The 144,179-nt window shown below is 38.0% G+C and overlaps 3 protein-coding genes and 1 long non-coding RNA gene across 9 annotated transcripts; 2 read left to right on the top strand and 2 right to left on the bottom strand.

The window, feature by feature from the left end:
- Positions 1-25,945: 25,945 nt before the first annotated feature.
- Positions 25,946-27,838, bottom strand: TKTL2 (transketolase like 2). The gene has a single exon (XM_090288735.1). The coding sequence runs from the start codon at positions 27,836-27,838 to the stop codon at positions 25,946-25,948; it is 1,893 nt and encodes a 630-aa protein (XP_090144861.1).
- A 6,351-nt stretch (positions 27,839-34,189) lies between these two features.
- TMA16 (translation machinery associated 16 homolog) lies at positions 34,190-49,310 on the top strand. Of its 3 annotated transcripts, none has more exons than XM_090288951.1 (7): positions 34,190-34,320; positions 39,905-40,017; positions 43,537-43,574; positions 44,755-44,839; positions 45,946-46,094; positions 47,349-47,372; positions 47,697-47,834. In XM_090288951.1, the coding sequence occupies exons 1-7, from the start codon at positions 34,318-34,320 to the stop codon at positions 47,783-47,785; spliced, it is 501 nt and encodes a 166-aa protein (XP_090145077.1). In that variant the 5' UTR covers positions 34,190-34,317; the 3' UTR covers positions 47,786-47,834. The 3 variants fall into 3 exon arrangements, with proteins under 3 accessions (XP_090145077.1, XP_090145078.1, XP_090145076.1); XM_090288952.1 differs by lacking the exon at positions 47,697-47,834 and adding an exon at positions 49,086-49,165 and having other exon boundaries at positions 34,216-34,320; XM_090288950.1 differs by lacking the exon at positions 47,697-47,834 and adding an exon at positions 49,086-49,310 and having other exon boundaries at positions 34,217-34,320; positions 47,349-47,391.
- Positions 49,311-51,630: 2,320 nt separating this feature from the next.
- Positions 51,631-61,518, top strand: LOC149999361 (uncharacterized). 4 transcript variants are annotated; one of them, XR_016513363.1, is made up of 5 exons: positions 51,631-51,795; positions 55,327-55,799; positions 58,336-58,886; positions 60,285-60,370; positions 61,259-61,518. It is a non-coding gene; the product is annotated as an uncharacterized LOC149999361 (long non-coding RNA). The 4 variants fall into 4 exon arrangements; XR_016513364.1 differs by lacking the exon at positions 58,336-58,886; XR_016513365.1 differs by lacking the exons at positions 51,631-51,795; positions 55,327-55,799; positions 58,336-58,886 and adding an exon at positions 59,235-59,287.
- On the bottom strand, positions 54,580-120,749 carry MARCHF1 (membrane associated ring-CH-type finger 1). The gene is made up of 4 exons (XM_090288715.1): positions 120,517-120,749; positions 91,600-91,780; positions 62,347-62,494; positions 54,580-55,677 (listed from the first exon to the last, which is right to left on the bottom strand). The coding sequence occupies exons 1-4, from the start codon at positions 120,714-120,716 to the stop codon at positions 55,379-55,381; spliced, it is 828 nt and encodes a 275-aa protein (XP_090144841.1). The 5' UTR covers positions 120,717-120,749; the 3' UTR covers positions 54,580-55,378.
- Positions 120,750-144,179: the final 23,430 nt, after the last annotated feature.

Raw genomic sequence — 144,179 nt, 5'->3', positions numbered from 1 at the left:
CAGCAGACCCTCCATATTACCCTGCCCAGGCTCTGTAGCTTCAGCGTCATCACAAGATGTCGATTCAACACGGGAGGAGACAGATACCATGTCACTCCCGAGTCGGACTGCACAACCATTCTCGGCGGTGCAGAGACTCTTGAGAAGCTACACCATCGTCTCTCAAGACGGATGGCTGCCGACGACTATATTTTATATACTATGATTGTATTATATATTAATAACACATATAAAGAATCACAAATCAAAATAAGGATCCAAGCATATGGATGGTGAGTTAAATAATAGTATTATGTCAATGTTAAATTCATTCAGGTATTTCCATGCTACAAAAAGATAGCTATGTGTGTGTATGTATGCACCTTTGTATAAAATATATATATATATTTTTTATAGATGGGTTTTTTTTTTCTTTCCTGCAGGTGGTGAGATTAAGAAAACAATGGATTTTCTGAATCAAAGGGTATTAACAGTTATTGACAGCTTTCATTCCAAAAATGATTTTAGTAAGTCTCCCTCTTTTTTTTTTTTCTGAAACATTGTCAGTGGGGGATATTTTCACTCTTTTAATTTTTGCCAATCCCATGAGTTAAAAATAGCATCTCATTATGGTTCTTATTTTGTGTTTCTCTTACTACCAGGGTGTTGAAGATAGTTTTACGTGCTGTTGATGCTTGAATTTTATCCTCTGTGAATTGTCTGTTTATATTCTTTGTTTCTTATCTTCTTCAATGTTTTGCCTTATTATTATTAATCAATAAGAGCTCTTTGTATACTGGTAATACTAAATATGAAAATAAATTAAAACACAAACAACAGGGTCAGGAAAAATTACAGTGAATATGATGGTAAAACATTAGCAGCACTGAGCACATAGAAAACAATATATAGTTGAATATAATACCACAATCAAATTGTCTTTTTTTTTTCTCCCATGGCTTCTGGATATGCTGACTTATTTTTAAGAAAGTCTACCTTTCTCCACACCTATTGCCAAATCTAAGGCTGTGCAAATATTCTCCAATATTATCTCCAATAATCTGATGGTTTTATTTTTATATCAGACACTAATTAATTTAGATTTTAAAAAATATTGCTTAAGGTGGGAGTTGAACTTTGTTTCTCCCAATAGAGCTGCAAAAATTATCAGTACTTGACTTTTTAAAGATTTCATGTGTTCAGATTACATATCTCAAAAGAGACATCCATTAAAACTGAACTAAATCCAGTTATAGAGATTTGAGAGCTGGATTGTCTTTAATTCAGTGGATCTTTATTTCTGTAGTTCACAAATTTAGGGATCTTTTTTCTTCACTTTTTGAGTCAAAATTTATTTCAACAATTTTTCTGATACTTTGACTCATATATGTGAAGTGAGACAGACAAATCCCACATATGCTGTTTAGTTTATGACAAGGTATTCATCTGACTTGAGTAATTCTTAGTTTCCTCATCTTTGCTATGACCTTAATAGAATATGTAACATGGAGTAATTGTAAGGATTAAGTATAATAATTCATTTAGAGAAAATAGCATTGTATTTAGTAATAATAAGCTTTTTAAACAAATGCAGTTATTAAATTAAACACTATTAAAATGTTTTTCTTATTACCTGAAATAGATCTGTATGCCTGATTTAGAATCTAAACAAAAGAAATTTCAGATTATTACAGGGATGAGATATAATGAGCTGAAGACTACTGTTATGTTTTAGTATTATCATTTTAGCCTAATTTGTTTTTTAATTTTATTCCAAACATAACACCAATGATTATATTTATTTATCATATTTTAGTTCTAAACGTTGTGAATTTTGGACTACGGTGTTTGACTCATTAGGTATGCTGCTTGTCATACATTCTTATTTTGATAATGTGTTTATGATAGATGGTAGAGACAGCTATTAGATGCTTTTAAATAAGTATTTTCTTGATGGTCAAATAAAATTTGTTTTTTTAATTTTACTTTTCAATTACAGTTGACACTCAATATTATTTTATATTAGTTTCAAGAGTAGAGCATAGTGGTTAGACAATTGTATAAAGTGATACCCTTGATAATTCAAGTACCTATCTGACAGTATACATAGTTATTACAATATTATTGACTATCTTTCCTATGTTGTACTTTACATCCCCATGACCATTTTGTACCTAGCAATTTGTACTTCTTAATTCTTTCACCTTTTTTATCCAACCTCATCTCTTAAATTTCTGAGTAATCTCCTGTATCAGTTTACCATCTGCAGACATTCTCAGACTTACAGAATTAGATTTTTCTAAACCTAGCAATTTCACTCGACCACTGGCAAAGAGTAATTGGTTATTCTTTGAGTCTTCTGACTGAAAGTAATACACGTCACTAATATTCCCATTCATTCTCCATCTCAACCACTTTAGAAAATAGATTTTTATTTCTTGTGGCGCTGCTGGTCCCTCTGAAGTGTAATCAAGTAAGCACATTCACTTTAGCACTGACCCCCCGCCCCCAGATGTAAAGTCTTAGCTTAAAATTGATATAACATATTATAGTATGTCTTATATCTTTTTAGAAGAAGCTTGCTAAAACAATTTACTCAAGTCTTGCATCAAAAATAATATAGTACACAGATGCGTTCTACCATAGATTCTAGATTGATTTTGTTTACTGCCAAAGAAAAAAAATCAATCTGGTTTATTTCCATTTTAATCAAGATTTTTTTAGTTCCAAATAAAAATTAGAATTCAATTGGATCGTGGAAAAGGAGAAGTTATTGCCTTTTCTGAGCTGCATCTCCAGGGTGCAGGCAAGATCGTGTACTGCTGGGTTTAATGTCATCTCTTAGCTCCATGTATCTCTGTGTAACTTTCTTTTCATTAAGGTTCAGCCAGCATGATGATCACAGTGATCATCCATTATACCTGGTTTATATGCTACCAGTTTTGGAGCCAACACAAAAAAGAAATATTTCTTTCCCAAGAATGAAGAGACCTAGAGCTGACTTTACTAATTTGAATTGAGTCAGCTTGGATCAAGTAATATATCTGCTGTAATTCCAATTGTCCAGGCTCAAGTCTCCTGCCTGTTCCTGAAGTCTACAGAGAGATTCCACTTCACCTGAAGCACATGGCCTAAGAGTGCAGGGGGGTAATTCTCCAAGGAAATCCAAGGTGCCATAACCAATTGCTCCATATCTTTACTCATAAGCAATGGAGTTAGTCCTTTCGATTTTAGCCATTCTAGTGGATATAAAATGGTATCTCATTTATAGTTTTAATTTGAAGCTTCCCAGTGTGTTTATTGAGCATTAGTACATCTTGTGGTCAAGTGTCCAAATCTTTGGCTCAATAAAAAAATATAGGATGGGTGTCTTTTTACTCTTTGTAGGTTTTTTATGTATTATGGCTACAAATACTTTGTCATATGTGTTATAAATATTTCCTCAACATGTGACTTGTTTATGCATTTTACTAATGCTGTCTTTTGAAGAACATACATTTTTAAATTTTTATGAAATTAATTAATTTTCAAGTTTTTTGGTTAGTGCTATTTGCATCTTGTCCCAGATATTTTGCTGATTCCAAGTTCTCAGAGATAATCTCCTGCCTTCTTCAAGTAGATTTATGGTTCTGAGTTTGATCTACAACAAAATACATAGGAACATGATCAATATCAAAACAATTTTTGTGTTTGGTGTGAGACAGGGCACAGGTTTTGCTTTTGTTTTTCCATTTTCCCCATGCAGATATCTAACTGTGATATAGCAACATTTGTTTAAAAACTTTTCTTTGTTCACTGAATGAACTTGGCTTCTTAGTTGCAAATCAGTTGGCTGTATACGAGTGGGTCTATTACTAGACTCTCTATTCTCCTCAGTTGAGACAGTGTTTGTGTATGCCAGTCCTACAGTAAAGCTTTATGGTTGGTTAGTCTTGAACTTAGGTAGTGTAAGAGCTCTCAGTTTGTTCTCTTTTTTTAAGATTGTTTTACTTATTCTCAGTAAATTTTGATATTATGTATTGTATTTTAAAATTTCAAAATATTTTTTTATTTTTCAGATATATCCTGTTATTTATTTTTAACTTAATATCATAGTAGTAAAAATATACCATGTTTGGTTTTAATTTTTTACTTTTATGATCTTTATTGAGACATTGTGAATAACTCACCATATGATCTTACCAGGTGAATGTTTCACATGAACTTGAAAAGAAAGTATTTTCTATTGTCATGGGTGTAGCAATCTATAAATGTCAATTTATTCAAATTGTTGATAGTGTTATTAATATCTTCAATAACTTCACAATCACAGTAGGTCACTACCAGTTAATGCCATCATATCTACAAAATAATTAGTAAATTAGATCCAATTATTTCCTCTCCAATAAAAATGGGTCATAGAAACTTATAAAGGCTTACATGTGGGTTGAGGGAGGAGTAGAACCAGCAGAAGTGTGAACATCCCATTTACGTAACTTCCTCAGGCTTTCAGGAGATACTTCAAATAAATATATTCCAATTGAACACAGAATGCTACTAAGTACAATCCACTTTTTGAATTGATCTCATAATGCTTAGCTCTTGATGAGTATGTCAGTTCTTAATGCCTCTCAATGTCCAATGTTCAGACGTTCAACCAAATAACTATGTCTCAAAAGGAGGCTTACTTTCCAAAAGTGACTTGGATTTGTTCCATAATTCAGAGACTATGTCATGGTTTTCCTACCAAAGCCAGCCGCTATCTTCATAGAGCATATTTAGGGAGCATTTAAGTATCATTAGATCTCTTGTATCAGAGAGACAACAAATGGCAGAGCTGCTTAAACTTCAGACTGTAACATCTGGAGTGTCTTTTATAAGTTCCACTAAAAGCTGACAAGTCTTTAGATCATTCAGTAAATACAGTGTATGTTACTTCCAAATCCTAAGCATTGTAGACTTTTAGCAAAGACTGCAAGATTGTGAAAATGTACTTCATCTGATAGGTGAAATTGTGATATATTAAAGGCCATCATATCACCTCTTCCCCTAGAAACTTCAATGAGGTGACAGTCCCCCTGTATTTTCCAGAGATTCATCCCAGTAACATACTAAAGCATTTAGAATATTTGCACTTCCTCCTGTTCAGCTTCAATTAGCATAGTGTCATCAGTATAGGATTGATAAGATGTCCTGTGGGATGGAGGGATGATCCAATTCCTATTTCTTAAATGACAGCAAAGAATCAGGGTTGGCATAGTTCTGACATAAAATGCTAAATGTCCTGCTGTTTCTTCCAGGTAAAAGTAAATTGCTTCTAGAGGTCTCTGCTTCTTAAGATAAAAAATATCATTTGTAAAAGATGTAGTGAGCCCTGGTAAAATGTCACAAGAAAGAGCAGCAGCAACTGGAATGAGACTGTCTGATTCAGCTTCTTATAATCCACTATCATTCTTCAATAGTACATTAGTTTTTCACATTGGCTAAAAAGTACATTAAAGAGAGATATGTAGGAGGGTTTTTTTTATTTTTTATTGTCTCTCCCTCTCTGGGGGTTGTAAGGTCTCTGAGAGCCAATAATTTTATTTATTTTATTCACTGCTATATTCACATTACTTAGGATGCTAGGTAGCACTCAATCAAACATTTATTGACTTAATGAATACTTAGATGTAAATAAATTGAAGGATATATGAGGGAATTACAAGAGGATGCAGGTAAAGATATAAATAAGGGATTGTAACTTGAAGGCATCTTTATGCAGAGGATTTGGAATTTACTATGTATTATTACTGAATAAACTTTTAAGGGGTGTGATGAATTATACTTTAGAAATATGATAAAAATGTTAACATGGAGTTTAATTTAAAGGATGAAGAGCCTGAGGATAAGGAGGAAATAGGACAAATTAGTGATAGTGATCTAAGCTTCATGCCAGTCTCATCCCTCAATCATTGTTCTGAAATGAATTCGTCATCGTCGGCAGCCGTCCGTCTCGAGAGACGATGGTGTAGCTTCTTAAGAGTCTATCTGCACCGCCGAGAATGGCTGTGCAGTCCAACTCGGGAGTGACACGGTATCTGTCTCCTCCCGTGTTGAATCGACATCCTGCGATGACGCTGGAGTGTCCTCTCCAGTGAAGCTGAAGCTACAGAGCCTGGGCAGGGTGATATAGAGGGTCTGCTGTTGCCCATGCAGCAGACCCCCCCTCTCTTCGCAGCTGAAGGGTCCAAGGGAAAGACGGAGTCAATACAGCTTGGCTTCAGGTGCGCCGCAGGAGTTGCCGGTGTTGACTACAACGTCAAACCGCCTTAGGGACTCCGGCTCCGGATTTTCTGTCGGGGTTTACTCCCTTAGCCTTTCCCCTGAAGAGGTATGCCGCAAGGCAGCGGAGGTTTTTTGGAGTCAGAGTTTTCCTTCTCTGATGTGCCCTGACTGGAAGATTGAACCAGCGACACTTAGCTCGCAGGCCGACGCTCAATCCACTGAGCCAAACCAGCCAGGGTGTGAAATGAATTAGCTGAATACTTATTTATGATAAAAATTCTCAGTAAGAATGAAAATCAGTGTTCTTAACTTCATTAAAACAACTATGAAAAATTACACAAATATCATAGTTAATGATGAAGCATTAATGTATTTCCATTATGGAAGGAAAAACTCTGTCAAAGATACCTATTGAAAAAGAAAAGACGCGGTCCTGCCTGCTACCAGCTGATTTCTGGCCTGGCACTCATGGCAAGGCTCTGCTGTTTCTTCCTTAATGGAAACATTTTCATAGAACATCCACCTCAGCCAAGGTCACTGTGTGAATAATTGTGATAGGGTGAGCAAAGCCAAGGTTATAGTCCTTAATCATTTCTGAGCATTGCAAGATAGAAGAACACTGTTGCAAATCACAAAAATAACCAAGCATATCCCTCTGCATGCAACATGAGTGACCACTATTTCTTTCATCAATTGCAGCTTTAGCCCCACTCCATTCCACCTACCTCCTAGATAAAAAGGAAGATACACAATCATAGATTGGCCAGTCCAAAGCAAAACACACTTGAACCCCAATCCTATAACAACCCCCTCAGAATATCTTACTGAGATACCCATTGTTTTCCCACAGGATATGATCTCTTGTGCAACAAGTAATAAGCCCAATTTTGATTCTGGTGTTTCTTGTGGTCTTTGGTTGGTAAACGTATGCACTATTTTATTGCAAATATTAAACGTTACCCCAAGAGTAGAGGAAAGCAAATTCTCTTAACAGGAATGCAAGAGAAACAATATCTCCAAGATACTTAGATTTCACTTAAAGTGAGAAGGTAAAGGGAATGGTCTGAAAAATAACTCAGGATCCAAGTGACCACTGATAGTTGTATAGGCCCAAAGGGGGTCATACACAATGAACAGGGGAGACTAAAGACTGGGCCCCTCTAGTCAACCTGTGTGCCTTGACTTGGAACTTTCAAGAGAGGAGTACCTTTGAAAAATTGCTTCGTGGTACAGTGCAACTTCACTATGGCACACTTCATGTTAAAGATTTTGCTGTAGACTCACCATGAATTATAGAATTTTATGAGGATGAGAGTTGATCCGGATGTCTTGAGTTTCATGGAGAGGCTGAGGTAATCAGGGCTCAAATGCAAGCAGAAAGTGGCAGTGAGTCTGTGAGATCCAGGTTGAGGCACCTTCTGCCAGGAACATGCAGTGTATATCCCCCCCCCCCCCCATTTACCTCTACTGATAGTGAAGTGGAGGGCGGGGGAGAGGCAGTCTTCCCCAGAACACCTGGACTTGGGCGTCTCTCCTAATGGCTCTGGAAAACAGGAGACATTCTCTGGGACTCACTTAATTCCTGCCAGGTGAATCACAGAGGCCAGGGGAGGGCAGTCTTGCCCAAAGTATGGGGAGTTCCTGTTTCCTCCCTGTAGTTTCTACTGTTAGAGGTGTTGGGACCAGGGAAAGATCACAGAAAAGGACATTCCTTCTTGTTTTTGCCCATGCTTTCTCTTTCTCTCTGATAGAAATACTCTCCCATTAGGTTTGACAAATAAAGGACCTCCCCTCAAACTCAATTCTGGAATTTGCTCTTTGCTGAAGACTCCACTGATCCCTCAAAGAGCTAACACCTTCTCTCTTAAACCCCCCACTATTTTTATTATGGCATAGATCTCAAATGAATACCATGGATTTATCTACAAATTTTGTCTCCTTAAGAGTACATTATACTTTTTATTTTTTTGTCTCTATCACTCAGTACACTATCTGACACATAATGGAGTTTGATTATACTGAGTCAAATAAATACATTGGACTGAATTGATTTGAAGACAAACTGATGTAATGGAATGACTATGGGTTCAGAAGGCAGAAAACCCATTTTTCTTCCTTTGTCTACACTAACTGCATTCATTTGTACAAGTCTCTTACCTTCTGTACATTAGTGTTTCCTAATGTGTAAAAATGAAGGGATTGGTTGATCTTTAGCATCACTTTCAGTATCAGTACTCAGTGATTCAGACTGATGTTCTACATGCTTGACCTTTTTAGCAGAGTTTTCATAATTTGTATAAAGAATGGTAATGCATTCCTATGCACAGAAGATCAAAGTGTTCATTGATAATAAGGCTTTTGCTTAAGCACTAAAGGCTAACTAGGAAATCTGGCTAAGAACATTTGAACATTCCCCAAGGTTATTAGATCTCCCACACTAACTTAAAAACAAACAGGAGTATAATTTATCAAGCTTTTTATCTAAATATAATTCATACAATAAACTTGAGGTCTATTGAATTACCTGTAATACAAAAACTGTGATTTATTGGAATGATTTTAAAGCTTATACTCATACAATAAACCCGTGTCATTAAAGAATAATTACCCCCTTCTGGCCAAGATGGAGGCATAGACAGACACGCTAAGTCTCCCTCCACAATTAAGAAGGAATACAACTACCTCAAAACTAGTAACAACCAGAAGTTCCAGAAAATCAAACTGCATGGAAGTCCAGCAAACAAAGATATAAAGAAGAAATAATCATCTAGATAGGTAGGAGGGGCAGAGCCGGGGCAGAGAGGATGTGGTGTGATGGCAGCAGCTGTAGGCCAGCAGAAAGCACAGTCCCACATTTTCAAAAGTCAGGAGGGACACCTGAGGAGCATTCCCAGCTCCTCACTGGACCTAACAGCTCACTGTCTCAGCACCAGGGAAAATCAAGCCTATTGCTTCTGACTGTCCAGACCAGTGGGGGTTGGGGTGAAGGCAGAAACTGCCAGTCTCAGCAGAGTCCGCTTGTTTAAGGGGCCCCCATGGTCCTAGAACATACGCTGACCCACCCACTCTGGAAACGATGGCCAGAGCAGCAACTAGAGGGGTGCCAGTCTGGTGTGGAAGTGGGAGAGGGGCCTGGAAAAGGGGTGAGTGCTGGGCTGGTGGCATTGTTCCATCTCAGACCCTTCCCCTGCATACAGCGCCACAATGTGGTGAAACAGTTTGCCCTGTACTGACGAATCCCTAAGGCTCTGCCCGTTATGTGACAGAAGAAACAGCTCTACCTGGGACGCAGAGATAAACAAACACAGGAACCTGTCAGAATGAGGAGACAGAGAAGCATGGCCCTAAAGGGGAAACAGATCAAGGTTCCAGTGGAAGACTGAGCGAAGAGGAGATAGCCAACCTCACAGACGAGAAGACAGACAACCTAACAAATGTAGAATTCAAAACACTGGTAATAAAGATGATCACAGGCTTGACAGATATGCTTGAGTACGGCAAACGCATAAAAGAAGTGAAGGAAAATCCACACAAAACCAATGGTGAAGGGAAGGAAACCAGGATTCAAATCAATAATTTGAAGCATAAGGAAGAAAAAAACAGTCAACCAGTACAGAATGAGGAAGCAAGAATTGAAAAAAATGAGGAAAACTTCCCAAATTTTGTGAAGGAGATGGACATACAGGTCTGGGAAGCACGGAGGGTCCCGGGCGAGCTGGACTCAGAGGGGACCACACCAGGACACATCATGATTGAGATGCCAAAGGTGAAAGATAAAGAGACAGTCCTGGGGGCAGCAAGAGAGAGGTAGAGAGTTGCCTACAGGGGGGCGCCTATAGGACTATCAGCTGATTTCTCAGAGGACACTTTGCAGGCAGGAAGGGACTGGCAAGCAGTATTCAATGTGATGAAAGGCAACCTGCAGCCAGGACTACTCTATCCATCAAGGCTATCATTTAGAATAGAAAGGCAGATGAAGTGCTTCCCAGGCAAGGTAAAGCTAAAGGAGTTCATCATCACCAAGCCATTATTATATGAAATGTCAAAGAGACTTATTTAAGAAAAAGAAGATCAAAACTATGAACACTAAAATGACAACAAACTCACAACTATCAACAACTGAATCTAAAAAATGAAAACAAAATCCAACTAAGCAAACCAGAATAGGAACAGAATCATAGGTATGGGGATCATTTGGAGGGTTATCAGTTGGGACAGGGGAGGGAGAGAAATGGGGAAATGGTGCAGGGACTAAGAAGCATAATCAGTTGGTACAAAATAGACAGGGGAAATTAAGAATAATATAGGAAATGGTGAAGCCAAAGAGCTTACATGCACAACCCATGGACATGAACTAAGGGGGGTGGGATTGCTGGAGGGAAGGGGGTTACTGGGCAGAGGGGAGCAAAGGGAAAAAAATTGGAACTACTGTAACAACATAATCAATAAAATAGACTTTAAAAAAAGAATAATTCCCTTTACATATTTTGTATTAAAAAACCTTTGGTTGCTAGAAACCAGTTATATAATAGTGTGATTTCAAATGAATTAAATAGCAACAGTAGCATTATAAAGATGATGTTTACAAATTATTGAATTGTCTTGGAAATGTTTCCACAAAGAGCTACACTAACATGTAAATCAAGGACCTTTTCATTATCAGAGTTATGCTTATTTCCTCAAGCTGCTTTTATAAAAGAGATAGGTGATTTTTTGATACCACTAGATGGATAAAACAACAGTATATTTTATGTAAATAACTTAAAAACACAAATAAAATTCAACTTTATCAACTATTATGGAGTTGGTCCAAGCCGGGTAGCTCAGTTGGTTGGAGTGTCATCCCCATACGCCAAGGTTGCAGGTTCAATCTCCAGTCAGAGTACATATAAGCAGCAACCAGTGAATGCATAAATAAGTGAAACAACAAATTGATGTCTCTCTCTCTTCCTCTCTCCTTCCCTCACACACACACACACACACACACACACACATCAATAAATAAAAATTTTAAAATGTATTTAAAAAAAAACTTACATCTTTATGTATACATTAGGGCGGTAAGAGCAAGAAATATGTCATTACAAGATGGTGTCTGCAGGCTTGTATCAATTATAGTCTTACATAATGGTCAATGTATTGGACAATGCACTCTTAAGAGTGACAAGGGCAGTTTAGGTCATTGTATTAGCCTTCAGTAAATTATTGCAATTCTGTGTGAACATGAATAAAGCATCAAAACACTGTTTTTTTCCAGCTGAAATAAGTTACTATCATTATACTAAAATGACTTTCAAGTCTTTCAGAATTACATTGTATAAGTAAAAAATGTCATTTGTGTAAATACTGGGTCTTAGCTATATTCAGTCTGAGATTTGAAAACAGATTATTATTCCCTAGATAACAGAAAATATATCTATTCTTTTATTTTTTGGCATAAAGCCAATATAAATGTGCTGAAACCCTAAAACCACTTAATACTGAAGTATTTCCAAGAAAACAAGGCACTTTTCCTTAGTAATAGTCTTTTAAGCCAAGACCAAGTTGTATATATGACACATTGAAATAACTTCTCTTAAGTCCCAGAAACACTGGTGTTACTAGGGGAACAAGTGATCACCCCCTCAGGTGTCCCTGACTCTTTGATGCCACAGTATATTAGTTTCCTACCACTACTGTAACAAATTCTCACAAACTTGGTCGCTTCAAACAATACAAATTATGTCCTTGCATTTGCTGAGAGAAGAAGTCCAAAAAGAGTCTCACTAAGCCAAAATGAAGTTGTCCTCAGGCTTCACTACTTCTGAAGTCTCCAGAGGAAAACTGGTTTCCGTTGGCTCTTCCAACGCCCAGAGGCCACCTGAATTCCTTGGCTTATGGCCCTTTCCTCTGTCTTTAAAGCAAATCACTCCAACCTCTGCTTCCATCATCGCAGCTCCTTTCTCTGGCTTTCACACTCTTGCTTCCCTCTCATTAGGACCCTGTGATTACATTAAGCTTAATTTAAAAGGGGATCCAGGATAATGTCCCCATCTCAGTATCCTTAACTTAATCACATCTACAAAGTCTCTTTTGCCTTGTAAGGTAACACAGTCACAGGTTCTGGGGATTAGGACATGGACATCTTTGAGGGGCCATTTTTCTGTTTTCTACACATAGACCTTTCTGCAGTGGGGTGAAGTCTACTGTTTCCTTGTCAGATAACGTTTTTAAATGAATAAAATAAAATACGTAAGTACACAATAGAAAAATCATATCACAATATAATAATTAAAATAAACATGTTTTAAATTATTGCACTAAATAATAATTTAATGGCTAATAACTAATTTCTAAGTACTAAAGAACATAAACAATATTTGCAATAACCATTTGTGATATAAAAATGTCTATGATTTTTATTGTACTACCAATGGTGTGTTTTTATTTTTTTTTGTTTAATTTTCCATTCATTAATAATTGGAACAAATGCTAAAATTCAACTAGAAGGCAAAAAATATATATTTTTATTTCCATCCATGATCTTGGGACTGTAGGTTAAGAACCTCTGCTACACACGTAGCAGGAAGAAAACATTTATGACTTGTCAGTGTATGTGTGTATGTGATTCCTATTGATCCATATGAGGCCAGAAAAGTGCTATTTTTCGGCAACTTTTCAACTGTATTTGCTTTTTCCTATCATTCAGCTACTAATTGAAAAGTAAGATAAACTAATTACAAACATTCTTTATCAGAATTCTATGAGATTCTCAATTTGCTGAACATTAGACACTGAGGTATTTATAGACACATGAAAAAGCCTTCTGTGTGTATTCAAAGGTTGACATCTCCTGATTAATTTTAATATTTATTAAGCAATGAGACCCTATAGATACATGACATTGCACTTGTTGTCTGGGAGCTTGCGTTTGATTTAGCATATAGAGTACATATTGTGCTACATGAACACCATGTAAATTCATTTAGGATATGTTGTGATTTAACTATTTATCTTTTTGTTAGATAAAATTTTCTTTACATTTTAATATAAGCAAGCTATGTCCTTGCAATCCAAGACAGAAGAAAAAAAAAAAAAAAAAGAGCTACAAACTATAAAGACTATGGTAGGCTGAAAGCTTACCTTCCAAACTTATTTTTACCCCCAAAGAACTGACTCAATAAAATGGAAATCCTTCATTTTTGAAAAATTGACTTTATTCCCTAAAATCTCATTTCAATAAGCTCTAATAAACAGGTGTAAAATATACGTTACATACTAAACATAAGTCTAACTAGAGAAAGATTGAAATATGTTTTAATACACCCAGGACTTTAAAACTAAGAAATTTAAACCAAAATATTATGATGCTTAAGGCTTAATATGGACACATCTGAGGACTGGATTTGTAGAGCTTTGGAAAGTTCTTTATAGCCTCATTTAAAAATAATCAGTGTGTTCTACTTAATCATGGAGTCTGCTTATACTTTCTAATTATGGATTCTGTTTATATTTTGATTATCTAATAAGCATATCTTTCTGATTATAGGAAACTGTAGACTAAGTGCAATTGTTTAACCAAGAAAGTAGATTTGCAGGCTGACGAGTCACATAGGAATGGATTTTGCATGAAAGTCTCTAAGCACTATTTTTAGCTTCATTGCATTTGTGGACACGGTGAGTGATTTGTCACAAAGAATGCTCTGCAAGAATGATAGGAATACTGAACTGCACCCCTGACACACTTTATGCTAACCTGTCCTTACTGACATTGTTACCATTCATTCCTATATTAACCAGATGGTCAACACTCCCATTTTTAGTAGCTTCAAATTCTGTAATTTGGGGGTATCTGTGGCCTGTGTATGCATGTGTGTATGTGTGAACAATTTGACATAGAACCGGAAGCTGCCATGATGAACATGTTAGAGAATGCCTGAATACGAGTGAGAAAGACCTGCTATATTAATGTTCTTTTTTTCTTGACTAAAGACCTTTTCTATAAAGAAAGAAATCTACATGTTCATTTTTATTTCATTGTTTTTGAAGTCTCAGTCTTAATTAAATTATTGCAGCACAGATGAGGCATTTAAGATCTCAACTCTTAGGAAAATATGCTTCCTGGATAATATGTACCTTAGGCCAAGTAATGAGATACATGTGAGTACCCCTGTGGGAGTGATAAGTGACATTTGCTAAGTGAACTGCTAAGGTTAGAGTAAAGGAAGTGCAACTTGAGAAATGTCTTTACTTATTTGCCACTCGTCGGCGGCGGCGGCGGTGGCAGCCGTCCGTCTCGAGAGATGATGGTGTAGCTTCTTAAGAGTCTATCTGCACCGCCGAGAATGGCTGTGCAGTCCGACTCGGGAGTGACACGGTATCTGTCTCCTCCCGTGTTGAATCGACATCTTGCGATGACGCTGGAGTGTCCTCTCCAGTGAAGCTGAAGCTACAGAGCCTGGGCAGGGTGATATGGAGGGTCTGCTGTTGCCCAGGCAGCAGACCCCCCCTCTCTTCGCAGCTGAAGGGTCCAAGGGAAAGACGGAGTCAATACAGCTTGGCTTCAGGTGCGCCGCAGGAGTTGCCGGTGTTGACTACAACGTCAAACCACCTTAGGGACTCCGGCTCCGGATTTTCTGTCAGGGTTTACTCCCTTAGCCTTTCCCCTGAAGAGGTATGCCGCAAGGCAGCGGAGGTTTTTTGGAGTCAGAGTTTTCCTTCTCTGATGTGCCCTGACTGGAAGATCGAACCAGCGACACTTAGCTCGCAGGCTGACGCTCAATCCACTGAGCCAAACCAGCCAGGGTGATTTGCCACTACATATTATTAAAATATTGGCAATGATCTGCCAGAGACATGTTCAAATGTGATGGCATAAAACAAAATATAAAAATTCAAGTAATAGGATTTTAAGAGTTAGAAAATTATACTGTTTGTGGTATAATTATTATTTTGCTGCATTCAGTGTTTATTTACCAGACATTTATTGATAACCTCTGTTTAACATTCACTCTGCTCAGCTCTGGTAAGACAAAGCTGAAGGCTCCTTGCTTCTGCTCCGAAATCATTGTCTGATAGAAAAGGCCCTGGAAGAACAAAGCCAAAGTGGCATAACAGATATGTATAAAGTGCTCTGAGACCGGAGAACAAAGCATAGTTTTACATAATTTAAAAATATTTACAAACAATTGTCAAGGTGATAGCTTTTGGGGGAGAATTCACCAGGGGAGAGGAGGTTCAAATGGAAGGTGCATCTTGTACTCTCAGGCGTTGTGAATGGTGATGTAAACATGGGCCCAGTCTGGAAGCCTGCGTTTTAGTCTTGTCTATGTGATTCAGCTCTGGTCAACCACAGTCAGGTTATTCAAGTTCTCTAATTTAAGCTCATAATTAAACACACACACACATACACAAAAGTTTATCTTTTAAAAATAAGGGTGCAGTTCCCCTTAGTTGTACCGTTTTATGATTCCTCCTACAATTTAACACAGTTTTAATAAGGGGGTCTGGGGTCTGATCCAACAGGAAATTTACTTAAAGCAATTCAGATGATTCATAATACTTTCTCTTTACCCAGTTGTTGAGGTTGCTACCAGGAGATTTTCACACTGGGAAAATCACCCAAGCCCTGGAAAATGCAACCATGTCTAATGAAATAGCACTATGAAGACCTGGACTTTGTGTGGAAGTTAGGCTACCCTAAATTGTGACACGAGTGACATCTGGAGGACTTAAGGCTGCTGGACTGACCTTTATAACTGTTGGAATAAATCTTTCCTGGACCAATTAGGCAATATATCAAAAAACAAAACAAAACAAAAACAAAAACAGAAAACCCAAAACCCTGTTTCAATTTAATTTAAACACTCTGGGAATGCTTCATTTCATAGCTAGTAACACATTGAAAATGAAATTCTTTCATGCTTTTTGAGCTGATACAATTAAACTGTAGCCAAGGGCTTACTAAGAATGTCTCTGTCTCCTCTGGCATTTCATCAAAGGAAATATGTAACTTTCAGGTAAGATGGCAAAATAGCACATGTTTGCTTAACTCCCTTACCTGAACTTTAAATGGAAGTAAATATCCCACACAAATAAATAAAATACAACAAAGTCTAAACAAAACAAAAAGAAAAAGAAAAAAGTGAAAAACCGATGTCTATATTGCAATTACAGAAGAACTACAATTTCATACAAACATGTTAAATAATGTCTGCCTCATCCAAAACAATTAGGACCAAACTGAAAAATAACTGAGAGATGACACTAGTCCTAGTTTTGAGTTTAGAACAACATACTAAAAATGAGCAAGTTCAGGAAGACCCCACTCACAGCCATACCTGAAGGTGTTTGGGCTATGGGTGTGCTCAGCCATGGGTAAGATAGAGAACTTCTCTGCTTGGCATCTACTTCTATGCAGAGCAGGTGCAATGCCGATTGGGCAGAAGGAGAGCACTTACCACCATTTAGATGCTCATCTACCCTGCTGGAGTATGTGCTCACTGCATCTGGGAAATATTCCTCACGCAGCCCACCAGCAACGCCTGGCACAACCGAGCTCTAAGTCCCTTTTCTCGTCTGGTCTCCATGACTCATGTGTTCTCCTAAATCTCCAGTCAGTTGGATAATCATCATCAGTCTGAACAGTGCACGGTCTCTGCATTAACTTCATTTTCCTCAGTCTGACTCTGATGTTGGTATGAATTTCTTGCTATGGCCCTTCCAGTAATATGTACCTGTTGCAATCTTACCCAAACTTCAAGGTCTACTCAGAAGCAACTTTCTTTATAATCCTTTCTTGATCCACTGACTTTTTATAGGACTCCCAAATTCTTCCTCCTCCTAAAAAGTCCTTTATGCTTCATTCTTTCATGACATCTCATGTTTTTATTCATAATACATTCATTTCTCTTTATGGTGTTAATTTCTTAAGGTGAAAATCATGCTGGTTTTATACTTATTTATTCCCCATATCTTTTAGTACAGTGCTTTGTGTAAAATAATTATTCTGGTGAATCTATATTTTGGTTTTCCAAATTTGAGAATCAAATAAACATGAAAAGGACTTAACTCCTGAAGGATATTTTTCCCTGAACAGGGCAAGTCTCAGCTTCCATGGTCCTGGAATTTGTCATCATGAAGCAAATGGGCTCCTCAATGCCTGTGGACTTCGCCAGACCTCTAACTCAGAAACCACAGCACTTAACCTTGAAGGTCTGACCATTGCCTCTCCTTTTCTAAATATGTTGCTTATATATCATTAAATCATTTTGACATTATAAGCAGAATTGTTTTGTAATTGTTCTTGCGCAAACCATTTTTACATATATTTTTCCTTTACTCTCCCTTCCAATGTACCATTCCACACACACAAGAGTGTCTGTAAATTGTACATTAAGAGCATAGTGATTAGAGGAACAGTTGTGAACCTGTCACTGAGAACATTAATACCTAACATTCATCTGTATACTCCTTCCCTACCTGATATCCTTTGCCTTTTTCACATTAAAGATTTTGTATTTATCGTTCTTCTGCTTTTCGTATTAACTTTTTAATTTGGAAATAATTTTAAATAATTGTAAAAGTTGCAAAATAGTGCAAAGAACAGCCACATACTAATATATACACTTTTGTATATATTTACACTCACAGAGAGAATTAATATATATTATTTTCTCAAAACTTCTAAGAGTAATTTTCAAATATTGCCTTCCTTAACCTCTGAAAATTTCAGCCTGCTTTCCTACGAATAAGGTATTTTCTTATACAACCACAGGGCAGTTTTCAACATCAGTAAATCTACCAACTGGGGAATGCTGAATAAATGATGTTATACCCATGCCTTGAAATTACAAGAAGTATAAGTTTTATCTATATCCACCGACCTGAGGAGATGTGTATACTGAAAGTGTAAGAAGAAAGTTTGACTGTAACGGGTAGAACATGGTTCCACTTTAGTTAAAACAAAACAAAATTTTAAAATTTACATGTTATATATCCAAATAAGAATATCCTGGGGAAAGAATGAAAAGGTTGGGCTGTTAACAGTGGTTACCACAGGGGGATGAGATAAGAGATGCATTGGGAAGTGTGAGATCATTGAATTTTTTACTAATAAAATGTTGTATTTATTTCTTTGCATCAAAATAACTATACATTATCTTGTATAATTTAAAAACTAAAGTGAAAACAGTTAAAAATTTGAAGCTACGGTGATGATCAGGCCAATTTCAGTGCTGAAAAATCCCGACATGATCTGAAGCCAGCGCGGTGAGTAAACTGTTGTGACTGGAATGAGTCACACAGTGGCGCCGGGGGCCTTGCAATTCTGCACGGTGCGTGGGCCTGTGCCAACTGCAAAGCATTCGGATTGGAAAATTGTAGAACAGTGTGTCAGCTCACCTACTGCTGACTTCAGTATGAGGCTTCCGCAGGGAAGAAGAGTTTTGATATCCTTTGGGAGAGACAGAAGGCAGTAAAGAGAGAAAACTGATGGAGCAAAGTTGTAGAGGGCTAAATCAGGAAATGATGCAATAAGATACTTCTTGAACAGAGGGCCGAGAAAAGAGGAGGGAGAGATTTTTTTCAGGAATGTAGTTTAAGAGGATGAGGGCTTTTCTACCTTAACCCTACAACAATAACGACTCACATTGATGTGCTTACTTTTTGCCAGATGTTGATCTGAAAGTCTTATATATTTAATTCATTTAATCTTTTAATAACCTTATAAAGTTAGTCCCATTATTATCTTCATTTTATAACAGATGAAATACCTGAGGGACAGAGAAGTAAATAGCAAATCAATGGTGGAGTAAAATTTGAACCCAGTCTGGCTACTTAAGGTTCTCAACAACAGGTTTCTTACACTCTCTAGAATATGTCAAATTACTTCACACCTTCCAGCCCAAAAGGTTTTCCCTTTGTGTGGAATATACTCTTCTCATCCAAATTTCCCATTTTCTTTCCCAATTTCTGTGCTGCCTAACATTCAACACCTGTCAGTTTTTCATTAATACTTTAAGCAACACTTTAATAATCTATATCAACATATTATAGTATTAGGTTAAACCATATGAAACTGCTAATATTTGAACAATTTTGACTTTCAAAAATGACAGTTTCCTATGTTTCAATGTAATATCTGCCTGTGTTTTGTGAATATTATGGATGTGTCTTTCCTGCTGGAAAAATGTTTAAAATTTTTTTTTTTAGATCTGCTTCTCGAAGGCCTAACAGGGTGTCCTCTGCATAGTATATATTCATTAAATAATTTAAAATGTAGAAATAAAGACAGAGAAATTCTAAAGTACGAAGACAGAAGAAGTGATGAAAAAAGAAGGCAAAATATTTTGAGAACAGACATCAGTGTATGATTCAGTCAAATTCTTAAGAAGAAGCATCAACACTGCACATAAAATGTATCTTTCTGTGTCCCTTAGGGTTAAAGGTATCCCCAAATCTGTTCGTTAACTGACATATTTCCTATTTTGGTTCCACAATATTCATGTTGAATAGCACAAGTCCAAAAGATTCTAAATAGTTGGGAAATATGTTATCATAAAATATAATTCAGGTAATTATTAAAAAATGAAAAATGATGTCAGCATTATGAATACTTGAGTAGTGCACTTAAGATCAAAGAGATGATAGTGAAAAGGAAGTTTCCAGTAGAAGCTTTTCAAGATGAAGACTGTAGTATAAAGCATTGTCCTGTCTTCCACAAAATACTTGTATTTTAGAGAAATAGTCTTTAAAAATGTTGGAAGTGGCTAAACTAAATAGAAGTTTTAAAGATAAATATAAATGTAAGCCAACACCAATAACTATAATCCATTTATTTTTATGAGGGAAGAAATGAATTTTTAATTTTTTCCTCTAGCTCAGTAATTCATTTTTATATGATTTTATTTATTTTTTCAATTATAGTTTACATTCAACATTATTTTGTATTAGTTTCAGGTGTATACCATAGCAGTTAGATAATCATATATCAATACTTTGCAAAGTATTCCCCCTGAAATTTCCATTACACACCTGACACCATACACAGTTATTACAATGTTATTGACTGTATTTCCTATGTTGTACATTACATTCAGGTGATTATTTTGTAACTACCAATTTGTGCTTCTCTATCCCTTCACCTTTTTTACCCAGTCCCTCAAACCACCTTCCCTCTGGTAACCACTAGACTATTCTCTGTACCCATGAGTTTGTTTTTCTTTGGTTTGCTCATTTAAATTGTTCCTTTGATTCCACATATAAGTGAAATCATACGGTATTTGTCTTCTCTGACTGACTTACAAGAAATGAAATTTTAAGATAGACTAATAACAACAAAGATGGAAAAGGTCAAGAATGAAGATGACTGACATCATGGACAGAGGTGACATTTTGAGTTCCTAGAATAGTGATGCATAAATTCTCTAGTTCATGAATAAATCTGTGCAGTTTGTCACAAGCTTTCAATTGATAACTTGGCCTCCATATATCTGAGATCCATACTACCTTTCTGCTTTCTTCTTTAAATTCAATATTATCATCACTTTTTATTTCCTCTAATCATTTATGAAGTTCATTCTTTTTTCTTAATTCAAAGTCACTTCTTCCTTTGGTGCCCTGGACTTAATATATTTCTGCCTTAATCTTTAAAGTTTTATCATTTCTTTCTCCACTGATTTCTAATCCTGATCCATACCTCCATATCCACTAGTCTTAAAAGCCCATGAACCTATTTCCTTTTAAAGTACTGTAATATTACTGATTTTAAAAATCTCAAAAGGCTTGCCTAAATTGCTGGCTTGCTTTTTTCACCACTTATTCCATTTCTACCTTTTGAAATCTGGCTTCCATCTTCCTCTTGTTACTGCATCTAATCTCTTTAAGGTTTCGAGGGTGGGGGGGAAGGTAGTTAATGAAGTAAAGCCCGAGAGAACATGAATTGTGATAGAAGCAAAATAAAGAGGTACAAGTCTGCCTTGAAAGGGGGGAAAAACTGTCAAAATTATGAAAATTTCCCAGAGAACAAAATGGAAAGAAGGACTTGGTCAAGCCATGGGTAGGAGAGAATATCAGCATATAGCCTGTGATGACACTGTGTTGGGAAACAGTATTGAAGAAGGATCTGATCTTTGTGGGACCCAGCAAAGAGACTTGACTGGGAATTCATGAGCTATTTTCATAAACAACAAAGGGGAGTCATTGTCACTGTAACTAGAAGTGTGGTATCTAGTACAATAAAATATGCATATTGTAGTGGCCATGCCTTTATTGTATGATTTCAGATATTTTGGTTGTGGTGAGTGTGGAGCAAAGTAGAAAGGACAGAGAAGGGTAAGAGCTACATGAGTATCTAAACTGCAGATAAGAGGCAATAGTCTAATGATTACATGTGCTTAAGAAACCTCCATAATTTGTTATCTTGGAACTAGGAACCCAAGTCCAAAGAACTCTCTTTGCTAATTTTCACATTAATATCTAAAAATTGTGATGAAATCTTCTTTTCTTGAGGGTTCTATATTTGTTAAGGTTCCTTAACTTCCTCACCACGAGGCCAGTTTTCTTTGGAGGACTTTGTAGACATTGACCTCACAAGTGTATCAGTATCTGTTTCTTGAAATAGCTAGTTGTGCCTTATTTGATGACCACCACTCTCAAATAAGACCATCCAGGTACAGCTTTGGTTGCATAATGTAACCAGTTAAAACTTGGCAAGAAGGAGGACAGTTTCTTACTGAATAACTACCATAAGATAATTTGCCACAAAAATAAGGCGATTTAGTAAAACTTTTTCAATTCTGAGAAGAAGGCCATGAAAATTAGATATTATTTCAAAATACTTTCATTGTTGGTTAGATAGCTTACGTGATAGCTTCCTTATGAATCCAGAAAAGCAGTAAATAAAAACAAAATCAATAATAGTCCAAACAGACAACCACAATAAATTTTCCCTCAGCAGTTCATTTATTAATTGTTGACCTGTTGGGTCTTGGGTTAGTAGTCACATTATATCTCAGCTGAGTCCTGAATATCGTGATGTAGTCCACTAACATGGTCTGCAAGCTGTCTAAATGTCTGCTCAGAAGCCTGTCCTCAGAGTCCATCCTTTGAATTGTCAATATCAATCCAAGTTTTTAAGTTACCTAAAGATCTTGGAAATTATTTTAAAGTTGACATATGACAAAACATGATTAGTCTTGAAACAAAGCTTATAAGAATAATAATTCAATAAAGGTGAATAAATTTTAATTTTTCATAATCATAAACATTATGTAAAAGTAAAGTTAGACTGTCTGATCAGCAAATCTATTTAAGTTCAGAAAAAGCAAACTCAAATAGAATAAAACATAAGCTTGTTTTGTACCTAGCATTGATGAATCAGAAAACATAGCATTTTTTTATTAAACTAAAAATTTTAAGCTTCTCTTTTTTGCTACAGTTATCTTAATTGTGTTAGCCTGGAATCTCAAAACATCTTAGTTTTTATAAAAAATAAATTTTAGATATATCCCAAACTTGTACTGGAATAGAATGACCTTTATGATCTGAATTCATCCCTAGACCAGCATGTCTACCAGGTAAAAATGGAAAGCCATTAATTAAACCAGTGGTCTTGAATTTTTTTCTCACATACTCCCCTAAAATTAAAGTTACATCTAATTTTAATTATTATTTTAGTATATAACTTCTGTTACATTATTATAATTGCCTTTAAAATAAAATGCATCTGATGGAATTAGGATGGCATATCAAATCTGAAAGGGATAAATTAATTGACTAAATGAAGAGAGTTCTCCAGGACACTGTGCCTTAGATTGTCCTAGATTTTAACAGGAGCACATTTGCCTTGCACCTGAATTAAGATGTTTTTCTAGTAAGAACAATTTTTATCTAATTTGTGGAAATTTACATAAAAATAATAGAAAGTTTGAGACTAAAACTAGCTGTAAGGTTTACAGCAGGTATATTAATAATCATCTTTTAAACACACCACTTATACAGGTGAATCCACAATAAATTGAATTAGGTTAATATAAATATAGTAAGTACATGGTAGTAACATGCACTGTCTGAGATAATGAGGAATATCAAAGATTTTTTTTAAAAGGCAGAGAAATGGTCTATGAGTGACAAGAAGCTTGATCTTACACCCAAATGAAACAGTGTATATGGCCATGCTTTATCTAGGGATCTTCTCACAAGTCAAGAAAAACACCTCCTGTGAATCTAAACAAGTATTACAAAAAAATTAAGCAATCCATTGGTTGATCAGAAATAAACATGGAACTTTTAACTCTTTCTGTTGTGGAATCATGCGAAGTATAGTTTCATGCTATAGACACAAGTCAGTGAGAGTCTTTCCCTTCTCCTTAATGAGGAGACTGAAAATGCTTTTCCTAAATCCTGATATTCCATTTCTAAAAGTCATAGATGGCTGAGGTATAGAGACTTGTCAGGACCTGTGGCCTGGAGGAAAAAAAGTGCTGTCATCTTCAAATTTCCTACTATGTTGTTTGCTTTGCTCTCCTGAGAACATCAGCAACAATGCTTTTATGGTAGTTGAGGGATAGGAGAAAAAAAGTTTGCTAAACAAAAATGTCATCATTGCCACCACTCAGAAATATAATATACTTCAGATTCAGAACATAATCATATGGGTTAAAGTAACTTTCTAGTTCCAGGCTTTACCTTTACCAAAATTAGCAGAAAGGCAAACAAAGACACATGATTTACTGATGGCTCATGGTTACTTCATTAAAGGAGGCTTTGCCAGAATCAATATCTTGAATGTTCCTTTGGCACCCCAAAGCCTTCACAAGTAACAGTGAATGATGACAGTAAGGATGGGTGAGAAGTATGGCTTTGTTCTGAAAAGCAGAAGAGGGGCAATTATGAAAGAGGATATTGGGGAAATGTCACAGGGCTATTCTCAGGCAGGTCAATTTTAGGAACAAAAACATGGATTTAAGGGTCCTAAAAATATCTCATACCTAGATATGACTTGGAAAGTCTTCAGGTCCTATTCCCTCCCCAAGAGGTACCCAACCCTCCCCTCCCCAGGGTACATCTACCTCAGTTTGAAGACTGTGAAGTCTCACTTTCTAAAATTACTTTAGTGAGATCTCTGTAAGAATATTAAAAGGGAATATAATCCAGATGTTACTGCATCAAAATACAGTTAAATATTTGTTGAAATTGACAGCCTGTTTCTAAAATTTACATGAAAATTCAAAGGACTAAGAATAGGCAAAGCAATCTTAAAACGAAAAGTGGAGGAAATGGAAGACATAAAATGCTAAATATCAAGACTTATGAAAAAGCAGTGATAATTAAGACAGTGTAGTATGTGTGCACAAAAAGGCAAATAGACCAATAGGAAAGAAACAAATCCATATATTTACAGTCATCTAATTTATGAGGAAGATAATACTCTGGTGTAGTGAGGGAAATGGTGGTTTATTTTTAAGGGTGCTATATACTATATTATGTCAAAAATTATACTGACTCCCCAACCCAACACTACACATAATAATTGCAGATGAAGGGTAGATCTGTAGGTGAAAGAGTAAAGTATAAAGTTGCAGAAGAAAACACAGGGAATATCTTCAATAGTCTTGGAGAAGGCAAACCTTTTTTAAACTTAGCACAAAAAAGTGCTAACCAGAAAGAGAAGACAATGATAAGTATGACAACATTAAAGTAAACACTTCTGTTTATTAAAAAAAAAAAAAAAAAAACTCTTGAGGGATTTAAGGCTAGATAATATATCAAAATTGGATTGATTCCATCTTACTTGAAGAATTATAGACACAAGATAAGAATTCTTACCTCCTATTTCTTCTCTCTGGAACTGATAGCCAGTGGTTGATGCCTCATGGACCAGAAACTTACAGAATTCTTAAAGGCTTCCCCACCTTTTTACAAAAAAATATTTTTGGTGGTCTCTGAGAGTCCATTAGTCATTAAAAAAAATACCCATTCATTTATTGCCATTATTAAATGTGTTTTTATTCATGTTTTGTTGCAAATAGATCATTTTGAACCCTACATACATTACAAGCTATAAAAACGGAAGCTCTTTCCCAGTAGGCACACTAAAATTATAACAAGTAGTTTTGTGCTAGCATTTTATCTATTTTATGCTGTGTCTGAATCAATATTACCTCTAATGTTTGCAAAATAAGAATGGGGACTTGTTATTCAATAGCATCCCACTCATGGATATATGTGATATTTGCTGTTACTAGATTGGAATGACTATATTGGAAGGTCCAGATACACATCACATGCTAGAAAATACAATTGGGTTTCTGTGTCTGTGTGTTAAGGTGAGGCAAACTTTTTTCCAAATTTGTACAATGATCCTATAGCAAATGTTGTTATTTTCTTACAAGGAAATTACACACATTTAAGAAACTGTTACCTCTATGTTGATTCCCAACCCAGTTATTTATAGGCTTATCTGAAAACTGTGTATTCAGTGTAGATGTTTTGTTTGCTATTCTGTTACTTAAAATGTTATAACCTACTTCAGTTATTCAGAAATGAGAGTATCTGCGTATATAGTCACAGTTGAACAGAAGGGTAGTTAACTTGAATTTCTAAGACTAAAGAAAGATGCTAAGTGCTTTTTTTAAAGTACAATATAAATAATTTTGTAACATCAAGCATGAAAGTGATATAGACATAGATAACAGCGTTTTAAGACCAAAGCCAATAGACTGACTTTTAAAAAACACAGCTAATTCATTAAAGTATATTTCACAGCTGCTATGATGTGTCTGGCACTGACTCCAAACATATCTAGCAATTCGCTAGGTGTCCCACTTTGAGGGACTCCTGACACTGCCAGCTGATGAACAAGAATGTCAGGCTCCCCAGAGACAGCTGCACATACAGCTTCTCCAATGCCGCCTTCTCGGTAGTGACCCTCCACTGTGATAATCCGACCACCTGTAGCTTTTGCATTGGAGATGATAGCGGCAGTATCCAGGGGTTTAATGGTAAATGGGTCAATGATGCGGATAGAAAGATCTTGTTCAGAAAGAGCATCAGCAGCTGCTAAGGCTTCATGAAGAGTAACTCCGGCTCCAATAACTGTGACTTTGTCATTGACACTGTGGCGGATGACCTTGGCCTGTCCAATCTCAAATTTTTCTTGTAGGGTATAAATAACTGCAGTTTCTGATGGGCTTGTCCGAATGAAGCATGTCCCTTTGGCATTGGCAGCCAGATAAATAGCATGCTCTGTCGAGACAGCATCGCTTGGGTAGAAAACAGTGCAATGGGGAATGCTTCGGAACATGGCTACATCATCCAGGGCCATCTGAGAGGGTTCATCTTCACCAGTGGCTACCCCACAGTGGGAACCAATAAAATTGATATTGGTTTGAGATATGGCTCCCATTCGGATCTGATCAAATGCTCGAGCCAAAAAAGCAGCGAAGGTACTAACAAAAGCAATGGTTCGATCACGTGAGGCACAGCCCAGTGCCACACTCACCATGTTTTGCTCAGCAATAAAACACTCAATAAAACGCTCAGGGTGTTCTTTCTTGAATAGCTCAGAAAAGGTGAAGGCCTTTGTGTCACCATCCAGAACAATAACCCTTTTATTTGCATGGCCTAGTTTAGCCAAAGCCAAACCATATGCTTTCTGAGTAGCTATCTTGTCACCAACTTTATAATCATTCAGAGAGGTCACTTTTATATTCTCGATGCTGATTTGAGGTGAGTCTTCAACAGGGGGTTTTGGTATGAGATTCTTGTTGGTCTGTATCTGACTCTCAATCACTTTGATGATTGCGTCTGCTCGTTCTTTCGGCATTGGCTTTCCATGCCAATTTTCTGCATCTTCAATGTTTGGAATACCCCGGCCCTTGAAGGTCTTTGCAATGATGGCAGTGGGCTTGTTCTTGACTTGTGCTGCTTGCCAGAATGCCTGGCACAACGCCTCCACATTGTGGCCATCCATTAAGTATGCATTCCACCCAAAGGCTTCACAGCGTTTCTGATAGATGTCTGTACAGTGCTCAAGAGGTGTGGGGCCACTTTGTCCCAAACGGTTCACGTCGAAGACTGCCACGAGATTGTCCAAATTGTAGTGGGAAGCAAAGGCCAATGCATCCCAGACACAGCCTTCCGAGGACTCGCCGTCTCCCATGAGGCAGAACACCCGGTAGCTGGCCTTGTCAAAGAACTTGCCAGTGTAAGCCATACCACACGCGGCACCTAATCCCTGCCCAAGCGAGCCGGTTGCCACATCAACAAACGACAGTCTTGGGGTGGGATGTCCCTCCAAGTCACAATGAATTTTCCTCAAGTTCAGCAAGTCAGATTCGCTGACGTTGCCCACCTCTGCCCAAGCAGCATAGAGGACTGGAGCCGCATGACCCTTGGAGAGGACGAATCTGTCGTTGTCGGGGTGTTCTGGGTCTGCCGGTTTATACCGCATCGTGTGGAAGAAGAGCACGGACAGGATCTCAGCCACGCTGCAGCACGACGTGGGGTGGCCAGAGTTGCAGGCACGCGTGGCCCTGATGGAATGGATCCGCAGGCGGTTGGCCAGGTCCTGCAGCACCTGCAAGGTGCCCGCGTCGGGCTTGGCATCGTTGGCCTCTGCAGCACTCTCCATGGTGCGGGAAGAGCAGCCGTTGACAGCACCACCCGCAACCGTTCCTTCACCCTCACGTGACACCCGCCTACTTGCCCTGCCTCCTCGCTCCACCTCCACGAGGTTAGGAGTTCAGTAACCGGTGGGCGGGCGCCGGGCAAGCGTGCTGCGAAACTTGGTCCCGAGACTCAGGCCCCGGTGCGAGACTCAGGATGCGTAGCGTGACTCCACCTCTTTTTCTGCACCTGGCCATCTCCTGGCAAGCCCAACTGAATGGATTTTAAATATTAACTTTGTTACTTGCATGTTCAGCGTTCTTTTTACCTTTCCTCATAAATTTAAAAGAGGGCATTTTTATACCCATATATTACAGGAAGCTATTTGTGTGGTTGTGTTTCTTTTATATGCATTAATACTATATTGGAGACATCACTCTTTTCAGCAGACCAGTGATAGAAATTATCCAAAGCCACTTCCAATCTAACTGATGCGGCAACACTATCAAGAGATTTTCTCAGATCAATTGAAAATTCTGACTTATAGATAAAAATACACTGGCACACTTGACCAAAAATTACAAGATCAAATCTAAAACCACTCAATGACAGAGTTATCTAGAACTGCAATTTCCCTGGTATACTCTAAAATGCTAATATTGTTACTACAAATAATGATTTTTTAATAAAATTAATTTGTGCCACTGAACTCTGCTAGCTGGCATGAGTTATAGTTTGTCATAAAAAATAAAACAGAAAACCCCCACAACAAATATCTTGATTCTTGAGTAATAATTCTTAACACTGATTTCACATTAAAATAATGACACCGAAAAAAATAAAAAAATAAAAATAAATAAAAGCCAACCAAACAAAAACAATACACCATTCCACCCCAGAAAAACTGAAATTGAATCTCTGGAAATAGAGTCTGGGAAGCTATATTTTTATAATGCATGCATTAATTTTAATGTGTTGTCAAAGTTAAGAACGGGGAGTCATCTGCAGATAGACCAGTGGTTCTCAACATTGGTTGTACTTTAGAGTTATCTGGGGAGTTTTTTAAAATCTCATATCCGGGATACACGCCAAACCAATTAAATTAGAATTTCTGGGTGATGTGTCTGAGCATCCGCAGTTTCAAAAGCTCCTCAGACAATTTCAGTGTTCAATAAGGTTATAAACAATTCACTCAAGGGGGTTTGTTACATTATACCCCAGAAAAACATTTTAAATGTTATTTGCTTTTTAAACTAGTTCTGTCATTTTCATTTTTAAAGAACCATACTAGAATAAACCACAATAGTGTGACACTAACAAGATTTCAATACTTGTTGAAGGGATGTTGGATTAGGAAAAGTCCTTAAAGAGGTCATCTAGTATTCATTACTTCCAATTACCTTTGTAAATTAGTGTTTGCTTATCCTTTTAGACAAAAGAAAACAAAATAAAGACAAATTACAGTTGGACTAGGAGTAAAGATGGGAATTAGAGAAAAAAGAACATTCACAGCAATATAATAGGAAACTACTAGCAGCTGACTAGAAAGCCGTGAATATTGGCTAAGAAGAGTTCTAATATCCAAACAATTGGTAAACATGATACTTTTAAAATGATCTATGAGGAAGTGTTCACATGAAAAAAGATGGGAGAAATAGCAACTGTTTAACATTTCTTTTCAAGTCTCCAAATCCTTTAATTCATTTAAAGTATTGTACAACTGTTCCCCAAAGTATTAAATAGAAAGATTTTAACATTACTAAAGGTCAGTTTTGTTAAGAATGTGGTCTTGTACATTTAATACCCTAGATAGTGAGTATGAATTCCTTGTCATTCTATAAGACTAGATTTTTACACTACAAAAAATAATATTTTGTAACTTATATGTAAAATATTTTAAATTGTTCTTATATTTTTAAAGGGAAATCTGGAAAGTTATATAAAAGTTATTAATATGTCCTTTAAGCATTTTAATCTTTTAGAATATATTTATAACTATACAATAGAAAATAACCATATAAGTATATAGCATGCGTAATTTGCTAATGCAAAATTAACTAATGTGACTGTGAATACAATTTAGTCAAATAAATCAGACATGAGCAACATTCTATTTCTTGCATTTAGGAAAGGACGTCACTGGACTTCTGGCCAAGATGGAAGCCTAGATAGACACGCTGCATCTCCCTACACAACTAAGAAGGAATACAACTACCTCCAAACTAGAGACAACCAGAAATTCCAGAAAACTTAGCTGCATGGAAGTCCAACAAGCAAAGAAATAAAGAAGAAATACTCATCCAGACAGGAATGAAGGGCGGAGCCGAGGTGGAGAGGACGTGATGTGATGGTGGTAGCAGCCGACAGCAGCAGCAGGCCAGCGGAAAGTGCAGTCACACATTTTAAAAAGTCAGGAGGGACACCTGAGAAACAATCCCAGCACCAGACCAACTCATGTTTCCAGGGTTGGGGAAAATCAAGCCTCATTGCTTCTGACTGTGCAAACCAGTGGGGGTAGGGGTGAAGGCAGAAACTTCCCATCTCTCAGCAGAGTTCGTTTGTTTAAACGGCCCCACAGTCCTAGAACGTCCTCAGACCCACCCACTCTGGGAATGACAGTCAGGGCAACAGCTAGAGAGGCACCAGTCCCATATGGGAAATGCCTGGAAAAGGGGCGTGTGCTGAACAAGCTGTATTGTTCCCTCTTAGACCCCTCCCCCACACAGCGCCACAACATGGTGAAACGGGTCACCCATTACTGACAAATACCTAAGGCTCCACCCCTTTAAACGTAACAGGTGTGACAGCTCTACCTAAGACACAGAGGCAAACAGACACAGGAGCCTGTCAAGATGAGGAGACAGAGAAGTATGGCCCCAAAGAGGGAATGGATCAAGGTTCCAGTGGGAGAACTAAGTGACAAGAAGATAGCCAACCTAACAGATGCTGTTCAGTTATGATGGGCCCGACTGCCTGCCGCCAGAAGCATAACTCTCAACACCAAAGTTTGGTGAAAAGAAAAAGGATTATTTACTTAAAGATTATGCGGATTTAGATTTGTGGAGTTCCCAGCTTCCTTGCAAAGAAAGCATGGATCTCTCCTCTTACCTCTCTGCAATACCGCGTGATTCTCTTTCTCTCCCTTTTACTCTGTAAACCGCCTAATTCTCCTCCTATGCCAGTCGCATGGAACTCTCTTCTTTTCTTCCTCTCTTCTTTTCTTCCTTCCCAAATGTCTACTTCCCTCTCCTTAAATCCCTGACTGTGGCCTCTGACACAGGAGGCATGGTAACTGGTTCTGACCATTCACAGAACCTTCCACAGGCCTTGCTTATTCACTGCTCATTATTCCTTGGAGCTGTGGAAGAACTGAAGCCATTTACATAATTAAGACCCTAGCTACCAGCCACAGATAGGCAAAGGCATCTTGAAAGCTGTTTCCCTTCCTCCATCCTCCAAACCACAGGCCCTGGGGTTTTCTGGGGGACCCCACTCTATATCAAAAACACTAGTGAAAAGGATGCTCACAGTCTTAACAGATACCCTTAATTAAAATGTCAAAGGTGAAAGGTAAAGAGAGAATATTGAAAGCAGCAAGAGAAAAGCAGAGGGTTACCTACAAAGGGTTGCCTATAAGACTATCAGCTGATTTCTCAGAAGAAACTTTGTAGGCAAGAAGGGACTGACAAGAAGTACTCAATGTGATGAAAAGCAAGGACCTACAACCAAGATTACTCTATCCAGCAAAGCTATCATTTAGAGTTGAAGGACAGGTAAAGCCCTTCCCAGACAAGGTAAAGCTAAAGGAGTTCATCATCACCAAGCCATTATTATATAAAATCTTAAAGGGACTTACTTAAGAAAAAGAAGATCAACATTATGAACATTAAAATGACAACAAACTCACAACTATCGATAACTGAATCTAAAAAATAAACACAAAAACAAACTAAGCAAACAACCATAACAGGAACAGAATCTAAGTATGGGGATCATTTGGAGGGTTATCAGCAAGAATGGGGAAGGGGGAGAAATGGGAAAATGGTGCAGGGACTAAGAAGCATAATTGGTTGGTACAAAATAGATAGGAGAAAGTTAAGAATAATATAGGAAAGGATGAAGCCAAAGAACTTATATGCATGACCTATGGACATGAACTAAGGGAGGTGGGATTGCTGGAGGAAAGGAGGGTACTGGGAAGAGGGGAGCAAAGGGAAAATAAATTGGGACAACTGTAACAACATAACCAATAAAATATACTTAAAAATTCATGTCACTATAAATCATTAAATATACATTTTAAAAGGAAAAGAAAAGAAAAAAAAAAAAAAAAGGGCCATTAGTGACAAAGGCCTGCCAAATGTTTTTAAGTAAGCAGGCCAAAAATTTAGTTAGTTGTTTTGGAAAAACATCTATTACTCCTTTCAGATCATATTAGAAGACAGTCAAAAGTTTTCTGCAAATAGGAAGAAATTATTCATTTATTACTTTTGGCTTATCCACACAAAGTAGGGATTGGCAAAGTCAAGTGCTACTGGCCTAGGGAAGTACCAAGAGCATGTGAATGTCAGATATTATATAAGAGGACTGGAGGGACCTGTGACAAACTGGAAAATACGTGCCCACCTAAAAGTATTCATAATTAAAATTTTCTGAAAACTTTGTTGGAAAAAGTAAACCATGAAACCATAAATCTGCCAGTTTTGATCCTTGATTTAAAAATCTGTTTAAAATAAACATATTTTACCTTTGTTTAAATTCTCTGGCTAATTTTTTTCTAATAATATGGAAAAATATTTATTGTAGTTTGTACTTGAAATAATAATAAAACTTAGCAGCATCACCAATACAAACAGCTTCAGAGGGAAAAACAGAAATTGCAGGAATTTGGTAAGTGCAATTCCTGCTTGGTTTTAGTAGAGAAAACAACACTCATAATGATTACTCAGGAGGTCACACTGATCTGTGAAAAAATATATACACATATTCGCTTTGTGAGGGTGAGTTGTATTTAGAGGTTGGGAATACCTAAGTTGACTTACGTTTAATCTGAACTGCTGAGTTTTGTTAAAAATTTATAAAAGAAAGATACAAATGCCTGTTCATTTTTTCTTCCATGTTTTGAACTTGGTTCGTTTAATAGTATGGAGTATGGAGCAAGTGAGGGTAAGTCTTATGTAAAACAATAGGTTTCTAGGGGGAAAAATACATTCTTGCAACCACGGGAAGCAATATTCTAAATAGATCTGTTAGGTCAAGTTGTGCTGTGGTTGTCTTCTAAATCATTTTTAATATTTTGTCAGTTTTTTACTAAAAAAGGTAATTCCCCACCAAAGCAGCTGGTTTTTCCACTTCTTGAAATTTTATCAGTTTTTCCATTATATTTGTGAAGCTATATTACTAAGTGAACAAATATTTAAAATAGGCACTTTTTTATCATTATGAAGTAATCTTTTCTACCTACCATAGTACTTCTTGACTTAGTCTATTTTGTTTAACATTAATATATCTATACTAACATTCTTTTCACTAGTATTTGCTTGGCATACCTCTCCCACCTTTGATTTTTAAATTTTGTTTCCTTATATTTTGGATGTCTCATACACAGGACATAGTTGAATGTTTTAAATCCAATACGACGTGTTAATATTTTAATTAGGTCACTTGTCCATTATTATTGCTATATGGACTTAAATCTACCACCCTATTTTTGTTTTCTATTTTCCCTACAGTCTTCTTTTTAAAAAAATTATTCTATTGATTTTCTTTACTTGTTTGTACTCTATTCAAGGTTACGTACACTGTTTCTATCCTTTTAATGGTTACCCTGGAAATGAGGCATGTATTCTTATTGCATCAATACCTACTGTTAACACTTAACCATTATACACACACACACACACACATCTGTGTATTTGTTAAAGCACTGAAGAAATATCTCTATAAAGATGTCTCCAAACTATCTACAGTAGTTACTGGGCGGCGAGGTGTTGGATTGAAGAAGAGGGAGGATTCATTTTGTCATCCGGGAGGGGGCCAGCCTCTAAGCAGGTGCCCCTAAGAGGAGAGCCTGGTCCCGCTGTGGAGCTGTGCACCGGGTCGCTCGCCGTTGATCCTCCTGGGACGCCCCGGGCCCGTAGCGTCAGGCGTTGGCGAGCCTGGCTCAGATCTCCCTCTCGCAGTCCACTCGGGGCCAAGTTCACCCTCCGGCCCTAAGCTCCGGCCCTGAGCTCCGGCCCAGCGCGCTTCGCGGGGACGTCGGGAGGCTGCCCCCTGGGCTAGGGCTTAAACGTCCAACACGGGGCCAAAAAGAGCAGGTCTCGGTTTGCCCGGACGTTTTACAGACACGTACGCGTCCCTCCTTTTCCGGTCGGGTCCGCCCAGGCTGCTGCGGCCCCACGTGTGTTTGGCCAGGCGTTCCGCTGTCAGCGGCTGGGGCTGCTTTAGGTGAAGCTGCTCGGCTGTGGCGTGCAGAGGTCCCCCGCGGGCCGCGAGGACGTCACCATGGTGGGCCCCCTCGCGCTTCTTTAAACCTGATTGGTTCCGAGAAGGCTCCGGATGGGAGAGGAAGGGCGCGGTTTGGGGAAACTGGGAGAGAGCAGGATGCCAAGCGATTGATTACACTTGGTGGGGGGCGGGGGCGGGGGCGCAGGGCGAAGCAGCCGGGAGGAGGGTCCCGGCCCAGTGTGCGGACCTTAAAGCTCTGCCTCTGAGTTCTCGGTGCTCGGAGAGCGTCTTGCTACTTCTCCCTTCTTGCTTAACTTCTTCCCGGTCAACTGCCCCCTTTGGGAGAAAATCTGCACCTGTACATGTTCTCGCTGTTTGGCAAAACTCGTAACAACGCTGCTTCCTTGCCCCGTGTCCCCTCTCTTGCCCGCTCAGACTGCGTGGGCTCGGCAGCCTCTACTTGGCGTCCATTCACCGCTCTCTAGTGGCCCACTCCCGCCCTGAATCTTGCCTTCACGCCCTCCATTCCTGCTAAGGCACTGAAACTTATTTTTATTAAAAACTGAGATGTGAAAGAGTGTTTATATAACACACGAAGTATAAAGCATCTTAGCGGTATAAGGAGCTTTTGTTTATCCATTATCCAGTTTAGGAAACAAAACAACATAGCTTTTGAAAGCCTCTGTATTCCCCTTCTTGAACCTAGAACAACCAGGAACTCCTCAGAGGGAAACAATAACCAAATAATATATTTATAATTCCCTTGCTTTTCTTTATGGTTGCTGCTTAAGTCTGCATTCCAAAACTATTTGTTGTTTCTTACTTTCTTATCTTTTTTCACGCGTCATTATGGCTATTTTTGTCTTTCATGTCTATCTAGTCTTTTTGCTTTAGATTATATACACGTTTATATAAATTCAGTTTTTATCATTACACTTGCCGTATTTCCAGCCACTTATAATGTCCTTTTATAGCCTTTCCTTTTCAGAATGAAACATAAAAGCAATAATAATGTGATGATATGTGAGTGATGTACGGGTTGATTGGCATGGAACTGTAGACCTTGACTCTCAGAACTTCACTTTTGTCAGACTCCATGGTAGGAGTGTATTGCCTTGTTGTAAGAGTTGAAAGACTGGCATATAAATCTGTTACTGGCACGTTTTCTGCCCTTTCATTTTATTTTATTTCATTTTATATTTTCTGTGACTCTGCTACATCTTCTCTTGAATTTGAACTTAGCTTGGAACTGAGGGTTTTCCAGCTAGACTTTTATATCAGTTACTCTAAACTTCTTTCAGTACATCTCAGCATGTGGGCTATGGCATCCCAGAGGACTGGGTTTGGAACCTGTATCTTTACTAAATTATGATCTTGGTGAAATTACTTAACCCCTCTTAGTTCTCTTGCCTATTAACTTGGGGGTAACCATAGTGCCTACCTCAGAGAATTGTAAAAATTGAAAGCAAACCAGTTATCCCTGTATCCAATATTTAGTAAATGTTAGTTGTGTTAATTAACTTTAGTGATAGTCGTCAATAGTGACGTTACATCTTATTTTTATTTTTGTTTATTGTGAATCTTGCCTAGCACTTCACAAGTTCATATCTTTTTCTTACATCAAAATTTAACTTGAAGAATCTTTTCAAACTAATTAATCCTGCCCAACAGTTTTTTATTCTGCATTTAAAAAAAGTTTTCGTGCTTTTAAGTTTGGTGTGTACTAGGCTGCTAGGCACTCACGGGTATACTCTTTTATTATGTAAGCCTGTATAGAGTTTAAATGTGTTTATTTATCTGGCTAGATTATAAACCATTAAAAAGTATGTTATTGTCCTCCCTTGATTACTGTGGGCATTAACTATAATTGACTTCCTACATATTCCTTAATGACAATAATTGTGTGCTCACCTGTAAATGTGAGCTTAAAATTTCAGCTGTACTGAGATATAATTGACATAATACTGTGTAAGTTTAAGATATACAATGTGATGATTTGTCATACATATATGAGTATATTGTGAAATTACTCCCCCAATAAGCTTAGTTAACAATCTCCTACTTCACAGTTACCCTTTTTTCCCCTGTTACAAAAAGTTCTAAGATTTATTCTCTTAATAACTTTCAAGTATACGATACAGTATTTTTAACTATAGTCACCATGCTGTACCTTAGACCCCAAGAACTTACTCATCTTATAACTGGAAGTTTATACCCATTGACCACCTTCATCCATTTCCCCCACTACTTACCCTTAAAACCACTATTCTGCCCCTTGTTTCTCCTTACATTTTTATTTTAATAGGAATATTTGAAACATATTGGCCCTGAAATACCTCTCTCCATTGCTATGTTTTTTGAGTAAACTATGTGTTTTCTTTTGTAACTCACAATTCTGAATTCAAAGAATAGTTTAGAATATTCTGAAATAATCATTCAGGATTGTAGGAAAGAGACACTTTCCATACAGATTTTCTGACTAGAATATTTCTGTGGTGCCAGAAACTTTTCAAAGTAGTTATAGCTATTCAAAAATAGTCTATTAGTTATGCCTATGAAAAGAAATGGTATTTTTGCTATATCTTGGAAAGTTAAATTTGGTACTTTTTAAAACATAAAATGTTAATCTTCCATCCCCCAGTTTATGTTCTGTACTATTCATGAATCATCAGATGCTATACAAAATCAATTTGGAGAACCCCTGAGTAATAGGAATTAATTGCTTTTTAGTTAAGCTATTTAGTTTGAGTAGACTGCTTAGTAGATTAACATTTTATTGATAGGGTTTTACTTCAATTTTCTGTTGTTGAAGTATTTTGTTGTTTTTTTTTTATTGTGATATAGAAAAATAGGAAAATGTTTTATTATACATATTTCTGTGCCATTCATTCTGTCTTGAGGCAACCTTTTTATGAATAAGTTATTATAAGGAATTATAAACTACCGTTGGGTCAGAATATAAGTTCCATTTCTTTGTGCCTTCTTTGGACTAAGTTTCAGAGGTTCTTTGAGATCTAAAGCTATAAGGACATTTTCATACTCTAAGGGTATCAAAGTATTTCTTGTTCTGAAGAAAGGTTTTAAATCTTTAAAGGGAATTTTTTATACACTTGAACATATTGCTGAACCAGTTACATATCTCTAACTTTAGTTAAGTTTTAGCATCTTCAGAGAATGTTTTATTCCTTGAGGTTTCTGTGACTTGTTTTATTTATTAAGATATGAAACAAAGATATCTTTTCAAAGAGCACACCTTTGCTTTAGGTTTTTTTTTTTTTTTTTTTTTTTCCTGTCTTGCATTAATTTATCTCTTTCTGTAGAACAAGCTATCACAAAATGTACTGGCTTAAAACAATAGCATTTCTTACCTCACAGTTTCTTGGGTCAGGGATCAGGCGTGGTTTACCAGGTTTCTTACAAGGTTGTAATCAAGGTATAATCTGAGGCTGTGATTTAACCCCAAGGCAGAGCTGGGGAGGATCCATTCCCAGCTCACCCACATGATTCTTGGTACATTCAACACCTCATGGACTTTTGGACTGAGGGCCTCAGTTCTTCACTGGCTATTTGCTGGAAGCCTCCAGGTAGTGGTCACAGAGGTCTCTTTATAGGGCAGCTTACTATGTGACCCTGGTTTCCATCAGAGCGAGTCAAGAGACAGTAGCCAGGACAGAAACCAGAAACCTTTCAAAACCTAACCTTGGGGCTGAAATCTCATTACTTTTGCCAAATGCTGTTTTTTCAAAGTGAGTCACTAGGTCACTCAAGGAGAGGGGATTAGATTTGGGCATGACTATCAGGAGGTGGAATTCATTGGTGGCCATCTTAGAGGCAGCCTACAATTAGTTCTGAAAGTTTTCACTTGATTCACGTTTGCTAGGTAAACTTCATGTACAAAAAATTCTTCTCACACCTTCCTCTTCGCTACCCCTCGCCTCCATGTGAGCAGAGACAAGCAAAAGAATGCACATTCCGTTTTACAATGGTTTCACTCCTAATTCCCTTATACTTGTAACCAGCTTCTGGTGCCGTCTTGGTTTCAGACTTGGAGATATCTTCTCTAGACAGGTTTAGTGAGAAGGAAGCAGAAAATTGTCAAATAGTTTAATAAGTATTTGTTGAAGGAATGAATACATGTGTCAGTGAGGAATTGGTGGTCCTTTTAATTAATTTTACAAAGCAAGTGACTTTGAACTGTGTCTTATCAAAGGACAAGCAAAGGAAAGGGTTTTGTGGGCAGAATTAAATAGTGTAGTCTCAAGAAGTTACGAAGTAGCAAGGTGTGTTTTGAAAATGGTGAGCAGTTCAGTAAGAATGGGAAGATGGATATTTTGAAGGAAGAGAGATGATATTGGAGAGGTAGGTTGAGGACAGATTATTTTTGATGTTAAGAACCTAGCTGTGAGCTGCTAGAGTCAGTGTCGTAGAACAAACAAGCTCTGTGACTTCTCTGATGAAAGGACCAGCAATGAGAACCTAAAGGCCGCCCTACTCATGAAAGATCATGAGGCTGAAGTAAGGCAATGATAATATTTTAAAGAGAAGATTCTAAAAACATTGACCTTTTTGAATATTAGGTATGTTAAAGATTGCTAGCTGTCTCCTAATAGACTCTTTTTCTTCTATAGTAACTTTTTTTTCCCTGAGAATAAAGATTATATTTACTACTGTCCCTCATACAACTTGGATTAAATTTTGGTCAGCAGAAGACTCTACAACTTCGCAGATCTTGCTCTTAAAGGAAAGGTGTATGCCTTTTGATTTTCTTTCCTACCTCTCACTGGCTAGAGTTTAGAATTGGTATTAAGCTATAGTGATCTATAAGTGTATACCAAAATTTATAGCCTAAGGATAGTAGATAAGATGGAAGGAGCCTGGATCTCTGCCAGCTTTATGGAGCAGAGCTCTAGCTCCTACTTTTTCTATAAGAGAACTGAATTTTATATGGGTTAAGCTATTATTATTTGTGATTTTTATTATAGGAAGCCAACCCTGATTTCTAAATAATAATAGGTGTGATAAGATACAGAGTTATGTAGGATTAAAAACTTACTGAAATGTCTAGTTTAGAGAACTGAATGAATTATGATCTAGTTAACTGGCATAAGGCTTGAATGGGAAAATAATTTGTTTCCTTTTGGATGTGTTAATTTTGAGACGACTTCTATTATATCCTCTGTTTCTATTTTCCTATGAGCCCAGGTTTGATTTTGTTGGATCCACTGGCCATTCTGTTTCATGTGCAACTTCCCTAATCAAGCCCCATTAACATCCTATGGTCTGTCTGCCCACCCCCCTGAACTTTCTTAACTGTAACACAAATGTCCAATTGTGAGTCCCCTCACTCTCTGTGTTCTCTGTACCTACTTTGAAGATGGAACAGTTGAAGAAGTGGCTTTCTTGACCCTTTCTGTTCCTTTCTTTGCTTTTTTAACATCATGGAGAGTATTTCTGAATATATCATTTCTGTTACAACCATGGAAACAAACACTGTTTGAATTATGTAACAGGTCTGGCTTATCTCCTGATTCCTGGTGTAGTGGTTCTGGCTTACAGTATTTCTGTAAGATTTATTTCTGAAGATTTTTTGACAGAAATTACATATGTCTGACTTAAACATGTCATGTGTTTTCCTACATTTCAGCCTAAAGCACTAAAGGGGAAAAGTGTAGGACGGGAAAAAAAAGTCATCCATCCATACAGTAGAAAAGCAGCTCAAATTACGAGGGAGGCCCACAAACAAGAAAAAAAGGAAAAGTAAGTATCTTTTTATTGTTTGTATTGTGTGTTGGTGAAAAGCCCATTTATACATTTCTTCTTCATTAGTATTCCCCTTCTTCCTTGAATAAATGTTAAGTACGTTCTATGCACTGAAAAGAAACGGTGAACCAGAATTCACCGCTTATAGGGCTTACCTAAAACAGACACATACATTTCAATAGGTTGTGATGCGTGCAGTGAAGAAAACCTGGAAAGGATTAAGGATGGAGATGAGGACATGAATATGAAGAGGCGAGAATCAGTGGAAACCATTTCAGATACTGCCACCCTTTGTTACTCTGCCTACCAAAGACATTTGGTTTTCTAAGGAACAAAGGTAGCCAGGCAGCTTGGAGTATCTAGTCTATACTTTTTCACAGAACCTAGTATTCTTTGTACCACTTCCTAAGGTTTCCCATCTGGTAAACATCAAAACGTTCTCTGTATCTATGATTCTGTCTCTGATCTTCTTGTTTGCTTAGTTTGTTTTTAGATTCAATTGTTGATAGATTTGTTTTAGTTTTTTTTGCCATTTTATTTTTCATAGTTTTGATCCTCTTTATCTTAAATAAGTCCCTTTAACATTTCATATAATAATGGTTTGGTGATGACGAACTCCTTTAGTTTATTCCTGTCTGTGAGGCTCTTTTTCTGCACCTCCATTCTAAATGGTACCTTTGCTGGGTAGAGCAACCTTGGCTGTAGGTCCCTGCTTTTCATGACTTTGAATATTTCTTGCTAATCCCTTCTAGCCTACAAAGTTTCTTTTGAGAAATCACTTGACAGTCTTATGGGAACGCCCTTGTAGGTAACAAACTTCTTTTCTCTTGTTGCTTTCAAGATTCTCTATCTTTAACCTTTGGCATTTATTTTTTTTTTATTTGTTTATTTATTTATTTTTAGAGAGAAGGGAAAGGAGAAAGAGGGAGAGAAACATCACTGTGTGGTTGCCTCTTACTCATGCCCCCAATTGGGGACCTGACGTGCAACCTAGTCACGTGCCCTGACTGGGAATCGAACCAGCGACACTTGGCTCGCAGGCCGACACTCAATCCACTGAGCCACAGCAGCCAGGGCTAACCGTTGTCATTTTAATTATCATGTGCCTTAGAGTGGGCTTCTTGGCATGCATCTTGTTTGGGACTCTCTGTGCTTCCTGGACTTGTGTGTCTATTTCCTTCAGCAGATTAGGGAAGTTTTCTTTCATTATTTTTTCAAATAGATTTCCAATTTCTTGCTCTTTCTTTTCTCCTTCTGGTACCCCTATGATGTGAATGTTGGACCTCTTGAGGTTGTTGCTTATACTATCCTCATTATTTTTTTTTTTTGATTCTTTTTTTTCCTTCTTGTTGTTCTGATTGGTTGTTCCTTGCTTCCTTATGTTCCAAATCATTGATTTGATTCTCAGCTTTATCCACTCTACAGTTGTTTCCCTGTAAATAGTTCTTTATTTCAATTAGAGTATCATTCATTTCTGACTGGATCTTTTTTATGTTTTTGAGGTCCTTGCTAAGTTCTTAGAGCATCCTGATAACAAATGTTTTGAACTCTGCATCTGATAGATTGCTAATCTCCATTACATTTAGCTTTTTTTTTTTTTTTTGGAGTTTTGATCTATTCTTTCATTTGGGCCATGTTTCTTTATGTCCTTGTTTTGGCAGCCTCCCTGTGTTTGTTTCTGTGTATTAGGTTGAGCTGTTTTGACACGTTGTATTATTGTAACTAAACAAAAATGGAGATTTGGCTGCCTGTCACCACAAAAGCCAAACTCATGTGGCAGATGCTGGTGGAAAAGGAAAGAGGTTTTATTTAGGTGCTACATGATCTGGGAGAATGGTGGACTTCTATCACAAAGCCCATCTCCTTCACAAGACCAAGATAAAGCCAGAGTCTAGAGTTCCTGCTTCATTTAAAAGTATAGTCCTTTGGAGCTCACAGGCAGCTGCTAAGTGGTCATAGTCTCCATCCAGGTAGCTTAGCTTGTTTATGGTTGCTGTTTATTTCAAGCTCCTTCCTGGAGCCTGCATGTGGAGCCCACATGGTCTCGGGGGGCCATGCAGTTGCTAGGGCCACAAGATCTTGTGTGCAAAGGCACTGGTGAGTGCATCACCAGGTGGGCAAGAGGGAGCTAGAGGCTCCCTCCTAAAGACCATGGGTCATGTGGCTGCTGAGGCCATGTGGCCATAAAGAGGGCAGGCGAATGCACTGTGCAAGTGCAGGTCACAAGCAAGAGCACTTCTTGGTTTCCCTGGGATTATTTGGGCTTAGGATGGAGCAAGCACTTTCTCAAGATGACCTCTCAACTTCCCAGACTTTTGCTCAATTTTCTTGGGTTCACCTCCCAACCAATCCCTCTTTCCCCACCCTAGACTGACTGACAGGCCTCTTTGGTCCAGCACGTTCCCTGTACGCCATTTTGACTTCTATGGTGCATGTGCCCTGTCTCATCCCCAAGCCAGTACCAGCGGGCAGGGGCTATTTTTCTCTACAATTATCTTGCTAGCTTTTCCTTTGCTCAGAGTAAGAACCTCCCCTTGCCTCCATTTTGGCTGATGGGGGAGACTCCCTTGAACTCCAACTAACTATTTTATGGTAACATTATCAGTTTTTTAAAAAAAAATTTAGCCAGTATAGTAGTATTTCAGTGTGGTTTTAATTTGCACACTTAGCAATCTTGATGGGTAACAGCGTTAAGTATCTTTTTGTGTATTTATTGGTTATTTGTATGCCTTTTATTTGAGGGAAAAAAAATCTGTTAAAATCTTTTGTGCTTCGGGTTTTTTGTCTCATTAAGTAGGAAGAACTGTTTGTATATTCTGACACAAGTCCTTTTTTAATTATTTGTATTGGAATATTTTCTTTCATTTTTGTAAAAGAGGCTTTATTTTATTCTCCGGTTTTCTAGTTGTTTAAAGTAGGAGAGCAAACCTGGTGTGCTTTGTTGGGGCAGGGGCAGTATATCTCTAGTGAGCAGCATGTAGTGTGACAAACTAGCTGTGGAAAGATCTCTTCCGAATGAATTAGTATTCAGAAATCAACAAAAGGAGGCATATATCACCTAGACTGATTTCTGAGACTAGATGAGTTCTTGCTCTTTGTTATAATTCTTTTCAAATTTATGAAGAGTAAACATTCTGTTTTGTTCTTGTTGAGCTTTAAAGACGACGGTCATGTATTTTGGTCTTGGTGGCAGCACTCAGTCTCCAGAAGGTATTCATTACTCTTCTGCGCACAAGTATTCTGCATATTACAAAACCTGCCTGAACCTTCGTAATCAAGTCAAGCTCTCATTTGTGTTTTTAAAACTGATTGTTCTATAGGTGCCCTTTAGTCACTGAAGAGCTAAGGAAAATTTTCTAATAACATTTTGTTCCAGGGACTTAAAAAAGAAGCATAATGTTCAGTGTTTCTGTAATAATTGAATTAGGGCTCTTTAGGCAGTTTTTCTTTTTGTTGTTTTGACATTTTTAAAACGTGCTTTGGAAATCTTCTAACACGTGTGCCTTTTCTTCCAAGGTTGAAGAATGAGAAAGCATTGCGTCTCAATCTTATTGGTAAGTGGATTTACTGATTTGATATTTTGGCTAGAATGTAATGAAATTCTGCCCTATACTTACTTTTCTTTTGACTTTCCTAGTGATATAATATTTCTAAGTGATTTTTTTAATCAGGCTTGATTAAAACAAAATAAAATCAATCATTAAACTCTTAATATAGTGTTAATAATATCTGGCTCAGTTTTTCAGGACTTGTTTGGTTTATCATTACCTACCTGACTACCTAACTACTTATCTACCTAGCTGTCTCAGTCTGCCTATCTGTTTGACTATCTATCTACATGTCTTTTTGAGGTTTAGTATTAGCTCCCCAACCATTACAGTTATGGCCTAAGTACTTTGGGAGTAGTAATTCATATGTAACGTTTCCAAAATACTCAGTCTGTATCTCAGTGTCACAGTCTCTTTTGGGGTGGGGGGTGGGGACGGGGCAAAGGGGGATTAAATTTATTTGCTAGAAATTTTTACTAATAAGCCTGAAATTTCAAAATAGTGACTATTAGGCTTTATTAATAAATTAAAGGTATTTGAATCCTTGTGTAATACACTATCAAGTGGAATAGTATTTCTCAGTGGGTTATCAGTACCTGAGGTAGGGCCATTTCTTCATCTCTGATTTTGAGAAATCTCACTGTAAGTGACCCTGATGGTCTGATTTACTCATAAGAATGAGTATATTGTATGTTAACTTTGAGGCCCTGAACAGGTTACTGAACCTTTCTCATGTGTAAGTGGGAAACAGTACTAAAAGCATAGGATTATGGAGCTCTTATTAAAAGTTCTGCTTGCTGCTTATTAAAAGTTCAGCAAATACCATTTTCACCATTAATCTAATGTTTTCACTTTATTATTTTGGACAAGTTCTAGCTTTTGCTTTTTCAGTACTTAAAACGTCATGTTCTGTTAAAGTATTCTTTTAAAAATTTTTGTTGCGTATTTATTGGGTAAGGAATATATACAGAAAAGTATTTCTCTCCTCTCTCTTCCCCAAATCAAAATGTGACAATTTAATTTCTTACAGACTGGTTTAATTAGCTCTGAGTTCATGCAAGTCTTTATATTTAGCATTGAAATAAATTTTGATACTGTTATAAACACACTGATATTGAAAATTATAATGACTACCTCTTTGCTTAAATGATAACTGTAATGTTTATCTTGGTGCTCATTGTTATAGGTGAAAAACTGCAGTGGTTTCAAAATCATCTTGATCCCAAAAAAGTAGGATATTCAAAGAAAGATGCTTGTGAATTAATTGAAAGGTAAACACTGGGTATGTTATAAGCAAAGGGTCAGAAAAAGGAATTTTTCAATTTGGTTCTTCAAGAGACAGTTCTGTTCTTGATTTATAGAAGAGCAAATGGGCTTTGTTATCAAAAAGACCTTGGATTTATACCCTAGCCTCTTCCCTTTAGCAGGTTGTAACCTTTCTGTCCATCATAGTGGTAGTTACTCCCTTGGGATCAGTAATGGCTTCCTGGGGGAAATATCATCTAAAGTAACACCTGAACAGTGGGGGTCAGCAGATTGAAGTAAGTTGTTTGAAGAACCTGCCCAGAGGTAAGAGTGCCACATGTAGGGATCTGCCAGTCATTTCATATGACTGCAGTAACGGGTTCAAGGGAGGAATTGTGACAGGTATGATAGGTGACAATCAACTCATGAAAGACCTCAGTTATCATTGTAAGAGTCTGGACTTTATTTATCAAAGGACATTCAGCGCCATGGGAGGCTTTGACAGCAAGCACCTGAGATCATATTTAAAAGGTAGAAAAGTCGCAGTGCTGAGAATGAGGACAATGGCCTGAGGGGACATGATTTTGGCCAGGAGACCTTGAGAGGCTGATGAATCACTCCAGGCAAGAGATGGTGGTACCTTCTGCTTGGTTATTAGCAAAGTGGTGGAGAGAAGCGGATTGTAGAGATAAGAAGGTAGAAGTCTCAGTGTTTGGTGAAAACTTAGATGTGGCATAAAAGGCAGAGGGAGACGCACAAGAAGGAGAGTACTTCAGTTGGGCAATGGGATGAAGGGTTGTACTGTTTCCTGAGATAGAAAAAGCGATGGAGCAGGTTTGGTGGGGGATGGGTGGGGACAGGGGTGAGGACAAGCGCAGAGTTGATGTGTTAAGCCTCTGTGGGACTTGGAACTGGGCGTGTTCAGGAAGTGGTTGACTGCGCATCTGGAGTTGAACAGGTACTTTCATAGCTGAAATATTGAAAATGGTTAAGTTATCCAGGTCTGAGGACTTGAACTCAGAGGAACATAAAAATGTAAAGGACAGGCGAAGGCTAGGGGTTATGTTTTAAATGAAATAACTTAGGCCAAACTATGTAACTTTGTAACTCAGATCATTTTCTTATTTTTAAGGTATTTAAATCGATTCAGCAGTGAGCTGGAGCAGATTGAATTGCACAACAGCATCAAAGACAGGCAGGGGAGGCGGCACTGTGCCCGGGAGACAGTCATCAGACAGACGATGGAGCGTGAGCGGCAGCAGTATGAAGGATACGGCCTTGGTGTGTTCACTGCGATTTTCTTTTTTTGTTTCTAAAACACATAGCAATATCAGATTTATAGTTCGTTTCAAAGGTTTATTATTGTATTTCATTTAGTTTGATTTTTCTCCTTTGATTTCCTTTCTTTTGTGAGTATATGGAATTATTTTTAATTCATTCTTTTTTCCCTATATTCCCCCAAACCGTCAATTGGTACAGTCACATCATATCTTCCTACTATGAGTGAAGTTTTCCTCTTGCCTCTTTGTTATAGAGTTACTGCTTGCCCATCTCCACCTACATCTAAGTTTCTTGAGAAGATAATCGTGTCCTTTTCATCTTTGTAATTCTTGTAGAACCAAGCTATACTGGTTGCAGTCATTCTTGAGGAACTATATCAAATCAAGTAGTCTTTCTTGGCATTATAACAGTTCTTACCATTCCTACATACAAGTATGTTATTAGTTTACCAGCACTGTCTGAAGAAAAGCACTTAAAGGGAGAAGGTATTTAAGGCTTGCAAGGACTACGAAACAGGTTACAACCTAAAGCCTACATATGGCCTACAAATGGTATTTGATTGGCTTATTAATTGTCATCATTTAAAAAATCTGGTGACTTCACGTTAAAATTGTGGATTTCTGGCTTGTCTTAAAAAATCACATGGTCTGGCAACATAATCTGCTAGATGTACTGTGCTCACCTTTTCATTTAAAGGGAGTCCTTTATGGCTCCTGAATTGGCAGCATCACTACTTGTGTGCTGGGGACATTATTAAGTAAAATAAGGCTGGAACACAACACTGCGATACCACAACAGTTCAGGTAACAGACAGCTACTAAGTGGCCTGCAGGCAGGTAGAGACAGAGTGGGACATTATGAGATCTCATCAAGCTACTCAGAATGGTTTGCAATTTAAAACTTACAAATTCTGTAATTTTGAACTGCAGTTAACCTCGGGTGACTGAAACTTTGGAAAGTGAAATTGCAGAAAGGGGGGGATTACTGTAGGTGTGTTTTCTTTTACAGGTTCTGTGCTAGAATTTATTATCTAATAGAGTTCTACTTAAATCACCTTCCTAAACCAAGCTCTTTATACTTGCAAGACTTACTTTCACATAGCATTATAACAATGCTTTGAAATTGTTGTACTTTGGGTGTTCTTGCTGTCTGTCAATTATTATTTGTTGCACCTGCGGTAATAAATGAGGAAACTACAATATGTTGTAATTTAGAAAACATTGCCTAATGGCTATAAATTATTTTCTTTCCCAGAGATTCCAGATATTGTAAATGCAGGTAATCTGAAAACTTTTAGGTGAGTGTGTCACTCTTATTGTTTCTTGAAGCAGCATGTGAAATACATGAGACATAAAATTTCTTCCTCTTTGAGTCTAGACATCAGAGTTGATAGAAAATCAGGTTTTTTAAACCTTTTCTCTTTGATCAGACAAAGTAGAATTTTCCTAAGTTGTGTTTATTTGAAACACCAGATATACTCTGAAATGATATTGACATGAGACATTTATTTTCTTTTCAAGATATTTTAAAATACTTTACTATAGTACTAAAAAGAACCTGATCTCACTATTCCTCCCCAAATTCTTATGTTTAAAAAAAAAGAAAAAACAGCAGCAGGTTTGATGGCTCAGAGTCACGTTCCAGACTGTTTGCAGCACCGTCTTTTGGAGAAGTTGGTTAGTGGAAAGTGATACCCGGAAAATGGCTAAGTCATCCAGAAACAGGTGGTCCAGTGGTCTCTCTAATAGTACTTTTCTTTTTTTTTTTTTTTTTCATCTTCACCTGAGGATATGCTTATGGATTTTAGAGAGAGGGAGAGAGAGAGAGAGAGAGAGAGAGAAACAGAAACAGATTTGTTGCCTCATATGTGTCCCACCAGGGGACCAAACCCACAACCTAGGCATGTATCTTGACCAGGAATCAAGTCCACAACGTTTTGGTTGGCAGGATGACGCTCCAACCAAATAACCCACGTTGGCCAAGGCTAATGGTATACTCTCTTTTTGACTAGAGAGACCACTGAGTAGGATTTCAGTTTTTTTCAGACATGGCTTCTTTGTTTTTAAAAATGATTTTTATTAAATATTTTTATCTTAACTAGATCATGGTGATGGATCTGAAATTTTGTTAATTGAAATTAGATAAATTAAGTCTCATATTCCTCATATTCTTTGTCACCTTACTCATTTTATATTTTTGTACCTAAGAATTCATAGAAAAATAGTATTTAATACTAATAAAATGTTGATTCTAATAAAATTCTCTGCTCATATTTAAGAAGTAGTTTATTTTTTTGCTCATGTATATGTATTTATAATTTAGATACATGGAGCTTAAGATTCTTTTTACACCTTAATTATATTTTTTGCCTGAAATAATAATTAACTACATATATATGTACTTTTTTTTTCTAAAACAAGTATGTTCTGCCTCTCCCAAAGAAAGCCAGAAAAGAGAGAAGAATTCAGCATAGACTATTATTAGTATTGCAGGAGTTCAGTTCTCAAAGCAATCTTCACCTTGCCCCTAAAGTAAATGAACATAGGATTGTCACAGTAAATTCTGCGGTTGAAAACTGAATTTTCTATTGTAACCGGACAACTTGCTTGATCAGTGAAAACTGTGACTTACTACTGTGTGTAAAAAGAAAACTTTTCTGACTGTGCATTTTGGAGATTTGCCAGGTATGATACAGCTCCTACTTGTGAGGTTTCTGATCCCAGAGCCCGATGGACAGAAGTGCTCAGGTTAGGGAGGGAGGACTGAGGAACAGGACAGGGCTTCCTTCTAGCTTCTGAGTACCAGCTCTCTGTGTTGCTCTGGGAGTTCTTTAATATGTGGGCATTCTCTCTAATGCATCAAATGGTTTCTTTCTAGTACATCTGAATCTGCTGTAAACTTTAAAAAGTTTTCTGCTACTTTCAGAGTTTTGAATAGTGACTTTTTCTTGCTTCCCCACCTCACACCCTGCCAACTCTTTCTTTTGTGTAGGGAATGGGATTGTGATCTGAAGAAATTGCCAAACATTAAAATGAGAAAAATGTGTGCTAATGATGCAGTTCCTAAGAAGCACAAGAAGAAAACTAGTACAGCTGTGGACAAAGGTTTAGCAGAACTGGAACTAAATGATGAATCAAGTGACTCAGATGAGGAAATGACTCCGGTGGCCCCTTTGTCCTTTACTTGAGTTGAAAATAAATAATGTGAGAACCTTAAGTTACACTTGATTGATTGTGGCAAATAATTGTCTAGACACAAGGATTTGTTATGTAGCTTTTCTTACATGATGAGAATCCCATTTGCAGTTTAAAAAACAATGTTAATGATTTTTATTTAAAAATAAATTTTTATTTACATTGCTAAAATAGATATAGTGAAATAAAATAGTGGTCTTTAAGATCTATTTTATCTGAATATCTGGGGCAGGAAGGAGCAATATAAATAAGGACAAAAGATGTTTTAATTCTTTTCCTCGTGTTTACTAGGATCACCTGATCTCACATTTTGGGGCATAGACAGCAGGCTGTTCTCTAACAGGGACCTGTAGGGCCTTCTTCAGCAGTGATTGTAGCAAAACTGCCTTTCAGTAATACTGTTTCACTAGTCTTCCTCTTAAACATTAAACCTATTTTCTTCCTGTATAAAGTAGAGAAAATTTGATATAGAAATCATATATACTGGTGGATTGTACATTACTTTTATTTATTATCTTTGAGCCTGAGTTAAGTGGTGTAAAAAAAAAAAAAAAAGTGCAGGGATTATTCTTGTTATGCTGATCTCCCAAGCTTAATCGGCTCTCTTTTGTTAAAGGAATAGCTCTTTTTGTTTGTGTATTACTTTCTGCTTTCTCATTGTGAAAAGTGATAGGTTTTATTTGTGGAAACAGATCTAAAGATTAGAGAATCATTTTTTTCAATTGTGTGCATGTGCGGTTTTTTTTCTAAGAGGTAGGTTCAGTGACATCTACTGTAACTCAGTATTTCAAGGATTGTAAATATCATGGAAGTAGTAGAATGTTGTTCTTCATAGAACTTGTGTGATTCCTGTTTCTTCAACCTCAGCTTGTTTCCACTAGCCTTTGGCTTACTGTACTTCAGACACCCCAGCCTTCTGTTACCTAAAACATCCACACTGTTTCCTACAGTGGGACAACTCTCCGGCACCCTGCTGACTACGTGTGTATCTACTTAGTCCACTGGGGCCCGTTTTGGTCACAGGTGACCCGAGCTTTAGGAGAATGTCCTGGGATCTTCCTGGAACCATAGGCCACTGCGCATTTGCCTCCCTATCTTCCAGGAAGGCCCTGTGGCTCAGTTCGTCGTTGCCTCCTGGGTTCTGAGGAAGATGAGTCCCCGCGTCCCCACCCTTGCCTGCCCATGAGGGTGTAGCTGCAGGCTGTGAAACTGCTCAGCTGCGCGTGCACTCAGCATCTCAGTATCAGGGCCCTGCAGCCCTTTGCCCTGTTCACCTGTCACCTGCTCCTTTTGCGTTCTGTGTCTTTCCCAGGGGCCAGACTCCTGGAGAGCAGCGCCTTGGTTCGCCTTTCTGTTGCTGTCTCTGAGTAATGAACTGTCTGACCCTGACAAGGGCTTGTGGTTTATTGACTGGCTGAGTCTTGCTTGACGTGTCCCACCCTGGACTTGGGCACTTGCTGTTTTCTCTGCCTGCGTTGTCATTTCCCTGAGTTAAACTATCTGTCCCCATCCTCGTTGCCCGCGTTCTCTCTATCACAGCTCTCTGTTTTAGGGTTATTTGCCGAGTGCACAGTAACAATGATTTGGGATGGAGGAGTGTTATTGTAATTTTGGGAGATGGGAAAAGATTAAGTTTGAATATCCAGTTTGGCCAGAGAATGAGCTCATACAATTTGTATTGAACGTCTGGAGTCACCCTGGGCCCGGCGCTCTGCCCCCCATTCTGGCCTACAAGTTGGGACTTTGGAAAGGAACATTTTCCTCACTAATCACTGAACCTCTTAGATTAGAAAGATTCCAGAAACTTTTCTCTTAGTATTTATGAAGTTATCTGAATCCACTCTTTTATTATATGAGTAGAAATATTCTTTTGTATATCCAAACCCTATTCAGGAAAAAATTCTTTCTCTACATTTCATTGTTAAAGTTTTTGTAAACAGGGCTTGAAAGTATATATAGATTATTTCCATTGGTTTTCTCTTGATAATGCAGCTGTTTATTCCTTTCTACAATGTCAGGGGTTAGTCAGTACGTGTTGGTCTTAAAATAATTATAAGTAGGTTTCTACACTGCTTAAAAACCCAGACCACTGTAACACCTGAAGAACTCAAATCAGCAGAAATCTTGGTAAGTTCATCGAAAACTACAGAAACCACAACCAAGGTATGAGTCACTTGTTTAATATACAAACTCTTTCACAGATAATTATTTTCTTTTCCTTAATTTGCCTTAGTACACATTATTCACAAAACAGTAAATCGTTAATGCAAGAGAATCAGATAAAACCAAAAAAGTACAAATGCTCAATCTCAAAAATTACACACAGTTAAAATAATTTTCTTTTGTTTTAATGCAGTATCCAATTTCAGGATGGGCTTTCTTCAGATGGGAGGAAACACTGCAGCCCAAAATAACAGGACATCCTTTCCACTGTGTTGATATGTAAAATAGCACCTTTGGGCTGACTTAAGGAAAGGAAAAAGGTTTTCATCTTTCTTAATTAAAGTGTAAGCCTTACACAATTATTATATAACAACTACAATAATGATAATCGTCAGTTTTAAGAGCTCCACTTCGTTCCAAAATATTCATTGGCAAGGCCAGGAAACGTAAACTGTGTCAGGCAGATGGAATAATCTTCCCCATCTCAACCCCACGACAGTTATAATAATGATGTCATTGCTCTATGAGCCAATTTTCCAATCCAAGAGTAGCTGTTTGAGGGGTACCCAAGGACCTTTTGCAACACAAGATAAATTATAAAGCATGAGGCCCATCTCTGGGACCATGATCCCATGTAACAGCAGTGCAGAGTGAGATTTAATCCCGGGGCATTTTGACAGACGCTCAGTATGTACCAATCTTTCAGCTTCTCCATCGCTGTATTTCAGGCTGACGGGATCTTTGTTTTGATATTTTTTTCATTTTGGTTTTGTTCGTGTTTGTACTGAAGCTTCATGGCCTTTTGGGCTTTACTTATAAAAAAAGATGCTTGAATTTCAGTTTTCTGCAATTTAAACTTTGACCCTGTACAATAAAAGTGACAGTTCTTTAAAAAATTAAGAGCATAAATGTTTATAATATATGGTATTAATAATACCACAGATTCATGATTATAAAAAGCCTAAGTTTTTAACAGAACTGTAAGCCCATTCTTCAATTACAGTCTGTGTTTCAATTCCATTTTATTTCTATGTGAGCAGGGAAACACGCTTCAGAAAATCATCATTCTTGAGAATAGATTTTCTTTTTGAAGGGTATATCTAGCCCACAAAAGCCAAATATTTCCACTGAAAAGGCAAATGTACCATTGTCACACAGAATATAAGAAGAAAATAATCACTATTAGGTTTTAAGTGCATATAGTTACTTAGATTGAACCATAAACAGCCACTGCAGAAAAAAACTTTTTAAAAGATTTACATTCAGGAGTTCACGGTTTAAAAAGGTCAGAAGACTAGCAGAATAAAATGTAGACTTTTAACCTGCTAAGGAGCTGTATTAGTCTCTCATTAAAAAAAAAGTCAAAACCTGTACAAGTTAATTTTGAGAATATAGGTATGGTTTTAAAACCCTCTGTCATCTTTTATCATTCATACAGTAATGCTTATCTTTACTTTTCATTTTAGAAATGTTTTCTTAGTGTTAATACACATGGCCTTATTTAAGCCAATGCTCTTCCCACCGAAATGAGCCGTGCACTCACCTATTTTGCTTAGGCTTGCACAGTATTTAAACAGTATTTTTGGTGGTAATAATCATTTTCCTTCTAGAGCAAACAAAAGAGAAATTGTTTCTTTGTTTGCTGGTGACTAGATCTCCCCCACCCCCATAATATTTGCAAACAGCGTATTGCCATTGCTAAACCATAGGAAAATGGATTAGTAAAAAGCTTAGAAAAATCAACAGTTAAATTGAATCAAGATTAATCCCTTGGATGATGGGCCATGGAGTTCAATTTAAGTTTCATAAGTTTTATTACACTGCTTATGTCCTTATTGGTAGAGAACTTTTGGTCCAGTTTAGTTACCTCTACTTGGTTATCCCTGTTCCTCTATTCCACATCCCTACCATAAGTTTTAAGAAAGATGAGTTTTAAACCTTTTGTTTCCTGACTGAAAACAGTTTTCTTGTGTATATACATGAATACACACACATGCCACACACACACACACACACACACACACACACACACACAGAGTGGACGTTGTTTCCCTTTTCTTTATTTCTAGGAATCAGGACTATTTGGACTCAGTGTCAGTACTATGATTATTCATGTCATCTTTCTCATTAAAAGGCTATTTGTCTTCCCTCTTTCCGATGACAATCTGTGAAGAACAAGCACACGGATAGTTACAAAGTGCGTCAACGTGGTACCCAGACTTGTGCAATGCCGTCCCCATGCTTTGGTTCTCATGGCCAACAAGGTCGCCTTTTCACAATAATAAATATGACAGCTAATAAAAATAAATCACCTTTTTAAAATGTAAAACATCTTTCTTTGACAGGCCACTATATCTATAATCATTAATCTAGCTCACTGCAATATCATTCACGCTTCAGTTTTACATGAATATGCAAGGAACACAATAATCAACTGAACTGTCAAACCTAAACAACTCAATTTATTACTGCTCACAGAATCTGGTGAATGTTTTTGCTTCCCAGCTGAGCAAGGGAAATACTGTCAACTTTTACAAATAAGAGTTTAAATGCTTAACTACTCGCCTGACAAGCTGACACCTTATATGGATTTTTTTAAAAAAAGCCTTACACGTTTGACTTAATAACAAAATATGTAACTTTCATTTTCCCTATCGGAAGTGTTTCATCGAAGCAACCAAGTTACTGTCAGAACATTGCCACAGGCAGATTGCTTTATCTTTCTAATACTTTTTTTTTTTTTCACCCTTTAGTGATTTCATCTAACTCTTCGACCAGGCTATTTCATTTGATTAATTTAGTGCTTTGTAAAATTATAACATTTGTGAGGCTTTGAGTAAAAGAATGAATTCAGCTGCTAAATTTTGAAATAGTTAACTGTTTAATGAATCAGAGGCTCTGTCTCCAATTTAGGGCTGTGCTAGCCAATAGGGTTAGTTCACACTGAAATACTCTGTAAGGATAAAATACATATTGGGTTTTGAAGACATTGTTCATAAAAAAAGATGTAAACTATCTCAACAATTTTTAATATTGACGATGTGTTGAAATAGCTTGAATATATAGTGTTAAATAAAATAATTATTAAACTTAATTTCACCTTTTTAAAAATTTTTTCTAAAGGAGCTACTAGGAAATTTAAAATTTACATATTTGGACTGCATTTGTAGCTTATGTTCTATTTCTGTGAGACAACACTGTTTCAGGCGGTCCCGATAAAATATGGAACCTGATAGTTGATTTCAACTTCTGTGGGTATTTAACAGAGCCAATTAAACCCCTAAAAATCTCTGAAAATCTTTTGTTCATGATTTAAGTATAATTCCAAATATTAGTATCTTCCAGTGTGTACTGCGTCTTATTTAAACTCATGCATCTCTCAAAACAACTGGACTGCACTATAGCCATCAAAATCTGTTATGTGTCCAAGTGTGACTATCAAATGATGCATCCTCCAGGTGTGCTTCTGATGGGCCTTACGGATAATGTGGACAATTTCAGGCTTAAAACCAACCATGTTTGCTATTTGCAGGTGACATAGTTAACATTACGAGGCCTTAGAAGAAATACACATGGCAAGTCTGTACTCTGAAACTTTCCCCTGCTGCTGCGAAGACTCCTGTGTCCCTGTTGTCTGATGTTGAACGTTGCCTAAAAGTATTCCTTGCTCTGGTGGCTTTTTAATTGTTTTAGAAATTACTCTTGAGCCAACTTTTCCCATTTATGTATCTCACTCTTAGACTCCGCTTCATGGGATCCTGGTCATGTGGTGTCTTTTCCTCCTTTTTGAGCAAAGCAAGGAAAACTGAGTCAGTAGGAGAACAGGGTGAAGACAAAGAGAGTGAGTAACTCAGGATCGTTTCTGTCATTTGTAGTGGCTGAGGGCTGGAAAGGTCTTCTTCCGCGAAGGAGTGCCCGCCGATTCCATCACACTGGGATCACGTCGGGAGGGCTGCCTTCTGCGGAGGGCAGTGAGTTTGTACCCGTCTGTAGCGCAGGCACGACAGCGGCATCCTTGAGGTCCATGTTGACGTTACACGAGAAGCCCTTCTCCTGTTTCTTGGCAGTGTCTGGGCAATTCTGCACAAAGATCACCCGGTTGTAGGCCTTCAGCCTGCGCCACAGCTGCATGTAGGCTTTACACTGTACGTACATGAAGACGAGACCCCCTGTGAAGCCGATGGCCACCACTACCAGTTTCGTCCAAAATGGCCATTCAAGGACACCTTTGAAATTTAAACAAAAAGAGAGAGAGAGAATGTTATCACCATGTTGGTATCTATGGATTTGGTAATTTTTTTCTCTAGGACTCCTTCAAAAGAGCATGCCTGCCTGCTAAATTTTGTAGGTAAGAATGTAAAGCTATATAAATGTTAGATTTTGTGAATAAGAATTACAACCTGAATTGCTTAATTGCTTTCAGCTATTCGAAAGGCGTTGCTAACATTGTATATGAAGAAATCCCTTACCTACCACTACAGTATCAAGTACCTGCTATGATTATCAGATACGACATGGATTATTTTTATACTTACTTTGACATTCCTTGTAGTTAAATCTTTGAGGTAGGATAGTGAACATATTGAGTGAAAGAATCAGAATTTAAAATCCTTTTAAAAAGGTAAAGTAATTAGTAAATGTGTGAGATTGTACATATAGTCTGCCTCCCCATCCTCATTCCCTTTAAAAAAATAAAGAAGATAGAAGCTACCCCATCTCACCAGAGAAAGCCAGTTCATGAGGACAGACATGCCTAAGATTTGGGGTCACAGTCATTTTAGTCAAAATTTAGTCAAATTTTCTATTTTGTTATTGAAACCACCACTTTTTCCCCAATACAGCCAAAATAATATCATCTAAGCATATTATCAATTAAAAATTATTAATATGTGTATTATACAGCAAAAGATAACTAATACATTCTTTAAAAATGGAGCTAATACTAGTATTTACCTCATAGGGTTTTTAGTGTGGATTAAATGAATTAATACTTCTTGACACATAGTGCTATAAGAATGTAAATTGTTACTGTTGCTATCTGAGTGATTTAAATGCTTCACATCTTTGCCTTACTGGGTTGTAGATTAAGAGCAAAGCTTTCACCTGTGCCTATACCAAGACCTTTTTAACTTCATTGGGCTTCAGCCTCAGGATGTCCTACCTGGATGGTAGGCAATGAAGACCAGGAATCCCAGTGAGGACAGAGTCCAGTTAGCAGCCAGCCCAGCCACTAGCATTTTGTCAGCATGACACCTCCTCACCCTGTGCCCCTTTGTGGGACATGCTCAGACATCTCACCGGAAGTTAACTACAATAAAAGTTTCCTGAAGTGCTTCAGTGGCAATACTGTGTATACACTGCAGTGTCTGTTTGAATACTTAGGCCAAACTTTCAGACCACAGTGACAATGGCTTATCAGCTGGGATGTACCCACTGGCCCCTTTCATACCGTCTACTTTCCAGCAATACTGTTTCTCCGAAAATATGTTTTACTGGTAATAGACTAGGCTCCCTATCCCGCTCCACTGGAGGTGCACGTGCTCAGTCACCTGTAACGTCTTGCTTCTCTGTTTACTCTTTAAGTTCAATTGGGTAAGCCACAAACTCCCACGTGGGTGTTCATAACACAGCTGCAGATGAGGCAAATTGCTGATTTCCTCATCTTTAAAACAGTGATCTCTAAGGTCTCTTCCAGCTTTTAAATTCACATTCTCTGCGTGTTCTGCATATCTTATGTAGAAGGCTGTGTGACTGGGCAGGAAGAGTGTATGTTTAGAATAAGTAATCATTAAATTGGGATCTTTTTGGCTGGGTGCTTAGGGTATGCAGAATTACAAAATGTGTTTATATAATGGTGTGTCTGAGTGGTAGAACTGGGGGGGGGGGGGGGGGGTTTCCTTTGCTTTTGTCCTGGCTGCTTCTCTCCAGTTGGTATGTTATTTTTTTTAAAAAGAGAAGGAAACAGTTCCACATATTTATAACTCATTTTAATGGTAATATTCACTGTGAGTAAATAGGTATGCTATATGTGCAGTATTGTATAAACACAATGTTTCAATTTATCTGATGCAAGGTCAAGTTCATGGTGTCTTTGAAAGACGAATCATTAAAAAGAAATTTTGGAGAGTATTCAGTCCAACTTAATTTTACAAATGAGGGCACTGAGCTTCAGAGTGATAGATTGTTTTGTTCACGATAACTAGCCAGTGATCAAGGCAGAACTAGAGCTCTGGCCTCTGACAACCAGCCCGTATCAGTGGTGATCATACAATATTTGGATTGTTAACAATAACAGCACACGTAATTAATTTGAAAAGGAACAGTTTAAACAATAATGCTGCAAAGGAAAATTTTGTATGGATTGCTGGGAAGTGATTTTTAACACATACTCTAAACAGATGGTTAGAGCCATAGTCCTTATCTGCTGGACTCAGCCACAGGCAGCAAAAATTTTGCAGCCTCTACTAATACCAAGCGGTCTCTGAATAAACAATCACGGCCCCTGCCCTGGAGATAGGTAGAGGCTTACAAGAGAATGAGTCATGGGGGGGAAATCAATTGGTCATGCTAGTCCCTTATGGTGTATATATTTAAATAATTCTGGGGCAACATTAAAATCTGTACCTACAGTCTTTTTAATAGTATAAAACTGATATTTTTTGTTGTTGTTGGTCTGTGTTTTTGTGTTTTGTTTTCAACACATAAATAGTATACTGGAGCATTCTTCTAGAATATGTAAAGATAGGGCACAAAAAGCAATTGTTCTCCCAAATTAGAGTTGGCAACATGGGTAATCCAGGATGTTAAAGTTTCAAGTGCCATGTTTGTTTGTTTGTTTGTTTGTTTTTTCTTTTTTTCTTTTCCCCTTTTTTTACCCTTCACAGGTGACGGAGAAAAGGAGAGTAAGATGAGACAGCTATCTGGGGCATCATGCATATTTAATCTGAAAGAACACCATTTGAAAACACATTTTCCCCCCCCCTTCAGGATTGTTATAACAATTCAAAAGATTTGCTATTTCATATTCAACTTCAGTTCTGGTTGAAGAAGGACAACTTGTTCCTATTCAAATATTTTTGAAGGTTTTCAGGATGGATTGAAAATATGTTGCCTTTGAAAGGATGCAGTGTTTTTCTTCCCCCCGAAATCTTTGCAAGTAGATTCAGGGTCAGCACTTGCACAGAGCCAAGGAAGATTAAAATAATAACTCACACAGATGGCCACCTACCCGTGCTTTGGGAAGTCAGGTTTTAAATACAATTTAAACCTAAGTACCCGTGATGCCATTGACGAAAACCACTGGGGTTTCTATCTGAGAGTGGCTGAGTTAGGAGTGGTACCCCTGCAAGGGACTCTGCAGGAACAACCACAGGCACTGCTTTTTCATAAGCATCTTGCTTCTTAATTCAAAAGCTCTGAACACCAAAGATGAAAGGTATCTAATTTTCACTTGCTTTGAAGAAACTCAAAATAATTTTTTGAAGTACGTGGCAGAAAGCTGACTCTTGACCATATATACATATACACTTATGGAAGCTGACCTTTGATTATCATTCAAGCTTCTGTATTGGGAAATCTAAGAGGCCCAACTTTCTGAAATTCTGCATCCACCCCACCCAGAACTGAGAAAGGAAAAAAAAAAATTTTTTTTTTTGAAGAAAATATGTACAAGAAAGATTAACAGTGGAAAAGCTTGGGTATGAGGCAGTCACACTTCAACACTGCCTCTACGGCATTCACTAGGCCACCAGAACACAGACACAGCGCTCAGCGCCAGATATAAGCTGGAGAGCAAGACAGAGGTCGGCACACCTGCTCTGAGCTCAGAGGCTGTGGGTGAGGGGGACAGAGTTCAATGAGCCATTACAATAATGTGTCCTGATTGGGCAGAGCTTCTCAGCCCAAGAGTATCACTCAGGGATAACAAAATCTAAATCTCTGGGGATAAAACTGAGGCTCTGTAGTGGCATAGAAACTTCCCAGGTAATTCAAATTAGACAATCAAGGTGGAGTAAGGGGTGGAAGAGGAGAGGGTACATGCACGTTGCTATGGGAACACAATCACCTGGCTTCTTAAGCACAAATTGCTGGGCTCCACCCTCAGAATTTCTGATTCATGGTTCCGGGGTGGGGAGAGGCAAATATCTGCATTTCTTTAACAGGTGCCCAGGAGACGGTGATGCTCTTGGATCAGGGCACACATTTTGAGAACCACTGTGCTAATAATAACAATGACTCTAGTTTGGGGATCTGAACTAAGTTTCCCAGGGGAAATGAAGTTTACAGTGAACTGCAAAGGCTGCGTGGGGTTAGGGCGAGGTGAGCAGTGTACTTGAGTGACTGGTGGTGGACAGGAGAAACTGGGAGGAGGTATTTCATGTAAAGAGCAAAGCCGAGCAAGGGTCCGGAAGTAGATTTGGGGAGCTGGCGGATGTTCAGCGTAATTGCCTACAGCTAGGTCACAGCGGGGCCCAGAGTCTCATTAAACAGATCGGGGTATATGAGTATTTTAATGGCTAACTAGGGCTAGGATGTGATTGGATCTGTATTTCGTAAATTTTCTGGGAGCACATTATTGAGTATGGGTTGAAAGTGGGAAAACTAGAGAAAGTCTAGTTAAGAAGCTATTGCAGTTTTCAAGCAAAAGATGACAGTTTGCACATGAATAGTGGCTGTGGGGAAGGAGAGAAAGGGACAGGTTCCAGAGGTACATGAGGCAGAATACGTAGGATTTGGTGCCTGACTTTAGGTGGAAGCGAGGAAGAGGGAAGAGATGGGGAATGAAAACAGGATTGGATTTGGTTGCTGGGTGTTAATGATGCCTTCCCCACAGGTGTTAGAGTGGGAAATGGTAGCAGATGATGCGTCCGGACACATGGAGTTTGGTGCCTGGAAGACCTTCAAACAGACGTTCAGGAAGTAGGTAGATGCATGACTGGAGTTCAGTATGAGCTAGGAATCAATTTGGAGGATTATCAGCATAAAAATGACAACTGGCAGCATTAGGATCTCCATGGGGACCAGAGAATGAGCAGGCAGAGTGAGATAAATGGGAGGAAACAGGGAGCCATGGGTTTCTTGGGTTCTGGATTGAGACTCTTGAGTTCATTATAGGATAACTAATCACTAGCCACTCACATGTCTCAGAAGTGGCGTTGGGTAAATGAATGAAAGGGGTGGTTCTTGTCTATGTTTGAATGATGTGAGATTGCTTCTTGTTATTTTCTAGAAGTCCCTTACTTTTCCCCTCTCGTGTGGCTGAAGGAGGACAGAAAGAGCCCCGCAGACTAGGGCAGCTGCACCAGCTCAGGGTGACCACTGGGAGAAGGCAAGGCTACCCTGGGGCCAGTTTATGGTTCTCAGACGCTGAACTCCAAGTTAGACATCTGCAAATATGAAGTCCCTGACTATTATGCTGTCCTCAATTGCTAGGAAAATATTTAGTCGTGAGGCCATACAGTTTCGTATAGGAAGGGGGTGGGGGGAATGCCTCCCCTTTTCCATACATGCACAATGCAGTGTTTCCGGCACATATTCTGTGACTTGGCCTAGGCCAGTACCTGTAAATACAGGGGACATGGATTTAAAAAAAAAACAAAACAAAAAACAACTAACCTCTAGGAAATTTTTAATACAGATCTAACAGACATTTTTAAATCCAGTATCTCAGGAACAATGCATGATGTAGTTGCAAACAATGTATTTTGATATAAATTGTATAAAAAAATGAGTTAAGACTGAGCCAAAAAACAAGCAAAGCCTCATACTACCTGCATTTCTAGCCACAGTGCTTTCATTCTTTTTCAGAAGAGAACAGCAGGATGTGTAACTCCGTCGCCACCCCTTCCCGGACCTCCCTGCACACCAAAAGCACCTAAACCGGATCCCAGTGCTGCTGGGAAGCCCTCAGAGCCCCTTGCACGGGCCCCGCCCCTTCTGCTTCTCGAGCGCCCAGGAGAGCGCGGGAGCGCGCGCACTGCTGCCACCACGAGGGCAAGTGTGAGAATGCAGTAACCTGCTTTTGTAAAACCCAAGAAACAGAAGTAACAAAGCTTTCCCTTTTAAAATTTTGTTTCTTTTTCCTTCTTTTCTTCACTCTCATATTTTCCTGTTTTTGAGGAAGGTGCATAAACGTCTGCATAACACTGTTAACATACAGGGTTATTACCTGAACAGTTTCTTCTTTCACGTTCACCAGGGGTTTAATATGTTCCTCTCCCCGACCCGCGCCCACTGCGAGGAGAGCGGGGTTAGGGGACTATTTCTCACTATTATACTGGCTGTGATTGACGGTATATGCTAAAGTTGTAGAGCCTGGCGAGAAAGAGAGCTGGGTACCTTAAGAAGTGAAGATAATCTATTTTAAACGAGCTACCCATTTTGATCTTCTTTGCAGACTTCACAATCAAACCTAGTATGTTTAAAATTTCAAACCATAGTATTAATCCTGTCTATCACATTATATGGTATTAATTAACAAGCTATAACATTTTCTACTAAAATGTCATCTTATTCATGTTTTAAAAGAAGCAATAACTAGGGAGAATTAAATAAAAACCTCCCATTTTTACAACTGTTTGCCTCTGCACCGCAGCAAGAACCTGATCCTTGTTCTGCTCCGGAGAAGTGGGAGTGGTGGATAATACGTGTGTGTGTCTCCCTGCTAAGGTTCACATGGACTTGATTAATCTCACATCTCAGCTTGGGACCATATACCGAATACTTTATAGTCAGAGTATGAATCAGTAGCATAACAGGAAAAGACCCAATTTCCAGTACCGGCTTTTGCTAGTGTTTCAGTCATGAAGATCTAAATCGGGGGGATGGTTTTCTTACTCAGCTCTGGGAATCATCATCAAATCTGAGAGAGGAAAATAGAAGTGTCATGCTCTTACCGTTATCATTGCCTTGCTTGATTTCCTCTGCTGTCCGATCTATCAACACATACAAAGACCAAACCACACAGGTGATGGCGATGACGTGGAATGTGACAGAGCAGAATATTTTCCTCCTTTCACTCGTGGTCATCTGTAGTTTCTCCCACTGCAATCATAAACAAATCACACAAGATTGAATTTCCAACTAGGAATTTCTGCCCCTCCCCCATTTAAATCCCACACATACGTCAGGCATAGAGGGAAAATATGAACTATTTGCCATGCCAGAGGACACTGTAATATTGAAATAACTCTTCATGTTTAGAAGGATTTGAAATCATACCTGTGGCATTAAAGACAACTTGAATAAATATTAAAATGAAAACAATCTTTTCCTATTCGCCAAATGAATTAAATCAAGTCATTGCTGTTTTGCTATCCATAAATGGGATAGGTATAATACTGTCCAATTTTTACAAAACATTCCCTTTCAGGTTTCTGCATATCACTTCTTTGTGAGACTAGGTTATAAGCAGTGATACGTAATTTCTCATTGGATGAATGCCTAGCCTGGTGCGGTGTTGCATTTTTGAATGTGCAAATCGAACAAAGCATTTAAATGGCTGGATACCTGTGAGAGAAAGTCAGCATGGGTTCACAACTCTCCTTCCAGGAAACACTCATTTTATTTTCTGGGCAATGTGAGAAAACCAGCCCAAACCCCTTTGAGAGCAGACTGGATTTGCTGTTGCCACTGCTATCACGGTCACTGTCCCTTAGTCACCCTCTGCAGAAAGCTGAGGGCCGCTCCCTGCATCTGGGAGAGGAGGAGGGCCACAATTTTTAGAATCATACATTAAGGTTTATATGAGGGAATGTGTCCGTTATTAACTTTGAGGAAATAGAATCTCAAATGAAATTGTAATGCTTTGGCAGTTGGAGTATCACTTCACTTCTCAGGTAGGAACCATGTCTTTATTTTACTTTGCATTATTTCTATAGAAAAATCCAATCACTATAATCTTATTAGAAGTGGCTTAATGTGCCAAGCTTCCAAGAACATGTGATTCTTTACATTCTTTACCCTTTACTATGCTCTTGTTAAAGCAGCATCTTTAGAATCTCAAAGACCCCACCCCATTCGCACATAAAATTCCACAAATAACTCATTTGAAAACAAGAGTATATAAATTATGCTCTACAAAGTCCTAGCTCTGTGACATTGGTGAAGTCTTTTAATTTCTCTGGGAGCACTTGCTTCATCATAAGATGCTAATTGTGGCCGAGGCTGTGACAGAGAGCTTTGGAAGAGGTTTCCATTATTTTCTTTCTTTATTAACAGACTAGTAATTCTACGAGAGCTGGCATTGTGCCCAGTAGAAAGCTGCTTCCCAGCCTTCCTTGGCATAGGAGAACATTGGCTGTCTTCCAACAGTGAGATATGAGTGGCTATCTACTGGGATCTCAGGATTTTGCCATCCTGGCCCAGTAATTAATTGTCCCTTCCTCCTTTCCTTCATTTTCTTTCCTTTGCTTCCTGGAATTCATAATTGAGAGTAAGAGTTCCAATAGGCGTTTTGCAACCTCCAGGAAAAGTATTGAGAAATGAAAAGAACTCAGCCTGGTCAGCAACAGCCCCTCCAGATGCCACTTATATGCAAGGACAGTAATGCCCTGTCTGATGGAGTCACATTTCTCAGGACTCTGCTACGTGCTGTCAAATGCAAGTTCAGGTCAATGACGCAAATAGAGACTTCCTAACTTCCCTACCAGTTTGATGATTCAGATTCTGGGACTTCGTTTGGAAGAGGACACAATATTCCAGGTCAGATTATAATGCTCCAGAATGCTTCTTAAACAGTTTAGAGAAATAAATGTTTTATTAACAAACACTATCCATTTCTCTCCTCTTACTGGCCAGTCATCACATAGTTTTCTTTATAAAGGTTTGTTAGAGTAAATTAACTATTCAAATGTAACACTATAATCAATAAAACACATTTTAAAAAATTAACAATTCATATACTTCATCTTGTACTTTCTTTTTCATCAAACTATATTTTACACAGCATTTCAAGTAAATAATGGAGAACTCTTAATGATGTGGCTGGGGGAAAACCATATGCTTCAATATAGAGTTTGTTTTTAATTAACCGATAGTAAATTGAGAAGATTTTAGTTTGTATATTTTGGCTTTTACCAAAACTTCACATATCTGTGAAAGCCTGATATTTTAAATTTTGTTATTGATTTATTGTAATGTCAATCTGAATAATCTGTATAATTATAGAATAGAATATTATCATTTGGTGACAGCACTTTGTGATTTAATAACTTTCTTGAATTACCTCTATATTCAATGACCAAATAAAAAGCACAGGATGGCACAAAAAGCAGTTTTATATGTTCCAATTTTCTAAATGTCTCAAGTCAGTAACAAAATATTCATATCAACTCAACCCTCAACTGTAAAACTGGCTTTAGAAAAAAAATCCTTAAATTTGGGTCTCTGAAATTTGAGGAGTATTTTGATGCAGTGGCTGAAATACATTCTTCCAAATTAATGAGTCTTAAATAGAAAAGTACCAATAGGCCTGACAAGACTCCTTGTTCCAGATAATAGGAATTCTGAAGTTGTCAATTCCTAATCTCAGGTGTATTTTAAAGAGAAGCGAAGCGTGAAGGGACCATTCAACTCTCCTGCTTTCCTTTATAAATCCAGGGACTATTCAGGAATTCACTGCCTAGAACACACGTAAATGTGATACCACAGCGCCCTCTGCCGCATGATCATATTACTGTATACAATCGTCAGCACAAGGCATCGCCAGAAATCAATGTATTTTTATAAAATGTTCGTCCATATACTTGCATTTTCAGGTTTATATACAAAACGTGAACAAGTGTTACAAGGCTTCACAGTGAGAAATGGGCCGAGAGGCCGTGGCCAGAAATCTTATTTGGGACGCTGGCATTAAATACCGGTTAACAAAAGATCTTGTGATCGCTATGTGATAATATGCACAGAAGTATTTGTGCTCTCCTGCCGAGTTTTATAAAATAATGTGTGCTAATATTTACTGTTGTGACCCCTCTAGAGGGGATCTTACAGAGGAGCGCCCCATCGGGTGCGAGGCAGCATCACCTTCAGCGCCACCCGGCACCTGTTAGAGATGCTAATTTTCGCGTTCCGCTTTGAAATGGCGCTCAGGTGGCTCAGCCCTGCGGCGGATGAAGCGCAGCTCTCTGCCCACGCAGCAACGTCATGTCTGCCTTGCCACCCGCATGGCCACTGCCTTTCCGATTTAGGTGATTTCTGAGTCAAATAGCCGCCTTCAAGTCTCTCTGTTTTAAGGTAACACGTGTCTCTCCAGGTGGTCTCAATGAAGCTGGTGGAAATGTGGAAACTGAGCCGTGGGAAGGCCACGCAGTACAGCGCACCATCCAGCTCTCGACAAGCCATTACACCAACAACTCCCACCTGCCCCCATCAGTGGTCAATGTTCTCTTTTACGCCTTCACAAAGGAGCATAAGCTAAGGTGGGCAAGCCAGTTCTGCAAAATCTTATCTCCTTCCACATAGGCGGTCTTGAAACTTGCTTTAGGTTTTATAATTGCCCGGTCTTTGGTACCTGCTTTCTTGTCTTTGCCCTTTGGTCCCTTGCTGAAACCCTTCAACAGTAGAAATAATTGAACAGGACTCTTATTTAGTTAGAAACATGCTACTGGTAGTTACAGAATTGTCTCAGAGATGTACATTGCAGCACAGGGAATATAGTCAATAATATTGTGATAACTATGTATGGGGCCAGGTGGGTACTGGAAATATCAGGGGGATCACTCTGTAAAGTACACGACTGTCTAACCATTATGCTGTACATTTGAAACTAATACAGAATAATATTAAATGCAAACTGTTATTGAAAAAAATATGCTGCCCTGGTTGGTGTGACTCAGTAGACTGAGTGCCAGCCTGCGAACCAAAGGGTGGCTGGTTCAATTCCCAGTCAGGGCACATGCCTGGGCTGCAGGCCAGGGCCCCAGTTGGGGGCGCGCGAGAGGCAACCACACATTGGTGTTTCACACCCTCTCTTTCTCCTTCCCTTCCCCTCTCTCTAAAAAAGTAATAATAATAAAATCTTGAAAAAAAAAATGACTAAACTAAAAAAAAAAAAAATGCTACTGTATTTTTCTGAAAAGGTTTCCACACTGTAGTACAAATTAATGCAAACATTGTTTCTGTGAAATCTTCCATTGGCTGTAGCTAAATCAAATGGTGCAGATTTTCTAATTTAAATTGTATTTATATTCTGTCCTATAATGTAAATTCAAAAATACTGCCAAATGAGAATGCTTATTAAATCTTTGCACCAGTGAAGACTAAGGGTAGTTGATTTACACAATATCAAACTACATGAGATAGGGGCTGCTTTACTACATCCATTTTCTTTTCTTAGTGACACTTCCACTGTATTTTCCACCTTTGTTAACATCCAGAAAAACCAGAATTACCAGCGTATCTATGTAGTGCTAGAGCAGGCAACTACCACCAGGTGGCGCCAAGCCAAATTGTTGCTATTACAAGGATGTGTTTTGTTTTTTCCTGCACAGCCAGACCCAGAAGTTCCCAGCCAACCAGCTTCACAGCCTCCTCCTGGTCATTTCTTCAGTCCAGCATAACAGCAAAAACACATTTGCACTGTTTAAAATTTTCTGACCCTCTCTGTTTATCATATTATGGTGGAGTTTTGCTGCATATGAGTGACAATAATACTGAGAACAGCAAGTCTGAAGTTTATTTCATTATCTACATGCTTAAGTAAACTACAATGTGCCGGAGGATAGCAAGTAAATCCTGCAAAATTTCTAGGGTTTACAAAATAGGTGAAATTTCTCAAAGGCCCTTTGGTGTGGGGCAGTGGTTTCTAAAGAGTGTTCCCGAGAAGCTTAAGCATCCTCTTGGGTCTTGTCAGCATTAATTAACTAAAAAAGGAGTCCATTGGGCTGAGATGTCTCGACTACTGAGGTAGCCTACAGCCTACATAAGCAAAGAAAAACCTAAGCTTTTTAAATACCTGGAGGTTGGGAAATCGAAACTGAAGTTGAACCAATCAAAACAGCCAACCGAAGTTGAACCAATTACAAACAGCCAACTAGGCTTTAAGGTGTAGCCAATCAAATAATTTCCTTCCATTGCCTCTGCACTTTTACTATTGGTCTTTCTCGTGGCTCTTGCGGCTAGAACACTTCTAACCACTTCCAGTTTGGTACTGTCTTAAAACTTTAAATATGCCTTAGTTTCTGTTTTAACATTAGAAATGCAATAATTTTGGGACCTACAACAGACTTACTAAATCAGAAACTCTGTGGGTGGGGCCCTGCAATCTGTTTTAATTAGCCCTCAGGTGATTTTGACGCAAGCTAAACTTTGAGACTCACCTGCCTAAGGAATGACGTTTGGCAGAGTTGTATGGTGACTTCAATGGAGTGTATATTAGAAGTAGCATTTGTCATTCCCTGACATAAATCATCAGTAGTCCAGGGAAGGAAAACCAACAAACCACTTTGATTACTTGGCTGTAGCCAACCTGTAATATTTCAGGTTGAGTGACAAATCACAAAATCAGTGAATTTGTTTGGAATAAAATCGTTCGGCATTAGCTCATTAATCACTAAAACAAACTTTTGTTTTTTAATTCCACATTTCAAATTAGTGTTTAGGTACATAAAAGCCTATTATAATCTAGTGTTACTAGTTATAATTTCAAATGCTTTAAGAGAAAACCAGAAAACAGACTTTAAAGATTTATAAGGAATAATTCTTGAGACCTTAATGAATCCCAAGTTCATAAATATGGCTATGGTAAATGGTAAATAATTTTCCTCTTGAAAATGGATTAAAGAACCCTGAAAGAAAAATGTGACCTTCTCAGACTTATAAATATTGGCTAAAAACCTGATGATAGGTAACAAGAAAGCCAGGTTAAGAGGTAGACAGTGGGCAGTTCACTGATTAGTAAAGGAGCTCACTATGGGTCAAAAATCAGAAATTGTACATGCTGCAAACTTGTCTTTCAACAGAATAACAAATAAGCATGTTCATGGATCTCCTGTCTTTCTCACTAAGAGCCCAGACCTCCACTGTTACATTCATAAATGCTCTGTGAGTCTATTGGTTACTTCCAGGAAAAATCTCATTTTCCCTATAGTTCTCTCTTCCATCCATAATAATTACTTAGCATCTTTCCTGCATGGTCTGATGAGAAGGGACGTTATATATTTCTGGTTGAACAAAGCTTCTCCGTTTCTCTGATAACAGGACAAGAGGAAATGGTGTTCACTGCGACAGGCTGAGGACCTACCTCCTAACAAATCGTGAGCACAGACAGTGAGGACTGGGCCATGTGCCTAGGCGAACTTTTAAAGTCTCCATAAGTATAGGGCTAACAGCTACCACCTGAGACAGTTTGAGCACATGTCGATTTAGAGTTGGGAAGCACTCATTGACACCCAAGTTGGAGTAAAGATAATACTGCAAATTGGCAGTCCTACTGAAAAATGGTTTCTAAATTTTGCCACAAAGAGGAGGAATACTTGGGAACATGAAATCGGTGGCTACATCTTGTCCCTGCTCAGTTGTCTCCTGTGGCACTCAGAGACGCTGGTTCAGGCATTACCTGCATGTGGAGAGGACTAATGATAAAAATTATTCAGTTCTGGGCATTCCTTATAATTAAGTCATTCTCAGTCTTGCTGGTCTAACGGAATCCTCTGGGGAGCTAGTTCCCAATACTGCCCATCCCCCTCCCCTCGGCCTCAATGAATCCATCACTGAGGAATAAACTGTCCAGTTTCACAATGTACTCTGTCTGTAATCCAAGGCGTATTTGTTAAAAATGAGGGCTCTGGGTTCAAATTCTGACTGCCACTACATGCTGTGTGACTTTGGGTGAGTTAGAGCACCTACTTTACAGGTTCAAGTTTAGGAGAGTTAATGTATGTAAGTGCAGAACAGTATCGGGCACTTATAAAGAATTCAGTAAATGATCATCATAACTGGGAACATGCAGCACACATCCAATTAGACTTTGACTGTTCTCATCTTCATGTTGATAACATCATGAGTAGATGAAGAAAGGATGAATTGGGGTTTGTTCATGCAGAATTAAGGCAGCCAAAGCCCCCCAATCCCCATCTATTTTCCAAGTACAAATAGATTTTTCTGAATAATATGTATCTTAGTAGGGAGCTACAGTTTGTTTTTGTTAACTATTTGTACAAAGAAGGGTAAGTGGATGAGTTGCTGTGCATATACAATGTATGTTCATTTAAAAGGCTGCACAATTATAGCTTCTTTCTTTGTTAGGATTAAAAAATTATCACAGTAAGCCTTCATAAATTTTGTCTGGAAACCTAATTTGAAATGTTTGTGTTAAGACTTCCCAAAGAAACACTGTTCTGGGTGAGAGTTTCCACAAAAGGTTAAACCGGGACTCAAACATTCCAGATCAAATGAAAGCATTACCGTGAGTCTGTGGGTTATAACTACATCTCCTCTGATGCAAAAGGCCCAGAAACATGCCCCAGGCACCTTTACTGAGTTATCATAGTGATTGCAACACCCAAGAAGCTCTTTTTCCTCAAAGGTAATTAACTTGGATTTCTATAGATGAAGACTCAATGTTTGCTTTTTCCAAAAAAATTCTGAGACCATCTGCTCTAACAGTAGTTCACTGAGCAAGCTCACATTACTGTACTTATAAAAGTACTTGGAAAACCCTAAGTAGAAATGGAGAGGTGTTAAGACAGGGCAAATTCAACTTATAACAACAACAACAAATCCAACCATTTCAAAGCTCTGAAAATTGGTGCACTTATTTAAAGAAAGAGCAAAAATACATTGTATTGAAATGCTTGTTTACAATGGGAGCTATCAGTTACTAAGAATTGCGGCTCACTGCCGATGTAGACAGAGGTTTCAACTATCCGGTGAAGAATTGTCCAAATGCAGACACAAGTAGAATCAGGAGCCAAGAGAACACAGAATATGTTGCAAAAAAGGAGTGGAGTGTGGAGATAGGAGGAGAAGCAGGGAGTTGGGTGGGAGGTGAGGAAAGAAGCATATGTGACAGTGAGAAGCCACATGGCCCAGTGACTGGGTCCAGGCAGACCTGCATTAAAACCCGGAGAAGGAAATCTCAATCGTTTTAGGGCAGGTAACCCCTACCCCCCTAAGCTCTAGTTTTCTCATTGTAAAACTGGGATAATGACATTAACCCCGGGACAGGGTCGTGGTTAGAATTATACAAGACGATATCCATCAACAGCACACAGCAAGCCTCAGGTAAACCAGGGGTCCCTAACTGGTCTATGAAACTAAGTGTTCTACAGTTCACAGATGTTTTATTGGACCCAGAGTGGGCTTTAGAAAGGGGTAATTATTTCTGAGTTTCTTGAAATGTAACAAATGAACTTTGCCTTACTCCCACCGCTCTCTGTCCACCTGACACATTTATGTTACCTGCTGGGTGCCTGTGGGCAACTGAATCTGTGACCTTGAAGTATTAGCATCGATAAGCAGTGATTTTCAGAGAGATGGAAGCCACGATGTGTAAAACAGACATCCAAGGAGCTGTGGATGTTAGAAGCCAACACGAAGAGGTGTCAAAGAGTCACCAGATATTAAAAAATGCCCAGAAGGAAGCGATGGGAAGATCTAAGTTATTGTACTGATATGCTGGAAACTGTTATGTGAGAATATCAAGCTTACAGATAAAAACACCCTAAAAATACTGTGACCAGTAAATTCACAGTTCCTAAAATACAGTATTCCCTCACTTACCGCGGGTATTACATTCTAGACCCCCTGCAATAGGCGAAAATCCGCGAAGTAGGAACCTTACATTTATTTTAGTATTTGTGTATATTTTAAGGCTTTATAAACCCTTCCCACACACTTATAAACCATTTCTAGTCCCTTATTAACCTTTCCCACTCCCTTATTAACTTTTTCCACCCTTTTATAAACATTACTTATGTTCTTAAACATATTCTACACTCTTAAACCTACGTAACTTTAACAACATATGTATACAGTACCACAAAATCCCGCGATATAGTGAAAAATCCACGATAAATAATTAAATATAGTATTTTTAAAAATCCCGCAATACAGTGAGGCTGCGATAAATATACCGCAATATAGAGAGGGACTACTGTATTAGTAAAAAAGCAGACTAGTTCTATTATTCAGTCAACCTTATCAGGGTTAGAATGCTCTCTTACACAAAATGTATGTATGTTACATGTTAAATGTATATTTAAATACTTGTGAATTTTATGTTATATTAAACCATTTTTTTAAAACCTGTTCTTGGTTTCCCATTGTTTCCTTTCAAGGAGTTTATGAGATGGGAATACCTGTAAGTTCTGAGCAAAGTATTTGAATAAAATCATCCACTAGAGGGTACAATAGTATCACATGATGATTTGAGAAAAAGGATGGATGAGCAAATGCTAATTTTATAGGTCTATCTAGAAGGGAGATGCTATGTAGTACATAGGCACATCTGCATTGAAATTGCTATGGTAACAGTAAAAATAGCAAATTTCCAGGCTCTGTCCAGATCCATAGTGGAGGGTCTAGGAATCTGCGTTCTTAATGAGCACACCAAGTGATTTTTATATATGCTGAAGTTTGAGAATTATTTCCCTGAGGAGAGAAAAATTTCGGGAAATATTTTAGAGATAAGCTCTAATTTATAATACTTTTTCCACAAGAGTAAAAATACTTCCACCTCCACACTCTTCTCCAAAAAACCCCCACCCAAACCTGGGTTGATTAATATGTTGTCATGTAAGACCACAAATTACTTAAAGATGTAATAAATGCATTTAAACAAAATTTCTTTTAAACTATCTAAACCAAAACTTGGTTTTCTGTTTTTTTTTTTTTTTTTTTGAAGGTTATAGTGAAAAATTGTATCTCATGCGCTCTGGGAGACATATCAGTATATTACTGCTTCAGGCACGTCGAACTAGCAGAAAATCTGGGTGCTATCCATGGAATACCTAATCACAGGGCTGAGACTTCATAAAGAATACAAAGAATAATTGGATTACATTTCATAAGACGGCATAATCCTTCTTCTCTAGAGATTGAAGTCCTTGCCTAGGATTCTTGGAATTGCTACTGCTATCTGTGCTGCCCTTGCCCAGAAGCCATTTCTCGTGTTTATTTCTATGGTGCATCACTTGCTTCCTGCCTCTTGGTGAATAGCCATAGCACGTGTGGGGGCTCCACAGGCCCCTTGTCAAACTTTGTGCCTAAAATGACCAAAGCCTTGCTGCTGAGGAGAAAGTGCCCATTCACTAAGCAGAATCGTAGAGACTGGAAACCATAGAAGATGCCTGCAAAGACCCAATTTTACCCCCTCATTTTCTAGAAGAAACTGACTCCTAGAAAAATGAATTGATTTACCTGGGGTAACATAGTAAGTGATGGGCAGATGTTTTTTTTGAGTAGTAGATGTTTTTCATTCAGTGGATAATTATTGAAGCATCACAACATATCAGATATTTTCTAGGTGTCAGTGAACAACACAGACAAGATTCCCACTTTCATGAAGTTTACATTAGTGTCATAATTGTGGAATTTTGTGTATTTGTTGGAACAGGGAGCTGTGTAATTGTTCATCAACAAGTGATAATGGGCTTTGATGTTGAAAGTGCTTCTATCCCTTTCCCTGCCTTTTAGTGTGTGTGTGTGTGTGTGTGTGTGTGTGTGTGTGTTTAGTTATCTTTCTAAAACATTCCTGTGGGTGGCACCAAAGAAAAAGAGAAGTTTCTCCATAAAATCTCCGTTGTACAACACTGAGCCCAATTTTACTCACAGCCCAAATTACTTTCATGGGTAAACAAAAATTCCTACATTCTATTTCCAACCTGCTTTAACAGTAGTGTCACGTTTGAACATTGTGTGTAATGTGATCGAGGTTTTTTGTTGTTGTTTCGTGGGTTGGGTTTGTTTTTTAACTCTCTGAATATTTTAGCCACATACAAATTTGAAAAATTATAAATCTCATAAATATATTTAATTATAAATGAAATGGCAACTTAAGCCTAAATGGCAATCAATGGAGCTTTAATCTCTCTAAATACTGACTCAGATTTTTTACATAATACTTCAAAAATAATGCAAATAATAAAAATAAAACAAATAGTTTTTAGTTATTATATTAAAATCAGTTTTATCAATAATTTGACATCAGGTGTGATTAATTGACTTAATATAATACCTTTTAACTTGTTTGGGCATTTTAGAGACTCACCCTTTGCTAAGAATATTGTCCTAAAACTGAAGACTTTTTTTAAAGAGCATAGTTCTTCAGTGTTTCCAGGGTATACACATTCCCTAATTTTATGGAAAGATATTGTTTGCATTTTCTTTTTCTGGGGAGAAGTCCATAATTTTCATCAGATTCTCAAAGAGGTCTGAGACACTTTCCAGATTAAAAGCCCTGGATTTAAACTGCTCTCCCTTGAACTGAGTTAATAGCAATATATCAACTTCTTAAAAAATAAGGAAGCACTGAGCCAGGGAAGGGCAGGAGGTGGTATAAATAGTCTCCACAGGCTGGTAAAGAAACTTGTGGTTCAGGGACTTGATATTGTTAAACAAAAGTGTTAACTTCCACAGTTCAAAGTCATTGTAGAAGAAAGGGTTTATTAGACCTCTGTGGACCTAGAGGGTATTGTGCTAAGTGAAAAATGTCAGGGAGTGGAAGACAAATACCATATGATCCCACTTATATATGAAATATAAAGAACAAAATAAACGAACAAACAAAATAGAAACAGACTCATAGATACAGAGAACAAACTGAGAGTTGCCAGAGGGGAGGCGGGTTAGGGCTCTGTGTGAAAAAAGGTAAAGGGATTAAGAAGTGCAGCTTGGTAGTTACAAAATAGTCATGGGGATGTAAAGTCTAACACAGTGAATATAGTCAATACTATTATAATACCTATGTATGGTGTCAGGTGGGTACTAGACTTATCAGGGGAATCACTTTGTAAGTCATATAAATGTTTAACCACTATGACATATACCTGAAACTAACATAAAATAATATTGAAAGCTAACTGTAACTGGAAGGAAAAAAAAAAAAAGACTGATTTAGGGACATAGAGTCTAAACTACCAGCAGCATGCTGATTAGGAAAGACATGTTTGTGGTCCTGGAGTTTTGCAAGCATTTGATACATCAAGTAGGGCGAGAAAGGTGTAGGCCGCTCTGAAAGGATCCACATTAGCTATAGACCAATGGGCAGGAGAAGGTGAGGTGGGCAGCTCTGGGATAGGTGCAGCAGAGTCAGGAAAGCTAATGTCTCCATAAGAAGCAGAGGCTCCTGGGGTTTCACTGCGCCTGTCTATTTTCTTTTTAGATAATCGCAGGAATAGTCACCTGGAAGTTAATTTAATAATTCCAAGATACACTAGGGAGGTGAACAGTTTTTTGTGGGTTGAGCACTACAATGCTGAACCCCTTTTGGTCACTTCCTCCCACCCTCTGACCTGCTATAATTTAATTTAGGACAGCTCAGGATTTTCTCCTTGTCAATGTGTTTGCAATACAAAAAATGGCTCTGCAACCAGGACTTACTGGATTCCCAATCCCAAGTTCTGTTCTGAACCTGGTGGGTGCTGGGAGAGAATGTGCGATGCTTGGGCATGGTCACGTGCTCATGTTCAAGTGTGTTCCAATATTCTGCTGTGTAAGAAAGACAACTGTGTTCCATCCTACCAGCCCCAAATCTGGTTTTCCTGCATTTAAGAACTAGTTTGGAACCAAGAGAAGGTTTTGGGTGACTAAGAATCTCATTTCAGTTCAAAGGACACTGAGTGATTTTGTTCTGGACCTTCAAAGGCCCTTGTCAAGGAGTCTGTTTCATAGAATGGTCCTTTAGGTCTGTTTGCTTTCCATGCAGAATTTCTAGAAACAGATTCCATGTTTCTTCATAGCTTAAGAGTGAGAAATTAGTATGAGAGGAACTCTTATTCAAAAGTATATTTAGTTATTTAGTAATGTCATTTTTAGCTTTCTCTTTGAAAAACTAATAAAAACAGGTTGGCCTTGCTCCTTTATGTCCTTCATTCCCAGTTATTAAAATTCTGAAAATAAACACTTTTCTCCCCTGCTTATTCAGTGGTCAGCTTCTCTAGTACCATTGAATTACTACAAAGGGACACAAATTAAATGGTAAACCAATCTAATATCATTCTAAGAATTTGCTATTATAAAGACAAAGAGGTGAAGTTTAGTTATCCACATTAAAAATGGAGCAGGAAGGTATAATATTCCCATTAAATATCCCCTTTCTATCAAAGATCATAAAAGCTTTGCAATGCTTGAGCTGAGTATAGTGCCACAGTGCTGATAGCTTTTGAAGGCTTTAGCAAGAGAGGGCGGAACTAAGCAAGCTACAAGGCTTTGTAGACTGACTGATGTTTGAATGCCTGATCTGTCAACTCCCAATAATGGAAAGAAAATAATGCGAATTCTTAAATAGAAGGTATGATAATTTGTACTATTTTATATGAATACAATTTCTTAGCTTATTGAAATAAGAATGGCAACTGAAAGGAGTTGAGGTGTGTTTTACTTAATAAACATTCAACAGGAAATTACCCAGAGCCATTAAGACTCATATAGAAACTTCATTGAAAGCCACATATTTGTGTTCTCAAACCTTTGGGAATTGTGAAATGAAACAGGACTTTATGTTTCAACTTTCATGGAATCAGCTTTGGAACAAAAATTTAAGGTGCAGGAAGTCTTATAAATGTTTGAAAATTTAACTGGAAACACAGATCAATAGTAGTCGATGCATGACCAAGAATCATTCCCAATCACTATGTAAGTCAAATGTAGCCTATAAGTTGTATTGCCAAGATCCCACTTCTGGGAATAGATCCGAAGAACCCCAAAACACTGATTCAACTGAATTTATGCTCTCCCATGCTCCCTGCAGTGCTATTTACAATCGCCAAGGGTGGGAAGCAGCCCTAGGGCCCATCAGTGGATAAGCGGACCAAAAAGCTGTCGTACATTTACACAATGGAATGATACTCAACCTTAAAAAAGAAGGAACTATTAGGACTTCTGGCCAAGATGGAGGCGTAGACAGACACGCTAAGTCTCCCTCCACAACTAAGAAGGAATACGACTACCTCAGAACTAGAAACAACCAGAAGTTCCAGAAAACCAAACTGCATGTAAGTCCAGCACACAAAGATATAAAAAAGAAATACTCATCCAGACAAGTAGGAGGGGCGGAGCTGGGATGGAAAGGACGGGATGTGGTGGCAGCAGCAGCGGCAGAAAGCACAGTCACACGTTTTAAAAAGTCAGGAGGGATATCTGGGGAACATTCCCAGTTCCTCACTGGCCCTCACAGCTCACGGTCCCAGCACCAGAGAAAATCAAGCTTCATTGCTTCTGACTGTCCAGACCAGTGGGGGTTGGGATGGAGACATAAACTGCCAGTCTCAGCAGAGTCCACTTGTTTAAAGGGCCCCTACGGTCCTAGGACGTCTGCAGACCCACCCACTCTGGGAACGACGGCCAGGGCAGCAGCTAGAGGGGCACTGGTCTGGTGCAGAAGTGGGAGAAGTGCCTGGAAAAGGGAAAAGTGCTGGGCAGGTGACATTGTTCCTTCTCAAACCCCTCCCCCACATACAATGTCACAATGTGGTGAAAACAGGTCGCCCTGCATTGACAAATCCCTAAGGCTCCACCCTTACAATGTAACAGGAGCAACAGCTCTACCTGGGACACGAAGACAAACAAGCACAGGAGCCTGTCAGAATGAGAAGACAGAAAAATATGGCCCAAAAGGGGGAACAGATCAAGGTTCCAGTGGGAGAACTAAGCGACGAGGAGATAGCCAACCTCACAGATAAGGAGATAGACAACCTAACAAACACAGACTTCAAAACACTGGTGATAAAGATGCTCACAGGCTTGACAGATATGCTCGAGTATGGCAAACGCATAAGAGAAGAAGTGAAGGTTATGCTAAGAGAAACAAAGGAAAATCCACACAAAACCAATGGTGAAGGGAAGGAAACCAGGATTCAAATCAATGATTTGAAACATAAGGAAGAAAAAAACAGTCAACCAGTACAGAATGAGGAAGCAAGAATTGGAAAAAATGAGGAAAACTTCCCAAATTTTGTGAAGGGATGGACATACAGGTCTGGGAACCACAGAGGGTCCCAGGTGAGCTGGACTCCGAGGGAACCACACCAGGACGCATCATGATTGAGATGCCAAAGGTGAAAGATAAAGAGAGAGTTCTGGGGGCAGCAAGAGAGAGGCAGAGAGTTGCCTACAGGGGAGTGCCAATAGGATTATCAGCTGATTTCTCAGAGGACACTTTGCAGGCAGGAAGGGACTGGCAAGCAGTATTCAATGTGATGAAAGGCAACCTGCAACCAGGATTACTCTATCCAGCAAGGCTATCATTTAGAATGGAAGGGCAGATGAAGTGCTTCCCAGGCAAGGTAAAGCTAAAGGAGTTCATCATCACCAAGCCATTATTATATGAAATGTCAAAGAGACTTATTTAAGAAAAAGAAGATCAAAACTATGAACACTAAAATGACAACAAACTCACAACTATCAACAACTGAATCTAAAAAATGAAAACAAAATCCAACTAAGCAAACCAGAATAGGAACAGAATCATAGGTATGGGGATCATTTGGAGGGTTATCAGTTGGGAGGGGGAAGGGAGAGAAATGGGGAAATGGTGTAGGGATTAAGAAGCATAATCGGTTGGTACAGAATAGACAGGGGAAATTAAGAATAATATAGGAAAGGGTGAAGCCAAAGAACTTATATGCACAACCCATGGACATGAACTAAGGGGGGTGGGATTGCTGGAGGGAAGTAGGGTAATGGGCAGAGGGGAGAAAAATGGAAAAAAATTGGAACTACTATAACAACATAATCAATAAAATATACTTTAAAAAAAAGAAGAAGAAGAAGGGACTCTTACCTTCAGCAACAGCATGGAATGACCAAGAGGGTATTATGCTAAGTGGAATAAGTCAGTCAGAGAAAGACAAGTGCAATATGATTTCACTTGCATGTGGAATCTAATGAACAAAATAAACAAACACAATAGAAACAGACTCATAGATAGACGCAGACATCCCTACGATGATTATCAGAGGGAAGGGGAATGAGGGCAGGGAGAAAGAAGAGGGTAGACAGGGGATAAGTGGTGACAGAAGGAGACTAGATTATGGGTGGTGAATGCACAATACAATATACAGATGATGTATTATAGAATTGTACACCTGAAACCTACAAAATATACCTAAAGAAAAAAATGAATGATTGTACTCTTACGATACAATAAAGAGACTAAACTACCCCAAATCCAGCTAATAATGAGAAGAAGAAAAAGTTTACATTTGAAAATGAAGTCTTCTAGTTTTCAAACTTCAGTAGAAATCCTAATCTATTTTTTCTCATTAACAGTGAGGTAGCAAAAAAGTTAAACAATCCTTACTCTCCCTACATTGGGGTTTTCTTTCAAAACAGCCCTTAGTAGCCCAGATCTCAAGTCTCTGAATTCAAGTGTGATGTGGGCATAGCTTCCCGGAGAATTGTGTCTTCACCCCACTTACATGAACAAACTCTCAAAACTGGGTCTTGACTCTTAAAAAGGGGGGAAAAAATGCAACACATGGGTAATATTAACCCCAGAGAGTACTTCACTTTTAAGTGATTTAATTTCACAGACCATGAAAAAGCTGTTGATTGCAATCAATTTACATAGAAATTAGTCAAATACACCAACATTGTTACTACAGCTTCAAAATTGTAACCGTCTATAGTAAACAACCTCACATCTCCTGGAAATGTGGAGATAGGACATAAATGCTATGGGATTATTTTAACTTTAATGCTTTAATATACACATCATCCCTCAAGTCAAATTCTTTCACCGTAATGACACGATATCTTATAAAAAAGTAATAGCTTTGTGCATACGGGAAATGTCTTTGACCCTGTGTATTATAAGAGATGACTGTGATTTAAAATGGTTTTTCAGAGCGGAGAAAACAGTGCTGTGGGTTGCCTTGACAACATGGGTTAGTTGCATCAAGAAATCCATGGCAATGCAGGACCTTCTAGTGTGTCAAGATTGGAAACTATCTACCAAATTAGGTTAAAAGAAAACTAATCCCGCTGCAAGGCTGTGTTACCTGACCTATAAAATATTAATTCTCACTTCTGATCATTAACCGTGTTAGAAAATAGATGAAAAACCTAGGTGGGCAAGACAGTCAGGAAAGCAGGAAGGAAACAGATGTAGAAGGGTTTTACTTAGGGGTCAGTCCCCCTCTCCTTCAAATCATTTGCACCCCCAATGAGATTTCAGGAGTTCCTGCCTAGGCTCTGCAAATCGATTATGCTATGAAAAATGTAATAGGCCCAGACTCTCTCGATTTCCACTTGAGTCCCCCCCAAACCTTCTCTGTAGGAAATGTCACTTGCCCATATTGCATATTCTTAAATAAGGAGCATCATAAGGATTACCACAACAAACGTAGTTATTAGTTGAATAGAAAGCAAAAACTGCTAACATGTGCCCTGTGATCCAATTATTCTGACAGGGCTGAGCAGGGGTTTATCTGAAAGTCGCTCCTCAAAGACAAACCCTGTTACTAAAAACTTACATTATTGCACACGTTTGTTTCCTCCCCTCACAAAGGCCTCTTGGTGACCTTGTTCTTAGGACACACAGTTTTGATACTCTTCCTCAAAAAGTCACCTTACAGCAATTTTGAACGAGGAGCTTGGAATTTTCTTTCATAAGTAATTATTTTAAAGATAAATGGAGCTTTGCCTTTCTTTGGCTTCCACTGTAGTTACGCGTTTTGTTCCCAACATCGCCTCATATTGTGCTCATCTGATACTGTCAGAGATGGGTCCTGGGTGAAGAAGACATACTGTGGGGCTGGGCTGGACTTCTCTTTCTATTGCCTGGCGTTAAGGTCACGGAAGGGAACTTGAAAGACACATTAAGGGCAGAGGAGCTGCCTCTGTAATTACAAAGTTGAGAAGCTCGGATGAGCTGAAATGGTCTGAAAGGGCGGAGAGGCAGCTGCAATAACGTTCGCGGTTGAAGTGACCTAGCAGAGTGTGCCCTTGAGTCCAAAAACAAACAATGGGTTTGTTCCAAGTGATACGCACTTTCTTTCTCCCGGGTAACAGCATCATGAATGGACGCATTGCCTACATTAAAGGCCAGCGTTATGCACAAGGCTTTGTGTCCATTTAAGGCAAAAACCTTCACTCCACGCCCATGAATAATTTAAAGGGTGGCAGTGGAGGAATGGAGACATTGCTTTTTTAGAGGTCTCTTTAGAAGAGACAAATGAACAGGCATGGCATCAACAGTGACTCCCTGACTGTGCAGCAGACAGAAAAATAGGCATATTATTTGGGAAGCACGCCAAAGCAGTCATCAGGAACAGCGTCTGATTCAATCCTAAACATCAGGACTTCTCAACCAAGGTAAGAATCTAGAGGATCCAAGCTGTAAGCCATAGTTTGTACTCTCAGCAAAGTCCTTTAACCATAGCAGTTGACAAGCTAACTGTCACATCTTCCATGCAAACACTCTTACAGGACAACAGAAAACAGGGATTTTATCTAAAGAGACAGAACTCATCTTTTCCAATGATTTTATTTCTCATGATAAGTGGGCCACCTATCCTTTAGTCTATCTAGTGTGACCACATAGGGGGTCAGTCTCTCATGGGATCTCATTGGGTGAACTATGAGTCTGTGTTGTGGTCACATTAAAAAACCTTCAATTTTAGAGAAGAAAGTAGGCCTACTTAAATACAATCTACAGCTGGTGAAAAGCAATAAATATGACAGAAGGAAGTTATAGCCTGGCCCCCACTTTACTCAAATGTCTAATTTTGAGTAAGATGTTTAATAATCTTGGGTCTTGTGTGTTTTTTCTTTTTATAAAACAAAATGTTAGATTTGGTGCTTTACAATCTTTTTTCTGTGGAGCCCATAGATTTTTCAGAGTCTCTGGGGCTATCTGTAGTCAAAGGTGAGCAGAGAACAAGAAGGACTCTGGTCCCCCTCTCTTTGCTTTTCTCGCTAAATTACTGAGTATTTCAGCATTTACCTCTTTGATTATTCACTCTTTTATTTAACATTTAAAATGAACGTTTAATTTTGGAATAATTTTAGGTTTATGAAAAAGTGTCAAAGGTTGTATATACCCCTAATAGTAACATCTTACATTGGTCAAAAGAGAGAAAGCAACATTAGTACATTAACAGTAACTACACTCCAGACTTCATTAGGATTTCACCAGTCCCACCTATTTCCTTTTAAATTTTAGCTAGATCATGTTCCCCGATGAAAGTTCTGAGATTACCTTTCACAGGGTTTAGGAACTCTGGGAGAGATGGAAAAGACAATCGAGTACCTAATGGAGGCTTCTTTTTGATATCATCAGACTGATTGAAACATCTGCATTAGGAATTCCTCTCTTTACGTGAGTCAAAGCTACAGAAAGTGAGTCTGCATTGGCATCACCTGCGAGTTGGTTAGGGCTGTGGAATCTCATGCCCTACCTCAGACCTACTGAATAATCGAAACTTGATTCATTTTTGAGATTCATTTTCATAAACAAACAAGAATAGTTCATTGAAAGACCACATAGAATTTTATTCTATGACAGTTTCCTGCACCCTCCTAGGCCATTCTGCACTCTTCTTTACCATTATCTGGAAGAAATCACTTTTGAATTTGGTAGGTGGGGCTTCGGCTGTTTGTCTCCAGCGTTCTATATAGTATGCCTCTCCTGCTACTGAGGGCTCATGGGTTTACAGACCTTCCTCAGCTGGGCGGCTGAGTCAGAAGTCACACTGAAGATCATCAGTGTCAGCCAGCCCCTCTCAGCCAAGGCACCTGGAGGAGAACATCCTTAGCTGGCTTGCTGGGATCATGGTCCCCAGGTCAAGCATACGGTTGTACTAACTGGCCTATGGATGACATAGAGCAGTGGCCCAAGGAAGACCAGAGGCTCCCAGGCACGTTTGCTGTGCATCATGGGGTAAAGAATTTCAGAGGCACCGGCTGCTTAAGGGTGCTGGGGCCAGAGGCTCAGATGAATCAGGTGCTACTACTCCATTAGAGGAGACACACGCACTCCAAAATGCCATACTCTCCACCACTCCTTATCGCACCCCAGTACTGTACTATTTGTCATTTACCATCATAAAACCAGGCTGCTTCATTCATGCATCTTACCTATCTGGTTTCTGATATGAAGTAATTATCATGAGACTGAGCGGGGCTCCACAGACATTGTTGGTGATTTTTCTCAGCCAGTTTGGGGAAAGTTGTCTTCGGGAATCCTCCTACTTCTTCTCCCCGACACTTACTTGACAACTTTCTCACCTTAATTTTTTTAAAATTAAATTTTTCTCCTAGTGGAACAGAGAAGCAGTTGTGAAATTGAGTACTTTTTACCTAAAATTTCTCATCAGCTTTCCTTCAGTTATAATTTAATAGTTGGAATTATATTAATCCTGTCTAGAGTTGCTAAAATGATCTCTCATATCATTTTCAAGTCTATTTCGGAATATTACAAGGAATTCATTTCCAAACTCCCTATCTCCACTTAGTAGTGAATCATAACTGGGCATCCATGAGTGTGGCCTTCCACACACAGCTTGCGTTGGTGTGGTTTTATATATGAACAGAGTCCAGCAGGAGATGATCAATCTCTTAGGAGACATGCCATTTCTTAAACATGTAGCTCAAAAATATGTTAGCTAAGTTCATTAGTAAAAGTACTTCATCAAAATATCAACTCTCGTATTAAACTAGCTCTACGTCAACAGAAACGCTAGTCTTCTATAGAATATCTTTCTTAGAGTCAACTAAACTGATTTGCTTAGACTTTTAATCTACACTTGTTGTCTTTCCTGTGCCAGGGAGAAAATGGCTTTCAGCCCAGGCTACTTCTTTTCTTAGGGTCAGAGGTCTTCCACATATGCTTTCAGGAACCACTTGAGTCTGCTTTACGTAAGCTTTAACCACCTGCTTACAATTTATAAGGGAAAAAAAAACAACTGTGGCCTGGTCCACTTACACTTAGTTTGTAATCACCTTTCAGGATGCCTCCTTAACACTCAACTACCCTTGAACACTCTCCTTCCCCCCTTTCTCTTCCTTCTCCCTTCTCTCCCTTTTCCTTCTGTCTTTCTTTAGTCATGCCTTTTAATGTTGTTGCTCTTTTAAATACGGAGAGAGTTCCCCCTATCTCCCACCATGGTTTGCTTTAAAGGGTGTTGAGGAAGCATTTAAAATTCATGGGAATTTGAGGTTTGTCTTCCTTCCTTCCTTCCTTTCCCTTTCTCCCCCCTCCCTCCCTTCCTTCTTTCCTTCTTTCCTCTTTCTTCCTTTTTAAAGTGGATTCCTCAGTGTGCTTTCCATAAACTCACAGAATTTTACCTTGAAAGAAACTTAAAAGAGAATCTTGTCCAGTCTCATGAAGAAACTGAGGCAAGGGTGAGAGGATTAAGCTTCAGAAGCAAAATTAAAATCTGATTCTCTCCTAGCACAGCGTGCTTTCCTTTCCTGTTCAAACTGTGCTTTGTCCTCTCGGCTGGCCCCCTTCCTTTGCGTCATGTTTTCACGCGGAAACACCTCCGTTAGAGTTACACAGCTTGCCTCTCTCGCTGACCATCACTCACTCCTCTACCGGAGAGAATGAGAAAAAAAACTGGGTATAGATTGCCCAACTTCTCTGCCTCCTGTCCCACTTCCCCCATATTTTATAATATTCCATCCTGTACATTTCACAGGGGCAGGTTCTGCTGTACCTGTGGCTGAGTGGGTAAATCAACCTAATGTAGGGTAAATCATTCATATGCAAGATAATAGCATTAGTAGGATGAGGCTGTGGGTGGTATATCCACGTGAGATAATGGTACGATTCAGAGAAAAGAGGAAAATTGGAAGGAAGTAGGCTTGTGAGAGATTAGTTCTCATCTGGAGTGAAATCGTTCAGCCATCTTGCTTTTTATACTGTTGATTGTATTACATAAGCATGTTGATGGACGTACTATGGGGTTAGACACCGTCGTTCCAGGTAGATCTTATCAATGTCATCTTCATTTCTCTCTTTCTTGTCAATCCAATAGAAAAGGAATTTGACTTCTCTAAAATATTTGCTTTTAAAAAAGCCATATTGATTTTCAGTGCCTTCTGGCTCAATAAATTAAGCCAAAAATTTAGGGAAAATTTTTCTTATGGTTTATGCCAAGATTTGAGAAATTAGAATAATAAATTTTTTAAAAATCCAGCTGAGAAAGAAAAATCATTAACTGGAGGAAAATTTAAATATAAAAGTAATTTAAAACTCAATCATTGTATCATCTTAAAAAAATTAAAATGAGTGACAAATATAACTTTTTTCCCATTTAAAAAAGCTCAATCATATGACGATGCTTTAGGGAAATCTTTATTTGCAACTGTTTGTGTGTGTGTGCATGCACACACATGGATGTACATATGCTTCTGCACATTCTAATTTGATGCTTTTATGCTTTCCATATGGATCACTGTAATATTGATTCCATCGTTTCAACCACAGTTTGTTTCAAATATCAAAATACACAATATATAGAAGAATGTATAAAAGAAGTTCCATTTTGTGTTCCTTGTCTTTGCCAAAACAAAAATGGATTTCTCCAATGGTGGAGCTGCATCCTGTTCAAGACTTTAATGGTAAATCCAATGTAAATTAAGTGTTTCTTTCCATATCTGGAATAGTGACACAAGGTGCTATTTTTACTATGCAAGGCAGGTTATGTTCTTCAAGTGATAATTTTCAAAGAGAGAAACAGAACCAAAGCAGTGTGTAATTGGATCTACTAATAGCAAATACTGAAGAGAAATGTTTCAGCCAACAATGATGATTCAGGGATTATTTATTTAAGATTCTTTGAGACATCCTCTATCAAATTCTGCCCTACACTCCCAATTCTCTCTCCCCGAGGTCCTGACTGTCCAACTGCTAAGAAATACCTTCTTGATTAGCCTAGGTTATGAGAGGCATGGAGAACAAAAGAGAAAAGACAGTCATCTTGCTATGTGTTCATAGTTGCTAACAAAAAAATCTTTTACTGTGGATGGTCTCATAAGTAACAACCAAATATATGGTGGCTTGCTCTCTTTGAGTTACCTTTATTTATGATCCCCTCTGGAGTTACAGAAAATTCTTGATCCCACACCGCCACCCACCGACTACCATGCCTTTCAAATTTATCACAAAATATTGTAAGTAATTTATCCTTTTTCACTTCCTTGCAGTGAACTATATGCCCTCCGAGAGTAGTGCTTTTTCCTACATGGTTCACTACTGAGGACTACTGACACATAGTAGAGAGAACAGTGATTTGAGTGAATGAGTGAACAGGGAATTCTTGGAGCGTCCTCAGTCAAAAATACACAGAACACAATTTGCTGCTGATGTGGGCTCAAATCTGCCTTGAGGTTATACTGTGTCCTGGAAGCTTCATAAAAAAATAAGCTCTTCTATTGCTCAGAGAAAAATATTTCTATTTTGCACAAGCTATTCTATAATACTGATCCCAGATGACTACACATTTCTTTTTTACATTTTAAAGACTAATCTACCTCCTAGTATTTCTTCAAAAGTCAAAAGGATGAGGTCCTGTAAGAAATGCTAAGTATCTACTAGAAAAAAGCATGAGCCACTGTATTTTCCATCTCATAATAATTTGACGTACAACATGCTGGCATTGTTATCTACTCATACTGAAATATTATTTTAATAAAAATATCAAGTGTCGTTCTCAGAGCATGAAGTGTTAAGGCACTAAAACAAATAAAAACAATGTACATTTTAGCGGAAAAGATAATGCTTTGACTGACTTGAAAGACTTTTCTTGTAATGATATTCTTTTTGTTATTTTGTAGTTTATTCATCCTTTCTCCTCCCACAGCAATCAGGTGAGTAGCCGGTTGGGCCCTTCCTTCTCATTGAATGAAGCAGCGAGAAGGTAAATGGAAGTGTTTGGCTGCAGACATCACCATTGGACAGTGAGAAACTGACTGTGGCAAACTTACCTGGCTCATCTAGGGAATGTGAGTTTGAAAACAAAATCATTTCCTATGATTATTCTAAATCACTTAGACTGCACTTAGGGCTCATATTAGTAATGGAACTGAACCACAGCAGAGATGAAAGGACAAGCACGCACTGCAAATTCTGAGGATGCTTTTTGCGAGAAGTATAAAGAAAGCTTTGTCTGGCCTCATAGTAGAGCAGAGATTTCCTTGGCCTCCAGGATTCTATATTCATGAAGAAATTAAACAGCAAACCCACTGCCCCAAACCAGGCTGCCATCACAGGGAAACAGTCTGGAGACAACGGAAATCATCATTTGCTGAAGGCTTTTTTTTTTTTTAAATCCTGGAATCCCAAACAGTTTAAATAAAATTGAAAATTAGGAAGGATGCCAAAGAGAACTCCCAAGACTCCAAGAATAATGCCAGGATGTTTAAGCCACGAAAACTCTTCCCAATGATCAAACTAGAATCTTACAGAAGTTCATCGAGAACTGACTTCAGCTTTTTCTAGACTCAATTCTGTAACTCTTGATTTTTTTGTCGTTTGAAGTAGAAAAGCACGTAGCTATGTAAGCTGCTGAATAAGAGCTACTGGGGGAACAAAAAAGTGGCAAGTGGATGCTCTGAGAGCAGGAAGAAAAAGAGAAACAACAAAAAGCAGATGGAGGGGGAAGCCGAGTGAGGATAGACAGCCTTACATGTGTTTCAAGCTACTGCGGCTATTCATGCGCTTTAGCCTGCAAAATAACTGACGTGTATATAATGATGTATTATATAGGAAAATACATTGGGTGAAACATGCATGTTTAAGAAGGAAGATTTTTAGAAAAAGTTTTACTTTATAAAAAAATTTTTTTTGCAGATTTGCATTAAAAATGATTTAAATAAAAGCTAATGTTTTGATGCTTGAAGCAGGAGGATTTCGGCAACTTAAGGCAGTGAGTCAGTGTCATGAGTATAACTTTTAGAATCAGACAGCTTTGGGCTATGTGATATCAAGTACGTTTGATACTACATCTGTTTCCTCATCTATAAAATGGGATTGTAATGAAGATTAAGTTAACTGAGTGATCTGTTATAAATATCTGGCACATAGTAGAAATTCAGTATATAGTGGTTACATTAGTGAAATTGAAAATCCCCAATAATAATAAGTAAACGATGCATTTAAATTTTTTTATATGATTAGGCAACATTATTCAATAGAGTCTAACCATATTCCCTGCTCTGTCCCATTTTAACGCTATGAATTACAAGACCTCCAGCTCAGCAGAGAATAAATAATAACCTTTGGGCACCTGATTCACTATGGAAACTTACACATGCTCTTGGCTCTTTTAAAAGGTGGGAGGGTGCATGAAATTAAGGGAAAGGAATTAACATAGTATTTGTCAAATAGAGTTCTTTATTTTTTTAAATAGATATTGCAACTAAAGCATTACAAGTCATTATGATGGAAATGTAAAATACCAAAAGGATGATACTTTTTCATATGGCATAATAAGTTAACATAGAACTTGCATATTGTGAACTTTCCAATATTCAACTATTTTTGATCTGCAAGAATGGCAAGTGCATATGGTTCAACCTAACTGTTACTTAAGCAAAGGTAATTGCCTCATTTTATTTGTAGAAATGAGACATGGAATAAACAGATGCTTAGAGGTGAATATTTGTTAAATAGTTTGTATATGGAAAACTATATAAAGAAATACATTAGGCGAGGACATAAAGGTATCAGTAGCTTTTGCTGTCTTCAAGCTTAGTTACATATCCAGCAGCTGGTTGCTTCCACTCAGGAGTGGTTCAGACCTGAACCTCAAGCAATTCTTCAGCTTCAGAACAGGAGATTAGTTTATGCTTCCTCACTGATACTGTGCCATTTTCAAATTTCACCAAGTCATCACCCTGCTTGCGATATTTTTGGTTTTTTGACTTTTCTGGGCCCTGAGAATTATTTCGACCCAAGTAACTGTGTAGATTAGTGAGACTTTTCTTGAGGGTTATAAAAGTAGCTGAGCTACTGACTTAAAGATGATAAAAACTTCTTTTTCTCAAATAAGCTCTTGATTTTATTTAGACTTTAAAGATTTCCTTCTGAAAACATTAGGGCACCTTGAGGAATTTACTAACTATAGATTTTGGTGTAGTAATATTAGCAACTAATGAAGTAAGGTTTAACTGATATCTTAAGAGACGAACTATTAAGCCCCAAGGATCATCAGACTATGGAGATTTGCACCTTTCTAATTTTAAGAAGCTATTTCACCTAAACAGAATATCCTGCTTCCCTCAGTGAATGGTAGAAATCTAGAATCATTAGCTAAATTAACTGTTTCATGTGGTTGGTCTTTAGAATGTTAGAAAGCCGTAATGGAGTTACTGAATTGAGAGCAAGTAATTGGATGTACTTTGAATATATTCTAACCAAATTCTGTATCTGACATTCTTAAAGAGCACTTAAAAGCTACCAAAAGAAAACTGTGGGCGAATCTTAGTGCCATCAAAACAAACCATCTAGAAAAGTTTTTAAGTGCCTCACAGCTGTATACTTTGCACCACCTCAGAACCTGAAAACTCATTCTAAATGCTGCCATTTAAGTATTATCCCAGTGCCTCACTGGTTTAAAGGAGAAAATGAAAGTCTGGAATACTTCTTCTAGGTTCTTAAAGCCCATAAACCCTATAGGCAGGAAGAGAATGCATATCCGTTGTGTCCAGGACTCATGGGTTGGACCAAAAGGTGACAATTCAGATCCCTTCACTTAGAGCCATGCAGTTATGCAGATGAGCAGAGAAGGCACTAGGTCTAGGGATCAGAAAGAAAGGAAGGACAGGAATGTGGAGCACTTAAAGGCAAACAGCCTTTTGAAAGGACTGGCCATCAACTCACTCCCCTGATTGTTGTCCTATGGGATTGTGGTTCTAGTAAAAGCAAATACTGTGATTTTCAAATACAGATATGTGGAACTTTATGTAAAGTAATCACCTATTTAAATGTTGGTAACTAATTCAAAGTTTAAATTCAAATTTAAAACTACTTCAAATTTAAAACACTTTGGTAGGCTGTCAGAAAGCAATCTCTGGATGAGATTCTAACATCCTCTGTAGATATATGAATGCTATTAAAAATGAAGGATGTTGACATGCTGTCTTTCATTAATATTTATGACCAATCAAATGAAATATTTGAAAAAATAGGGTATTTCATTAATCAATAGGTAGTAGGTGCCCACTAGGTTGCCACAACATATTCATTACTAAGAAAAATTTATTATCTTCTTAGTATATAATGAATATTCATATTTATTAAAAAGGAGAGATGTATTCATTACATTTCTCTGGTTTATAAATAGGTTAGTAGAAGGGAAAGAAAGAATTTCCTGATAGGGTTGTCAATTATTGAGAATGAAATATGAAGAAAGGATCAAAATTGTATGTAAGGGGTGGTTCTATAAAAGCTGAAGGCATAATAAGACTTTTCAAGTCCCATAGAGCATCGTGTATTGTTTACTATACAAAAATGGGAAAGAGAGTGGATAGTACGAAGAAGAGAAAATGTGAATATTTTGTTATTCTAGATTGTGGCTTTGAAATTGAAATATTATGTTTTACAAAGTTGAAATGAAAATTTTATATAGATGTAAGTTAAGAAAAAAACCATGGAGAAATATACAGATGCTATGAAATAGCATGTAGTTCCCTGAGGGGGTTGAAGAGAAATTTACAGAATGGTGGGGCACAATGTGTGACTTGGCTACTCCAGACAACACACAGCATCTGCTCAGTGGACAAGGCAAAGGGCAAGGAGTAAGGGTCCATTTCTACTTTTGGCATTTGATTGCTCTGGGACCAGGGGAACAGAGTGTCACCTTCTGACACTCAGGTCACCCTCTATGTTAAAAACAAGATAATGTGTCTTTCAAAGACATTTTGTGCATCAGTTTTGACATCTCTATAAACTATTTGCAAATTGTAAAAATCAAGGCTACCACAAAAGCAGGGAATGCTAGTCTCTCTCTCCATAATTTACAAATTTTTGATGAAGAATTGTGATGGCCAGCCACCAATCAGATGCCTATTTGAATATTTTTGTTTGCTTTAAATCTCTGCTCATCCCAGAACCCATTATGTTTATTTCCAAGCAATGTTCTTTTTATACACTTTCTCTTTGCATTTAATTTAGACGAAAAAGCAGCTCTAGGCAGATTCATTATTTAAATTGCAGTCTCCAAGCTCTCGTTTGGAAATTGAAGCATCCATACATGTAAGGCTGCAGTTGGATAAAAAGATGAATATGTTATGTGCAAGAATCCAGGGGCCCGACTAGCAAGCATGGATTATAGAAAGTTAATTTTCTTTGTATCCTTTACAAGTTTTCTTCTGCTAACTTTGAGATGCTAACTTTATATTTTACACATATTCTTACCTTTATTCTTTAGAAAAATGTACCACAGATGAGGAATTTGAAGATTAAATTTATAAATAAAAATGCACTTATCCCTCTCTTAGAGCTCGGTGTGCATGAGGGAAAATAATACCTGTTCTATCTACTCAAATTATATGTAAAACTCCAAACCAAATTTCCAAATAAAAGCAAACACAAAAAAAGGGTCCACACCTTATAGAAGAAATCATTCTCTTCTATTACCTAATGCCTGACTTTCAAGAAATTACATGAGCTCATATTTTTATTGTAATCTATTATCTAACCTTCTTGGGAACTGACCTCAGTAAGTACAATGTTCTCACAGTTCCCATCAATTAAATTACATTGAATTACAAGAATATTTTGCATACACACACACACACACACACATACTTTTTGACATTGAAGAGTGATAGAAAAATCAGAGGCAGTAGAATATAAAACAGAGACGAAGAAAGGATTATGTGCAAACACTTGGCTGATTTTACACACTGAGCTCAATAGAAGACATGTACTCTTCACGAATATTAGCATATTAGCAAACTCTTATTGGGGAAAGAAACGGATTTTCAAAGGAAGCCTGCTTGGCCAATTCTCTCTTCCAAACCGATTCCTACAGATACTGTACCTTCCGGAGGGGTTTGAGCTTGGTTTCCATTATGAAGTCATACTTGCAGAGCTCACAGCAGCGCGTGTCTGAGCTCTTGATCCACTGGTGGAGGCAGGACTGGTGGACAAAGCGCAGGGTGCCTGTGCAGCGACAGGGTGTGATGAGGGGGCTCTCTTCATCTCCTTCGCAGTGACAGATCCTGGGGAAGGACACGGCAGCCAGGATGAGCTCTCCCAGAGAACGTTTCTCAACAATGAACACCTTCCTCCTCCCATCCCAGGCTATATTAGGAACTGCAAACTCAGCTTTATAATGCATGGATAGGCCACTGCAACTTGATGCTAGAACTGAATCTATGACTGATACTAATTTTCGTTCACTTGCATAGTCATTGCTGGACTCTTACTTCATGTTATATATAGGGCATTAGATACTGGTGCATTCTTACACTGAAGCCAGTTCCAACAGCACAGCTACGAGCTACGTCTCCAGCCTAATCTATTTAATAGTTCAGTGTTGATGGCATACTTACTTTCATACATAAAAGTTATGACTTCTAAGTACTCTAAGGAATGTTATAATCTGATAGCTTTACTCTTTCATTTTGATGATGGTTTTACAGGGGCAGGGTGTATAATTGAGTACATAGAGTATCCTACCAATGTAGAAGAATTCTGAAAATTTTAACATATTACCAAAGAATAAAGTGAACACAGAAAGTCTCGGCTTGGAAATATTACAAAGATTTTCCTAGGAAGATGTGCACAAATTTGATCACAACGAATAACCTAGACAGTCAATAATCATCATTGTTTAGAAGTCACAAAAATTACTGGTTAAGTAAAGTTTAAGTACAGTAAACCCGATTGTTTTAACATGTTAGTTACTACATCTTCCCAGGAATTCAGAGGTCAATTAGTTTACTGAATTACCATGAACTTTAGTGTCATAGGGTCACAGTCTATGAAATTATTATTCTCAACTTCAAAAAGTAGTTTGTTTTCCTCGTTGGATGAGATAAGCTTTTCTTACCTCAAGGTTGTGAATTCCTAGTACTTCTATGACTCTTATGCTTTAACCAGCTGTTAAAGTTGATGATACATTTAATTAGATATATTGCTAGATATAAATGTTAGAAGTAGGAATGGAACATTACACAAATATCTGTAAAGTCACATTTTTTGAGCTGAGTCACAGTGGCACACTGGAAGAATGTTTAAATTGCTTCCACTGCTCTTTCCTTTTAGGTCTATATGCTCTATTCTCCAGAAGCAGGAGTTTTAAAAAGTGAATTTTTAAAATACATTTATCTGTCTCAGCTGCCTCCCTAGGGGAAATGAAATGGCTGCTCAGATTGTTACTTCAGTGAGATACAGGAATTGAAACCCATCCCTCCCTAACCTCAAAATAAAGAAGTATGATACAGTGCAGTAGTATTTTGAATTTTTTTTCTTTTAAGTCAAAATAAAGTCAACAGAAAGAAACACTGACTTCCAAAGTTCTGGACTGAGTTAGGAAGTAACACTGCTGTTTGAGCAGCACATAAAAGGCTGACACGGTGGGGACAAACTAAAAATTATCTGAGAGACGTTTTTTTTTAATGTAAAAATGACCCATGGACATGGAAAACAGGGTGGGGACCGTCTGTGGGAGTGGGGGTGGGGTGGGGCAGGGTGGAGCAATGGGGGAAATATTGGGACAACTGCAATACAAAACAATAAAAAAAGAAATTAAAAAAATACATGTAAAAGACCAAAATATCTCTTCTTTCCAATGGTGTAGGTCCTAGAGATCAGGGCTTAGTACACATGGGCCACACCCGCTGCCAGGAGGGTGTTGGCTTCACCAAAGGTGCTCAGTGGAGGACTTTTGAGTAAAGGATGTTCAGTCAACAAACTATGATTTATTAGAAAAGCAACCAGTGAGAGCAAACCTGGCTTTCTATAGCACTTCATTTTGCTGTAACACTTATTCTTGGAGCCTTTAAAACTTAACGAATTATAGGGCACGACAAGTTGCTATTTCTTAAGTTTTGAAACTCTTACTGCCCTGCCTCCTTTAGATTCATAGAAATACTCCTTTAGATCAGGGATCAGCAAACAATGGCCCAGTTTTTCCTGCTGCATGGTTTTTGTAAATAAAATTTTATCGGAACACAGCCATGCACATTGTTTATGCATGGTTTAGGGCTCTGTTTGCACTATCGAGAGTTGCTGCAGAGACCATATGGCTGAAAAGACGAACATAGTTACTATCCATCCCTTTACAGAAAATGTGTGCCAAGCCCTGTTTTAAATATGGTGTTAAAGATAATGAATGAATATTATCACCAATAATAAAAACAAAGTTTATAAAAAAGTTGCCTCAACTTCTGCAAGGAACAAAAGTTGAAGTAAAGGTTACATAGAGAAGCACACACTAAAAATGCAAGTCCCTCCTGGCCTGGCATCGAAGCCCAGAGGGTACAATTCTCATTTGAAAAATAAAAACTTGCAGTTAATGCCATCAGATAACTCATCACTATAATATGATCATGTCAATGAAATACTACTCAGGCATAAGCAAAGATGAAATACTGCCATTTGTGACAACATGGATGGACCTTGAGAATATTATGCTAAGCAAAGTAAGTCAGACAGAAAAAGCCGAGAACCATATGATTTCCCTCATACGTGGGATATAAAACTGAAAGCAACAGATGAACAAACAAGAAAAACAAACAAAAACTCATAGATGCAGACAACAGTAAGGTGGTTACCAGAGGGAAGTAAATAGTAAAGGGAATAAAATATATGGTGATGGAAGATTTGACTTTGGGTGAGGGGCACACAATACAATACAGATGATGTATTATAGAATTGTACACTTGAAATCTATATCATTTTATTAACCAATGTCACCGCACTGAATTTAACTTGAAAAATGTCAAGAAGAAAACCCAGTTGTTTCAAATGCTGCACAGTTGCCAAGACAATTCTGAAGCTCTGATTTTTTACTGACATGAAAAAAGTAATTGATTAATGAGCACATTTAGACAACCTTGTTAATTACTGAATATAAACTGACTTGTGCAGTTTATTGACTATATAGTCCAACTTACTGTATCTTATAGACTCCTTAAAAATTTTTTTTGTTAAACTTTAAGTTGACGCACCACCAGCAATATCATTTTTTACATAAAATTAAGATTATTTCTCACAGGAAAAATCAAAAGCTTAGTCCATTTTCATTTCCCATTCACCAGATTTATTTTTACATTATTTTAGCATTTTGAACTTTTTCTAAATTATCCAACTGATTTTGGATCCCAAGAGTCTTTTTAAAACCATGTTGAGGTTGTTCAAATGAACTTAAGAGCTAACTATAAACTTCAAATATCAACTAGAAATAAAAAATAATGTGTTAGTGCCTGCCATTAAAGAAAGAATTAAACAGGTCTTAAATTGCTATACTTTACATAAACCAAAAATGCTAAATTATAAATGAAAACATAAACATGCTTTTCCCAAACAGAATGACTGTGCATACAATAAAATTGCATTGTAAAATATTCATAATTTTGATGAACTTTCACTTTGTGGGTAAAATTATTATGGCTTATGATTTGAGTGATTCTGTAAAATTATTGGTGATCTTTACTGGTGTCTTTTTTTGGCATTTTAGTATATGAACTGGCTGCTTATAGCTTAATCAGCAGATGTTGAGACTTTCATATTTTATAACTTCAACGAACTTCTACTTCCTTATAATTTCTAGCTTTCTGTGAAGAGCAGCCACAAAATGCTATTTTTCTAATTAAAACTTTGAAAATCGTGTGTGTGTGTGTGTGTGTGTGTGTGTGTACACTTAAAGCTCTTTCCTTAATGTTTAAGTTTTAAGAAAAGTAGGCTTTTTTGCCCTGACTGGTGACTCAGTTGGTTGGAGTGCCATCCTGTACAACAAAAGGTTGTGAGTTGGATTCCTGGTCAGGGCACATATCTAAGTTGAGGGTTCAGTCCCTGGTCAGGGCACATACAGGAAGTAACCGATGATATTTCTCTCTCACATCTCTCTCTCCCTTTCTCTCTAAAATCAATAAAACATATCCTTGGGTGAAAATTTAAAAAAAAAAAAAAGAAAGAAAGAAAGAAAGAAAAGTAGGCTTTTTTTCTTGGCCTCATATATCTTAAAATGACCTCCTCTGCTTCCCAATCCCTTCCCTTATCAAGCTTCTTGGTTCTGGTAGAACAATAATTTTTTTCTGCCTCAGTTTTAAAAAAATAATTCATCACTAAAAAATATTTATGAAACTTTAATTTTTTTTCATTCATTAATTTGTCATTTTATTCATTCACATTTTCTTGGTTCTTGCTATACGCGAAGAAAATCGGACAACAGCATCAGCATGTAGGGTACGTGGGAGGGAGAGAAAAGAAGCTGCAGGCAGGCACCCCATTTGGGCAACTATTACAACCATCTAGATATTAAGACTCGGAGACACTGTTGTGACACTGGGGAGGAGACTGGACCTCTCAGCCTGCTGAGTGTACAGAGACCCCAAGGACCTGCTGGGTTTCCGTGACCAGCTGTGGCAGCATCGCACACTTACAATATGTGACTCCAGGAGTCAACCATCCATCTGTAGTCCTCACACAGCACCTCGTGTGCAGGCCTGTCATTCCCTTCCCATACTCCATCCCGTACTTCTGTTTCTCTTTCAGCAGATCTTCCCGATGCGTCCCCTCACTTCCTTACCTACATGTTTCTCCATACTGCTCTCCAACTAAATAATCTCTAAGCACAGTAATTATGGATACCGCTAGGTTTGTACTGGTTTAATTTGGATGTTTTTCTTTACTCAAAGCTAATCATCATATTTCAGAGGTTGGAACGCATTCTTTGTGTTCACTTGACTAAGCTACAAAAAATGATTAGAATACATGTTGGTCAGAGCCATATTGAAAGGTATTAAGATGGGGGTGAGAAATTGATGCTCAGGTAAATGAGTGAGGGGATACAATCACTCTCCGTGAGAAATATAGCGGAGTAGTGAAAGGAGAGCAGACTAAAGGAAATTTTATTTTTAATTTTCATTGCATTTTATTTTAAACAGGTTTCTTGTTCATAAAGCAGAAGCAAAGGTGCCAAAGAGAGGTCCTCCTTTAAAAAAAACAGGCAAGAGAATGCCCCATTGTTAAATGAAATTCTTGAGAGGTTAAGCAAGTATGAGGGGAAAAAAGTATGGTAAGAGGAATATCTCTGGGTGTGTGGGAGGATGCACAGGAGGGAATCAGACACGCTTCCTGTGAGCGAGAGGTAAAGGAAAAGTGATCGGTAACATCCGAAGGTGGCGGAGGCAGAGGAAATTGCAGGAGCTGGGTCTGGGGGGTCTTATTATCTTCTGTGATACAGGAGACAACATGTATGCTACCCAGGTGGTAGGAACACGTAAGAGTAAGGTCCTACAGGGGCGGTAAGTAATTAGAAAATGCCTCTGGGAGAATGTGATGGAAAACTAACCAAGCGTGAATGCTGGGATTGGGGAGCTGTCATGGGGTCCCTGGTGAGATCAGACAGCGCAGACTTAGAGAAGATGTTATTAACACTGCTGTGTGGCTTGGCGATGCTCAGCAGTCAGAGAGCAGCCCGACAGCACAATCTCACATCTTGAGATCACTGGGTCAGAAACGGAAAGGAAAAATGAGAGCTTTGTGGCGCATCAGAGAATTCAGGGTGAAAACAGTTGGTCACAGGGTCTAGATGCTCACCAAGCAGGAAGGTGAGTGAAACATCTCCTGGTTAATGTATTTCGAGAAAAGAATGGGTTTGAGAGACTGGAAATCACAATGATGGTGAAAAACCGATTTTGAAAGTGGGAGGAAATAGCACAAAAACTGTTGATATGTAGAGTATTCAGATCACTCATAGATGACTTCATATCCTTTTTGTTATATTTTTTTCCATTGTTGTAGGAAAAAATATGAAGTAGTTTGGTGCTTGAGATTCACAGTAAGCAAATCAAATCATGATTTATATCCTTGCTCTTTGCTCCAGTAAACTGGAGAAGTTCTCAGTTTACTCATGTATAAATGAGGTTAAAAATCCCTCTTAGGGTGTTGTGAGGATTAAGCAAGAAGAGCGCCATACCTGGCACCTGGTAGGCAGTCAAACATTTGTTAAAGTTTATCATGGGATTAACACTACTGCAACTACTACTGCTAATTTGGTTTATGTCATTGCTTTCAGTTATTTGAAACTAATAGTTTTAAGCAGATAGTTGGTAAGTTGGTCAGAGCAAATGCTTGTAAAGGCCAAGGTCATGAATTCTGACTCCATACAGGTGAGTTAGTTACTGACACATTTGAATCCTTAGGTCATTCAAGTCAAAGACATGTCTCAAATAAAGCTAAGCGAGAGAGTATATTTAGACTGCATACGGTAAAATTGGGATTGAATTTAGCTTTGCTCTTCAATATACTGGATGGCCTCGGACAAGTTTTTAAACAATCGGTTTTATTTATTTGTAAAATCATACATGGCTATTGTCAGGATTAAATAAAATTTATGTGTAAATATTTCAAAGCATAAATGTCATCCCAAATTAAGGCAGTATTGTCAATCTATAAATAATCAATAAAATCAACAAAAATTGCTGCTAGGTAATAAAAGCGATACATTGCACACTTTATAAAAGCAACTCATTTTTCTGTCTGCACTTTAGTTTATAGATGGGCACTTTTCATCATAATGGACTCGTCGGCAGCCGTCCATCTCGAGAGACGATGGTGTAGCTTCTTAAGAGTCTATCTGCACCGCCGAGAATGGTTGTGCAGTCCGACTCGGGAGTGACACGGTATCTGTCTCCTCCCGTGTTGAATCGACATCTTGCGATGACGCTGGAGTGTCCTCTCCAGTGAAGCTGAAGCTACAGAGCCTGGGCAGGGTGATATGGAGGGTCTGCTGTTGCCCATGCAGCAGACCCCCCCCTCTCTTCGCAGCTGAAGGGTCCAAGGGAAAGACGGAGTCAATACAGCTTGGCTTCATAATGGACTATGATATAAGAAAGGGAGGTATTTTTTCCATCTATCTTATTACTTAGCTCGCTTTTCTACTAAGCTCCCAAGACTCTCCTTATAGCCAAGTCTAAAGACATTTTCTAGCTCTTCATCTTTCATATGTCTTTTTGCCTTGTTGACTAACCCAGCAATTCTTCAAACTTACCTCTTTTTGACTCATGAGACATTGCTCTTATATTGCTACCCTTAAAGTTGGGAAAAGAGGAATCAGAAGGGCATATAAGATGATTGTAGGAATTGGAATAGTGACTACTTATGGAGGACAGACCAAAAATGTTAGGATTCTGTAGTCTGAGAAGGTGAGAAATGTTAGGAGAGCTATTATAGGTGAGATAATAATATAATATGTTATGATAGGTGAACTTTAATGGTGAGAGATGATAGGGGAATAATACAGAATTCAGCATATGTAAATTAATGGCTACGACTCTTAGTCTTAATTAAAAATAGTAGGTCAAAGGGGCGACCTTCTAAAGTATGAGTGTAATCATTCTGGGACAAATAAAAAGAAATACTAAGTCCCATATTTAAAATCAGATGGAAAAAAAAGCAGGAAAAGAAAAATTACATGACAGCTTTCTTCAGATATGTGAAAGGCTACTGTGTGAAAGGGCAGCTGGTCTTGTTTTGTCTTACAACTGGTTCCAATGAGTAAAAGTCAAAGGAATAAACAGAGCTTTCCAAACATGTTACAAGCTTCCCCAGGAGGGTGTAAAAGTACTCTAGCATAAGTGGGGTGATTATATGGCAGGCATAGTGTTAAAGCAGCAATTTTCAACCAGTGTACCAGAACAGGAACAATGGTGTGCTGCAAGAATTTTAAAACATGCAATACGTGACTATTTAGTCAGGGGCACTGACCTCTTTTCCCTTAGACTGTCAAATAAAAAAATGACAACAGCCAATACAACAATAGCCATCTGGTGTAAATGAATCAAAATTATCCCTATATTTTGGAATTGCCCTTTGACCCAGCAATCCCACTTTTTGGAATATATCCAAAGAAACTCAAAACACTAATTCAAAAGACTATATGCACCCTTATGTTCATTGCAGCATAATTTACAATAGCCAAGATGTGGAAACAACCCAAGTGTCCATCAGTAGATGAGCGAATAGAAAAGCTGTGGTACATTTACACAATGGAATACTATGCGGCCATAAAAAATAAGGAAATCTTACATTTTGCGGTAGCATGGATGCACCTGGAGATTATTACACTAAGTGAAATAAACCAGTCAGAGAAAGACAAATTATCTCAATTATATGTGGAATCTGATGAATCAAATAAACTGATGAACAAAATAGAAATAGAGGCATGGATACATGGGACAGACTGACAGCTGTCAGAAGAGAGGGGCATTGGGGGATGGATGAAAGAAGGTGACAGGATTAAGCAAAAAACAAAACAAAAATATATACACATATAAAAAACACATACATAGAAAACAGTGTGGTGATAGCCAGAGGGAAGGGGGGTGGGGGCAGGTGAAGGTGAGCAAAGTGGGGATAAATTGGGACAGAAGGAGACTTTGTTTGGCGTAATGGGTGCACTATAGTGCGCAGATAATGTTTTGTTGAATTGTACACTTGAAACCTGTATGTCACCCCAATAAATTCAACAAAAATTATACCTATTTTTGGACAGATCAGCAAAATATATTTTTCAGTGTGCAGCAGAATTTTAATGATTAGTTTATGTATGCCATGACATAAAAAGGTTTGAAAATATCTGTGTTAAAGGAACTCAAGCAACGGTAATTAGATGACATGATCTCACATTTCTTTTCCAATGTTGCAGTTCTGCTATTTTTCCTTCCCCACAGACTGATTTCTACACCACCTCCACCCCCATTTCTTTTTCAGCATTTTCCCTCTGCTTTTCCTGGGGGTTTTGCACTTGACCCTTTGTGCTTTCCTCTCTTCACTGACTCCCAATTTTGTAGGAAGGCAATCTGGGCCCACAAATTCCAGCATTGCTCCTGGACATGTGATATTTTTAAAACATCCATCTCCCAAACCAACTTCTGCCTTTCTGGGAGCAAGAAACTTCAGCCAGTTCTCTAACTCCAATAATGGGGTAGCCCCAAAGGGCACACTTACTCTTTTCTATATCTCATCATCTCCAAAATAGTTTTTGATCCCAAAGATGCCATTCCATAAATATCCCATTCTCGTGGCTTGCCTTTATCTTTGAATGTTCCATGTACTTTGGATCGTGTATTGAAATTGTCATCAATATGGCAATACTATTCTCTCTCAGTGTTTTTTATATCTTCCTCCTTTTAATCCTCATTGTCATCTCTCTATTGTTTTGAGTTGTCAACAGGTATGCAAATTAACTTTAAAGTTTTGCTGGTTCCAAATCATTTTAAAGCAGTCCTCTTAATATATAGCCACTCTTCAAGAACTCTATCATCAATCAAGTCCAAATTACTTCACCTGATTTTTATATGACCTTCCATAATTTGGATTTATTTTGACAATTCTATTGTATTTTCCACTAGTTCCTAACATAGGAACATGGTCCAAAATTTACCAGCTGATAAGCTATGGGTTTTGTCACAAACAAATTCCCACTGTGCCAAGATCTTGATTCCTCTCGGCCCAGAGGACAGTTTAAAGATCCTGGGTGTGTTTGCCATTAATCCCAGTTAACTCACAAATATTATCATTTTCTGTGTATGTGATGATGTGACAAGTGTCGGGAAACACTGGTGTGGTTGTTAAAATTACAATCAGCATTAGAATCATAATTCTTCATATAAATGTCCATTAAATTACTTACATATTGTATTTTCAAGTTCCTTTTCAATAACAAAGGAAAATAGCAGTATCTACTTCACAGGACTGTTTCTAAGGATTAAGTTAATTGTCAATAAAGGTTAAATAGTATTTTTTAAAGTAATGCTTGGATGGTTATTTCCTCAGCCTATTGCATTTTGAGAATGTCTGTCTATGAGACTATCCTCAAATATAATCTCATATCCATGATACCCTCCTTCTCCTGATATCACTTCATCTAAATGTAAGCTATACTAAGACTCACAGTATTAATGTAACAGCCTCTAGATTTTCTTTGCCTACAATGCTCCCTCCATTTCTTGAGATTTCATTGCTCTTAAACCCTATTTCATACAGTTCTGATCTTTGTTGTTTGTTAATTGTTTCTTCTAAGTTCTGCTATTAGGAGCTGAATAAATTCCTATTTATTCATTTGGCGGGTGAGCAAGATCTTGTTTGTATGGAAAGAACAGCATATCAAGAGTAATTTATATGAGGAGAGTGTTAAAAAGGTTAAAGACGGCAAATTACTAGACAATAAATGGCCTGGGAATGGTATATTTTAAGTTATTATTAAACATATACACAGCATAGAAAGAGAGAGCTTGTGAGATGACTTAGCAATTCTCAGAAGTTGTTACCAACTCCTGGTTTTTTGTTTAATTTTCGGGAAAATTCACTTATAATGAAAGTAAGAAATGTATGATCCTTGCATGGACTATGACTCTTTAATTAGCATTTGAGGAACTAAGCTGAGGTACACCAGTCTTATACCCACTCTGAGCATCAGAGGAAGTCAAGCAAACTGATCTGATATAGAAAGGAGAAGTAACTTATTTAGCAAGTAGAGAAGAAGATGGACAGTATTTAATAACAATATTCTACTAAAGGCTGTTTCCCACAACTCTGATTGACATGGAATCAGCATACATTTTTGGAATTAAAAAAAAAAACACCCTTATAAATCAGATTTTTAAGGTTTTCTTTATAGACATGACGATAAGCGTTATAAGCTACCATTCAGCCTGAGGTTAAACATATCTTGTAAACTCTAATTAAAATAAAATTATGACATAAGAATAAAAATATGTTATAGACAGCTGATACAATTTTTGTAATCATGAGGTTGGCCATTCTAAACTTAACCATCTTCTTAACATCTACAGCTTTTCACACACAAGTGCTTTTTTAAAGTGTTTTGCTTTCTCAAAGGAATATTTTCAACTCAAAAGCCCTGCTACATAGCATGACTTCCTGAGTTTAATTTCAAGCCCTAATTTGTCACCACGGACTTGGTCAAAACCTCAGACCATCTGCACAGGCCTGGAGGGAATGATCAACAATAAAGACAATGGCATGGCAATGTCCCTGGCTCCTAACTTGATCTTGGAACCAATCCAAAGTCACAACTAATTAGCTGCATTTTGTTCCCACTAGATATCACACTGATGGAAAACAGTAGAGAAGAAAATGATCACCTTGCTGTGCCAAAAATTAAAGCAGAGGAGGCCAAGTCTTATTTGAATTCAGAGGTATTTTCGTGGTATGACCTGCTGTGGATTGGGAAGATTCTATTTGAATTGCTCCTCTTGTGGCCCTCATCACCTCTGGTTATGCTTCAATTAACTCATACCAGGAGTTTCAATCCTGATTGGGATGGAGGATTCTCACATGGACCCCTCTGTTTTCATCTAGCGTAGTGATTTAGTCTCAGAGTGGGCTAGGCCCTCTTTGAGGACTTTCAAAAGGCTCCATGAGTTCTTGGAGTACATTAGATTTTTTTCCCCTGTATATTGGCATGTGTCACCCCAAAAGTCTCAATCCCAAGTACCCAACAACAGAATAACTCTTCCTCATTAATCTTAGGGTCAGCTCAAACTGTCCAAATCCTCCGAGTCAGTAGACATTAAAATGTGGAATGTTCCCTTTGGATAATCCCTCCCCTGTTAACCATCATTTTGCTGTCCTATCCGTACTTGGTTGGTGAGCTCAGAGGACAATCGACTTCTGGGAAAAGGAACTGATTTTCCCCAATGGTATTTACCTTTTTAAATTCTCCCTTATAATTTTGATGACACATAGGTGAGTAAATTGGTAATAAACATTAAATGGATATCCTTCCTTATGTAATAATTTTTCTCTACATTCTCACACATCACAAACATTGATTTTATGTGTAAGCTTTGAGATCTTCTGTGGTTTATAAGACTAACAAAATTAAACTAGACGTATTTCTATGCAGGTATTCTTAAAGTTACCAGGCTCAATTTTTATTACCTGCATATACTGAGGTGAAAAGTAAAAACAAAAGGACAGATAATACACTCTCATTTGATTTCTGTATAGATTTAAATGCATTTGGTCAGGCACAGAGTAGGGTTTTGTTACATACATAAATAACAGACCTATCTGAAAAGTTATCATATCTTTTTAGTCTTTTTCTTCTCTTCATGTGGCAGAGACAGGTCTTTCTTCATGGTTGCTAAGTGTTTGAATCTTCATAACCTCATTCTCAACCATGACTTCTGTTTCTTGTCCATTCATTAATTTTATCTGACTGAGCATTACATTAAAGGAAATCTTAAGTCTCTTGGATAACTGACAAAGTAATTTATTTACAGATAACCAAGAATGCATTGAATGAATTAGAAATATGCTTCTGAATATGAATTCTTCTACACAGGCAAGTAAGTGTCTTGGCAAAGTACTAATGTTTTACAGTAGTTCCAGCCACTTTGAGTGAAGAATGGTCAGTCTTTATTCATTCATTCATTTATTCATTTGTTCATTTATTTACTTAATCATCCTCTCAAGAAATAATTTGTTGCATACGTATTATGTGCAAGGTTATACAAGGTGCTGGTAAATAAGCCTCAGTCTTTGTGCCCTTTGAAGAGCTTATAGTTTGATAGTTTATACATTGGACAATTGGACAACTAGCTAGAATCCAAATTATTGTACAATGTGATGTGTGTCATATCAAATGCTGTTATATGCAAGGGAGGGAAAGATAAAGCACAGGCTGTGGGTAGGGATGCTGGTTAAGCCTAATGGAAGGTGTAGTCTGTGAAATGGAATTGGATCCTGGGTGGAATTTTAGCAAATGGAGATGGAAGTTGGTAGAATACTCCAGACACAAATGACATTTTCAGTGAATGCTTAGAAGTAGAATTGACCAGGTAACCAAGTTCAAGTACGTGGCCAAGTTTGAAAGGAACAGAAAATTTGGGTTGGATGTCATGCTGAAAAATAAAGTAAGACTATGGAGAACCTAAAATACATTTCTTTCATCCAGTACCAACATGTACACACACACACATACATACATACATACAGGCACACATTAAAAAGCTTTAACTGTATTTAGTAGGAGGGGGAATTCACTAAAGAACTTGAGTAAGAAGGTAAGATTATTAAAAAGATTAATCTAGGTTATTCTAGTTGTGTTACCTCAGAGATTAGAAAGAAAAAGAAGAGAATGGTATAATAGTTAAAGAGGATAGTCATAAGAACAAGAAGTAGTGTAATAGTTGTAAGACTGCAGAAAGAGAACAAGAGACTGTAAAAGGGAAGTTAGTTGAACTCAGGCATCGATTTGGGAAAAGGAGGGGGCATGAACTGTGGGAGAAAGAAAATAAAGGACAGACTAAACTGACTTCAGGGGTTTAACCAAAGCTCCTCAAGAAAGATGCTCTAGATTAATCTACTTACATGGCCTCTGAGCATTTGTTTGACATCCCAGGTACCATTTGGAAACCATAATGTTTATAATTTAATTTTTAACTAACTTAGTTACACTGCATGGAGTCAGGTGGTTTGAAAAGTAGAAGGAAGTAATTTTGCACTTTCTCACAGGTGTTACTATCTTGAATAATTTCAGTGAGTAATCATACTTGAAAAATATTTTCCAAACAGTGGTAGTATTATCAAGAAAAAGTAATTATATGTAAAATATATTCTTACAACTTGCAGAATTCCAAATACATGATTAATAATGTTGTTTCTTACTGCCTCTCTCTAATTTATATTTCCTAGTGTGTAAGTATATCCAGAATGAGTCTTATACCATTTGTTTATTCCAATCATTTGCTTCTCGATTGTAGGTCAGAAAATACAATTTTGTGGAACTAAATAAAAATGTCTTATAAAAATAAAATTATATTTTATTCAGAATCCTGAGAGAATAGAACTTCCATTTAGACAAAAAAAACTCTAAAATTTTTTTCTGACCGCTTTAATTCTTCAAGAGCTATATGTGGAACTTCATATATTGCCATTAAGATATATAATTAAAAACATAGTATAATCCTATTAAAATTATATGCATAAAAAGATTTGAAGGAAATTATCAAAATCTGGATAAGTTTAAAATGGAGTTTTTCTCTATTAAAATTTTTTTGCAACCACCACAACCACTGAATAAGCACTAAAGGAAATATTAAAAATAAACTGAAAATAAATTAAAAAATATTTTTCCAATTCTACTGCATTTTCTTTTCTCTTGTTCTGTAGTAACTTAACAAATTGATAAATACTAGATAGATTTATATACCTGAACAATTTGGAAAAGTGCCTTATCTTAGTATCAGCCAATGTGAGTTGTTTTCCTGGAACTTTCCTATCCAGCCTCAGGAGCCACCCTTTTAATATTTTGGTTACACAGTAATGAAAGGATTTTCACATAACAATCACTTCTATTAATAGAAATATAAACTTAAGGTGTTAACCCTATCTGTGAGAGACTCCATTTTATACCCAAAATATTCATTCATTGGAAAGACAGAAAAATATGAAGAATACAGTAGTCCCTCTCTATATCGTGGTTCACTTATTGCGGCCTCACTGTATTGCGGGATTTTAAAAAATATTACATTTAATTATTTATCACGGATTTTTTTGCTATATCGCGGGATTTTGCAGTACTGTATACATATGTTGTTAAAGTTATGTAGGTTTAAGAGTGTAGAATAAATGTAAGGTTTCTACTTCACGGGGGGTCTGGAACATAATACCCGCGATAAGTGAGGGAATACTGTATTTTGCCCCTCACTTTCACCCCACACACACATACCGATGTCAGGCATAATTTGTATTATCTGAATTTGAGTATATAAAACTTGCTATTTCATGCCAAGTATGGTCTAGATCTATGATCTATGCAGGTATATGTATTCAGACCATCCATGTAAGTACATGAGGTTCTGCTTCAGTTTCTTGCAAGCTAACGTCAGTTTACCAAGCTGCTTGCTCGCTGCAAGGGGTCTCTGCAACTACATCATTAGCATTCAAACTGGCTGGATCTGTGGCTGTGTCTGACTCTCAGTTCTCATCGCTGTCCATTGAGTCTTTCTCAACGCCTGGCCTTCACTTGTGTCCTTGTAGTTTCAACGTCTTGTGACCTTTCTCCTTCTTGGACAGAGTTTTACACTATGAAATAATCTAAATGATAACTGATATTGTTCCTCCATACCCATATGAATAAATTTAAATAATTATGTATGCCAGGTGCAGTCGTTACATATACCTCTTCCCTGATATCTCTGCCTTTGTGTTATGTCTCTGAAGCAGCTGTCTTATTTGAAAATAGAAACAATAAAAAAATTAAAAATGTGTAACTTCAACATAGAGTTTAATGAAAGGTAAAGTAGACTTTTTATATTCATGCACAAAGTACAGAAGTGAAAAGTGCAAGTGCTAAATAAAAATCCCCAAATGCAGTGTTGCACTAGACATGAAGCAAGATAAATAAGGTCACTTTTGAAGTGTGTGTATACAAATGTATATGTAATACACAGCTACACACATATACATGCATGTGTGTGTGTATTACACGCTATTGAGTTGGCTCTGACTCCTGGCAATCCTATGACTGAGTGATGTCATAACTGTCCTATCCTCACTAGCCCTGCCCAGCTCCTGCAGACTCATGCTGATGGCTTCTTTTATGGAGTCAATGGATTTGGCTTTCTATTTTTCCTAGCACATACATGGTGGGACAAAGAAGCGTTATAGTTGTTCATATGGAAAATAATACAATAATAAACTTTTGCATACTCACAACTATAAACCTACTTTTGCCCCACCCTGTATATACATACATTTGCACACATACACACACGTGTGTGTGTGTCTATATAGTTGTCCTTCAGTATCTGTGGGCAATTGGTTTCAGAATCCCCCATGGGTACCAAAATCCATGGATGCTTAAGACCCTCATATAAAATGATGCACATGCTCCCCTAAATTTTAAGTAATCTCTATATTACTCGTAATACCTAATACAATATAAACACAATATACATAGTTGTTATACAGTATTGTTTGGGGATAATGACAAGAAAAAAAGGCAGTATGCATTCAGTGCAGATGCAACCATTGTGAGCCTAACTACATAGTACATGTCAGCCACAATGTAACTTTTTTTTCAAATATTTTTGATCCATGGTTGGTTGAATCCTCAGATGCAGAACCCATGGATATGGAAGGTGAACTGTATACACATGTATACATATATATATATATATATATATATATATATATATGTATGTATAAGTGTATATATGTGTATATATGTGTATATTTAGTATATCAAATTATTTTTATTTGCTTTGCATTTTGCTGCCCCTGATGCACAGATTTACATCACTCTTTTTCCTTATACTCTAAAACACTCTCTAGTTACCCCACTGTAGCATGAACACCCTCTATTATAGCTGTCTGTTTCTTATCTGTAGTCACTATTCTGGTGGTTCGCAGACTCCAGCATGCATGAGACTCACACAGAGGGCCAGGTACAGCCTACATGGCTGGGTCCCACTTGGAGAGTTTCTGATTCCGCAGGTCTAGACTGGGACCCAATAATGCATACTGACCAAGTTCCCAAGTAATCATGATGCTACTGATGTGGGGACTATACTCTAAGAGCCACCGATTTTTTAAAACTACAGTATAGTGTCATTTGGAAGTGAATTTCACCTACATGAGAAAGTTGAGGTTTAATCCAAGAAAAAAGCTGTTAAGAACAGAATTGTCTATCTGCACCAGAGTTCTCAAGTTTGAGAATCACTGTTCCAAATGATCTCAAAAACTATTGCTCACCCCCAGGCTCCATTCTAGTGTGTCCAGATTAGAGAAGTGCTATCAAGTGGACCTCCTACCCCAAGGAGGGTTCTTGCAGTATATGTATGTATCATCCTGGCTTCAGTGGGTTTGCTTGAGATTGGGCTAAAAATCAATGATTCTCAGCCCTGGGCACTCATTAAAGTCATCTGGACTTTTTTTTTTTAAATGTAACCATGCTGAGACATCACTTTCGAGGGTTATGAATGGGGTCCTGGCAACAACATATTTTTTTTTTTTTACCTTCCCAGGTAAGTCTACCACGCGGACCAGATTGAGCATCACTGGGTGAGTTGATCTTTCTAATCCTTGACAGCCTAACTGGCAAAACCAGAAGTTTTGGAAAGCGGATTGGAACCAGGACTCCTCTGATGCCTGGGACATTTGACAGCATATATAACTTCTCTTTCATTCTAGTTTTTTTCTTTCTTTATTCCTCTTTTATTTTTTCATTGTTGCTACAGTGTGGCAAAACATTTTCATTTGGCTGTGACCAGCTTAGATCAAAGAGGTGTGAGCTAGCTTATATCAAAGAGTCTGTAACATAAAGAGGTCAGAATTTAAGACAAGGATCAGAGGGGCCACGTAAAGACAAAGGTGTACGAGTGAGCAGGAAACAGAGAGGTGTTGGGGATCACTTGTTAGATGACCATGAAGGAAAGAAAAAAATGTTCAGCACAATGTCAAAGTAAAACCCACCTCCCGGAAGCATCCCAAACACAAGAACTCCTGGACTACAGTATCTTCAGTTCTGCGTGAGTCCGGGAATAGGCGAAGGAGAACTAATAGACTCCTGGAGTCCTCCTTGCATCTAACAGAGGTGAGAAGGGAACACTCTGCTGAGTTTAAACTGTCAGGGTGCTATGAATAAAAGCCAACTCACCGAGGCTGTTCCAGGGCATTGAAATTTCTGAACCAAGTCAGAGACCGGTATTTAAATTAACCTATGACTGAGGATGATCACAGATGATCTGAAATACTTGTATAACTACTCTGCAACAGTTATAAGGAAGATGGGGACCTAAGTGGTAATTAGAAATGGAGGAAATGTTCAAGCTATAAATACATTCTCAGAGATAAATAATAATTTGGAAGCAACAAGCACTGTACTCAATATTTATCATTTTAAAACACAGAGTCTTCATTTTCTATTTGCATAAATATATAGGCGACCTGAATTTAATATATGCATAATGGTTTAAAAATGAATTTGTATGAGTGAGAGAAGAGAGAGGGTGTTTCTACTTTCTTTTTTCTTTTTGAGGCAGAGAAGAAAGTCCAACGTGTCAAACAGGTATAAGTTAGTTAAAGGAAGTATATAGTTCACAATAGCTGTAACCCAGGGTGTGTGTGTGTGTGTGTGTGTGTGTACGTGTATTTGTATAATATATCGTCGGCAGCCGTCCGTCTCGAGAGACGATGGTGTAGCTTCTTAAGAGTCTATCTGCACCGCCGAGAATGGCTGTGCAGTCCGACTCGGGAGTGACACGGTATCTGTCTCCTCCCGTGTTGAATCGACATCTTGCGATGACGCTGGAGTGTCCTCTCCAGTGAAGCTGAAGCTACAGAGCCTGGGCAGGGTGATATGGAGGGTCTGCTGTTGCCCATGCAGCAGACCCCCCCTCTCTTCGCAGCTGAAGTGTCCAAGGGAAAGACGGAGTCAATACAGCTTGGCTTCAGGTGCGCCGCAGGAGTTGCCGGTGTTGACTACTACGTCAAACCGCCTTAGGGACTCCGGCTCCGGATTTTCTGTCGGGGTTTACTCCCTTAGCCTTTCCCCTGAAGAGGTATGCCGCAAGGCAGCGGAGGTTTTTTGGAGTCAGAGTTTTCCTTCTCTGATGTACCCTGACTGGAAGATCGAACCAGCGACACTTAGCTCGCAGGCCGACACTCAATCCACTGAGCCAAACCAGCCAGGGACAAGTATAATATATATATATATATATATATATATATCAGAGAAGGAAAACTCTGACTCCAAAAAACCTCCGCTGCCTTGCAGCATACCTCTTCAGGGGAAAGGCTAAGGGAGTAAACCCCGACAGAAAATCCGGAGCCGGAGTCCCTAAGGCAGTTTGACGTTGTAGTCAACACCGACAACTCCTGCGGCGCACCTGAACCCAAGCTGTATCGACTCCGTCTTTCCCTTGGACCCTTCAGCTGCGAAGAGAGGGGGGGTCTGCTGCATGGGCAACAGCAGACCCTCCATATCACCCTGCCCAGGCTCTGTAGCTTCAGCTTCACTGGAGAGGACACTCCAGCGTCATCGCAAGATGTCGATTCAACACGGGAGGAGACAGATACCGTGTCACTCCCGAGTCGGACTACACAGCCATTCTCGGCGGTGCAGATAGACTCTTAAGAAGCTACACCATCGTCTCTCGAGACGGACGGCTGCCGACGACGATATATATATATATATTCTTTTTCTTTTTTTTAAGTTCAAAACACATTGTTCCTAAATTAAGAAATGGGTAAACTCTAATTGATATTACCTCTCATTCGGTATTTTGGACTTTGGTGTAATTGGAGATAACAAACTTAGAGATTAATAAAGATAAATGTAGCACAGTATAAACAACTTTATAATATATACACATTACCTTACATGTCTGAAAAGGCATCATGGTTATACCTACTTTTGCCTGAAATTTTCTGAGGTTGGGAAATTCCTGACTGATACTCAAATCTACTTTAAGATAGTTTTATAAGCAGGAAAATGTCTGTTTTTTCTTTCTTCCTTTCTAAAAAACAAGTTGTTAAATAACTGGCCTATAGAATACATGCACTTTCTAAAAATTTGACTAACCTGTTTTGCCAAAGTAGAAGCTAATTAATCAAATCCACTTGGTTTGGTCATGTAAGATAATTTACCAGTCAAGACACTCAGTATTATTGATGACACTGTCATTCCATTTGTGAAAAGATTATCTCCCCAAACTGAAAACAATTAGAGGGGGAAAAAAAGCCTGCTAAGAACAAGGCATGTCTTTGAAATATATATGTAAAAATATATAAAATAATGCCATTTCTGCAAGTCTATAAGTTATTTCTATCATAAGTTTCATGTCTATATGCACATACCAATGTCAAAATACAAATTACTGAACCAAATGCTAATATGCTTGTGAAATCACACTAAATGTTTATAACATTAAAATGTGTTGCTATAAACGTTGTTTGCTTTGTTGGAGCAACTTTACTCTGCAATATAGCATAGCATAGTGTATATCTAAATTTTTACTGAGGACCGCAATGGATAAAATCATTCATTTCTATGTAAGAAATAGTTCTAAACCTTTGTATCATACTAGTATTCTGTACATTTATAATGCACATCTATTTTCTCATTTTTTGGTCATAAAAATGAAGAGAAGAACATTCTACCTTGTGCAAATTTGACCACTTCACAGAGAGAAAAAGCAGGAGTTGGAAGTGAGACCTTGTGACTCTATGTTGCATAATCCCAAGTAACTCATCTCTGGTAGATTAATACAGTGTTCATATCTGTATTTTCCACCAACTCAGCTACTATTAAAATGAAAAGGAGAAAGGTTGCTATTAATTCCTACAAGACTCAGCAAAAGAAAGGCAAAGGCATAAAGAAGAGAATAAATTTGAGAACTTTCTTAAGAATCTGCTACCTCTTGGAAATGAACTCTTCTCATTAGGTCCCTTAAGGTGACCTTTCTCATCTGAATATTGAACAGCTGATCTTTTACTCATAAAATGGCCTTTGAAAATAGAACATGAGTTTCATTGTTGTACAGAAAAATTAATAGAAATAAGTAACAGAATGTATAACGAAAGTAAAAAAAAAAATCTGTTACTGAGTGAATATAAATCTAGGATTAACAAGTAGAAAATACAAGGACACAGGCTGATTAAATATTAGAAGGAATGTTCTCATAATTGAGAACTATGAGAGGAAAGAGGATGCCCCAGGAAGAACATGTCCAAGGAGGAGATCGTTAATAATGTGTGTGGATGTTCCAAAGGTCTTCAGTGAGCAGATGGGAAGGTGAACCAGATGATCTCTGAGTCTATGAACCCAGTCTTTCCAGTGACTATGATAATTGCTTGCAAAGTTAAGGTAAAGAGAAGTATGTATTTTTTCCTAAATAAATATTGAGAACAGAACAACTCACTGAAAGTTATTTTACTTTTAAAATCTTATTTGTAGAGCCTATTTTTCTTCATTTTTAAATTTCAAGTTTATTGGAGGACTATGCTAAATGTGAAACCTAGATGTCTCATGATGGTACTCCCTTAGGCCCGTGTTCAATTGCCTTCTTTGGTTGTAGCTGCATTAAAAAGTTTTTTTTACTGTATTTTTTTTTCCATTACTATTTAATCCCCTTATACGTCTCCTTCGCCCTCTCCCCCAGCAATCACCACACTGTTGTCCATGAGTCCTTTTTCCTTTTTTCTCAATCCCTCCACCCCCTCACCTCCTCCCCAACCTTAGCTTTCATCCTGCTCTCCATCTATGGTTGTATCTGCATTTAAATGATGTGTTGCAGAGGTATTTATACTTCCTGCAGTCTGTGGCCTCATAAATTCATAGTTAGGAACCTCAACAGAACTTTTAATAATGCTTTTATATCTTATTATGTTTAGCATTGCTAGATTAAGCAAAAATATACAGGATGCCCAGTAACATTTGAATTTGACATAAACAAGAGATGTTGTTTTTAGTATGCGTATTTCCTAATAAAAATTATTTGTTGTTTATCTGAAATTCAAGTTTCACTGGATGCTGGACCCTGCAAGGCTATCAGAAAGAAACTCTAATTATCTGTTGGTGCATATTTGTCCACATCAATCAAATCCTATTCTTCTTCTATTGCAAAGAAAGCTCTACGGTACCTACTTTCCTTCCCCTTGTCATTAGAACACAGTCTAGACTCCTAACCATGGTTGACAAAGAACTCCATGACTGTCTACTGTTTCCCTCCTCCTGTTCTCTGCCAGGCTACCCTGAAATCCTTTCACACCATGTCTCACTCATCTCTCATCCCTGAGTGTTCACATCGGCCACATCCTTTTCCTGGAATAGATGATCTCTTCTCCTTGCCCTGCTTACTCTTACTTCTCCTTTGGGGTTCTTCTTAATTGTTAGTTCCTCAGGGGAACCTGCTTTGAGCTACTGGATACAAAGTGTTCCTTCACCTTCATGCACAATTTTTTTTTTTACATTTGCCTGTTTAAATATTTGTCTTACCAACTGGAATATAAGTTCAGGAAGGATGGGACCATTACTGTATTTTCTACCATAAGTCCAGCTTCTAGAACATTGCCTTAATACAGAGTAAATTCCTCAGAAATAGTTGTTCAATGTGTGAAATCAATGAGCACACAAATACAATGATGGAGATTAAAAAATGATCCAGTTTAAGCATAATTTTCTTAGGAGCTCAAGCTTATTATTTAAAAATTATCTAACTCAATTTTATAGATGTAGGTGCTTTGTCATGAAGCATGATCCAGTTTCTCTTGGAGTCTTCTATATATGCTTTTTGCTAATTCTTTTCCCAGATCTTCTAGTCCTCATGCTGCTCTTTTTTTGTCATTGAAATGCTCTTTCCCCAATTCATAAGGTTCTAGAGGGGTTTCCTACAGCCACTTGCTCAAAGCATAACGCCTCATGGCCCCACTGACTATGAGTAGCCCAAGGATGTGACTTACAGCAGGATGAGGTTTTGCATGCAACTACTGGAAGAGAACATTTCTTTTTTCTATTAGGTCACAGCTGGTAAACTGTGAGCCTGAAGCTCTCTTTGCATTGTCTCTTCCCTCTGCTACACAGAGGAAGTTTTATCTGCAGTTGGAGAAAATGAGAACCAGACAGAGAACCACATTGTTTGAGCCTCTGGAGTCCCTGAAGCCATCTGTATACCTGGATTTTCTGTTTCTGTGGCTCATGCATCCCTATTTTGCTTAAGCACACTTGAATTGGTTTCAGTCAATTTTTATAGTTATTTTGTTGTTGACACTATTATAAATGTCCCAATTTACCCCCCTTTGCCCACCTCCACCTGGCCCCACACCTTTCCCTCTGGCCAACACCACACTGTTGCCTGTGTCTATGGGTTATGCGTATATGCTCAGTCCATTTGAACCTAGTGGAAGAGTCCTGATCAAAGCAGGTAGCCACTTAGGGGTGGATGTGGAGTGTGAACCAAAATGAGACACTGACAATGAGAAAGAAAGCATCACAGAGCAAAAGCAAGATCTGGAGGAAGAAATGGCAGGACTTAGAGATCAGATCTATTCAATGCAGAAGAAAATAGTTAAAACTCAAGGGATTTGTGGAGTCACTGACAGAAACGAGGTAGTTGAGGTGAGGAAGTGGGTTTGAAGAGAAACAATATCCAAATCATGACATCTGAGTTCCTGGTAAAGTGGGACTTTGTCAGTCTATGGTTTTAGTGAGTTGACCCACACTATCCTAGTACAACAGTGAAAAGGCAGAAAAATGAAAGACTTATGCGTTGTGTTGGCATTCAATAGCATATGATAAAAACTCTGATTATGCTTCCCAAATTCATCCTTTCCATTACCTTTTCTCTTTTCCCACTTAAAGTCCAGAGAGAATTTGTAGCATAGAATAGAGGTTCTGAAAACATGGTCCCTAGGTCAACAACATCTGTATCACCTGGGAGTATTTTAGAAATGCAAATTCATGGGCCCAACCCCAAAGTAAGGGAATCAGAAACTCTGGGGGTACATCCAACAATCTGTACTTCAACAAGCCCTGAAGTCAACTAATGTGCATTGAAGTGTGAAAACTGCTGGTATAGAGTATTTTTTACATGTTGGCTCCATAGAAGGTGAAGAAATCCACCATTCGGTGCTATGATTTCACACAGTAAGAATGACTCCCTTAGAAAAGTTCATTTCCCCTAAATCTAGTCATTCAAAAACTGTTGAATATGTGCTGTCTTTCCAGGCAATGTGAACACTGCAGTGAACAAATCTGATACAGGCAATCACAAAAATATCTTCATGTTAGCAATTTAAAATTATGCTATGGAATTGACTCCCCAGGTGGCCTGATTATTGCTTGGGGAATCATGAAGGTGTCCCTAAAGAGATGATAGTTGAATCAAGAAAGAATGACTAGGAGGTAGTCTGGTGGAGGGCAGGGGTGGGGGTGAAGGGTAGGCATCCTAGGCTCTAGAATAGATAGACCCGACCACTTTCAGGGGGCTGGTAACAGCCCAGCTTGAAGAAGTCATTGTTAATGATGGGTATTGAAGCTGGAGAGGCACCTTTGCTAGACAGATCATTCAGGGATTTGTAAATTATATTAAAGATTTTGAACTTGCTACTGGGGTCAATTCAGAGGCCATTAAAAAAATGACCTAATTCATGTTTTTCTACAGGTACATATTTTTTAAGTTAAAAAAAAAAGCAAAGCTTTTCCCACTACACAACTGGGGGTGTAATAGCATGATGATTTAAATTTCCTATGAGCTATAATTGGCTAAGAGAAACTTTTATCTAAACAAGGCTTCTGTGAGGTGGGAACAAGCATTGAGTGGACATGTGGGGAACTAAATACTAGCAACCAAGGAGGAAGAGCTTAGAAGCTTCTGCTTTGTGGTTGTGGCTGAGACGGCTCCTGCCTATGCATTTCTGAAGCAGCAACAGTGCAAGTTCAAGGCAATTGCTGCTTCTCTTACAGGTTCTCTTTCTTCCCTTCACAGGAGCCCCTGGTGCTCAGGCTGTGTGTCCATTCAGAAGCTTTTCCCCCTACAAATAATCTCACTTAAAGACTTCATTCATCTTCTTGCCCTCATAGTCACCTCCCTGAGAATCTATAAGTCCTCTCTGACTATGATTATATTTTCATTTTTAATATCGTTGTGCTATTGCCCTGTGTCAATACATAAGGTTAACGGCAATTGCAAATATGCAATTGTTTGGTGTTGGTCTGTGTATAGCTCACTAATGCTTGATGGCTCTCTTGTGTTCCAGTGACATGTCTCGTAGAGTCTGCTGGACAGCTGACCCTTGACTGTCACTGCAACAACAGATAGCCTGCCTGTAATTGAACTCATCATATCTTTCCCAAACCGACTTGCCTCTGACCTCTTCTGCCTTTGTCAGTAACATCAGCATTTATTGTCTCCCAGGTTCCAAGGTTTGGAGTCATTATTGATTCCTTTGTCTTACGCTCTCACCGATCGTAAGCACTAAGATGGTCCCTCTTCGCCTGGTGGAAGCCAGTATGCCAGTGTCACCCCCCCTCAATGCCCTCTGTAATCCTAGTCCTTGCTGTCTCAAAGTAAGATACTCCCACTACATCACAACTCATTCCCAGTCCGTCCTCAGGACACTGTGACTACTTTGTATATGTTGTTCTTCATCGAGCCTATTTTATTTAGCAAAGGCTCTTCTGTATTTTCTTCTGCAGTGGAATCTTCTTTTCTTCTTAAAGGAACATTATATAGAACCCTATTATAAAACAGAGATATTCATGAAAATTATCTAGTTAAAGATGGGCCAAAGGGAGTACAATCCTCTTAACCTGTCCTCAACTTTCAAGGCAGCCTTTTTGGCACCAAGAGGCTCATTGAGGCAGTCTGAAAACAAAGATGTACAGAATAGAGTCAAGCTCTTAAGAAGGATATGCATATTTTTATTCATAATGTCTCTTTAACAAAAATTTAATTGTTATCAATCTATGCAAGCCTCCCAACCTAGTCACATCAATTCACCCTAAATTCTTAAGTGCACAGTGTCATTCCCACATCCCGGTCTGGGCTTGTGGTCTATTCCCTGCCTTGAGTGCCTGGAATGGCATCACACGTCTCTGCCAATCTAAATTCTACTTTTCTCAATCCCAGTAATCCCACTTCTTAAGAGGTTCCCAGAGTGTTCCCATTCTTAGCAATTTTTCCTTCTTCAAATTTTCGTAGTATTCTTCTTCTTAAATTTACCCTGTACTGCCTTAAAGTTTCACCTTTTCAAGTGCATTCGATTTCTCCTAATAGATAATAAACCACTTAAGGGAAGAATCGCGTTCTTTTGTCATTTTTTATTCCTGGCATCCTGTAAAATATGCTGTCCTTAGTATTTGCTTAGTGGGTATATTTTGATGATAACTCACAGCAAGCAATAATAACTGTAGGCCCATCGACCTCACTTTCATTAATAGAAGTCTAAGTTAAATATGCTGTCTGAAAATGTTCCTCCAGAGTAGTGCTTTTCAGTTAGGAGTACCTGCCACCACGACTTTAATTGCAAGCATTACTTTTTTCTCCAGTTACCATAAAGCCTATAACGAGCTTCTTTGACTGTCTTTCATTCAATTATGTTGGAAGTAGATGTGGAAAATGACAACAGATGGTTGCTAGTGGGAGTTCTTAGTCTAGACTAGAAATAGTGTTTTATTCTATCCCCCAATGTTTTAGCTAACTTAAACTTAAATCATATTCAAAAGGTTACAAGAAACTCACATTAATATGTAAATCAAATGACATCACTTTCCTTTAAATCTCTTCTCAAGGTTTGCATGGCCATCCCTGCCTCTCAGTCCTCATCTCTACCACCCATCCCCCCACTCACCCCACCCTACCCACAACAGCCTGCTTTCAGCTCCCTGGACTGCTAAATCCCCTACCTCGTCCTGGCTTCAGGTAGTGGCACTCATCCTGGATGGTTCCCCCCGTTTCTTTCCTGGATGAGTTCCTATCATCCTTTGAGCCCCAGTCAGCTTGTCACTTCCCTAAAACAGTTCTTCTCTGATCTCCCAGAATAAGTAAAGCTTCCTTGTTAGTTATGTGTTCTCATATTCCTTATCAGAACCGTAATTATATAAAACAATGAACTAGTTTTGTGTCTGTTATCCCCATTCAACGGTGAGCTAAGGTATCAGTGACTATACAAATCTCATGCCTTGTGATATTTTCAAGTCTCGAATAAAACCTGATGCGTTATAGATGCTTGAGAGAATAAATGAATGGACATTTTATGAATGACTATCTTATAAAACTTTCAGAGAAACAAACCACTCTAATTAATTATTTACATGCAGAGTTTAATTCTCCCCTTGTCTGCCCTAAATGGGCATAGGCTGCATTCTCTGGGTCACATGATTCACATGAAACACACACACGTTTTGTAAAGTAATCTCAATTTGTATATAAATAAGTCCAAACAACAAAGCATCATGCAACACAAACTCCACTTGCTCCCTAACAGAATCCAAGTTACATATGTTTTGTTTAAAATTGTCTCATTTGTAAATAACAGCATGGAAAGTCTTATGATCCTTTTTAATATTAAGTTATCTTGAAAATGTATACAGTTGGGGGAAAAGTTCAAGAAAGCAGTTTTATAGCTATGAAATGTTTGCATGTTGAGACCTTTTAATACATGATTATCACTAAAGTTAATGTCTCCTTCCCTGAAGGCTCCAGCAACCCCACTAACATGCCCACGACCTGCTTCTGTGTCCTTTCAGTCTTAAATCACCCTGCTAAGTCAAACAACTGGAGAACAAGTTAGCACCAACTGCAGAGGAGACCTTTCTGATACAAAATTCTGATCTTCAAAACCCCAACCCTTGAATATTTTTCTGTCAGGGTGCTAACGGTTCACCAAATTTGCATTGAAGAGTCTCTGGTTTTACACATTCTCACTCATTTCCTCTACTAGCCTTGTCTTAACTAGAATAAGTACAAGATGGTTTGACAGTCCTTTTGCTAGGATAAACCATTATTCAATTTAAAAAAGGGGAAAGGGGAAATCAAATTCTATTTTTCTTCTCTGACCTGCCTTTCCTCATTTTCCCATCTTCTATACAACCAGACAAATGATAGCGTGAATAAATGTTATGTTTTAAGGGTAGGTGTCAATCACACACCAAACTCACAGCAGAAAGAAATACATTGGCATGGCATCAAGTGTTTCTCTAGAGTGAATGACCTGCACACTTTCAAATGCTGAGCCCCGTCATGGGAGGTGGCAGGAGGCTTCTGCACAGAGTCGGTCACCCGGAACCCTGCATCCTCCACATACTTGCTGCCTTCTGTTACTGCCAATATTTCAGTGCTGGAATCTGTTTCCGAACACCTTTTCTTGATTGTGTCACTTTGCCTAAGACTGTGCAAGAGCTGTGGGTCCCTGCGGTGGCATCTGCCTTTGCTGCTCTCTTCATGGTTCCTTGAGGACCTCTTAATCTCAAAGGATCCCCTAGGCAGCGAAAGACTGCACTCTTGGCCCCATGTGCCTTTTCCTCTGCAGAGATTTAAAGAGCCACTCTCACATTCAGTCAGCTCTTGTTGCTTTTTACCCTTGGATCCCAAATTTACCAGATCAATTCCATTAGTAGCAGAAGCCCCGTCCACATTTCCACATGACTTATTATTATTTCTCCTTCTTCATGACAGTTGAAATTTCTCGGGCTCTTCTTTTTGCCTGGATCCAATGACTGTCATCTGGGGAAGATGAATCTGAAGAATCTGCATAAAGCTCACTCCATCTGGGGCTTGAGATCTGGAGGTGAAGATCCTTTCTTCTCCCTTTTATTGATTCTTCTGCATGCTCATACCTCTCAGAGGACCTTTTCCTCCTCCCAGGCCTCTGTTATACTGACTTCTTACCAGACGCCTTCCTAGCTGGGCTCAGCACCATAACAGAAGTGCATTGCTCAAACGCACCTTCTGACATTGCATGCAAGGTGGCAGATCTAGACAAAGCAGCAGCCAGAGGATGGGAAATGGGAATGCAGAGGAAAGCCATGGGAAAACAGAGAAAGAATGATGAAAATGATAGCATGCACCAGAAGTTGGTAAACAGAGATCAAATGAAGGAAATGCACTAAAGGAAAAACAAAAACTTAAGCCTGTATAAGTTGTCCATGGACAACGTAAGGCAGAAGCAAGAGACAGTCTCAGAATGTAAAACAAGAACATAAAACATTGGTCTAAAAAATATTGAGTAGAATCATTTGCTGAGCACTTACCTGCAGATGTCCTGAGTGGATGGACAGACAGACAACCTTGACTGGCTCCTGGGAGCTGTCCCTGTGGTTGGGCTGCTTGCCTGGAGAAACAAGTTAGATAATTTGGCATCTTGGTTAAGATAATACATGGTGGATATCTTTCTTTTTTTCCACATATTTAAAAAATTACAACAAACGTGGCTGGCAGTCATGTTGATCATAACACAGCTCACAGAATGTAGGAAGTTAGGAGGTTCGTTTTGCAAAAGTAAAACTTATTTGAGGAACTTGAAACAGCTGAGATGCTGTACCACTTTGCTGTTGCTTCATAAATATGAGAGAGGAAGATGATTCTACAAGTTTCTATTCTACTTACTGTAAACATTTGAGTGGAATGGCTCAATTTACCTTGGAAACAAATGTGTAACACTTGAATATCCCATGATATAAAGGACATAAAGGCTATTAAATGACAAGGATAATAATAACCTAGGAAGCTTAAATAATCAAATAGCCATTAGACTGTTAGCTATTGCCTGGAGTTAACATTAAGTCATAACATGGACCCATGAGATAACATATTTGAAAACACTCTGTAATATTTATAGGCCTGCAGTTTATACTACTTTATCATTGAAACTAATAAAATCTACCCATCACAACATTATTGACCTTTCGTATCTTTTAACCCTGTGATCATACTGAGCCTGAAAATAAAATAAACAGAAATACTTCACATTGTTAGCACAAATATGAGTACATTTCACTAAACTCCTACCTTTCTTCATTCTATTTGACTTCTTTAACCGGTTGTATTTAATACAGATGACAATAAAGCAAAAGCAAGAGTGTATTGAAAGTTTACCGTATGCCCTGCATTGTGCATTGTCTACTGTCTCTTCAATCCTCAAAATAATCTCACAAGTGGAAAATAATAATAACAGTTTTAAGTGAATATTATTGCCAATCACTGTTTGAAACAATTTTCAAATGCTCACTTATTAATACTCACAAAAAACATATGTGGTAAGTACTGTAATTATCACCATGTTCCAGATGAAGGAACAGAGCAACTGATGCTGTTTTTTACTAGTAGGTGTAAGAGCAGAGGGTTGGGTGAGAAATCTTGCCCCTCTATCTGTTCTCTTATCTGCCTGGCAATACACTTCACTTCTCTTTTATATAGGAAACCAAGGAAGTTCTAGGTCTAGGTTCAGGCCAGTCTGACTGCACAGATGAAATACACAATTTTGTTACCAAGAAAATAACAGTAAAGCTAGAAAAATTAATCTCAAATTTCAAAGTAGTTCTTAAAATGTCCATATTTGAGATATTGTGGGATCCAGAGAAAAAAGAAACTAATTCTAATTCAAGAGGTCAAAAAAAAAAAAAAAAAAAAAACTTTCAGAAGAAGGCATGGCAGACTGAATAATATTCCAGCCCACCTCTCAAGATGTTAACATCCCAATCCCTGGAATGTGTGAATATATTTCCTTACACAACAAAAGGCACTTTGCAAAGATGAGTAAATTAAAGATTTGGAGATGGGAAAATTATCCTGAATTATTTTGGTGGGTCCAATGTAATCATGAGGAACCTTATAAGATGGAGGCAGAAGCATTAGAGAGAATCAGAGGAGAAAAGGTAAGGATACAAGCAGAGGTAAGAGAGAAGGAAAGATGCTACATTTCTGTTTTTAAAGATGGAGGGAGGAGTCTCTGAGCCAAAGAATGCAGGTGACTTTTAGAATGTGGAAAAGGCTAGAATTAAGACTGAAATGTATTTGACCAGCTGACCAATGCTGGATTAATCCTAGCTGGTGTCACTTTTGATTCATTTGCTCAGCAAATATGAACTAAGGTGGATTATGTAATGGATATAATGATGAAATAGATGGCATCCTGAAGGGGCTCCTTGTTTAGTGGAGAAGAGATGTAAATGAATTGGTGATTGTAGTATATCCTGATAGACTCTAGTAACGGAATTCCAATGAAGGAAGGACACCTAATGCAGAATGGAGCAGAGATTTAAAGTAAGTGTCACAGAGGAGATGACACCTGACTTCAAAAAGGTGAGTATGAGCAAATTGGGGGAGGGCCGTCCAGACAGGCAGGAGGATATACAAGAGCACAGAGCAGAGAGAACGTGGCTTGTTTGGGGAACACAGAAAGTTTTGTAATGACTGGAGGAAAGGTAGTGAGTGAAATATGAAGTAATACAAAATCAGGATGAATGAGTAGAGAGAGGTCCTGTATGCCACACTGAAATGTTTGGGTTGTATCCTCAAATAAATGGATAGTTATTGACAGATATTCAGCAGCAAATGGAAGTGATGAAACCTGGGCACCAGAACTCTCACTTTGGTAACTGAAAATGTGAAGGTACAGAACTGACTGCAGCAGGGGAAGAATTAGGGTTCCATATACCCAGCATACAGTGGGGGCTGAGAAAAGGGGTAGTTTAAACAATACAGCCCCAACTGGTTGTTTTTAAATGTGACTAAAATTACTTGAAAAATTAGCTAAAAAAGTAATATGGAGAAACATCTAGGGAAATTCTTTAATAAAAGCTAAATGGGATCAAAAGTTATATCACTTCTATCAGATATCAAAACAGTATGACTCTTCAGAAATTAGAAGAATATGTGGTGGCAAAGGGAAAGACACACCATTGGAATAGCAATCTGTTATCTATCTATCTACCTGTTTATCCATCCCTTATCACATAATAAAGTTGCATTTCAAATCAGTGGGAAAAGGCTAGGTTATTAAATAAATAACAAGGGGAAAATGACTAGTCATTTGGAAAAATGTAAAATTGGATGCCTTCCTTACTGCCTACACTAAAATTTAGGTGGATGAAAGACTTAACTGTAGTAAAATAAAACCATAAGAGTATGTGAAGAATACATAACTGGATATACTTATAATATTTTGGAAGGGAATCCCTTTCTTAGGATGACAAGAAACAAAAAAATTAATACAGAAACAGACAAATAAGCATGATATTTAGAAAAATAACTTTTAATGTATAAAGAAAATAAATACATACACTTATACACCAACACTAGCCCAGAAAAAATTCAAAGACATAAATAATGTCATGTTCATAACATATAAGATAGCCAAACAGCTACTTTCTCTGGTATTCAGAGATCTTTAACGTGAGAAGAATGAGTAAGACACACAGACAGTTCACACAGAAGGACTTACACACGTGGCCAAAAGCCACATGTAAAAAAGATGCTCAATCGCAGTAAGCAAACAAATACAGATTCGGTTAACAACGGTATTTACTTTCACTTATCAGATCAGCACATTTAAAAAAGACTGATGATGCTCAGTATACTGAGGTGAGGGAGGCGAAGCATCACCGTGTATCAGTGAAGTGTGTGACTAAATTGGCACAACTTGGAGGGCAATTTGGTATAAACTCTATTAAAACAGAAAAAGTTTATGCTATTAAAGTCAGAAATTCTAATCATAGGAATCAATTTTGCTACAACACTTGCACAATTGCCCAAAGATAAGAATGTTCATTATAGCATTGTTTGTAACAGCGAGAAATTGGAAACAACCCAAATGTTTAGTTATTTACAATTAAATACAAAAGCCATTAAAAGGAATGAGATATGTCACACACATGCACACGCATTTGTAGGATATATTTTTATGTGAAAAGTCAAGCTTCAAAAGTATATGTAGTATGATCTCATGTGGTTAAATAATGCTTTCATTATGTATGTGATCATCTGAAAATTACACGTTTGGAGAAGTAGATACCCAAATATTAGCAGTTATTATCTTTCAGAGGTAGAATGATGAGAAACCTTTAATTTTCAAGTTTATTATTTCTATATTTAAAATGTTTAATTTTAATAAAAGAAAAAATTTTAATCATATTAGTGATATTATAAATAATAACTATTAATATCAAGAATCAAGATATATGGGGATTTTACTTGCAATAAATGATAAAGTCATTGCTTATTTAGCCTCTTTGAGCTCCACTTCCCTTCTTCAATTAAATGCAGTCAATATGAGATTCACACAATATCATTGATTAGGTAAGTGCTTTGTAATGTGTCCAGGAGTTGTAATAGGACATTAACCTTGGATTATAAGAATTCTTTTTAGTTATTCCCAACAAATCATGTTCTCTCCCCACAAATGGGCTCACTGGTATCCCCTCATTCAAAGAGAAAACACATAACAGCCTTAAATCAATGATTTCCAATCCTGACTCAACATTAGAATCACTGGGAAGACTTTTTAAAAATTACCCCTTTCTGGGCCTGTTTTAGGATCTCTGAGGAAAGGAATCCATGACACAGAACTTGATCATCACTATTCTTAAAAGCTGCCCGCAGTGAGTGATTCAATGTATCCAAAATTAAGAATGCAACTTATTGGCTTATGTCAAAGGGGACATTATCCTACTTCAAATTTCATATTAGCATTTTCCTTGAAAAGCCTGATTTTTTTAGTAGAAAACAGTGTTTTCCAAATTCCCAAATCTCACCCTGGCTGGTGTGGCTCAGTGGATTGAGTGCCAGCATGTGAACCAAAGGATCACTGGTTTAACTCTAAGTCAGGGCACATGCCTGGGTTGCTGTCCCAATCCCCAGTTGGGGGTGCGCAAGAGGCAATCACACATTAGTGTTTCTCTCCCTCCCTTCCTCCCTCCCTTCCTCTCTCTCTAAAGACAAATAAATAAAACCCTAAAAAAAAAAATGAGTTCCTAAACCTTACTTTTATATATCTAGATGAGATCTGAGACTTCCAGTCATAGTTTTACTACAACTTGTAGCAGAGGGAGATGAAGGCCACGACTTAAAGGAAAAGAGGAATCACTCTCTGCTTATTATTTGCTGCTAAAGAGCAGGACAGTAGAGAAGGGAGAGAAGAAATTCCAGTGTCTTCTCTCTCCATTTACCACCTGGGTTGAGCATGGTTTGGGGGAGTGAATGTGGGGAGCAGGGCAGGGTACTTGGAAGACTGACCAAGACATGGCTGGGAGCAAACCAAGGGCATGATGCTTTGTTCTTTCCTTCCCTGGAAAGACTATGTCTTTAAGACCAGCTTCTCAGTGGTCAAGGGCAGCGCCTGATGGGGCTCCTGCATGGTAGGATTGACGTGACTAAGGCAGATGGACCTGAGCCAGTTCTCCCATTCCCTTGGCCTGGGGCGGGGAGAGGAAACCCAGATGTCTTCTTGTGCTTGTGTGGGAAAGATAACGGAGATGGCTAGTCTGGGGAGGTAAGCAAGGGTCACCAGGGTTAAAAGAGATGTGACTTGATAACAGAGGGCCACAGAAATGACTGCCTGGTGATTCCAGTGAAAACCACAATGGGTTAGAAGGTCAAACTGAACGAAGAGCTAGTCATTAGGTCCACCAGCCAGCAGTTGGTGCTTTAGCAACAAGTCTGCAATACAGAACTCTAAATAAAGGCCCCTGCCCAATGTAGTCTCAAAATTATAGAGAAATGGGAAGAAGTCTTGAAATATGGAATGTGATTAAGTTCTGAACTGGTAGAGACTGAAGTCTTGTTTTGAAAAAAGCAAATATTTCCAACATCAGCAGTAAAGGGGTTTAAGAGGAAGATTAGAAAATTGAGATTCTTTTTAGAAATTCACATGCCCCCTCCCTACCATATTATGCAAAATTTACCATACTACATGCTGAGGAAGGACTGTGTGGGATTCCTGAGAAACTGTGTAGCAAACATCCATACCATTGACATATTACAAAATCTAGATGTAGAAAAAAGTGAACTTGAAGCTGAGGATATAATTCTGTGGATTAAAAATGGTGCATAAAGGAGGATTGAGGCTAGACAGCAAAAAGTAGAAAAGAGTGTCATAGCAAGTTGTCATAATGCTGCTTTTGGCATACTGAGGTTTGGAAGAACCTAAATATCTTTTCTAAAAGGGAAAGCCAAATCTACCTTTAGCAATTCATACCATTATGTTAGAGGCTTAGAGCAAGGCTGGCATTTCCAGGCAGGTCAAAAGAGAAGCTGCAAGTAATGGCGCAGAATCTAGCCTGCCTTGAGGGGCCCTAGAAGGCCAGCAAGTAGAGCTACCCTGGTCACCCTGGTCTTCAGAGGCTAAGCTAAGTCAGCTATATGTTCCATTGAAAAAGATAAATGGGATAGTGACTGTCATCAGGGAAGAAATGGCAGAAAATTTGGTTTTTAGTAGTAGCTCATGTCTCCCCACTTCCTCATGTCTTCTCACAAGCCACCCATTATTACTGATATAGATCAGATCCAAGATAAGCTTTGGCAGCAGTCACGACTGAGCCACTGGGACCAGGACATGGTCACAGTAAGACTGGGTCTGAGAGCAAGGACCATCTCTTGGGGGAATTGATAAGGATCATTCTGTGAAGTTGAGGACCTGGCATGGTACCCAGCCTACCTAGTAAAATGTAGGCATTCTGGTAGCTAGATAGGCAGATCTAGACTGTTATTTCTGGTACCCTGTGTTACATCCCCTCAATCTACTTCTGATAGCTGCTGCGCTGGAGAACAGTTCCTTGCATGTGCCAGCTGACCTTATGGTGACAATATCCCACCTCAAGTCAGTGCTACTTAGTTTCTACTTTGTCCTCCTAATTCCATGGGAACACACTTGGGTTTGCACAAGCCTGAGTCCAAGAGACTTAATACTTCTATGAATAACTCTCAAAAAATGGGGTCCAGATATTGATAAATGATCCATTCTCTTTCCCTCAGGCAGGAAATTCTGAGACACTTTCAATATTTCCCAGAAGTCCCATTAGAATCAAGCCACCAGAACTGATTTCAAAACACATCCTTGCCCTGGCCAAGTTGCACAGTTGGTTGGAGCATTGTCCCGTACACCAAAGGGTTGTGGGTTCAACCCCAATCAGGGCACGTGCGGCAGGCAACTGATCAATGACTGATCAATGTCTCTCCCTCACATCAGTGGTTCTCTCTCTCTCTCTCTCTCTCTCTCTCTCTCTCTCTCTCTCTCTCTCTCTCTCTCTCTCTCTCTCTCTCTCTCTCCCCCTTCCCCTAGTTCTAAAGTCAAATTTTTTAAAAAGACATATCTTTGGGCGAGGATTTAAAAATGCATCTTGTACCCTGGCTGCTGTGGCTCAGTGGACTGAGCGTCAGCTTGTGAGCCAAGTGTCATTGGTTCGATTCCCAGTCAGGGCACATGGCTGGGTTGCACGTCAGGTCCCCAGTTGGGGGCGCAAGTGAGAGGCAACCACACGGTGATGTTTCTCTCCCTCTCTTTCTCCTTTCCCCTCTCTCTAAACATAAGTAAACAAACAAATAAATAAATTATTTTTTAAAAAATGCATCTTGTAAATTGACTTTTAGTCCATCTTTGTGTCATGTCTCCTAATCCCTCATTTATGATTCCTGGGGTGACTTCTGAGATATACCACCTGCGTCAAAAGTATTGTCACAAGAAATTCTTTGTGGGGAATTCAAATTGAGAGAAGGGTGGTACCAGAAATTATTCTGGAGAGCTGACCCATGGGACAGAATTTAGGAGACAGGCCACTCACGGTAGTAACACGTGGGGTGGTGATAACACCTGGTGAGCTGCAGCATTGCAATTACTGGGTTGGCTGAGGCGCAGGTGGGTGGGGAAGCACACAGTAGCTCTAGCATTTGTGTAGTAAGGGCCAATGATCAGGATGAGGATGTGCAGTTGCCTGGCCTTCTTAACTGTATGAAGCTTCTATAAAAAAGAATGGCAGGGTCAGCTAGGGTAACTGTCAGCCAAGGGCACTTTGGGAAAGTGTGCAAGTATACCCCAAAGCATCGCAGCCCTGAACTGAAAGAGGACAGAAGCCAGGGATAAGTACACCAGCCCCAGTCTTTCCAGTAGTCCATTCCTGGAGATGTTCTTTACATTTCATGGGCGGTTCTGCTGAAATCATGCTCTGTTGGACATATTAGTGACCCGCACGTCATCTTCTACTGGTGTCCCCTCCTTTTTGGTCTCACTGTCCTTCTCCTCGCTGCCTAGGAAACACTTCCCAGACAAACTATGCATACGAGAGTACAAGTCTTTGTCCCAGGTTTGCCTTTGTGAGAACATAAACTCAGACACTAGAGGTTTAGGGTGGGCTGTATCACCGCCTGTTGCCATAGCCCAGATGGCTGGCCTCCCCCCATGCTCCTGTAGCTGCATGTATTCCCCTTTGCCCCAGTCCTCTAGTTACTAGTCTGGTCTGGTGCCCCTGTAAGTTCCACTGGAAAGTGATCAAGCTCCAGATCCTGGCACTTCCTTCAACCTGATGCAGTTAATTGTGCAGAGAGAGAACAATTCTTCCTACAGTTCTCAGCGCCTCCCTTCTGTTCTCCATTTTGATTTGCACTCTGCAGGACATTGGGATTTATCTTCCTAAGATATAGCTCCAGGCACTTCCTTGCCTTGCCAAAAGGCTTCAGTGGTTCCTGACTACCTAATAAATTAAATACAAAGAGAGCAGTTTGGTGTTTTAAGGTCTTCGTATTCTGCATCCCATCTACTTTTATGATATTAACTTCAGTCACTTCTCTTAATTCCTCTGTTCCAGCGAAATCTAGCTTATCTGCTATCATCAATGTGTCTCATACTTTTACTTCCATGCCTTTCTCTATCAAGAAAGTAGTAAGAGAAAAAGCTTGGAATTTTCCTCAAGAGCCAGTTAACTTTCCAACTTTATGCCTAACTACTGTATTTGAGCCCTTTTTAAACTTTTCTTACGGTATCTCTCTTACTCTCTTACCCTAGCTTTTATTTTTATCATCCACATTCCTGTCTCATCATTTTCAAACTGCCACAACATTCTATAGCTAATCTTTTTTTTTTTTTTTTTTTTTAAGTTTCTTACCAGATCGAGACCATGTCTTACTCATTTTGGAAATCTTCATAGTGTTTTGTATGTGTCAGATTGCTAAAGGGTTGTCGGGTTGTATGTACTGTGCTTGGTGATATTGGACTGAGTTGAACTGACCTCCGTAAATCCTGTCCTGATTGCAGCAGAGATAAAGATGACAGACAATCACATCCAGTGACCCAAGATGAAAGGGCTCCATTCTACTCTGTAAAAGAGGTAATTCTGCTCTGTAACAAAATAAACGAACAGAGGCCAAATTTTATATAATTCTTGAGACCCTTTTCTTGGACTTTGGAGTTAAAAAGCACATTAAATTAAAGATGCATCCTCTGTTTTGTTTTAAAGATAGGGATTCCCATTGAGGAAGTGATATAATTACATTGTATAGAGAAGAATATGTCTTTCACCATTTTTCAAGCTGGCAGGTCTGTTTGAAAAGAAAATATAGTAATGGAGAATTAAAAGGAATTAAAATCTTTTAAATGCACAGTCCTATTCAGCAGCAATGAATTGTTTTAATTTGCTAGTTGGTACATTATAAGAGCTTGGTAATTTGTTCATCCCTTTAATAGGTGCAAGATTGAAATGCGGTTGGGAAGGGGAAAATAACAATTGACTGGATGAGCAGAATAATATGTTCTTTGAAATGAAGCATTCTTTGTAATGGATGTTTATTTCAGATGATTACATTGTACAGTGCATTCAAATGGAAAAAACAAACAGGAGGCCAGCTGCACTAATTTTATCAAAGTTATTTATATCCCCCATATAATTAAAGGCAGTAATTTTAAATTAGGTTTTCTGAGAATCCATTTATAGGCAAGACAAGACAACTTGTCTCTATGGCATCTAGGCCATGACTGTGCTCTGGGGGCAATGTTAACTATTGCCAATTGGCCTTGGCATTTTGAAAATTAATTACTGTTTCAAAAGATGCTAAAGTGGTTGCCTTCTGCTGCCCTGACCAGTTTAGATCCACTCTACTAGCAGAGCCTGATATATAATTTATGATGTGAGAAAAAAATAATCATGTATAATCATTTACAAATGGCTTCTATTATTTACTAATACATTAATAATACCTCATGAGGAATGATTCTAGAACTTCAAGATGGGAACTGCTGTTGCAGAAGCTAACTTTAAAAAAAATGTCATTAATTTTGGTAGTTTATGAATAACATGTTAAAGAATTAACTATTAAATGAAATATTAAGCTGGCTCTAGGGAACAGAAATAGGCCCAAAACTGTATAAATGACCTTTTTGAGTTGTGAAAATGATATTTAATGACTAAAAGAAATAAATTCAGAAAGCATTTACGCAATCTCAGGGCTACTTGATCTAACCCCATCTGACACCATTATGCCATTTGTAACACTCTCCGTGGGTGATCATCCAGCCCCTGCTTGGTCAGTAGCAGAACTCACTATCTCCTGGGAGCTTCCCTTGCAACTCTCCAGCTGTACCATCTAACTGCATCATCCTACCATCACACTGAGGTCAGTTTTTCTGTGGATTCCGGCAGTAATTCTAGTTTTACCCTCCAAAGCCACACAGAATTTGCCTAATCTCTTAAGTCTTTCTTTTACACCAGGACCCTTTACTACTTGCTGATCTTCATCTATACTGTATTCTTGTACCCATCCCGGATCCTCTTATGCAAGTTTAGAGTATACTATGAAATTTTATATGAACATGTGAAGTATACATTTGGAGCAGTGAGTAATTAAATTTATTGGAAACATAGGATGCCAGTGATAAATCTATGGGGGAAGATTTTTAGACAATGAGGAAACTTCAATGTCAGGGTATGTAGTGTTCTCTATTATCTGATAGTTAATCGGTGAAGGTTCTGATTAGGAGATAAGGATGATGACAAGTGTCTTTAAATAAGGTTAGTCTATTGAAAAAATCTACTTGTTATAGCACCCAAACTATAAAGTACATACAAATTAATCAATGAAACAAAACAGAGAATCTAGAAATAGATACACAAATATGATCAATTGATTTTGACAAAAGTGCCAAAGCAATTCAAGAAGGAAAGGAACATCTTTCCAAAAAGTGGGGCCAGAAAAAATGGATATTTTGAAGGAAATTAATCTCAATCCTTACCTTACTGTATATTAAAAATTACTTAAAATGATTCATACTAAACAAAAAAAGCTAAAACTATACAATTCTGAGAAAAAAAATAGAAGAAAATCTTTGTGACCTCAAAGTAAAAAAAGGTTTTCTAGATGAGACACAAAAAGCACAAATCATAAAATCAATTGTTGGTAAATTAAATTTTACATAAATGAAATACTTAGAAAGGAATTATAAAGAAAGAGAAAACGGGAAGTACATATCGGATAAAGAACTTGTATCCAGAGTACGTAAACAATTCTTACACTCTTATAATTCAGTAATCAAAAAGACAAACATCCAATAAAAATAGGCTAAATATTTGAGTCGTCGGCAGCCGTCCGTCTCGAGAGACGATGGTGTAGCTTCTTAAGAGTCTATCTGCACCGCCGAGAATGGCTGTGCAGTCCGACTCAGGAGTGACACGGTATCTGTCTCCTCCCGTGTTGAATCGACATCTTGCGATGAAGCTACAGAGCCTGGGCAGGGTGATATGGAGGGTCTGCTGTTGCCCATGCAGCAGACCCCCCTCTCTTCGCAGCTGAAGGGTCCAAGGGAAAGACGGAGTCAATACAGCTTGGGTTCAGGTGCGCCGCAGGAGTTGCCGGTGTTGACTACAACGTCAAACCGCCTTAGGGACTCCGGCTCCGGATTTTCTGTCGGGGTTTACTCCCTTAGCCTTTCCCCTGAAGAGGTATGCCGCAAGGCAGCGGAGGTTTTTTGGAGTCAGAGTTTTCCTTCTCTGATGTGCCCTGACTGGAAGATCGAACCAGCGACACTTAGCTCGCAGGCTGACGCTCAATCTACTGAGCCAAACCAGCCAGGGTCAAAATATTTGAGTAGCCACTTAAAAAAAATGTGAATTTCAAATAAACATTTGAAAAGATACTCTAAACCATTTATCATCAGTGAAATGCAAATTAAAGCCACAAGAACATGCCACTACATACCCATTAGAATGACTACAACTGAAAATACTGGTAATATCAAGTACTGGCAAGAAGTCAACTGGAACTTTTGAACATTACTGGAAGTAATCATTTGGCAGTCTCGCGTCAAGTTAAATGCACCTATAATACAACCTAGCCATTCCATTTCTGTGCATTTACCCAAGAGAAATAAAAGCATATGTTCCCTTGTATACAAATGTTCATAGCAGCATTATTCATAATAGCCAAAATGTTGAAGCAATCCATGTGTCCACTGATGGATAAATGAATAAGCAAAATGTGGTATGTGCATACAATGGAATATTATTCAACCTTGAAAAAGAAGGAAATTCTGACACATTCTGTCTACAACATGAATAAACCTTGAGAACATTATGCTAAGTGAAATAAATAAGCCAGACACAAAAAGACAAATGCTGTATGATTCCACCTATATGAGATACCTAATGTAGTCAAATTCAGAGAGATAGAAAGTAGAATGGTGGATGCCAGGGGCTGTGGGGCAGTATGGGGAGCTGTTGTTTATTGAGTATAGAGTTTCAGTTTTACAAGATGAGAAGAGTTCTAGAGATTGGTTGTACAACAGTTAGAATGTACTAAAACTACTAATGTTTTACATTTAAAATTGGTTAACATACTGCATCTTATATGTATTTTAACCAAGATTAAAATTTTTTAATGTAAGAAGACAATGGGACAAAGAGGAACCTAGAGAGGCTGAGACACATACACTGGCAAGAGGAGTAAGGCAAATGTGGTTCTAGGTTTTCTGGTCCCTGATACAAAGAATCCCTTTCCGTGAGCTAGGAAAAAGTGAATCATTAGAAAAAGCACAATTGTTGGTTCTAAGACCAAAAAAGAATGTACACATCTGGGTGATCATTTGAGATAAATAGTAATGAACATAAGGTCAAAGTAAAATTCAGTGCAACAGGAAAATTTCTACTTTGACATTATACCACCAGAAAATAATAATGGACATGTGTTTGGAATTCATTGCAAGTATGCTTAGCTCCTTCTTCTACCCTCTCCCTTTTAAAATCTTTGCTCTTGTCTGCCAGGTCATCATGTGATTTGGACTGGCAGAGAGTAACACAGGGAGAGAGGTAACATAGATTTCTTTACGAAGGAAAAGTCTGAAAAGGAAATAAACAAGATCCAATATGGAGATGGAGTAAGAGCAGAGTTATAGGGAGCAGAGAACAGTTTGAAGAGTTTTGTGGTTCAAAGTTGAGCAGTTGTTTAAGTGAATGAGAATTTAGGGGATAGAAATAAAGGGTCTTGAGGAGCCTTTACCGTGTGCGCTTTGCCCTGATTCCAGCCCTCATCTCCACTTCTACCTGCAATCCATAGCCCACTTCCAGACAACCCTTACCAAAGAGCTCACTAGTGCTTTCAGAACTGAGAATGCATTTCTTTTGAATGACATTTTGTGATGACATAGGACTTACATTTGGAACAGGAAGGTCTGGATCTACTTAGGTTACATCAATGAAAAGCAGCCTGACAGAAGAGCAAAAGATGGGATCTCAACTACTCTTTACTATCTGGTTTAATTCAGGAATTAACTTTAGAGGAAAAGCCAAAGATCACATAATACTTTATAAATACTGTCTCTTTCAACAGTTTTGTTGATAAAGAGTTAAAATGCATTAAGAGTTATATATTCCCAGTCATATGCTTTCATGAAGAAATTTCATGTGGCTAATTAAGCATGGAGTCATATGAGGTCAGGGAAAGATAGATATATATATATTACTATCAAAATGCTGGCCTAAATGAAAAGCTAGCAAATAATCACAAGGAAATTAAAGATGTACACATAGGCAGGGCCAAGAGCTATACGAAGAAACTTCTCAAATGCACTTAAGTGTAAGTACAGATAAATGAACAACTAAGACCCCAGATTTCAAGATCACAGGCCATAGCTATAGATCATTTCAGCCTGGACAAATTTTCAAGTATGTACAATGATATTTCTCTCATGTTTATAAAAAATAAACACTCCAGCAAACCACCAAAAGTATATTTAACGGCCTGAGCTGTCACCTTATATTGAATCCACCAAGTTACACAGTGTGGCAACTTCATGACTATGTGACTATATAAGTGGGGTTTTTATACAGGATTATTGGCACTTTATATAAGCAAAAGCACATTTAATTTTAGGACAGCCGATTTGTAGATTTTTAGAGTAATGATCTAACAATCATGCTAATTGTCTGTTAGGGCCACTCCTCATTCATTAAAATCGTATTATCTATATCAAAGAGAATGTTTACTTTCCTATTGAAAATGCCAAAGGGGTATAAATGGGCAATTCAGACAAGAGGATGTAAAAAGACTTTGTAATATTAGTCTGTTTTCATGCTTCCTTTATTTATAATTTGTTTTTATAGTTTTAACACAAAATCTCATTATCATGTCAACCTATAAGTGCAACTCTAAGTTATCCCTAAAGTCATTTTTAGCATCTGGCAAATACAATACATTTGCCTCATGTTATAATGTCATTCTTGCATTTTCTACATGATTATTTCTAAATAGTCTCTGCTATAAGAACCTAAAAAATATTTAATATTTGAGTTGTTACTTCATCAAAGCTGCCACTTTTGAAGAATAAAATGATAGTTTAACTTTGATTGAGAGAGCATAGGGAAATCAAGTAATAATACTGTTTGGGTAAACAAAGAGAAGAACTAAAGTTATTACAATTCCTATAATTTTGTTACTATGACTAATAACAGTATAAAAAATGATGGCTGTTTGGAGGGAGAAAAAGAGGTTTCTAATGGAAATTACCTCATGATATTCATAAATCTGGGGTTTACTGAAGGTTTTAGTATGTATTTCTTCAGAAAATCAGGGTCTACTCTACGTATTTCTTATATATTAGAATAGAAATAGGCAACTGCAAAGAAAATATTAATTTCTAAACTGAGGAAGGAATTAATAAATATCTTTAAGCTTACTTCAATTGAAAGCAAATACTTTTCTATGACAGTGAAGGAGTTAAAGACATAGCAGCCAGAAATATGCTGTTTGGGAATATTGATTATTTTGAGCTACAGGCACTTCAAACAGCAGGTGCAAGCTCTGACCTCTCCTTTTCTTCCTGAAAGTAGGAGGTTGAAATTCCCATGTGAAAGATGCCCTCCATACACCAGGAGAAAATAAATATTCTTATCCCCAGAGACAAAGAGTTGTAGCTGAGAAAAATTTGTACAAATAAACTTTGATAAAATAATTCTTGTCCTGCTTTAGTCTCCCGTGTATTTTACTTACTTTTCATAATTGCCACTCTTTGTTCAACCTAGGATACAAGCACCAGACCTGGCCACTTCTGTGGGTCTTCAGGTTCCTATGACTACGCTCATGTATATATAAAGTCTTATTAAATAAAATGTGAACTCTTTTTTTCTTGTTAATCTGTTTGACGACAGTCCCAGCTGGAAACCTAAAGAGGATAGAGGAGAAATTTTACCTCCCCTACACGTAGGAAGAAGGTGTTCTCTTTTTGGGGGCCCCAAGAGGAGTGGAACTTCTTTTGAGAAACGTAAGTATAATGGATATATTTAGGAACCCCGAAGAATTCCCAGGCAACTTTGTAGGCTAGACTTCACCTCTCTCTTTGATTTCCATTTATTTTCTTCTTTCTTTCTTATTGTTACGTTCTTCCTCTCCAGACTGGTGCTAGAGTTTAGTGGGACCAGAAGCAAAGTTGGTTTCTCTATGTTGGACTTAAATACTATTCAAACTTTTCTAATTTCTTTGGATTAATTGGCCCTATGTACAGCTGCTTAGAACCTGTTGAACTGAAGGTCAACATAGAACTTATATCTTGTGTCTACCAATGGAGACATTGCATTCCTATTCTTATAGGATTCTCCCTACCCTTCACCCCCACTCCTACAATGCCCCCACTGCCTCATTTTCCAGTGGTTGTACTGTCCAGGCCAAAATTCCTGATCTGTTAGATCACAAAGAGTTAGTATCAAAATATGCCTTTATATTTGGTCCAATGACTCAACAAGTTGAATTGAGCTTATGTACATAGGTTCTCATAAATGAGTATGTGGAAGCACTACTGATTGAGCTCATTTTTATCTTTCTTGGGAGGGTAATTTTGAGAGTTGGCTTTAAGTTTCTATTGTTCTTCAGGAAAAAAAAAAAAACTCATCTGTTCTTTTTTTCCCATAAAGATAATACTAAGTTTGTGTTTTTTTAAAACACTTAATTGCTTGAAGTCTCCCTCATCTTTTGATAGCCAAGTAGTGTTGAAATTTCCTGTAGAGTACTAGATTATCTGAATTTATTTCCCCACTGTTTGTTTAAAAGTCACTTCAGTTCTGAGTGAACTATTCTCATTGGATTTATAAATCATGGCCTTGCATTCTGGTTGACTTGATGCATGTGTATCTATTGACTAAGGAAGTGTTACAGAAACAAGGGAGTCCAAAACACCCCAGAGTTTGCAGCTGGGGTATGGGGAGAAGGAATCAGCTTTTAGGATGCCTTCACATGCCTGAGGCTGGTGGCCAGTGTCTTTGTTATGCCAAATGGCTTTAATGCATCCAAGGCCTCAGGTAGATGGGAGGGGTCTTGGCCCAGGAGATGGTATGGAAAAAGCACACAGAGCCTGGTGAGGTTCTGTGAATGATCAGAACTGGTTACCAACTCTTTTTCTTTTCACTAAACTCTGGTATTGAGAGCTATAATTCTGGCGGCGGGTAATCGGGCCTCTAACTAAAGAGCCCGTGGGTTTGTTTTCAGTTGGAGCAGCCCAGGGGTTCTGTAACAGAAGCAAGTTTGCTAGACCTCTTTGTAGAGTTCCTCCCGTAGCTACTATTATAATTAGATTTTTTTCATATGCTCAAAAATAAATAGATGTGTGGTTAATGGAAGCTTATGAGATATATTATTTATTACTCTAGTTTGCTCCTCTAGAATACCAGATTTGCTAAATTTACTCTGGAGAGCCAAATTATTATGTTCTGTGCACGTATCAAAACAGTTCTGCTAAAAACATTTTTATCTATGGAGTGCTATAAATAAGAATTATTTGACTACAATAAATCAAATTAATATCTTTATTAGGCAATAAACTAAAAGGTCAGATTAAGAATTAGAAAAAAAATCACTTTAATGAGGGCTAAGCACTAATTGAAATACTACACTTATTTTGTTTTTTTAAAGATGGTTTACTGTTTAAAATGGACAAGAAAGAAGTACTACATTTACATGTATAAATGACTACCAAACGTTAATTTTTTTGAAATAGTCAATCAAAAGGGAAAACTGCTACATTTCCTCTTCTTGTAACTCCCTAGGTATAACTGTTAATTTTATGTATCAACTTTACTGGAGGAAGGGGTGCCCAGCCTAAACACTATTTCTTGGTGTGTCTGAGAGGGTATTCCCTGAGGAGATCAGCATTTGAATCCATGGACTCAGTAAAGCAGGCTTCTTTACCTAATGTGGGTGGGCATTATCCAATTTCTTGAGGACTTGCGCAAAAAAGGTGCAGGAAGGAAGGAATTTGCTTCTTTTTGCCTCCAGCCTGTCTACTGAGCAAGGACATTGTTCTTTTCCGGACCTTGGGATCCACACCATCAGCTCCAGGTTCTTAGGCCCTTGAACTGGCCTGGAACTGGAATTACACCCCTGGCTTTCCTGACTCCCCAGTTTGCAGATATGAGACTGTGGGACTTTTTGGCCTCTGTAATCTCATAAGCCAATTTCTCACAATAAATCTCTTTCTGTTTCTCTGGAGAACCATGACTAAAACACTAGCGTGGGTTCTAAATAATTAGCAATGATGTCAATGATTTGTATTTCTTGAGATATCCTTTTTCTGGATGAGTAGGGAAGTAAGCAATTTTTTGTTTGTTTGTTTTTCAAAATTAGCTTTTGGTTACTATTTCGTTATAACAGAAAGAAAATGCCCAGAGAAGAAGATGAAGAAGAAAATTATATATTTTCTAAATAAATAGGGTAGGATAAAGATGGGAATAATGAAGAGAAGAATGTATGAGTAAAATTGACAGTATTATTCACAATATTTCTCCTATGCTCTCTTATAATTAAAATGTGTTTTTTTTTACAATATTTTTTAAATAGTGCTTTTATAAGTGATACTATTCATGTTTCTTAAAAAAACTTTAATTACAAAATTTATAACACTTAGGGAAAGCCAATATTTTTATATGCTCTTTCATATTTTCTCAAACATATTTTAACCATTTAAGGTAAAATATTATTTTCCCAGAAATTTCCTTCAAACTTATGTTCTCCGCCAAAACTGAAGCAAATTCAGAAGGTTGTTTGATAAGTTTTGATCTACAGGAAAGAAAATCACCTAATAAAGTTTTCTATTAGTATAAAATAAAATTTAGATTTTTTTCTCTACATCAGGAGCTCATTTCTTTTTCTTCCTTTAAAAAAAAATTAATCATTTATTTAATAAATATGTTTCCAAACTGCCTTAAAAAATTGTTTTCCTGTGAGTCAAAAGATAGAAATCTGAGACTAATTCAATATTTAGCTTCATATAGATCTTAATTTCTGTTACATTAGACTTGAGTTTTAGACAATGAGACAAACTTTAGACACAATACTTACCTACTGTACAGAATACTGCCTAAGAATTAGGAGTACTGTGTTCAATTTATTTATATTTTTAACTTTGGCGAGTCAGCTTGAAGACATCTCCTATGCCCACACTTGGAAGTTTGTTGCACAAAGCTAAGCAGATTAGACATTTCTGCATGTCTTCTAGTAAACGATGAAGATTTTAGTCATTTTGTTAGACTATAGTCTATAGAAGGTGCCAACAAGCAACGGCCTCTGGACTAAATCCATCCTGCTGCCTGCTTTTATAAATAGCATTCAACTGGATACAGCCAAGCTCATTCATAAACATATTGTCCATGGTTGCTGTCACACTACAACAGCAGAGTTAAGTAGTTATGATATATTATGTGGCCTGCAGAGCTGAAAATATTTACTATCTGCTCATTTATAGAAAGTTTCCTGAACCCTGGTTTATAATAAAAGTTAAAATCCACAGGGAAAAGCCCAAATGGCCACCTTCAAGACCATATATTTAAAAATACATATTTGAAAGAGAAAATATGTAATGTTGTAGGAGAAAATAAAAATGAAGGAGCTAAAAGTTACCATGGAGAAGAAAAGAGAGGAAACACATAAAACAACAATGAGGATGTATTAAAATGACAGTCCTGGTACTAAATAGCAACTCAAAGAAGAATGGATGTGAGGGGAGAAAAAGAATATAGGAGTTTAAGTGTTTGGGCAAAGGAAAGGAAAGCATGAAGCATGCAATGACAACAACTGAAAATATGCCTGTCTTTCCTGTTATGCTCTGAAGTATTGTCATAAACTTCATCTTTGGAAAGAAACACGTAAAAGCAGAAGTTCACTGAAGTCCTTTTTCCCAATGTGACTATATTTTTGGCTTTTCTAAAATCATCATGGTTATAGAAGGCAAACAGTGCTATTTAAGTTGAATACGTAACATAAGATCCAAGCCTCCTGTGATTCATTTTTCTAGAATATGCTGAATATAACTTCATTTCTGGTAAATTATGTACCTGTTTCAGCACATTCCTGAGAATGAGTTTTTCTTTGCGCACAATATGTTCCATTAGACTGGATATTCCATTAAAATGAATGGATTTTCTGCACTGAAATAGGCTACCAGAGCCCTCACATTGACTTACATCATACAAAAAGAACATTTTCCTGGAGTATTTTTGGAATTTAACTACTCTAACCTTAATTTCCTTTAAACCCACAGGAATGCTTAATGCTACAATAGAAGAGAAATTTATAGGCAGAGAGTTATAAATCAAAACATATCATAAAAAATAAAAGGATGTTAGAAAAATAATTGGTGATAATCCGTATTTTTTGGTTTTGAACCTGTCAGAGAGATTGATCTGATGAAATTTTAAATAGACTTTTAGGGCATAAATAGCACCTGCCACATAGAAATGAAGCCTTACTGGTCCACACACCAGAACCTTGAGGGCCCATCCAAAGAAGAACCTCAGAACCAACTCCTCACCTTTTAGCCTGATGTTTTAAAATGCACAATGATTTAAACACAGACACACACACACACACACACCCAAGCACAGCATTTTTCCTCAAACATTGTTAACTGAATGTCTTCTTTTGTTACATTGCAAAGTCTCTCCTTTTTTTTATACCTGGTTCTCTCTTTGTGCCCTAAATAGAACTGCTTAACGGTTACAGTTTAATTTCCACCTCAAGAAAAGAGAGAGGATTTCCCCATGGGTACAAAGGCAAAATGAAGAGCTGAATAAGTACAACCCACTTCCAAATTACTAGAGATATTGGTTTGTAATCTTCTCCAACCATTAATTTTTGCTTTTCTTTTGCCTCTATAGAAATCTCTTATTAAACTACCTGATTTCTAACACACTATAGAACCTAACTTTGATAGCAACCCACTTGCAACACCACTTTCTGAAACGACACACGAATGTTTAACTGAACTAATCTATTTTCAGGACTAAGAGACAGGTTTAATGAAATATAAAGCAATCTGTCAACTCAGCTTCTGGGCTGTTCAAGTTCTTGGGGAAGTTTCAAAAGCAGGAATGACAGGTAGCAGAATATGCCACCCCCAAATATGCCACTTGGGCATAAGGATTATTTTGAGCTGAAGGCAATTGAGCAGATGCAGATACAAGTGAAGCTCTCTACCATGTATATATGAGTTAACAAACTTGTGTACTGCTGTTTTGTTTGTTTTTAACATAAAACCATGGAATGCGTATGATAACCTAGCAATTGGATATAGATAGAGATGCGAGGTAAGGATACAATCTTGGAGCATTCTGATATGTAAATTCAGAAAGATAAAGGAGAATAACTAAAAGAGATGAGAAAAAGTGACAATATGGGTTAGAGAAGAGCCAGCAGAGGAGGGTCCTTGGAAATCAAATGGAAAAGAGAGAACCACTGTATTAAAAGTCCTGAGAAGTCTGGCAGGATAATCACTGAGAATCGATGATTTGGCAATGCGGAAATCATTGTTGACCTCAATGACAGCAATGTTATGGTAGAAGGCCTGATAGGATATGTTCAAGAAAAGACCTGAAATGTAAGGAGAGAAGTCAGCAGATATAAAACCCTTACATTCTCTCATTTTTAAATTATATAATATTTTAGGTATACAAAACGGAGGCCATTACATTGAATGCCTATGTCCCCCACATCCTTTTTTGTCAGATTTTAAGTAAATGCTTCCTAATATTTCTCATGTGTTGACTTACATGGAAATTAATAATAATATTTGTAGAAAATCAGGGTGTATACAGGCAGAGGCTTGTGCAGGGGGTTAACTGACTCAGAGACTGTAGCAACCTAAGGTCCTTCTTGATGAGGAGAATCAATAGGTTTGGCTGTACCTCTGACCTCCTCCTTGAGAAATGATTTGCTAAAACTTGTGACTTGTGGATTAGATTGTTTTTATCTTGTTTACATTGTATTTTTGCTTGCTTGTTTTGCAAGTTTTGAGAGGGATGTATTAAACTATCTTCTGTCAATTTTTCTTTCTCCTTCAAATTCTTATATTTTACCTTATATTTTTATTTTGAAACATTTTATTGTTTTTAACAGTGTAATTCTTTTTATTAGATTCTTATTGTATTTTTTAAATAAGATGTTTTATTTTCTTGTTTAATTACATTTTTCAATTATAGTTGACATTCAATATTAATTTTATATAGTTTTAGGTATACTACACAGGGGTTAGACAATCATATACTTTACAGATTGTTGCCACCGATAAGTCTAGTACCCACCTGGCACCATACATAGTTATTACAATATTATTGATTATATTCCCTATGTCGAACTTTACATTCCCAGAGATTTATCTTCTCTTCTTGCTCACACAGCTCAGCACTGAAGAGGGTATTTGTTGTATTTTTACCTAGTGTTTTTCTAAGTTTTAATATTAAGAGTGATTTCAGATTCCCCATCTGTAACACTGTTAGTTTCTAATTGCCTTGTTTTCATCTTTGCCAGTGATGGATTTTTACAGGCAAGGATGTAGAAGCTGTGGAAGCTAAATGGTCAGCCCAAGAGCAAGTAGAGGGTGGCAGAGCCAGAGTCGCCTCTGTCCTGGCCTACTGTTTTCTCCAACATATAGTGTCCCTGGGTCTCTCCTACTTCCAAAGCCTGATTTTTAATATACACTAATAAGTACAAGCTAAGGGTTCTAAACCCAATTCCAGTGTGTGTGTGTTTTTGGATGGGGGCGGGTTTCCCCCACACTGACAAGCAATTCTCTGACACCAGCTGGATGCCCTATAATTCAATACAATTCAATTCTGACAACATCTACACAGAGACAGCATCAGATTCCACAGTTTAAGGGCTCGGTCCCATAAGGATGCTCCCATTCAGAGGCCCAGTGAAAGTCCAGGTTGTACTGACAAAATGACTATAAATCGAAGGTTCCCAAGATCCCCTCCTTGGGTTTGATTAATTTGCTAGAGCAGCTCACAGAACTCTGGAAACCTGTTTACTCACTAAATTTTTGATTTGTATATTAGAGAATACCAATCAACAGCCAGATAGATATATAGGGCAAGGTCTTGACGAACAAAGGAGCTTCTATCCTCATGACAGCCTGTCATGGTGGCATAGAGAAGCATTCTCAATGACCAATATGGAAGCTCTCAGAACTCTGTCCTTCTGGGTCTCTATGAAGGCTTTATTTCCCAGGCATGAACGATCAAATCATTGGGCACTGGTGACTGACTCTCTCCCTGGACAACAGGGGTTGGTGAATAGCAACCTCTACTCATGATTGCTTTGGTTGGTTTCCCTGGCAACCTGCCCCCACCCTTAGGTGCTTTCCAAAAGTCATCTCATTAACATAAAGGCAGTTGTGATTGAAAGGGGTTTGTTATGAATTGCTATTATCAAGACATCTTCATAGCTCTTATCACTTAGGAAGTTCCAAGGGTTTTAGGAATTCTGGTCAGAACTGAGGATAAAAACCAAATACACATTTATTAGAAATCACAATTTATTAACCAAAACTTAATGCTGACATCTACTATCATATATTAAGAAAAAACTATCATGGACATGCATAGTAACAGAAGCCTTAGGCTTCCTATCTTCCACTTTGCACCTTTCATCTTTTCTAATAATCTCTTGCTACCAGATTGCTTACCAGAACTTTGAGCTATCAACACAGCTAAGTCAAGGCTTCTACATACTTTCCAAAATAGGGAGGGTGGTACCAAAAAAAAAAAAAAAAAAAAAAACCTGACAAAAACAGCAAACAGCTGACAAATGCAATCAGCTGTGATACACTTATTTGCATTGTTTAACTGGGGATTGGAGGCTAAAAAATAAATCCACAGAGTAGTCTCACTACCTTATTTTTCATACACAATGAAACTCAAAGGTACTTACAATGCTGAAAAAGTCTCGCAAAAATGTTGTTTAATAAACCAAAGACCAAGGAGTTTTTAGTTTCTAGAGCAATGGAAACATGTAATACCATCTCTAGCCACCTTTTCCTGGTAAGAGAATATACTCCTGTGCTTAGGATTCATCCACAGCATGTGTGAGATTTTTCTGAGTACACACTGCTCAGTTAACTGCAAGATGTATACAAAAGATCAAGTTAATGAAAAAGATACTTTGAAATACAGTAATAAATTTT

Source organism: Furipterus horrens, unplaced genomic scaffold (assembly GCF_987537825.1).
Source record: "Furipterus horrens unplaced genomic scaffold, mFurHor1.1.pri manual_scaffold_10, whole genome shotgun sequence".
NCBI lineage: Eukaryota > Metazoa > Chordata > Mammalia > Chiroptera > Furipteridae > Furipterus > Furipterus horrens.
Note: the sequence above shows the minus strand (reverse complement) of the source record. Positions and strands in the feature narration are given on the sequence as shown.

What these genes read in the sequence shown, in the direction of transcription:
- TKTL2 (XM_090288735.1), bottom strand. Translation starts at nt 27,838, where the DNA reads ATGGAGAGTGCTGCAGAGGCCAACGATGCCAAGCCCGACGCGGGCACC.
- TMA16 (XM_090288950.1), top strand. An exon ending in GTATGAAGGATACGGCCTTG is followed by an intron (nt 46,095 to 47,348) that starts GTGTGTTCACTG and finishes TTTCTTTCCCAG; the next exon opens with AGATTCCAGATATTGTAAAT. An exon ending in GGTAATCTGAAAACTTTTAG is followed by an intron (nt 47,392 to 49,085) that starts GTGAGTGTGTCA and finishes TCTTTTGTGTAG; the next exon opens with GGAATGGGATTGTGATCTGA.
- MARCHF1 (XM_090288715.1), bottom strand. Translation starts at nt 120,716, where the DNA reads ATGATCAACATGACTGCCAGCCACGTTTGTTGTAATTTTTTAAATATG. An exon ending in TCCACTCAGGACATCTGCAG is followed by an intron (nt 91,781 to 120,516) that starts GTAAGTGCTCAG and finishes GTCCTTCCCCAG; the next exon opens with GATCTGTCACTGCGAAGGAG. An exon ending in CAAGCAAGGCAATGATAACG is followed by an intron (nt 55,678 to 62,346) that starts GTAAGAGCATGA and finishes TAAATTTCAAAG; the next exon opens with GTGTCCTTGAATGGCCATTT.